Source organism: Apteryx mantelli, chromosome Z (assembly GCF_036417845.1).
Source record: "Apteryx mantelli isolate bAptMan1 chromosome Z, bAptMan1.hap1, whole genome shotgun sequence".
NCBI lineage: Eukaryota > Metazoa > Chordata > Aves > Apterygiformes > Apterygidae > Apteryx > Apteryx mantelli.
The window spans coordinates 8,447,745-8,567,874 of NC_090020.1; the positions used below are offsets into that span (position 1 = coordinate 8,447,745).

Here is a 120,130-nt window from a genome sequence, read left to right on the forward strand (position 1 = left end):
CATGAGGTTCCTGCTGGCCTGTTCCTGCAGCCTGCCCAAGTCCCTCTGGATATCAGCCCTGTCCTCAAGCGTATTGACTCTTCCCTCCAACTTGGTGTCATCTGCAAACTTGACAAGAATGTGCTCTGTTGCCTTCTCCAGGTCGCTAAATGGGACAGGTCCCAGGAGACACCCCTGCAGTCCTCCACTTGGTGCTGGCCTCCAGGTAGAGTTCAGGTACAACCCATTAACCACTACCCCCTGAGCCTGACCACCCAACCAACTTTTTATCCATGTTGCTGTCCACCCATCTGGACCAGAATATCCCAACTTGGATACAAGAATATTGTGGGAGACAGTGTTGAAAGCTTTGCTGAAGTCAAGGTAAATAACATCCTCTGCACTCCTTTGTACACAAAACCAGTTGTTCTATCAAGGAAGGCAACTGAGTTGGTCGGGCATCATCTACCGTTGGTAAATCCATACTGGCTATTTCTAATCACCTTCTTCTCCTTCGTGTGCCCAGAAATGTGTTCCGAGAGGCCTCACTCTACGATTTTCCCAAAGATCAAAGTGAGGCTGACCAACCTGTACTTCCCTGGATTGTCCTTTTGGTCTTTTTGGAGATGGGAGCTGTCATTATGGGTTTCAGTTCATTCATTGTATTCAGAGGACACATACGTCTTCAAGGGAAAGGGTTTCCCTTTGCTTCCCCCTTCCCCATCCTCTGGTATACTTGGGCCTCCATAAAGCTCTACAACAGCTTAACTATGTTTTCTAAACCATGCTTGTAGGAGCAATTAGAAATCTCTCAAAGCTTCCACATCTAACAGTTCAGTCCTCCTCTGACCACAAAAAGACATACAATGCTTTCTTCAGTCTCTAAGCTCTTTTTACCAGTTCTCTTAGAACTGGTCAAATCCTTCTTGTACCTGATCATAAATACATTCATTATTAATAATACAGAAGGGAGTTACAAAGTAAGATCAGTACAAGCCAGAAGATGCTGAGAAATTTTAGGACTTTAATGTTTGTCAGGTAGCAGGATGGTCTATTAAATCTTCAACCAAAATACAATAAATGATATTCATGGACAAAAATCTAAACTAATCATTTTCTTTACTGTCATGGTTTACTGAAAGTAGCTGGACATTGTTTTGAGCAGTTCAATGGAGATTTTCCCTTACGACGTAGCTGAGGCCTAGGACACAACCAGACAAGTGGAGATATTCAAAACTAGGAAAAAGGACACAGAGTGAACACAAACAGATGAAGACAAATACACAGTATCACAGAGCAGAGAGACTGCTGGGCAGAAATATTTATCTTTTCCCTGAAAAGGCAGAGAATTTCAGAGCACAAGGCAGAAAATCTATGGCAAACCATCTTTCCCACACAGCACGTAACCAGAAAACTTGGTGAGACTGAGAGCTTTGTGCGTTTCAACGCCGTATGAGATACGGACAACGGAAGTTATCCGGTTCAAAGCGGCGATGAGGAGCCGGACGGCAGTTCGGCCGTGGCGTGGCACTGCGCGGCGGGGGCGGCCGGCCGCCTCCCTCACGCCATGGGCCCGCGTGGCCGGGCCTGCTCCGGCGTTCAAAGCGGCACCGGTGGCAAGCAGGAACGGGGCTTTTCGGCACAGCGGGGTTTTTCTTTTTTTTTTTTTTTCCCCCGGGCATCCCTTCGCCAAGGGCAGAGGCAGGGCACGGGGAGCATGAACGTCCCTCTCCCGTGCCGGAGGGGAGCGGAGCAGAGGGCAAGCCGAGGGCCGCGCCGCCGGAGCCAAGGGGATGGCGGCTCGCGCCGTCTCCCTCGCGGGCCGGGCAGAAAGCAGGCGCTCTCCCCACAAACGCCAGCTCTGACGGCGGTGACCTTCTTGGCGTAGTCTCTCCTCGTCATTGGGCTCATCCCCCGCTTTTTCAGGCTCTTTTTTTAAAATTCTTTTTGCGGGGTTATTTTCGGGAGGGCCGCGCCGGGGCGGGGGGGGGGAAGGTGCTGCGCCACGGCGCGGCCGGCAGGCGGCAGCGCGGCGCCGCCCTCCCGCCGCGGCCCCCGCGGGGCGCCGCCCCCGCCCGCCCGCCGCCCGCCCCCCCCCGTCCCCGTCCCGCCGCCCCCCGCCCCCCGCCGCCGCCTGCGCGGGCGGAAGCGAGCGGCGGCGGCGCCGCGAGGAGCCGGCATGGCGGACGGGGCGCGCTCGCTGCGCGGCGGCGGCGGCGGCGGCGGCAGCACCGGCGGCGGTGGCGGCAGCCCGGCCTCCAGCCCGCTGCTGGGCGGGCGGGGCCGCGCGGCGCCGCCGCTGCCGGTGCCGCTGCCGGTGCCGCCGGGGCACGGCTTCCGCAGGGTGACCCTCACCAAGCCCACCTTCTGCCACGGCTGCACCGACTTCATCTGGGGGCTGGCGGGATACCAGTGCGACGGTAAGCGGCCTTCCCGGGGCCACCCCCGGCCCCGCCGCTCCCCCCCCCGCGCCCCGCGGGAAGCGACCCCTCCGCCGGGTCGGGGGCCCGGCTGGGCCCGGAGGTGCCACCGAGCGCCGGTTCACTGCCCTCTCGGCCGGCCAGGCTCCCAAATCCCTGCTTTCTTTCTTTTTTTCCCCCTTTGTAGACGGTCTCTACTTTTGCTGCCGCCCCGCTCCCTGGGGCTGCCGCTTCCTTGGGAGGGCGAGCGGCGCTGGGGTCGCGGCGCGAGCGGTCGCGCTCTTGCGTCGCGCCCGCTTCGCGGAGCCTGATTTTTCTGCTTTTTGGGGTGAGCCGCAGGTTGGCTCGGGCTCGGCGAGGAAGGAGCGGTGCGAACGCCTGGTTTCTGCGCGCGCGCGTGTGCCCGTGCGTGCGCCCTGCGAGTGAGAAATACGGAAAACACGGTGTGCGGGATAACGAGAGTTGGGTTATCCCTTGGCGGTGCCGTTGGCAGCGAAGCCGATTTTACGTGTAAACGTCTAGATCCGAATGTACCTGGGTGTTACTCGGGTGAGCTAGCTGGGTGTTAGTCAAATAATGCTTTGGGAAATAGCGTTATTGTTTGGTGTCTTTACGCTTTGTGTTCTAAGTGGAACCTCGAAAACGACTCCAAGCTTTGTAGAAGCAGAAATTCCCATTTCTCTTAATCTGGTTTTGAAGTTGGCTGACAACCTTGCGGCTCTTCCAGAGTAAGACACAAATGCTGGATCGGAGTGATATTCATGCTGTAAACCCCTGCCTTAGGAACAGTAAGGCTTTTTTTTGGCGAAGCTGCTGTGATCCAGGTACACCCGTTGTGGATGTGGGCAGGCTGCGCCGTGTCTTGTTGGCACAGGAGAACCTGGAGATGCTCCGACAGTGCCTCGGCAGCCGTCTGGGGATGCGCGTTCCAGGCATCCTTTGGTTGGTTGGAGTCTGCTCAATTTAGCAGAACGTCCTAAGCAGTAGGAGCCGGGTGGGGAAGGGTGTGCGACTGCTCTGACCAAGGTGTAGTTTAAAACTGGGAGTTAGACCAACAGGGAGATCGTCTCCTCAGGGATGTGGAAGTAGTGATGGGGGGAGAAAAGAAGGGAGGCAATACCCTTGCACGCTCAACTTCTTTAGTTATTTCTCTTTTGGGGGCAAGCAGCGGAACTTCCCTGACCCTGGAGATTTCGTTCAGCTCGGCTTTGAAGGAAGTGAATGATCTGTGAGATTCCCCAGAAAGTCTTAATGCTTGCGGTTTAAAAGAAAAAAAACAAGTTCCTCCTTCTTCTGACAAGATTGGCTTGCTCTTGATGTATTTCAATCTAAGAATAAAAACTGCAAGCATTGAGGTGAAACCACACTAAAATTTTACTTCTATCCCATAGTCGGTTCAAATTTTCAAGACTTGCTTTCTTTATTCTTAAGTATGTTCCTTGTCAGTAGTGAGGCCTTTCTGTGCAACAGTGGATGTGCTTGATGCTAAGATGCAATGCGACTTTGCTGTTTGAGGTGCTACTGAGTGCATGTGACTTTGCTGCATTTAAATCCTAGACTGCGTCAGGTAACTCTGAATCCGTCTGGGGAACAAGTGCAAAGAATGTTTAAAAAAACCATTGTGGAAAAATATTTGGAACATTGATTGAAAGATGTAACTTATTTGCTGGTCTGGATTTAAAAGATAATCTAATTTGTTCTTGAAAGGAATTTATGCTTTTCTTTTCCCCATGTCCTTCTAACAGTACTTGAGGGAAAAATATCATAGTCATCATGAGTGATGATGCAAAGAAATGATAGGGATTTTTGCATACATGAAGAGAGCTTTTGCAGCTGGAAGATATATTTTGCGTTGACGATGTTCTCCCAGATTTGAGTCCAGAAGTTAAATCAGGTGGGAAATAACTTGCCACAGAAAGTGCTAAAGCAAGTAATCCAATACCAGGTTTTGCTTAGCACTCTTATATATCATCTGTGTCTTTGCCTGAGTCTGACTTGGTGATGGATGACAGAGGCAATGAAGAAGGTGTTGATAATCCATCATGTTCGAGAGTGGATGAGAACTGCAGCTTGTTCCTTGCAGGTTTCCATTTCAGATGATCTTTCATCTAATCCTGCTTAGTTTTAATATGTTTAAGTGTTCCTGAATCATCATCTAGACTAATACACTCTCTCTTATTTTTTTTTCGTTTGGGGACAAAATTTTTCATACTTTCTCTGGTAAGTTTCCCACAGACGATAATTCTTCCAGTATTGCATTAAGGCATGTTCTAAAAAGCCTTGTGTTCTTTTCTTGCAGGTATTTGGTGGACAGCTGCTAGACTAGTTAATTTTTCTGATAGACTAAGCACATTGAACTCTACGTCTTTCAATGTAAAACATTTTCTGAAGTACTGTACTTTAGTCTCATTTAACGGTCTTTTCTTTAAAACTTGGACAGAGTATTTCAGTAAGAAGTGACATCAGTATTTCATGGGCTTAAATTTACTTCTCTTTTCCTAACTGTCTTTTTTCTGTGATCTTTGCTCGCATTAGCTGTTCACCCCCCAGCCTCCCCTCCACCCCTTCCAATATGTTCAAGTTTTGGTTTCTTGCTTGAAACCAGTGTGTTCAGGTAACACTTTCCTTTTGCCTAGGGCTGGCCTGCAGTCCTAGTTTCTACGTATAGAAGTTTCTATTAAAATGTAGTTGGGATGTAGAACATCTTATTCAGGAATGCATATCTCTGAGTGATTGCTCTGTCCTATTTCTGCTTTTTTCATCAAAAAAACCTTTTTTGTAGTGATTTTACTTTCATTTGAATGTTTTCATTAAATAATCTGGGATAACATTAGGCTTAGTATCCTGAGGTTTTCCACTTGAAATGACCCCATTAAGCAATGAATCTGCATTGACATTTGCTTTATAACAAGGAACCTGTTGTTGGTGTTCTTTTTTTTCTTTTTTTTTCTTTTTTTCCAACAAAGAGCATTTATTACCCAAGTGCAGACACTGTTCTTGAGCAGGAGAATGTGAACTGAAAACTTCACGTAGTCCCATGCAGGATGACACACAAGGTTTTTGGTTCACATTCTCCTCCTGGAAGTTTTTAACAGATGTTTCTGGTGACTTTTTGGCTGTTCTGAATTCCAACCCCAAGGGTAAGTAATTTTCCTGAGTTGTCTCCCGTGCCTTCTCTTCTGGGCAAGCTCCCTGCGGCTTGTCTGTTTTCTCTTCTTCTGTTACCTCTTCGGTTACATGCTCTTTATAGCTCATCCATACTGCTGTTTTTTCTACTTACTATGCTGTCATAAACCTGGTTCTTTTCCCGATTTGGAGCTGCCCTTAGGTGGCGGCTTCTTTCTGTCTCCTCTTTGAATCAGATTGTCCCTGGATGACCCTTGCTTTCTGGTTATGTCACGTCCTCCTTCCTATGTTGCTTCTAACATGCGTTTCATCACCTCAAAGCCTTCCTTCCAGCCACTTGTTGCTCACTAGGTCTTTCCTGAGCTGGCTCACACAGTCTGTGACTGCTCACATAAATCCCTTTGGCAGCCCTGCTCCCCTTGCAACACCTATAGAAACCAGGTGATTCAGCTGTCTTCATGTTTTTACGTTGACTCAAGCCACATCAGCTGCAGTGGGGAGAGGGTAGGATGCGTGTCTCATATATGGGCCTTTCTAAATGATATAACACATTCTCATCGCCTTTTGTCCCTTTTTCTCACTCGTTTAATGGTGCCTTTCAGTTTTGAGAGAAGGATGTTATGGAGCGCTCCCAAGCAGAAAGCAAAAGTTAATCTTTGGATATCCAATGTGATAAGGAACTCACTGGAAGTATAGATACTTCTTTTTTTCTAAACAGTGCTGTTACAATACTCTTCCTTTTAAGCCATACTGTTGCCTACTGATGTTTCACTTGCAAAGTCCCATCAAGTTTATTACTCACTGGACCACAGTCAACCTGTAATTTCCCTTCCTGTTTTTATTTAAGTGTTTTTTTTTCTCTTGACTCTGGAGGAGTGTGCATGCATGTGTCTTGATATATATATCAAGAAGAGCATGTACGTTTGTAATTTTATGTATGTATTTGTTGCTTTTTCCCTATTTAAAATGGAGCATGAGCAGTTTACTTGGATGTATGTTCAGGATTATAAGTACACTGCACTGATACTGCTCACCTGCCTGACTTCTTTTTAAATACCACTTGTATAATATTGTCATGCCACTTGCTATGTAAAAATAACATTGTTTAACATCTCAAGCAACTAAAAGTGAGAAAAATGTGACTAGAGTTGACCACAGTCAGTTCTCTGGAGGTTTTCCATGCAGTGAGTTGTTAGAGACATTCTGGTTATTTTTCAGAACAGAAGTGCTTGGTGATGCTGAATGATTTATACTTCTACTGTTAAAATACAGGCAGTGTATTGTTACATAGGCTAGCATTAGATTACAGTAATTAGGAAATGGGACTTCCAGCTGAAGCGTAAGAATCTGTAGAAAAAACCTCTATTCCTCACTGCACTTCTTTTTCAGAATGTGTCATGTTTTAATGTCTTGGTTTGTTGTGATGTAATTCAGGAAATGACTCGGTCCTTTTTCGACAGTACTTTCTCTGCAGTGTGTGGAGATAAGAATTGGTGTACCTTGTTAACCAGCGAGCTTAAGAGTATTCTGTTAACCAATTTTTTAAATGTTTTGCAGGAAAATATTTCTGCAGTACTGAAATCATTGCATGATTTCAAAAGAAGGTAGAAGAATGCTAGGAAATTGCTAAGATTCCTTCAAGTATGAGGGGACATGAGGGAAGGATCTGAATATAAGGTGAAAATGCTAATCCCGTTTGAGACTGTGGAGGTTCTGTTTTCAGAATGAAAAATGCCTTTTGTGAGATAGGTTTTATTTTTTTATTTTATCCCCCCCCCCCCCCCCCAAATCACTTAAGATGCCAGAGTAAATGTAAATCGTTGCAAATACAAATTTCCCTGAGGAGGTGGTTATGGCAAGCAATCCTGGACTGTATCCATTGTATAAAGAAGGCGTTAAACTTAAGACAAAGGTGTGGCTAAGCAGCTCAATTTAAGGAAAACACCTTTGTAAAACTCGTAAAGCATGGTTGATACAGGTGTTTGGAAAAGGTGTTTTTAAACTTCCTGGATATTCACAAATACTCAGAGAATTTAAAACTCTTTAAGATGCTTCTGCAAGTTGATGCACGATATATAGATGGCCTCAGAGGTCACTGCATGCAGCAGTGGACTAGACTATTGAGATGACTGGGCCTGGCTTGTATGCACGTGGGCTGTGCACCACGTATCTACGTCTATTTCTGCAGTACTGTCATTGATGGTAGTGACAGCTCTTCAAAAAAGCTGTTGCAACACTTTCTTTCAGAATAATCTTTTGCAGACAAAAGAGCTTCGGGGACCAAGGCAAATTTTCCTATCAGCAGGAAAATAGATGTCAGCTGTGCTCGGACTCCAGCGGACTCTTGGGGTCGTTGCTTGTGTGCGTATCCCAGTAAACTGAAAATTACAAGATGTACTTTATTCTTCTAGTTCTGCAGCTTCCCCTGCTCCGTAGATGTAGGGGAATGCCAAGAAGGTAAGGTATTGTTGGGAAGGAACAGTTAAACAAAGGGCTTTTCTTTTCGGTATTGCTTGGAAGGAGAGACGCTGGTGAGAGACTTCGGTCTGCCCGGGCTGTGCTGGGCCACAGCAGCCTGGCGCTGATCTTGTGCCAGCAAAAATTACTGCGAGCACCCTCGAAATAAGGGTGGAGGAGAGCGCGGTGCTGCTCTCTGCTTGCTTCCCATCCCGTTACGGGACTTGAGAAAATGGCACTCCTGATTACGAGCAATGCTCCAGCGCTCTGGATGGTGGGGGGATTCAGCTGTGCAAACGGGGGGTGTCGAGCGAGAAACGGAGTGCGAGGCCAGGACGAAGAGGCGTGAAGGCAGAGACGCAGGCTCAAAAGAAAGTGAAATGTTGAAGGCAGTGTTGAGGGACAGGGAGGATGCTGTTTGTGTGATCATTCAGAGGAGATAGGCTGTCAGTCCTCGCTTTGCAAACCACACAGATAGATAGCGCTTAACACCAGAATTTCATGAGTTTTGGGAGATGAACTTTTGACTTGAAACAGAGCATCTCCTGCTCTTATGCTTTTTTGTTGTTGTTGGGGGTTTTTTTGTTGTTTTTTTTTGTGGAGAAGTCTTTCCTATGTGCACAAAAACAAATGAAACAATTCCTGTTTTGGTCTCTGTGCCATCGACTTGCATAACTGTAGCTTCTGTTCTTAATGTTGATAAAAAGAAGTTAACCAGTGCCTCATACGCCCAATTTTAGCTGAGAATATCAGCCTTGCCCAGCCAAATCCTTTTTCAGAAACAGGCTAGAGTATAAGAGAAAGATCCTATAAGGTTAAAAAGATCCCTTAATACAGTTAAGTACCATCATATTTGTGCTGGTTTTCACCTCTCTTATTCTATTCCTGTTATCTTCTCTTTGCTCCAAAATATCTCCTGTTTTGGCAAGTGTCTTGACATTTGTTGAAACTATTTTATTTTTCATTCAGGAATTTTTCTTCAGTAGGATTAAATAGATTATCTGAAAAATAATCTATTCCAGACTGGGGAGCAGTCTGGAAAGACAATGAAGATATCCTATGCTTATTCAATACTTTTGCTCAAATGCAACTTTTTTTGTTTTTAAATACTGTCTCATGGGAAGTCTTAATAACCCTTCAGCATGCTTTGGTAATTCATATGTATAAATTAATAGATGATTATGTTACATAATAAATTAAGAGCAAATGCTATAGTGTGTACAAGAACTTGCCTTGCCAGTCTGATCCAGGAAAAAATAAAAACAAACAAAAAAACCCTTGATATGTTTTGGCCCCTCTTCAGGAATGATTTGTAATTTTATAGGGGTTGATTTTTGAATGTTATTGGCCTGTGAACTGAGCTTTTGCACTTGAAAGATGTGGTGTACTCATAAATGGCACATATAATAACCTTTGGTATTGCAGGCTTCTGTTCTGCAGAAATATGTATATGAATTATGAATAGTCTTATTCATTTGAAAGGGACTGTTCCTTAAATTCAAGATAAGGATAGGCCTGAGCCTTATCAGTGACTCAAGCTTCAATGATAATTGAAATGCCTGCTCTTTCTGGACAGGAATCTTTTAAAATACTTGAAATTTGTATTAATAAAATTAAGAATGCTGATTCGAAGAAAGTGGCATGAAGATTAAACCCTTCAGCCTGGAAACCTTTCTCTGAATAGTGCCTTGTGAATGTTTTCTTTTCTCTTCTGATTCACTGCTGTACAAATAATTTACCTTTTATTTCCTGGCCATGTTAACACCCATGCAGCAACAGCGTTAAAGAAAATACTGAACATACGTACAGAGCTGGCATAAGAGTCTGTTTCTCTGGCAATCTTTTTACTCTTCTTTCTAGCTCCATTTTTCACCCCAATCCCATAGTTTCGTACACATCTGTCTGTGATGCGGTTTGGAAATGGAGCCATAGAGGAAGAAGAGGTAAAGGTTGCCATGGCGACTTCTCTTTTTTCCCCCCTCCTTTGTTTTGTTTCATGGTGATAAGGAGTATTGAGGTACCCTAGTAAAGTTATCCAAGTTAAGAGAGGAAGCATGCATATCTTAAGTGATATTAATAATCTGGCACAGATTTTTAATGCTGCCCAGTGTTTCTTTTAAAATTCCAATTGCACAGTGGAGGTAGATAGATGTTATTATAGGTAAGGTTTCCAGTGTTTTTTATTCTAGTCTTTTCACATTTTATTTTCACATTACGTTTTTACGTGCTGTACTCACCTTTTAGCTGGGAAGAGGAAAGTGTAAGGCAGTGAAATTCCTAGGGAATAAGCCTCCTGCATACCTGTTATATCACTCGGTGGAGGAGATTTGTTTTATGTAAAGTGCTGCCTTTTTTTCCCCATGGTCGTTTGAAGACTTTCATGTCTTCTGGAAGAAATTCTTGTTTTCCCCTCCTGTACTGAACAAATTCATTCAGACTCTGTCTGCACAGGCACACGTTTGCTGTATGTTGTGTGCCCCCAGTGATATGCCCTGTAGATATAGAACAACGTTAAGGTTATTTTGAAGACAGTAATGTTCAGAATGTCTCTAAATTTTTTTCAATTTGAGAGATCCAACATTGAAGTTTTCTGCCACAGTGCCTCCATGGCTTATGGAAGTCCTGCTACATCTTAAATTCTGTTCTGTTTTACCCTGCTTCTGTAATTTAACTCAAATTCTTTGTAAAGCCTCAAGAAATGCTATTGTTATTTCCTTATTGTAGGTGGAGTGATGCTTTGGCCTGAGTGTGTCTAAAATTGCAGAGCTGTTCACAGGACTGTTTTTTTGTAGGAGACCTCTGTGTCATCCACCTGCATTTTTAGAAACTAGCTATAGAAGTACGACATTGACGTTGTGGTGTGTCGCAGCTACATGTGCTATACTGGGCAACCAGGGACTGGATATGAGGACTAGAAGCTTATAGTACTTAAGTTGGTTCCCTAAGTATGGTGAAGTGTGAGTTGCAAGGCCACTTGCAGCAACTGTCAAATCATTTCAGGGAAATTTCCTTGTAATTGAGGGCTGGGGTTGGACTGCCTATTATTTTTTGCTCTATTGTTCTATTTTGAATACTGTAAGCTAAAGCTCTTTGTTTTGAGCAGTAATTGCGAGTCAGCTGAAGAATGGTGGTAAACAATTGACAAAGTGTCTTTTTGTAAAGCATCACCGAAAGCTCTGGATTGGAGAAGCTATTGCAGGCAGCAGTAGGGTGCTAAGTACCGTGTCTTTAATATTCATGATACTGATGTACAAGTCCCACAAAAGACAGTTCTGTGTTCTGGCTGAGTCCTCTTTCTTAACCCCCTCTTTTAAACCATTACACATCTAGACAGTTTCTCTGCCTCTGGCTTCCCACCTTGCTTACAGGTGCTGCAAAGCTGACACTCCTATGTTGCAGTCCCTGTTTTTTATCTAAGGTTCAGCTGATTACTTGGACAATCTGCAGTAGAAGACAAGAAGCTCCAGCTTCAGACAAAGTCAGGAGAAAGACCAGTAATTAATTGCTCTTCAGGAGGCTTGTCGGTAGCGGGTGGCTTCTGACTTTCTTCCCACCCCCCTTGCATTTTGCTGAGATTCGACTTGGGTTTCACTGGAAGGACTCTGCTCTCCCTTCTGAGGGTGTTAGGAGCTAGACTCCCCCAGGTATTAGACTTTTGGGGATTCTGACAAGTGGTGATCTATAGGATGAGGACATGCTCTCAACATTGAGCATGGTGACCATATCACCATATTGGAGTCCAAATACATCCTGAAAGGTCTTAGCCCAATGTGTATTTACTCTGGGAAGCTGTGTGGCAAGGAATTTTGGGGGGAAGCCATGCCATTTATGAAAAAATATTGTCCCAGTAGCTCTCAGAAAATGTGTCTGCTCAATCTGAATGATAAATAATCCAGATTGAATTGGTTGGGTGAATCTTGTTAGCAGTACACAGAACTGTAATTCTCCATGACCTTAGTGCTGTAACCAGTAGAGAGAGCGGAGCTATTTTGCTGCAGGTGTAGCAAGGGTGATTAGACCTTCTTCTGTCGGGCTTCAAGCTGGTTGATCCTTTCTGTCAATGTAAAGGTGGTAATCTGGAAGACCTGGCAAAATGCCAGGGCTCTGTCACTTGGGCTGGCATCTGGTTTATGCAGGCAACCTTCATCCTCTAGCCTGTATGAAAGAGAAAGTGAAGTGCTCAGTTGATTCCCCTCAAATAGACAGATTTATATGGTTCAGAGCTGATTTCTGTTCAGGGTTCTTGTCTTCAGCACCACTGAGCACCAGTGCCAGCGTCCTAAGATTGGGAGGCTGTGATTCCTCATTGCTGGACTGGAGAATCACAGCCATCCCAGTGGTCTGTTGCTGTTGCGTAGTGGATGCGCTGTGTTGTCACAGAGGAAAACGAAATCACTGGACAGAGGGGAAAACCGCTGTCTCTCCAGGCTCCCTGTGCAACTGCACATTGTGAATGGGATGCTTCTTTCTCTGGAACATGTTCTTTGGGAAGCGGTCAGGAAGCAAGTTGTTAAGTTGTCTTCTGACGTCTTAGCCCTCTTGGAAATTTCTGATTCTCCAACAGCAAGGCAGTGCCTAGTGCCAGGGCAGAGTTGTCCTATCTTTGACCCTAGTGCTCAAGGAAGAGGAATGTATTGGTGCTTCCTGGATGCGAGCTGAGCATCAGTCATCCTCCATGTGTCTGAAGAAACAGAAGTTCATGATGCCAGGGACTTGTTCTATGCTGAAACCGTAAGACTTTGAAATTCCGTGCCCACCCTCATTTCAGAGGTGGGAAGCCTGATCCGCCTTTTGCTAAGGGAGAGAAGGTCAAGTCTAGGCAGAACTCTCTTTTCTCTTTTGATCTAAGCCTGTATTCGCCCTCCCTTCCTCCTGAAAAAGCATTTTGTTTCATTACTGGCTGTCTTGCATGCAGCATGGAAGGAGAGGGAACCTCAGTGTGCTGACTGGAGAGGGTGGACCACTTTGTCCTTCTATAGGCTCAGCCGATGGGGCGTCTTCGTTTTCTTCTGGCTATGGTCACAACCTAGAAAATAGAAAACCCTCTTGACCAAACGGAGGTGGTGGTTTTTGCTGCAGTAGTAGAGCTTGCTTGTGCTTTTGCGTTTGTTTCTGGGAGTATGAAGCCTTTGTGGTACTGAACACGTAGTGTAGGTGGTTTTGTCCTCTCTCCAGCTGTAGATGTTCTAACTCAGCCTGCTTACCAGGGTTTGGAAAACCTGATGTGGGTTATGCTGGGAGCAGGAGGACGCTGAGGGTGTTGTTCTGACACGTGAAGATATGTTAGTTCATTTGTTAGTGCTGGGGTTATTGTCTTCCAGGGAAGACTGAGCAGCAAGATAGTTTGTTGTTATACTTTGGAATATTTAGAGCCTTAATAATGAGAGAGAGAGTTTCTTAGAATAGCCCAGGGGCTTTGAAAGGCTTTTACAATTCAAGCAAACCTACTCTAACCAAATCAGCACTTTTATTATTGATTGTTCAAGTATATCCTTGAACTCTTTTGACTGCTTTGCTCTTCAGTAGCTTGTCTTGTTCTCACATGACCTGTTGCTATGGTTTTTCCTAACATACACATGAACAGAGATGCCAATCTTCTGCCTCAAAATTACAGAGCTCAAGTGTTACAAAACCACTTCTTTTGGATATCTGTCCATTTATATGTGTGTGTGTGTATATATGTGTATATATTTATATTATATATATATATATATAAACATACAGAGAGAGAGAGCACTCTCTTGTAGACAATTCTGGAAGTAAAAAATACCATGCAAGCCCTACTGTGCAGGACTGTATTTTGAGCAAATGGGGCATGTGCTTCTGTCTCCAGCAGAGATGGCTGTGGCTGGTTATTTGATAAAACAGGAGAATCCCAGAGAAAGAAAGAAAACTTGGTATGTACAAGTAAAATATTCTCAGTAAGTATTGGGAAAACCTGAAAAGGCTTGTGATTTCTTTTGGATTTTGGAAGGAAAAACTCTGGAAGAGATTTTGTGTTGTCTTTGCTTTCAGCCTCTTGCCATCCACGACATGGTCTAATTGAACAGTAAGACGAGCAAAGGCCCAGGGTTTCTCATTACAGTGAGAGAGGGGGTGTTTTTAACGTCTAAATTCTTAAAGCTTTCAGAGGTTGTCCCTTCCTATCTTGTAGCTGTTTGAAGTGTTCTGGAGAGGCCAAATCATCTAATGGACTGCTTTTCTACTGCCTGTGGTATGAACAGCAACAGGCAAGAGCTAGTCTCTAAGGACCACCTCTTGGAGCTCTGTGAGTAGACGTAATAGAGCTCTTTCTAGACTTGGAAGCTTCTACAGGATTTTTTTTTTTTCTTCTAGATGTTAAATGTGACATCTAAATGTTAATAACCTAGATCACCCTAGTTTGCTGTGTTGGTATTTTAGGGGGAGTGCTAGCTATGTACTTCTCAGCAAGTTTCGTTGAAAAGCTGGTGAAGTATCGCATATTAGAATTTCTTTTGTTCACAGAATGCATTCTTTTCTGTACAAGACTGCAGTATGTTGAGGCGAAGATAATTTGACCTTCAAGACTGCTTGCTTCCTTTGTAACTTCAGAGGTGAGCTGGCCCACTTAGCAGGCATTGCACAACAGACTTCTAACTTTATCCTAAGCTGTGTTTTGTCTGAGAGAGTACACCAGTATACTGTACAGGTCTTCACATGTTTCTGCTGAACTGGGAAATAAGCTGGCAAGGTCTACAACTGCACACAGCCTACCTCTCTGAATGAATAGTCACAGTATTCAGACTGGGCTGTGGTCACAGTCCTAAACAAAAAAACTAAATGTGTGGCAAGCTGTTATAATGAAAGAGGAGCTCAAAGCTGTATGACAAATGCAAAAGTTAATCCCACAAACATCCAATGAAAAGAGAATGTTGCTTTTAAGTTACCCATGAAAATTGCCTCTCATCCATCAGTCTGAATACTCTAATCTGCATAAGGTTATCTAATAACAATGTGTCTTTTATTAATGTGAAAACAAACTTGAGTTGTTGTTTTTTTATATATCTTTTTCTCCAACCTCTGACTACTTAGCCTCTGGACATTTCCTCAAAGCTATTGTCTTCTACTCAGTGGATCTCTGCAGTGCACACAAGGATGGTCCTATTGAGTAAAGTAGCCTGCTTGCAGGACAGTGGACAACTTAAGAAATGAGCTGAAAAGGCTTCTAAATAGCAGAAGCGCTATACCTATAAGACCACATTCTTGTTTGTGTCAGTGAAACATAAGCATTTAAGTAGCAGGAACACGCTATAAAGGAGCAGGGAGGGAGGAGGGAAATAACCTACCTACTTTTGACCAAAGTAAAAATTTGTTTTGATTGAATTAGACTGACTTGGCCTGGGTTGTCTTGGTGTTAATATTTCTTTTACTCCAACTGGCTGATTGTTTGGGAAGTAGAGACTGTTGGCGTTGACTTGCATAACACCCTAAAAACTTTGGTTTACTTAGTGGCTTACCTGGTTTCTTGTTTGCTTTGCTTAGTCCATCTATAGGCAGTTGACCTTCCTTCTTCTGGCTTTTTGAGTATGTTGCAGTAGCTACACCTTCTGCACTGAACACCCTTGTCATTGTATGTGTTATTAAACTGGTTTGAGCAAGCCAACGTTTTTTAGTTTTTTTGAGATACCTCCTTTTTTCTTTTTCCTTCTTGGTGTGTGAGGAGAGAGGTAAGAATAACGTATTTCTAACCACCTGAAAGATCAGATAAGCTTTGCTACCTTCTGTGTCTTCTGCTGTTGGTAAGTGCCAAGAATAAACCTCTTTGAACTGATGAAATAACCACCACCTTGCCTTGCTAAGTTATCTAACTGCAAAACTGTCTATGAAGAGAAAGAAAAATAAGCAATTCTTAATGGCTGTAGGTTATAGCCAAGAAAACATGGATGTAAGTTCTAGTAAGAGAGATTCAGTTTGGACATCAAGCACCAAGCACCATGCTCTTACCTGTAAGGACTGAAAAGGGTTTGGAGGAATTTGCCTTGAGAGACTGTTGATTGTCTGTCCTCGGTGCTTTTTGGTGGCAGGTCTGACTGACACTTGTCAGGAACACGTGATTAGCTGAACTCTTCAAATTGCTTCTTGCCCAGTCTTATGTGAAAATTGATATGCTACCTATGTATTTTCATTACAGTTAACTCTGGAACATACTGAGTTTCATGCCCAAAATAGGAAATGTTTCTGTAAAAATGATTTTGACAGTGCACGTATGTGGCATAGAAATAACACTCTGCCTAAACTACAATATGCCTGTTTGAAATCCACTGAAGCAGAGTTGTTGCTACCCTTGTACCTTTCTGCGTGGGCTGAGTTTTTGATTTGCAAATGCAAGAAGAAATGGGTTTGAATCCTAAAGCTTTCCTCCTTCTTTGGGTTCAGGAATGTCTTCATCTCTTCACCGTGTAAATCGTATGAGATCTCTGAATTCTCTCAATGATTCATTTTGATAAATCCAGTGATTTTTCTGTTAATTGCTGAATTTGTAGCATTCTCAGGGTTGATGTCTACAGTAGGAGAGCATTTCATAATTCTGAAGGACTTTTGATGGTTCTGTCTCTGGGGAGAGGAAATGCCTTTACTTACCAAAGAGGTTACAATAGGTTGCAATAATAGCTTGGTATAGCATAGGCAAATTTAAATACTTCCTCGCATTCTGGACTGTTGATGCCTTATTTAAGTTGGTAATGTAGAAAACAGAAGTTTGTATTAATTGTGTCTGTCTGAGAAATATTTATGTTGCTAGGAGTAGTGATAGATTATCTCTTCTCACCAGTAGGCTTGACAGAAAGCTTGGAAATGCTTTTGGGGGTGTACTTTAATTCATTCTTCCATCTTGATAAGAATGAGATGTATATTATGTGCCCAAATTTATGAGCTAGCGTGTTGGCTTGAAGTACAAAAATCTTAGCTTGTGTAAATTGTTGTGCTTTAGTGAGTCTGAAGGAGTCAGGCTGATTTACAGCATGTGAAAGTCTGACCTTAAGTCTTCTGTAGTTAGACATTCTTTCTCTGAAAGCCTCTTAACATTAATGCTCTGTACTAGAGTTACTGAAAATGAAAGTTGTTGAAGGAATGGAAAAACTCACCCTGCTGTAAAAATAACCTCCTTTGGAGTAAATGACATTAGTGATTATTCTTTCTGTAGTACCTCTTGCGTTTAACATGTAGTGACATTTGCTATGTAGCACAAGACTTGAAGCTGAACTGCGTATCCTTTGCGCTACTCTAAGATTGCTGCTGAAATTGAAGGCTCGCTCTCCTCACCACGGGAGCTGCTCTGTAGTGCTGGGCATATGGTAGCATACAAGGAAGATGCCTATACCATCAGCTAAAGCTGACAGGGAGTAGATACTCTGCCTAATCCCGACAATTCACTGAAGAAACAGCAACAGAATAATATTCCTCCTTTTGTGGAGGAATGTGTTTTGCTCCTTGCAAGTTGCTGGGCTTTGTTCAGATGGAAAAAGAAAAATCTGACTATAGATGGATTATATCTGGTGTATAAAATGCAATAATTATTTGAAGGTTGTCATGTAAAAAAGAGAATCTCAGATTGTGGGGATATTACGAGAAAGAGTGGAAGCTGCAATAAAGCTAGAGGTGGGGAGAACATAATTCTACTATCTGCTTCTAATCCAGGAAGCTATTTCTAAATGTGTTGGGTTTTTGACATGGATGCATTAAACTTTAAGACTAAAACAGGTGTGACTACAGAGGCACATTCCAGTTCAGGAAGGAAGCAGTAAAGTTGTGCTTTATGTGTCTGTTGAGGGCTTTGCCTTGTGTTTCTCCAACCACATTGTTTTCTTTTCTTTTAAAGATGTCCTTTTAAAGATGACATTTGTCTGGATAAGTATCATCTATAACGCTTGCACTAGGTGTTTTTTCAACACCTGTTGTTGGATAAAAGCTGCCCAAAATTTAGTCAAGTAGAAGGTTTATTTATTTATTTATATTTATTTTTTAATATGATTTCTGTGCATTCAAGAAAATGTTGACAACATTCCCTGGTCACCTGAAGGATGGTCCAGTTTCAGGTAAGTTCTTGGTCACAACCACAGCCTTTTTCTTATCTTCTTTTTTTTGAGTATCTTACTGGAAGAAGGATGTAACCAAGGGTGCTATGTAGAGAAAGGATCTCTCCCTAATGGAAAGTTTACATTCACTGTGTGTGAAATGGTAAAATAAAACCATATTGGCTACAGGCCTGAATTTGGGTAGCAGATAAAAGCAATGAAGGGAGGAAATGAACTGAAACAAGGTTGTAGGTGGATTCTTGGCAAGGATCTTTTATTAGGGCTTATGCTACTCAACTTACTCTTCAACAGCCCCCTCCCCCTCAAAAAGGTGAGTAATGAGAGTTTCCAGTGTTTCTAAGCTATTCGAGATACTAAATTGGACACCAACTGCTGAAGGTTCCTCAGGAGCCTGAGGAATCTTCTGAGATTCAGAAGAATCTTTATTCAGAGTGATTTTATTTTAGTTTACCATTTCATTGCTCAGGGTCGATGAATACAAATAGATGTGTATGAGGGGGGAAAAACAATCTTACAAATTGGTGGGCTTTCAACCAGCTTTTACCAATCAGGCAAGAAACTAAGTTATAGTAGGTCTAAGAAAGCACATGCCCAGTGCTTAAGTATTAAAAATGGCAAATTGAATGTTAGAATTTTTTAGGAAAGGAATGGGAGAGGAAGGGGCGCAAAAGCCATCACTGTGCCGCTGCATAAATTCCCAGGGTGCACATGTGTGCACATGTATGCAGTGGCCAAGCTACAGAACTGCTGACACTTAGGTCCTTACAACATCCAGCATCAGATCTTCAAAAGGCCCTCACTTTTTTGTTTTGTTTTTTTGCCTTTTTTGATAGAACACGGTGTGTTATAAAGCAGATCTTAGGTAATTCTTTCATGTAATCTACATAAACGTCACAGTTTTTTTCCATGGAGAGTTATAGATGGTTTTCATTTATGTAATACTCCTAGATATGACAAACAATCCTGTCCTGTAAGCTCTCTGAGACAGGGATTTCTTCCAAGCCCTTGAATTTAACAAGATGCCTCGGAGAATTATTACTCTTCTTTTAGTTTTATTTATATCCCCATTAATGAGCTGAGTATGTTCTGTAATATGTTGCCCTTAAAATTTTCATTTCTGGGAAAAATTAGCGTACACTGATTGCTGGGAAAACTATTGTATTACTGATGTGACTGAGCTATTTGTTTTAAAAACAAGAATAATAAAGTTAACTAACTAGGTTATTCAGTAATCTATAACATTTGTTAGAAGATTAGAGGAAAATTTGGTGGCAGCTTGCTGAAAGTTATGGTTTTTGCAGGTGAGCAGAATGCAATTTAGTTATGGCACTCACAAATGTGCAGCATGCAGTTAAATTAATATTTGATAAATCATTCAAGCAGGTTAAGGAGTAGTGTTGTTGTCACTTCACGTTGGGAGATTAAGTTTTCCCAGTTGCTGGGTCTGTGACAAGCTGCTGGCCAAGACTTGGTGTTGTTTCTTGGGAATTAGTGAAACTTGCTGTGGGTCTCCTGTGGGTACCAGTGCACCTAAGGTGTGAACTGAGAGAGTTCTCTGCTACAGAAACTTGCCCCAGTCTTCAGGTGCAGGAGGTTGCACTTTGAGAGTCCTCAATTTGACCTGTTGCAATGAGAAGGGTGTTGCCCCCCGTATTAATACCAGATCACCTCCTCCAAAACCATGGGTTATCCTACCCTGGAGCAAAGAAAGCAAGAAGTAATTGTTGGAAGAAGTGACTTCTTGCCGCTTGTGATACTGGTGCATGTTAATTGGGGTGTAGCAACTTGAGGCAGAGTGGAAGAGGTGCTGTTAGGGCAAATCTGGTCAGGGAAATGTTTACTAAGTCTGGGTTCAGGAAACCATTTGAATATGTGTTCGGAAGAAGAACTTCAGTTTTTCTTGCAGATGCTTTCAGTAGGCTCCAACATCAGGGTGCCTACTGAAATGAAAGAAATGCCCTAGGGTTAAGAGCATACGTGTGAATAGGTCCGTAGTAATTCTTTCGTTAAATAGGTCACATCAAGGAGAAGATGAAATCCAATTTGGTCTTTCTATTAACTTTTCTTGATCCTCTTGGAGAGCAAACTTGGTAGCTATAATTTTAAGAGTTTAGCAAATGAAAAAATGAATGTATAAATTAAATTGATGATATGTCTCATCCCTGATGTGGACAGAGAGGAAATACAGAAGTGCTTTTGTGGTGCCTGCTGGCCATCTGTTGTCTTGCTGCGCATTGGGAATATCTGTTTTTTCACAAGACTGGAGTCATTATTAATTATTGGGGGGCACAAGGGAAAGTTGTCAAATGTGGTTGCTGTACACCTGAATGTACAGTTATGGCTCAGAGAGACCATATCAAATCCCCGAACCTGCCAATAAGCAAACTTCTGGATTCTTTCAGTCTCTCTCGAAATCATGTGTGTTCATTCCCCCTAGATGTTGTATAGCTTCATGCAGCTTAAACATGAATGTAGGTACCTTGTATTTGATGCGGTTTGAAGCTTAGGGACATTCTTTTCTTTGGATACGTCCCAAATATTTGTCTCTCTGTCCATGCTGTTAGGTACTTTTGATAGTGCTTAAAATGCTTAGCTAAAGGGTAAACTTAACACTCTAGTCTTTCAAGCTTGATGGGAAACCATCAGTTTTGTATACAATATCTGAAAGTTGTGTTTGAAATTGCCTTGTTTTGACTTAGGTGATCCATAGATGTGCCTTACTGTAGCTTGTGAGAGTTTAAATGTACAATGAAAAGCCTCTTTCTATAAATAGAAAGAACAGTCTGTCCTCTTCCTTTTCTTTTAAATGCTGTTTTCTCAAAATTTTGCATTCCATCTTCTGAAACTTCACACAGCATCTTCTGGTTTGTTTTCCCTGATCAAAGATCATCCCTTAAAAATACCATCCCCCTCCTGGCTTTTAGAATTTCCAGGCTTACATGTGTTGCTGATCTGGGAGTACTAACACAGATTTAGGATTTTTTTTCCCCCAAATACTGCTCATGTTTCAGGGTTTTTTTGCTTGCTGCCATTTATTTGTTTTCTTGGGCAATATGGAAAATAAAAACAAAACGGTGACTTATGAGAGTTAGTTCAACCCGTGAGAAATTTTGTAGGAGAGTAAAAAGACACTTAGCCAGAGTACATCCTCACTGCTGAATTTGAAGCATGTGACAAGCAGTGGAGGGGTGTGAGTACCTCCTGAAAAAATTATGCAAATCTTTCACAAAAAAATGTTAGAATCTATGTTTAGGCACTGCTATCCTTCTGTGTTTGTCTCCTGATATTCCTTATTTTGGTTCTGCAGAAATGCTTCAATCCTTCCTTTGAAATTTTAGCGAACTCATTAATTTCTAAGAGTCAACTTTGTCTTTATGTACTCAGTCAAATAATTAAAATCCTTATTCACCTTTACGCTTTTCTGCTTGTCCAAAGTTGCCTGTTCAAATCGTTCTTTAGTACATTTTTCTCTGCCCTGCCATGTTCAGCTGAACCATGAGATGCCGTCTTTATGCAGGACCATACTTGACTGCCTCTGTCACCATGAGCAGAAGACTGAGTAGTGTTGTGTAGTGACCTGAGTTGTCTGGATAAATGGGGAATGTCTCCCAAGACCCATGCCCTTGGAAGGAGGGTCATTTCTGCAGGCTGACTTAGAGTATTCTCCTCTGAATTCCCCGAGATGCTTGTTTAGGGCTTGGTTAACTTGTGTATTGAGTTGTAATGCATGCACTTAAAAGAAAGCTGGTAACCATTTGGAGATACCGGTCTCCCGGGCTGTCTTCTGTTGGCTGTGGCTTCCTCTCTGTGTAGGAATGTCTTGGAGATCATAAAACTTCTGGGAACAATTTATGGTGTGTTGCTCTGTTCTTCCATTTCTGCCTCTGAGTCAGAAAAGTGAAGGAGAATACTATCATTTGACTGAATTTCAGTAGCCACTGAGGTTGTTTTCCTTGACTGACCGACTCCTTAATGACACTCTTGATGGAGGCCTGTCTGTATTTGAAATTTGGCATTGTTGCCTTTCATGGGTATTTTCATGACTTGGGAAGGTCTGCCTCCATGCTTCTGCATGCAGAAGTCTGTCCCTCTCACCAGGTCATGTTCAACTGGGCTTTGGGTACCACCTGTGAGATAGTGAAGAGGCCACCTAAATGAACAGCTGGGGCACGTGTGTTCTCATAGTGTTGGGGAGCGTGTGCTTAAATCCAGGCTGGTTCGTAGCTGAGCGTGAGGCTTTTCCAGCGCAGCCCCTGCAGACCTGTTCTCCCAGCAACCAGTTGCCTCTCATGAAAGCATGAACTGAAATGTTTCAGGGAGCTGAAGAGTGGTTGGGTTGTGTCCATCTACATCTATGTTGTGATAACATGCATAAATGTGATAGACATTCACCAGCTCTCTGTGTGAGATCTTACCAGGATTTTTTTGTTTGTTTTTTGGGGTCAGGAGGGACATCTTTCCTCTGCCTGGGCAATCACTTTGTTCTGCTCTGTTTCTTTTGTGTTGATGCACTGGATAAAATCAGTATATGCTCCTTCTTCCACAGGGAGAACCTTCAAATGTGTTGGGTATCCACATTTTCAGCTTTGGGGATTTGCTTCATTATCCCTTTAGTGACTGTTCCTGCTCCTCATCTGCTCCATGTAGTCGGGAATACTATCAATCATGAAGACGCACGCTATGCTTTGTAGCACTGAAACAGAAGTCTCGTGTTTCGAGACTCTTTCATCAATGCAGTAGCTGCTCTGTGTTCTGCCGTGGATGATGAATAACATGTTTGTATGCACTAGTGACTTGTACTACTTCTTGTTTTATTTTGTTTCGACTTGCAGACTAATGAAAAGCAAACCTCGGCCTACCGAACACATGATGGTACTAATATGAAAGGAGTCATCCCTGCTTTTGTGCCACCAAAATGGAAAGGTTACTTTGTGCAGGCTGACAGTAAAACATAGAGAAACAAAGCTGAATTTAAATCCTTATGTTGGCATGAGAGAAGTGGTGTTGTGAAGTGACAAGTAAATGAGCTGGGGAAGAGAGGAATATTATCTGCTTTTGGTGGTGCTAGCACATACTATCAGTAACAGCAACATAAATATAGCTCATGGATTGCAGATGGGAAACTTGAAGTGGGTTGTTTTTTCCAGTTGCTCATGAAACTTAAGAAATGTTACAGCATGCATCTGAAAAGCAGAGATGTGTGAACATTTCCTGTGTACGGTTACAGTTGCTAATCACAAATAATTTTCTGCCACAAACACTTGGAACGATCTGTAATTTCACATGGGATACGGAGATGCCTGAAAATGCATGTTCAGTGCTTCTCAGGCACGGAGGGCTCTAAAGCCATAGCTGTGTGGCTTATGATTTCCTAGTTAATGCTAGGCGGTAGGAATGCAATAAAGAATGCCGTGTTTTCTTTGCACAGCATAACATCACGTAGATTCACAGTAACAAACTGGAAAATACTATCCCTGGGAGAAATTATTGTCAAACACAATCTTGCTTTAAGGTGTGTTTTGTAAAGCTTGCATGGGATTCTTACCTATTGTTCCCACCACAGAAAAGTAATTAGGCACTCTTGACTTCTAAAACTGCGTGTAGCCAGTGTCTTCTGGTTTCATCTCCTTCCTCCATTACACTTGGTGTGCAACAGTACTGTGCTTTCTCCCATTGATTCCTGTCACATGTAGTAGTTTGCAGAAGAATTCATTTTCAGGTGTGTGCACCTACTTTGGCTATACCAAAGAGCTATTTCTGACCGTAGGCAGTTACTTTAAAATCTCTTCTGAATATTAAGATCCCATTCGGTGCTTATAGAGAGAATGGGGAAATGACTTGCTGTAGGTAACTCACTCAGAGATAGCTTTCTTCCTAACTTTTCTATCACTAACATTTTAGTAACAAAACTAGTTGCAGTTCACACGCTGCAAGATGTGTGACAGTGACGTACATATTCAAAGCTAGGGGAGAGCTATTGTGACTAAAAAAAGATGTGTTCCTAACTGCATTTGGCTACATGTGGCTCTTTGGTTTTTAACAGAAATGTCCCTTGTTTTTGAAAGACTTGCTAACATTTCTTTTTTGTTCCACAGTTTGCAACTTCATGTCTCATGAAAAGTGCCTCAAGAATGTGAAGATACCATGCTCATGTATTGCTCCAAGCCTTGTAAGGGTGAGTAAGCACACACTGTCACGTCTCTTTCTTGGGATAATGGCACAAATTTATCGCTAACAGCCACAGTGTATTAACATAGTGGCTTGTTAATATATTACTGTTTAAGTCAAATATTTTACTCATCAATGAAGTTTTCTTTTTTTATGATGCAGAGGCAAAGTTTTACATTTCCCTTCAAACTTGCCTGCAAATAGGTGGCTGTAGACAGACTGTCTGAAGAGTGGTTATTTGCATTCTTTAAATATTACTTTCTTTTTTTTTAACATATGTGTCATTACCTGGATGACTTGCTGTAATGGAGTGTGGTGACTGATTGATAGGAAGTGCACTCAGAAAACCATACAGCGCATCATACTAAAGATGATCTTTGTACTCCATTGATTTTTTTACAGCAATTGCAGTTAAAGGTTTTCTGCCTAGTGAAGGAGCAGTTTGGCTTCTGTTGATTGCTGAACCTTAAGGATTTGCTCATGCACACATTTTGAATCTCAGTTATCGTGCCCAAGAGAATAAAATCAATGCATGAAAAACCCTGAATTTTGAAAGCAAAAAATCAGAAGACAGGGCTTCAATTGATGGAAATGTTTGCAAATTTGTTTATTTAGGTTACTGATGAAGTACTTGTTTTTCACATGCCTTGTGACTCTTTCCCCCGCATGACTTCCAACTTAAGAGCTTGTTTTAAGAAAGTGTGAAAGATGAATCAACTTTAGAAGAAGATAATGTGATGTAACTACAAGATTAAAGAAGCTAAGTTCAGAAGGAAGGAAAGTGGGGGGTTAGAAGCTTTCTAAATATGTAGTAAAGCAATACAAATATCTTAAGGAGCTGGGCAAAAGTCAAGTGAGACCTTGCTGTAAAATCAGAATGAATAAGTCATGAGCAGTATTGACATCATTGAATAATAGCACATTCATGAGATTTTCATTGTGTAGATCTGGAAGCCTTGGAATGGGGGGTGCATTCCCTTCTTTATCCTAAATAGCTTTGCAGGTTCTTCTGTGCTTAAGAAACATGTGAGGGGAGGGAGGGGAAGGCTTAAAAACGAAGTGTAACTAACAATATGAAGTGAGAAGTAGCCAAGTTGCTGCCGGTAGGTTTAAGGCAAGGAGTGCATACTTGATTTGGGGTCAAAGGGCATTATAATAGAATAGCGGGAAGTGGACAGAGAGAAGCTAGCCACTCGCTTTTCTTTAACTGAGTTTGTCTAGATCATAATGCCACTCAGGCTTCGTTACACACTTCCCCTTCCCCCCCACATTTTCATCTTGAGAGGTATTAATTTATGTTGGCAGAAAGGTTGCCAGTAGATTAAAAAACATTGCTGTAAGTCTTAGAATCCAAAATAAATGGACACGTAGATAGTGAGAAATGCTCTTACTAAGGATTAGCATCTGTTACTGGTTCAATATGCTGGCAGTCAGTTGTAGCATGGGAGAAGGAAGGATGAGTCAGGCAGTACAGGTATCTTTGCAAAGACCTTTTAAGGGGATAGTACAAATCCAACTGAGAAACATTCGATTTAATTCAGAGAGGAGGGTCAGAGTATTGGACACTTGTGACTGTTTTTTTGTGAATTTAACTTTTATTTCTTGTTAAAAATAGTACCTGTTGCTTTACGCTTACATTAGATGCAGCGTTTTCACCATGCATTAATGCTTTTGCTTGCTTCAGTCATGGGTGTTAGTCTAGTTTTTTTCATTCTTTTGCCAGTCCTTATTCTCCACTCACCCCAACGCCAACATTTTATCTAATTATTTATTTTTTAAGCATAAAATGTAAATATTCCTACTGTGCAGGGGAATTTGTCTTGTTTGATTGCTGTTTTCTGCCCTCAAAGCTGTCCATGGTTTAGTGTTGCTGTATTTAGGTGCAAAGGGTCTTCTGCTTTATCCATGCTGAACTATATGATTACGTTTCAAAATATTAGATTGTGCCATTTCTTTTGGACAGTCTTTTCTTCCTTGACGCAATCATCCAAGCTGCGTTAATTCTAGTCTGCTGTGCAAGTGAAGTCTGCCATATGGGAGACATTGTTTTGCGTGAAAGCTCTGTCAAGTAAATATAAAACTTGGCACTTGCTTATAAAACATAACAGAGCAGAAACGAATGATGATGGTTTATAGACTGTGTGGAAAGTTTTTTTTCTTTTTTTTTCTTTCTATAATATCCCTGCCTTCCTTTCAGATTATTTGAAAGTGTTTCTTTAGGAAAAGGTCTGATGTAGGAGGGATCACGGGGGGACTTTTTTTCTGATCATTTTTCCTAATATGTTAATGCTCAGTGTATTACGGAAATTACTTTTTTTTTCTTTTTTTAATCCCCTGGATTTCATCTAGAGAAGATAACAATTCCTAAAGCTCATGAGAGTTTGTGTCATTTGATACTAAGTCAAGCTGTCAGGGAATAATTTTTCATTAGATGTTTCATGGAAACTTTCATTCCTGAGGGTAAGATTTCATTTCCAGGGTCAAATAAAAGCCCACAGAGTTGCAAGCATGACATGACTGCATCCAGTCTCAGATCAATTTCTGATGAGTTCAATCTTAAGGCTGCCTTAAGCAGTTTTTTGTACTGTTACTAATCATTCTCACCTGCGTTTAGTATTTTAGACTTGATCCAGGTCATGATGTTTCCAAACAAGACTTTATGGCTAAGTCTTACGAACAGGTTCCTGGTTTTATGGTTTGCAGGAGGTTTGATTTGTTTCATCCATGACGCCTCTGCAACTGTTCGAAATTCAAACTTTCTCTCCTCCATATTTCCCCAAGTATTTGTCTACTCTGAGGTATGTGTGAAAAACAAACAGACTTAAGTAACAATGAAAACAAAACCTCCTTGACCAATTGTGAAATAGAGTTTTATTTTCTTCATCTTCGTTGGGTAGGCATGAGATTGTCTTACAGGATTTTTTTGTCCCTTAGATTTGCCTTATGTGTGTGCTTTTTCTATATAACTGTACTTTGAAAACTAAACAGGCATGAGAGTATTCTAGAAGTGTTTTTCAGTGAAGTTAGACATCTGTAATGCTTGTTTTTTCTCAGGTAGTTGTTGTGTTGCTGTATTAGCGTAATTGTTTTTAATGGTTTCCACTTCATGAACTGTTGATAGACTGTTCACAACACTTCCTTATGTGCTTTTGTTCTTACAGGCAGGACGTCTGGAATAGACAATTGCTTGTTTAGGTCATCGCTTTCTCTTCAAGGTTGCTATGCTAAAAATAAAAACTTTGAAGTTTAGAATTTGGGTGGCAGTTGCCTTTACAGAATGTGATACAGAAAAAGATTTTACTGCTCGCAGAGATCTTTGCTGAGGTGAGCAAGTGCTGGTCTTATTTGCTGACCTGAGTCTTTCCCTCCGGGTGCTGTATTCAGCTGTGAATAGTTGGTTATTTGGGTTGGTTACTGTGTTTCTCAAACTGCTAGAAAACTGGAAGTAGGAAAGAGGAAAAAAGGATACACAGGTTAGGATAACTTTCCCTCTCAACACTTCCAGTAGTCTATTCTGTATTGGACGCTTCATACTTAACAGATACAGAACAGCAGCATCTAAACTTCGACAGCTAAAGGGCACAGGCCCTCTTTTTCTTTCCTTTCTTTCCCTCTCTTCCCCATCCAAGAAGCATTAGGAAGCCCAACAAAGCGGGAGACAAAGAAGGTGGAAAAGTTTGGCTATTGCTTCATGTGCCTAATAAATTCCCTGGTCTCATGCAGCTGTCTGAAATGTCTGATTTTTTGTGTGTGCGATTACTTCACAGAATTAGCTTTTAAAGAATGTTGTTTCAAATGGTTTATAGACATTTTAACACATGACGAAGAGCCTAGCAAGCTGGGAATTGCAAGCTGGTATGATTGGACTGAATGGTCGTTTTGGAGGGTAGAGAGGAAAAAATTCAGAATCCAATTTTGGAAAATCGTTCCTTGACAGTCACTAGTGGTGTACCCCAGGGACCAATACTGGCTCCAGTACTGTTTAATATCTTCATTAGTGACCCGAATGGTGGGAGCAAATGCACCTTCAGCATGTTTGCAGACGATGCAAAACTGGAAGCAGTGACTGATGCACCAGACGGTTGTGCTGCCATTCAGAGGGACCTTGACAGGCTGGAGAAATGGGCTGACAGGAATCTCACGAAGCCCAGCAAAGGGAAATACCAAGTCCTGCAGCTGGGAAGGGATAACCCCAGGCACCAGTATGGGCTGGGGGCCGTCCTGCTGGAGAGCAACTCTGCAGAGGAGGTCCTGGGGGTCCTGGCGGCCACCGATTTGGCCTTGAGCAAGCGATGTGCCCTTGTTGCAGAGAAGGTCAATGGTATGCTGGGCTGCATTAGGTAGAGCGTGGCCAGCAGGTGGAGGGAGGTGATCCTTCCCCTCTGCCCAGTCCTGGCGAGGCCACACCTGGAGTGCTGGGTCCAGCTCTGTCCAGGCTCCCCAGTATGAGAAAGACACACGCCTGCTGGAGCGAATCCAGCAGAGGGCCGCAAAGACGTTTAGGAGACTGGAGCATCTGTCACATGAGGAGAGACTGGGAGACCTGGCGTTGTTCAGCCTGGAGTAGAGAAGGCTCAGGGAGATTTTAGCAATGTTTATAAGTATCTGACAGGGGGACATAAAGATGAAGGGGTCAGATTCTTTTCAGTGGTGCCCAGTGGCCGAGAGGCAATGGGCACAAACCGAAGCATAGGAAATTCCACTTGAATGTAAGAAAACACTCCTTTACTGTGATGGTGGTCATTGGAACAGATTTCCCAGAGAGACTGTGCAGTCTCCATCCTTGGAGGTATTCAAAACCTTGGGCAACCTGCTTTACTGACCCTGCTTGATCAGAAGATCTGCAGAGGTGCCTTCCAACCCCAACCGTTATGTGATTTTGTGACAGTAGTTGCAGGTGTTGTAGGTTTTATTCCAACATGGGGAACAAATACTTTGGTGAATACTTGGTGAAATTCTTTACTGTGCTTCCTTTAGAAGGCTCTCACAGAAAACAGGCCAAAATGCAAATACTTTAAATAAGCAGTTTGACATGCCTTTGTTATCTCTCATGTCTTAGAAATATTTCGTATTTGGCATGCATCTATCAAGGGACTTTTTATCCTGCCCATGTTGTTGTATACTAATGCTTTTGGGGGTGGGGGCAGAAATTATATCTGTAACATGAACTGGACTGCATGAAATGTATGCTTAATATTCTTCCTCTTTTTTGACACACAGACATTTTTGCGAAAGTTCTTTCCTCTCTCTCATCTTCCCCTTTTACTTGACTGTGATAAAGAGGCTTTGTTGGTGTGAGTTTTTCTGGAGGATGTTGTAGAAATGGTTGGATTCTGGACTGATCTGATTTTACCTTGAAGTTTGCTTGATGGCCCTAACCACCTTCACCAAGAGTGGTTTGTCTCTAGCTCTTAAACAGCTGACTTGTAGTTTTGTGAGCTGCATTGTTTCAACAAGGCAGCTGCCCAGAGTGTAAAATCTCCATGGCGTAATTTAGAAGCCCTGTAAGGTGTGAAATTGATTGCCTCTAAGCTCTTCTTTACTCCAAGTTTTCCTCCTTTTCCTGCCCAAAGCAGCAGCCAGCAGTTGAAGTAAAAGGGAAGGACTGTGCACACCCTACTTTCTAAGCTCAGGAGCTCCCTGTCTTGCTGTAAACTTGATGCAAGCTGCAAATTCCCAGACTGGCCCCTTAGCTCCACCTGTGACTTTGCAAGTTCAGAAATAGTGTGGAATTTTATGAAGTTTTATCAAGCTTGTTCTTTAAATTCTTTATCTTGATAGCAGGAGATGAGCATTGATTTCTTCTGTAATAATAAAAGGAAGGAGTGTTTCCATCTCCTACGTGTCAGCTTCTGTTTGCAGTACGAAAAACGCTAGACCAAGCAACTTGTAATTACAGTGGAAAGCTCTTATACAAATCTTATTTCCTGATAGAAGTATCACAGGTTCCTGATTTGAAATGGTATGAAATTTGCTGTCTAGTTTCCATTACAGAGGATCCTAGAGAGCTTGCTTGCATATATCTAGATAAGGCCTAATGTCCTGTCTCAGATCTATGGCATGGAGAAAAAAAATCCTTGCATATGGGTGTGTGCATTATTCCCTTGCATTAGCCCTAATTAATATTTTGATTATTCATTCTAAATATTTAACCTTCTTTCTTTTCCTGTGCTGTGATATGCTCTGACACCATTTAACATAATATTCTTGCCTGATTTCAAAGTTTCCATATGAGTTTTCCGTAGTGAAAGTTGCCTTTTAACACCAACTTGATGTAACAAGTGCTTGGAGGGAGAACTTCATTTGGGACATAGGTAAAAGTAATTGACAGGCTTTATCCCTACTATGAAAAAGTAGAAATACAGTGCAAAATCCAGTATATTCTAGGATTAAAGAGCTTTCAATGTTAGAAGCAGAGAAGCTTCAAGCCAACAAAGGGGTTTTTAGAATTACTGAGCAGTAAGTGAGTAATTGAGGGAGATGTCGATACTGTGGAAAGATGAATCACTTCCAGTTGTTAGCTTCCCTCAGAGAGGGTATGGCCTAGACATGTGGTCTAGACTTAATTACCTGGACATAATAATCATGGGATTTGCTCACATTTCATCACCCTGAGTACATCTAGAGAGGAGAGGTTTATGTCATCAGAACAAATCTTAGGAATGTTAAATAAGGAAGCATGTTGCACTTGAAACATCAGAAAACATAGGTGTTCTTGTTTCAGAAATGCTCATTCATTTTAATTCGTATCAGTATTTTTTTAAATTATTTTTTGCCTTTAAATTGAAAGCAGTCTTTGTGAAAGACCCCATGCGACTATCTTCTGGGCGTTTTGTGAAGACTGTTGATGGCAAGTTGTGCCGATCCTTAAAATGCCACGGTGTTGCTGAACTGAAACTAGTGACCTCAAGTTAAATTCCCTTTGCTCAACCTTTGCAGGCTATTGTGAGGGTGTTTGCATGCTTATTTCTGTGTGTCCTTTGCTACTTGAAGCTAATCAGCCAAATGCTACCATAGTCCCTGAAACTAGTGCTCTCTGGCGTGTTTTACAAAATCCCACCAATGGTGCAAAGCTCTCTGATATGATGGCAGAGGATATACGTGGGAAAAATAATATTTAGACACAGGCCTGGAGGAAGTTTTTAGCATGTTGTTCTTTTTTTCAGGCAGCCCAAGACAGCAGCTGTTGGGCTGTTTTTTGGTATATCTGTATTTCTGTCATTCTTGCTTCAGCCTGGTAGTCCTTGATACAGGATTCAGGCTAAAAGCTTTCTTCTGCTTGAGTTGGTAGTCCAGTGGCTGCAGCACAACGAAGAACAGCCATTCCTGTAACTCTGCACCTCCCCACTGAGATGTCCAGCAGGTTGCAGCCCAGTAACACTCGACTTGAACTGACTTTCTTCATGAACCAGGAAGTTTGGGTGAAAACTGGGCTGTTCTGTGAATAGCAATTCCGTTTCAGGGGAAAATACCCAAATACTCAAATACTTCAAATATTTAAAAGCACTTAAAATAATGATTCTCTGCTTTTGCCTACATGCTTGCTAGCCTGTGGCATTTCAGTATGAGCAACAACTTAAAAAGGCATTGCAGAAAGAAGGCAGTTCCTTCTCCTCTTTTTTCTCTCAAAAATAGTGTGCCTGTGCACAGCTCTGTGATGATGGTAAACGTCTGAAGGTTAAAAATAGTTTGTTGCTCGAGATGCATTTTTTTTCTGCATTTCTGTATGATAAAATTGCACGGTGTCTTTCTGTACAGTTACACAAATAGCACCAAAGGGGTTATACTCTGTAAGTTTTAGATTTCCGTAGGATCTGGTTTTATTATAAGTTGATAGGAACTTATACAGAAATGTGTTGCATGCAGTACTGCTTTAGATATCTTAACAGATTTCAGGAAACAAAGCAGGGAACTAGCAATATCTTGTCCATGAATACAAGGTCATTCTGGAGCACATGCTGGAGTGTTACCATTATACGTTGTCAATAGACATTTGATCAATACTGTAAGGGCACTTAGATGTCATTTAACAGTATTACCATCAGAAAGTTTCTGCTTCTTTCTGTGGAAGTCGATATTAGTGGTTTACATAAAGTAATTTAAGTAGTCCTACTGGGAAAGTAGTCTTTTAACTTACATCAATTATTAATTTTTCTCTCTGTAGACCACCCAGTGTGTCTCTAGTTTGCTGTATTTACACTGATGGTTATCTGTTATTCTTTAACTGGTATCATTTCAAATTCTGAAATGCTTTCTGCCTGGCTTTCCCAATCTAAGAGTTTAGAGGTTTGGCTTTTTTTTCTTTATATATATGGTGCTTGGAACTTGTTTGAGGGGAGAGGAAAAACTGAGGCAGCCGCTGGAAGAAAGAGTGTGTGGTTGATTAGTTCATGAGGTTGTATATTCCTCTTTTACATTTTCTCTCCTTCCCTGTTCCTCTCGTCCTCTTTCCCACTGGCTCGGCGCTGGTGTCATACCTGTCACCACTAAAGCAAGTTAAAAGGCCGCTCATAATAAGCAAAGTTTCTGCGGCTTGTTTCAGAAAGGAAGCTGAAGGAATAGCTTTTCAAATCAGTGTCACCTCACCTTTCAATGAGCAAGTTGTTGTCTTTTCTTTTTAGCAGTGGCTTGAGATTTCAGAGGATGTCGCCAGGGCTCGAACAACTGCAGAGTTTAGACTCTCAGTCTCCTTCCTTTGAGTCTTCTACAGAAATATGGCCAGACCCTGAATAAGAGTGAGTTTGGCTCATGCCAAAGTCCTTTCCCAAAATAGCCACTATTTTTCACAAAACTTTGTTTTGATCTGTGGAGTGTCCTTTTTCTTCGGTAAAACTTTTCTTTGTTATTAAACACTAGAACAACAAGCAAAAAGGAAAATCCTGCATTTCTATGCCAGGTATAAGATAAAATAGACAGATTCAAGGCAGGGTATAAAAAGTTCTCTGTATTATAAGCACTGGTTGTTGAGGGGATTGCAAGTTCATGCTGGGTCTCCAAAGCAGGTTATTCAGCCATCTGGAGCTGGAGAAGGTCTCTGCATTCGATCTCCCCAAAAATATGGCTGCGTTGAGTAATGCTGTCTCCACGGCGCTTTGGGCTGTGATGGGAGTAATGCAGGCAGATGACTTGAAGGTGACACTCAGAACTTGAAGGCTGGTTGAGAGCTCTGGCTTGTTACATCCAAAATAGCTAAGGCAGGTAACTTGTGTGTTACTGTGAAGGGTTTTTTGAGGGAGGAGTGCACTTGCCTTGAAGAAATAGCATGAAGATGAAAGAAGACTGAGTAAGGATTGTCAGCTTTGAGCAGAATCTATGATAGTTTGATTAAAGTTCCCCCAGCTTGTCTGAGAAATGTTATCCTTTTCCAAAGGTATATTTTCTTTTTATAAGCATGCATTATATAGCTGGAATATTCTGATTTTAAAACAAAATAACTCAAGCCGATCATGAACTTTGTGTCAATTCGAACTGAAGTTGTGCAGAGAATGAAATTTCCATTTGGGTTGGGTGGCAGTAGGAGACAGACACCGAAGCATGGTTTGTCGCTCTTTTTTTAAATCCTGAACTGGTCCAAAACCCAAAAAATTTGTAACTTTTGAAGCCATGGAAATTCTGTCATCCATCATTTTGGAGATGCTGATGTGAACTCCTCTGGGCAGGCTGGCTGGCAGCCCGGTGTGCCGGGGAGCCTGGGATCTGGACAGACAATTTCCTGGTCAGCAGGGGATCCAAGGTGCTTCTTGACTGCAGGGTGCAATCCTCTCCAGGTCTTTTAGAGTGGGCATACTTCACACCCACCTTCATCTTCCCTTACCTCCACAAAATTAATTCTGAGGTGGATTAGAGGAACCACACGCTACGCAATTTTGGGGATGGTGATTTATCTTGATTAAACTTGCAGCGATGTTCTCTTCCCCTCATGCCTAAACCTTTTCTTGCTTATTTCACTCTGCATGCTTCAAGTACAGAATTGTTTAGCAGAATTGTGCGTGGCTGTCCAGAGGCAGAAACACTGGGGATTAGACCTTTATATCTGGAAGGGACTTTCTGGGTTATCAAATGCTCTGTTCCCAGTATGTGTCAAATTTGCTGCTAGTATTTCACAGGAAGACCCTAATATACAAGGAAAAACACTCAAATCCTGCTCAGTAACTTTGGGGGATTATCTACTAGAGCATCTGGGAGGAAAAGAAAGTGTCTGTGATTATGCATATTTGAAGTCATTATTTTCAACTTTCTAATGGAAACTATTAATTTCATTTGATGCTGCAATAACCATTTGTCAGCTTTTATTAGAAATACGTCACAACTTTTTGTGCTGCAGGAACCAGAAGATAAATCTGGTATTTTTGTCAGGAAGGATATGTGGGTTGCTGAGGTCAAGATGTAAGGGGATACATAATTTTCAGTTTTAAAATTTTGAAAAGTTATTAACATAAATCACTGTACAATTTTATGGAAGTCATTTGCATTCTAGAAGTTTAAAGATGCAATTATGCTTCTTTCTTCTAGCGTGAATGTCAATTTGACAAGGATGTTCTTCTTTGTAGGAAGAATGGTCTCTAGAACAAGTATAAAACTGAAGTATTTTTCTTACTCTTCATTTTCAGTGTTTTTTTCTGTTGTTCTTTTCTGCCTCTGCCTTAAAATGGTACCATTGCTTCCAGTTTTCAATATTAATTAATAATCCAAGGGACCCCCACACCGTTTTAGCTTAAGAGTATGTTATGTTAGACATACATTAGTTAAAACCATTGGTGTGGCTCTCAGCAATGAGATCTTGCAGTGTATCTTCTTTCCCCCTGCAGTGCCATGCAGTCTTGGTACTGATGTACTTTGGAGCCAGATTTCAGTACCAGCCAGGCTCTGGAAAGTTGGTTTGGGGCCATTGCTTTTGTTGGTCAGTCACCTGGCTGGGCTGTATTAGGAGAAAAGGTGAAAGGCATATGGAGGGTGCTGGATTTTGGCAGTCCTGAGCTTCTAAGAATTATCTCGTGTGTATATTCAGGGTATTTTGTCTGTAGTTGTACACATGCAGCTATTGCTATTTTATGGACCTTGTTTTGACTAAGAACCCTTGGGGACAGAAGCTGTGGTGCCAGACAAGTTGCACGGAACAGAACCAAAAGGAACCCTTCAGATTCATGGCACAATGAAGCATCAAGAAATTGACTAGCCCTTAAAATATATACACCTAATTTTTTTAAAAAAATAAATATTTTAAAATAAATATTTTAAATATTTTAAAAATATTTTAAATATATACTTCTAAATGTGACTTATTTTTTACAGAGTGACTTGGATGTATACTTGTTCTCAAACTTGCTTAAGTCCACATTGTGTATACTATACTGTCTTGCATGGTAAGGCAGTCTCTGTGAATAGTAACTGCCGTTTTGAAGGTTGTAGCTAATGGCATATCATGTCTTCTTCATTGGCAGGTTCCAGTTGCACACTGTTTTGGGCCTCCAGGACATTATAAAAGAAAGTTTTGCACTGTGTGCAGAAAGTCACTAGATTCACCTGCCTTTCGATGTGAAGGTAACTTACTACCTGCTTACACAGCTGTCTGTCTGTTATCCAGTAATGTACACTTTGCTTATGTATGTGAACGCACACAAAGGATGTAATGTGTGCTAATGGAAAAGTTGGCTATGCCTTTATTGCATTTGAGAGACTTTTTGGTTTGTTTATCATGCACTAACTGACCATGGAAAAGGGTACCTTAAATTAAGGCAACTATTGTCAAACATGGATACTGTCTTTTACATTTCCTCCAATTTACTTTGAGCCAGTCTGTGGTTTTGGTGGTGTGCTATGAGCCCATGCCTGAGAGGTACAAGGGATGAGACACTATTACTGCAAAATAAAGACTTCTCCTATTAGAGTAATTTATTTCAGTTTTCCACTGGAAGCTTTGACTACAGGGGACCATCTGGTATTCATGTTTCTAAAACCTCCCCCTTCCTGCAAAAGAATAGAATATAACTTTTCTCTGTGCTGGCAGTCTCAAAAATCCATTCCTTGCCAAGGGGATATGGTGCCTTAGATGGAAAGGTATTTGAAAATATTATCTGTCAAAATAATATTGCTCTGAGTGTTCTGACATACTCTCTTAAAAAATAGTAATAATAATCAAATAAATCACCCTAACCCCAGAATTTCAGGATCCACCAATTTGAAATACATGTTGGCACAGATACTTCACTGGTTTCGGTTTGGGGCAGCTCCTTAATTCTTTCTTGCTTCATTTGAGCTCCCTGAATTTCTAATGTTCTGTGGCAGTTGTAAGCTTGAAGAGAATTCAGTGTTTTAGAAGAATATTGCCTGTGAACTGTTAAGAAAATAGTATACTGAGAGAAGAATCAATTGTATAGGCATTTGAAATGCTACAATTGCTGTTGTGCTAAAAATATTGTCTTATTTGATATGGTTGTTTACATGTATGTGTAGGGGAAAATTTGTCTTTGATCAGAGAATTTGGAGCCATAGAGGTACATTGTTTTTTGTCCCTGCTTTTGTCTTGTGAGTTGTGCAAGGAATGTGAAATAGTCTTCTGGCTCATCAGAGTCTGTTACTTAAACATAATTACCACGTGCATTGGATGAATTGGTGGGATGGTCATGAAGCTAGAGATACCACAGAGTCTTTTCAGATGACCTGTGTTTAGAAGATTCAGAACTTATATCTGGCATTTAAACAAACATAAAAAATTTTAAAAGAAAATAATTTTCATTAGCTATTGTCTTGTAGCTGTTCGCAAAATAGTTTTAGTTTAGTGATCTATTTTAATCTAAATTTTGATTTTACATTCTTAGAATTTTAATTCTATTGTATTAACTTTGAACCCATTGCAAAGGAAAAGTTTTTTCTGAGGTTTTCATTTAAATGTTTTTAAACAAGAAACATGTGAAATTACTAGTTATATTTAGGTATTACAAATGTTTGGACATTTTTCTCTGGTTCAGTAAAGGTTCGGAAGTTGTGTTCCTAGTGTGGATTAAACAGGATTTTTGTTTTGTGTGGTATGACTTTGTTTGCCATCCTGTTTTCTGAATAATAGTAAGTCTACAATTTGTTTCTCTGACATTTTTCCCAAATGTGGTTTAAAAGGGGCAGTTGAGTTCCTAAAACATACAAGATTCTTCCTTTACTCTTTAAAAATAATATTAGAATTTGTTTTAAAGTCAGCTGTTCTAAACTGTAAAGCTTTTAAATTTAGATGTTAAAGTTTCTTTTTGCTTACTTCTAATGACAGTGCTTAATAGTACAAGCCAGCTGTCACTTACAGTGTTCTTCTCTGATATTGAAATTTAAATGAGTTTTTGTTGAAATCTTTGCCATAATTAAGGTACAAAAGGGGGGAGGTTAAGATGAAATTACCTTTTTTAGGCAAATGATTCACATTAGATGTCCATTTTAAATATTTTGGTTTATGTTCTTCACATTTTACAGTAAAATAAATTTAGTTTTGTGATTTCTAAATTTTCTGTTTTGTAAAGAAAGTGGAAAATTTCATATAAATACTGGACACTGTGCGTGGGTGTGAGAGGAGCTCTTAAATCTCTGTTCTGGAAAATGAGCATGTATGAATATTAAACTGTAGTGCGGTGAAGTACCTACACTACTTAAGCAAAAATTGTTATGGTATTTGAAATCCAAATTCTGCTGAAAATTACTCATGTGCTTTGGATAGCTATTTTTGCTGTAGAATGCACTGGTAACAGTTTCAACAGAGTTAAAGCTTGATTGATTCATAATGGCTAGTGTTCCTCTTTCTTTCCAGCCCTTCTTCTTGGAAAGAAAAGTAAAAGGAGAAAAGGGAGGAACTCAAACATTTGTTAGTGTTGGATCTGTTGTAAAAGTTTCTTTTTAAGCATCAATCAGGAGTAGCAAATTGCTTGTCTGTTAAAATTTTTACTTAAAGGATGGAATTTTTTTTTTTTTGAGGGAGAGCAGTTAACATTTAAAAGATTATTCTGCCAAATTGATGCATCTCAAATAAACCAACTTGATTGTTGGCATTTAAGAACGAATTCACAGCACTTTCTTGAATAACTTGAACAATACCCTCATTCTCTTGTGAATTAAAAAATTGTGTAGTTCAGGGGAGGGCTGCTAAAGATGAAACTTTTTTTTTTAAATTGTTGGCATTTTTGTAGGCCCCCTAATTTGAATTTATCTTTACAGACCAACAGCTGTATCTTTCCTGTCAGTGGGGAGGCTATCTTAAGGTTTTTTCTTTTTAACACATTCTGTGCCACTGCTGCCCTTCACATGCACACGTTTTCTTTCTTACTAACTCCGAGTTGGGGAGCTTGTGTCAGAAGCGGCAGATATGTCTTGAAGCAGGGGAAAAAAACCTCTGAGTTGTGCTTGCATTAGCAGAATTAATGATAAAACACTTTTGTTAATTCCTCGAAGCCGTTATTTGGTTTACAGAAACTCTTAGTGAGGGCACAAGGCAAAGAGTCTAGCTTGACTTCGAGCTAGATTTTTACAGAATTGTAAAATATTTGTATTAAATATACGGATGTGGTTTGGCGAGAAGAAGTTCAGGCAAAGGAGGGGCAGTGTTACACCTTGGAAAGAGGCTTTTGAGTTCTCTAAAGCAGTAAGATGTGTTATTGTGGGGAACTATGTGAAAATTTGTGGTTAAGTTAGTAAGGTCTGTTACAGTAGGCTTTGCTTTTGTATGGTGGTAGATCGTAGTTTTCTGCAGCGTTCAAGTAAAACAGTGTTAACATTGACTGCCTTTTCTAGAGCTTGGAGATTGACTTCAAAATTAGGTGTTATGCGCTGGGTAATTTAATGCTGTTTTCAAGATACTTTCAGATAGGATGGCTGACGTTCGCAGTGGCCACCGTCCAATCTTCAGGTCTCCGTCTTCAGATTGTTCTGATACGCTTGGAACAATAACTTGTTTGAGCAGAGCTAAAAAAAAACCTTGAAGAATTTGAAGCTTGACTAGTTTCATTTACTCAAAGCAAAATCGGATGCCTTCCCGGAGTACTTGTATATACAACTCTTCAAAAAGCAGCTATAGCTGGATCTTTTTCATCCATATCTATTTATGAGATCCTTAGAGAACTTCTCTAAGTCCTGCAGTTACAAAGCTAGGCATTGAGTTTTTTACTTGCTGAGGTTTTTCTCTTATGACTGATTGCTTGGAATATAGTATTTTTGCTGTTTTTTCTGGATTCTCCCTTCTTTTATATCTGATACTTCTTCAAGTCAGCTTTTAAAGAATGAAAGTAGTTATCCAAAGAAAAAGAAAAACTTGCATAAAACTCGATAGGCTTCACTAAAACTTCTTCTAGCTGAAGGATCTAATAGATATTTCGGAAGGCAACATTAAACTTGTTTAGGAGAATGCTCTGAAAAAATGATCATTTTCTTTCTCCTGACAATGAACTGATGGTTTACAGTATGCAAAGACAGCTTGAACAAAGCTCCTGTGAGCTGAATGTACCAGTTTATTCTAACTGTGTTTAAAATTAAATCCACTGAATGTCATCTGATGATAAAGAGGATTTATTTCCTGAGTTAAATTTGCTTTCTGGCGGTTGGGAGTCTCCCTATGAATCAAGCTGTCCAGTCATTTTTGCATGTTTTGACTTTTGTGTGTCGTATTACCTTGCAAACAGCAGAAACAAATGAGACACATTGGAAAATACTCACTTTATCAGTGCTGCAAGAAAGCTGTGAGTGTTTTATTTGTGCTGTTGGTGAAATTGGGCAGCACCTCAAAGGATTAATCCCTGTCTTTCTGTTGAATATACTCAATCTCTGTTTGTTTCCAGGAGGTTCTGAGGCTAAAGATCAGATTATTTGGGGAGGGGAGAGAGGGAGTTTTCTATCGGAAAAGCATGTTTTGTTTTGAACATGCTCCTGCAAATCCAGCATGCTTGCGAGTAACATTTGTCAACGGAGGGTGGTTTCAGGAAGACCATTATTTTAGGCTTAGGACTTGATGGTATTTGGATGTGGATGAAAGGCTTTCTGTTAATGAGGGTCTGCTAACCTTCAGCATTTTTAGATACGATTAAATCAAAGTGAGCCTGAATGCAAGCAATTATTATATTAGAAAAGGCAGCTGTTCCTGTGAAACTGGAAGACAAAGCTGTAGTAAGCCAGATGGTTATTACAAATTTAACTTTCTGTACTGGAGGAAATATGGCAAGTGCTTATGAGCAAAATTAACTTTTGCCTTTCCTCGTATTTGCTAGCTGCATCAGTTTAACACACAGGAAATTGAACAACCCACAGGGCGGTAATGATAAGCTGCTTCTGTTGTCTATCTTTGCTGAACAGAAGAGAGCATGAAGGAAAGAAAACAGGGTGCCAAAAAGGAGTGGAGGAAGGATGGGGGGGCGGAGGAACAAGGTGCAAAAACCCAGGGATTCAAACTTAAAGAAGTTTTCTTATTTTCGTGTTTTTAGTTTGTGAGCTACATGTGCATACCGATTGTATCCTGTTTGCTTGTAGTGACTGCCGGCAGTGTCACCAGGATGGGCACCAGGACCATGTAAGTACCAACACCTACGCAGCAGAGTAGTTGTACGTACATTTTCAGTGTAAAAACAAGGGCTGTAGAGGAGAGGGAGGAGCCTTGGTGTTTTCTTTCTTACACTGATGATTTCCAAAGCGCTTTTATTCCTTACTTGTAGATGAAGGGGACGTGTGGTTTTACAATGCATTGCAAACAGTGAGATGAACTTAAATTCCAATAAATACATCTATTTATGGTGTTTATAAAAGGATTACTGAAGTGTCTGTGCTGTGTATGCCACATTGTAATTAGGAAAAAGAAGAAATCCAGCATCTTACTGAAATACTTGTAGGGCAGAAACTGGCAATGGAATTTTTTCTTCCTTTATGTTGAGGTGTTGGATGCACTGTATCACAGAATTGGACATTTCAAACGTTATCATGTTCTTCAGGCTTTCTTCAGTCTCTCTGAGGCAAGGCTTTGATTTTTCACTGTAAAATACAAAGATAGTGCTGATCTTCAGGATTTTTTTTTTAAGAGTTGTATTTTTTTGGTGGTCTGTGAAGACAAAGCACTGTGGGCATAGTTTGATGTGCAAGTTTTTTATGAAATGTAAGAGTGTTCAGGACCATATCTTTAGTAAGAAAATACTTAATGTCCTAGTCTGCTGTTTTCTCAGAGCTGTTTGAATTACTCATTTGGAAAGTCAGAACAAAGATGCTTCTGCATCCCGTGCTTGGTGTAATGCTCAGCTGTGATGTGTTTTCCTAGGATACTTACCACCACCACTGGAGGGAGGGGAATCTCTCTTCAAGTGCTCGATGCGAAGTTTGCAAGAAAACCTGTGGCTCCTCTGAGGTGCTGTCTGGCATGAGATGTGAATGGTGTGGCATTCTGGTATGTCAGTATTCTTGGGTGTGTTTATGAGAGAACTGTATTAAATATTAGACCTGGGCTTTTCAGGCCATGACTAATCCTGGAGCTGGTGATATTTGTGTGTTAGATGGAAAGTCCGATCTTTTGTTTTTTTACTTTTAGTCATCAAAATGGAGCACTTCTTAAAATCACAGTTAAACTTTAAATTTAAATTCCATTGGACTTAAAAGTTTCTCCTTACAAGGGTGGTGTTGCTTTTGCTGTGTGAAATCAGAATTACTTTTAAGTCACATGCATTATGTAAGGTCAGAGACCTTAATCTCCAGGAAAGCCACAGCTCTTCATGTACAATCATATACAATCTGCTGTGTAGATAGAAAATGGTTCATCCACTGAATACTGCCTAGTGATGAAGTATAATTGCAGTGCAAAGGAGCAGCAGATGGGGTGGCAAGTGAGAAGTAATTTGATAAATAAAATCATTAATCTGCCTCTTAATACACAAGGAGGTTCATTATGTCAAAGTCATCTAAAAGGCCAAGGTTATTCAGTGTTTCAGGTATGATTTGAGTCATTTAAAAAGAGTTTTAGTATTTTTTTGTTTTTCTAATGTGGTTCATGATTTCTGGAGTGGGGGAAACTGGCTTTGAGAACAGTCTAACACATGTAACATGCTGTATGGCCACACGTATAAAGGTGTGTATATTCAATAATGACTGAAGATATAGCACAAATACAAAGCGGAAACTAGCCAGTCAGGCCTTGGAATAAACCCCCTGAAACCTCTCTGAATTTGCAAGTGGATGCAACTGTGGAAGAAGATACTGCTATTTTCAAGCTCTTCATAACCTGTCCACCTCTTTATCCTCCCTCTTGCCCCAGCTCTCCAATAAATATACATATAGAATGTAAGATTCAGGGCTTGAGATTCGATATCTTAATCTTCTCCAGACAGCTGTCTAAAAATCTTTAGTTTGTAATAGAGCAGGTTTGCAATACTTGGGGATTCTTCATGTGTTAAGACTTCCCGCTGTTAGTTATATAAAAACTTAATGGAACAAATTAAAATTTGGGGTGAAAAATGGCTCACTGATTTCATTGAAATTGAAGTGATTTATAGAAGGTCTATATGCGTTCTGACCTGATTTTTTGCAGTACCAGTGCGTATTCTGTTACGAACATTTTCATTTTCTTTGTGTTTTGGTAAATGCTTAACTGGTGTGCTTCTATTTATAGGCTCATGCTGCTTGCTACATAATCGTCACACCAGAATGTACTTTTGGAAGATTAAGGAATATGATTCTTCCTCCAAGCTGTGTGCGATTGTATTCTCGCAACTTCAGCAAACTGCATTGTTTTCGAATATCAGAGAACTTGCAAACAGAACCAGGTAAAAGCTTTCGTAGCTGATTGCAACTAATTGCTGAGTGTGTTTAACCTAGTGTTATGTTTCTCTGAAGCATGCGATTGCTAATTTTGCATTGGCTTTTGAGGATGTACTGTGACCTTTTGCTAATTCTGGGCACTACAGGATAGAGATCCTAAATGCAGACTATATGCAGAATTCCTCAACTTTACTGTTTACAAGGCAGGTCTGAAAGCTATTCTTTTAGTAGCAGACATACAAACGACTTGATTTTCCTGCAGTAAGGTTTCCTTCCAAGAACCCTGGAGTTAAAACTTGTGAACAGTTTACTACGTTTGCAAGAATAAGACAGGACTCTAAGTAAGTGTTTGAACAAAACCTCCTCTTATGTTACAGCTCAGATTATTTTGGCAAAAATTGAGAGAGGAGTGATGAACACATTTTCAGTGCCTTTTTATGTCTGGTGTCTTTCCCTGTGCATGCAACAGTGATTATTGAAATTATTCAAGGTAATGCAGAAACCATGCTTAATGGGAAAAAGAAAGCATAAACATCAAAACTGACAATATGGTTGGCAAATCAGGGTTATCGTTGCTGTAAACACTTGCTGATATACATGCTCCTTTTTATTTGGGGTATCCTGTATACAAATATTTCTCTTTCCCCCTTTGATTAAGCATTTGCCCTTTCAAGATTTCTGTGCTGAAAGGAAATCATTTATTTAGCAAAGTAACGTTGTGCTGCCATCTAGAGTATATGTTGGCTTAACAGTTCTTTTGGTGCAAGAGAATCTTTTTAAGCAATTGAAATCATTTTTGATTAGCATGTTCTTGTAAAGTTTTTCTTTGTGCTTGAATGTAATAGGAAAGCTTAGGTGAGGTAGGTCTTGGAAATTAAATGTTAGCAACTTCTTTTATCCCAGCCTCGCAGGTTGCTCTTGAGCTTTCTGCTTTGATGTCAGACTTCTCGGACTGTTTTTGTGCATGTGAAGGCAGTTGGTTGCTAGCAGGAGCTGTGCGTTCGTATCTGCGCAAGCTGTAGCAGCAGTCCTGTTACTGTGGAAACTGCATAACTATAAGTATATGTAACGCAGATATACCTAAGGACCTGTAAAAGTGCGAAGGGGGGAGGAGGTCTTGTTTTGCTTGCTTGTTGGTTGGTCTGTTTTTCTAGTGAGTTTTTTTGGTCTGTTTTCTTTTCAACTTTTTTGTTGTTTGGGGTGGCGGGGGCAGAGTAGTAGTCTTAAGATTATTCTTCTCTTTTTTTCATTTTGAATCACCTCTAAATAAAACTTTAATACAGAACTGCTTGGATGACAGACTCCTAGGCTTACAGCTGCATTTTCTAGTTTCTTGCTTCATTATTTTAAGTGTTGGAACAGAATGTTCCACTGCAAGACTTAGGCTATGTGTGACTGTACCAGTCTGTATTACACACGTTCAGGTTATTTGAAGTAATAATGTTTTTTGCCTTCCTGTAGTTAGAATGTGTGTCTTGTACTCTGAAATTAAAGAATGAAGTGCAGATCAGTCATTAACTTGTGATCAGGAACAGACATGAGGGGAAGGGGAAATATTCAGTAACTTAATTTGGACTGATTCCAATACCTTAATGCACTATTATCTGGCATCCTTCTGAACTGGATGGCTGCCTGTGGCACTTGCCATCTTGGTGGGTGTTTTGGGTTTGTTTTGTTTGGTTTGGTTTTTGGGTAATGGACCGTGGTTGTGGCACAGCAAATAACATTTGCAGTGCGATACCTGCCTTGCTGCCTGGTTCATGTATGGCATTTTGTTCTGTTTTTCCTTAACTCATGGTGGTGTATGACACTTTATTTGAGCACCGAGTGCCCTCTTATCAGGGTACATCTTCGGTATCGTTGTGCTTGGCACCTTGCTACACCTTCCACGTCTGTCTGAGGCTCGTGCAGGTCTTCTTGCTGGAGGCCTGAGTCCTTCTGCTGTCTGTGCTGGCATGCCATGGTGAGAGCGCTTCCCCATGGTGTGACCACAGTGTCCCACATGTGGGACATGCTGGGGAAAGGTCCCTGCCAAAGGCACTGAAGACCATTGCTGCTCGACTCTTTCAGCCTGTCCAGATCGGTGCTTCAGGGCAGACTTGGGAGTCTGACTCATCTTGTGTCAAGGGAGCTCAGCGCTCTGGCCAGGCGTTCCCTGTTGTTATCGGTTTTCACAGAACAAACCTGTCAAAAACCTCCGGGCTTATGGCATATGCTGAAAATTATCAGGATGTGCCACACATGCAGCAGCTCCCTGATGCTCTTCAAAACTTGCTGGAAGCTCCTTATTTGACCAAGAGGAAATTCAAGACAGCTCTTCTGGGAGTCCCTCTTTTCTAGGGGGAGGCAATTGGCTCTGGGTGGTGGATCTTGCTAAAAACTGTATGTGTGTTACAGACATTTCCTGGGTGTGAGGAGCATTTCAATTTTATTGGAGAAGAATTAGCACTTCTTTTGGCCTGTTTTTGGGAAGCATCATACAAGCACGCTCACCAGCTTGCAGGTTATTTCCAAGCGACTGTAAGGCTTTTTTTGTAACTAAATTCTTGTAAACTGTAAGGTTTATTTCCAGGCTTCTGTAAGCAATGCCTGTCTGTCGCTGTACCCAGTCTGAGATGGGAAACTTGCAAGGAGAACTTGTCCTCTTCTATGATAACCCTGTATGAGTGGCTTGACATGTCACGAATATGCGCTCAGAGACCTGGTTATCCCCAAGCTGGTGCTGAATCGAGCAGCAGGAGGACTGTGGTCTTGGTTTGCTTGAATTCGCCTCTTCTGGCTCCTTTCACTACTCTTTCAGTGCAGGGAACAGCAGATGGGGTCTGCTTTGGTGATCCTGTCTGCTCTCCTGCATGGAAGTCTAAAAGGAAGCATTTTCTCTGTTCCTCTGTTTTGTTATGGAAACTCTTACTAGAGGAGGGCTTGTTAAAACTCTGGAGGAGAGAGCATGATATCCTACTGGTACTGTACACTGGGACAGGATGAGAGTGACTGTATAAACCAGTGTAAACTTCTGCTTGATATTGTCCATTTCAAACATCCCTTTTCCTGCCTGCTCCACAGGGCTCCTGGCATGGAGTGGCGCCCCTTTTTTCAAAAGAAAACATTAAATTTCATTGCTGTTCATGGAGATTTCCCTGCTACCCAAATTGAGAGAAAGAATAATAAAAGAAAAATGTCGACTGCTTTCTGTCTTTCTGTTTTTGAGAAAAGGGAAGGACTGAGAACAACTGGTGACCCAGGGATCTGCTCCCTGATCTCCCTGTGGAAAATCATATTTCCAAACAGTACAAACTAATTTGAGACATCTCTGCTATTGTGACTGTGCTCTCTTGACATGTTGTTTCCTATGCTTGCTTTTGTGTCCGTTCTCCGAAGGATTAATAACTGACTTTCTTGGACCTCATTTAAAGTTAATGCTTTAGAAAGCCCTTTTCTTTTTAATCTGAGTGATTTGTCAGTCTATCCAGGTCTTTAAAAAATACTTCAATATTTTGCATTATTTTCCTTCATTACTACTGGAAATTGAACTTGAAAGACACACTGGTCTCCCATACAGTACTGTTTTATGATTCTTCCATTTCTTATTTTTCTGTTTACTTATTTAATTCTGTCTTATTTGATTTTTGCCTGAAGTGAGCTTCAAGAAGGTGTTCAATTTCCTTGTGTTTCAGGGTGTTTCCATACCATACTGTCTAAATTTCTCTCCAGTTAGAAACTTAATCTGTTTGCCACTCTATAACAGGGAAAATATTTCAACCCTTCTTTTACATTTTAAAAACCCAAATTCCTGAACACTATTACTGGTCTTTCTTGCAGTCTGTTAAAGCATTACCCAAATATTCAGCAAGTTGTCTGCTCTCCAGTTTGAGTCCTGCTAAATACCCTTCCCGACATGCTGTAATTCTGCTTCTTTGGAGGGTTTTGGATTCTACTAATATCTCTTTCCTTCTTAAGATCTTTCTTTACAGATTTTTTTTTTCTTTGCGCCTCAATTTCCTGCCTATGCCCCTACACCTGCAAGGCATAGTTTTTGTAAAGTTGTTGCCTGGCTTATATTTTTGGGGAGCCTTGCATGCATCCCAGTCAAGATGAACTAGGAGTTTCAATGGGCAGGAGGTTAGACTGTATGAATACCATTTTATCATGAGTATGGTTGGCTGGGTTGGCTTATATATACTGGGGTTGGCTTATGTTCCGCTCTGATGTTGCCCTTGGAGAAGAAAAATGTATTGAGTTTGTGGATTTGCACCAATCTTCCTGTATGGAAGTGAGTGTGTCAGGAAGGAGAATGCAGTCAGGATGTGACCTTCACAGAAGCAAACTTACTGTTAGCAGCTTTTCTTTTAATCATTTCTAGGTATTTTGTGTGCAATAGTACATCCTGTATATCATCTGACATGTTAGCTCTTAGTGATAGGGATGAGCTGCTTTGAAAGTCCTCTTCCAGGGTGAAGTAGTTTATTCCTCTTTGTCTGCATGTTTATTTGTTCAGTTATTGAAATTATTTATGTAGTACTCATACTTCTGACTGGAAACCTCATACTCCAGTTCCTGGACTGATCTGATATTGAAACTTATTCGAGGAAATGAAATTTGCCTTGATCATAGGCAACTCTCACAGCTTGAGAAAGATGAAATGCACTAGTTGTAACAGTAAAGCTAAGAAGGTGAAAAGATTTTCAGGTATGCCATCACTGTGGTTATATGACTATGCAGGTTTTTGTTTTATGCTGTTTTTAAAGCATGGATTTTTATCTTAAAATAACCAGAAGAGGAGAGTGTGGTTCTCTTGTCTGACAGGATTCTTTTGTGTTAGTCTTCCATGAAACCATTAAATGACAACTATTTTTTTTTCTGCCTCATTCAAATTAAAAAGCATTCTTAAAATGTTTATTTTCCACAGATGAAGACGATGATTTTGATGGATCAACACAGGGGTCAGCAAAAGATGTCCAAATTTCAACAGATTCAAGTAAGCCAAATTTTACTAAGTCGTGAATATTGACCCATTCCAGTCTTTACTCATATAATTTTAATTTGCTTTTCTTTATGAAATAAATAGGAAATGAAATTCTTGTAATGATAGGTGTCAGCTTGGGATCCTGAGTCTGAGTCCATCACATATCAAGGTCTTACCAACTCTCTCATGTCTATTTCCTGTCGGTAGATTATTTTGGTGTAAGTGACAATCTGCTCATTAGCCTGTCAAACAGATCACAGAAGAAGGCTTTCCCCAAACCTCCTTTCTAGAGGTCAGTACCACAGCACTAAATTGTTTCTGAAAAGAGCATGTGTCATAAATCGCAGTTAGACATTTCTCTCAGCATAATAATTGGAGAAAGAAATCATGGTGTTAATGATCCAAAAGTAAGCAATTAATGTAACGGGCAAGCAGCAGGTCTTTTCCAAGTCTTTTGCCTTTAAGGTGGCTGGGTCCAAGTCTTACTGAAGATGCCAGGTGCGTTTTTAGTTTTGCTCAGGCATGGTCCGGTAAAAGTGAATATATTCCTGTGCCTCAGGATTGAGGTCAGCTGGCTCCCTTTTATGCAGTTAAGTTCTGATGACTGTGGAGCTTTCAGGGTTTGGTATTAGCCACATTCTTACTTTTCTGAAGAATGAAGACAATCAGCAATTTGAGGGCAAAACACCTCCCTGACTATATAATTATTAGAAACTAGAAAAATATACTATTTTCTGCCTAATGTGGTTACATGAATGACTCTCAAAACTCTCAAAACAATGAATATGACCTTTTTGCTTGTTTCCTTTTAGTGTAAAGTTCTTGCAAAATCAACATTCTATTGGTGAAAATGCTGTTCTGATTTAAAAAGAAAAAGAAAGAAAAAAAGAAAAGAAAAAGCATGCCAGCTCAGTAAAGAGTTAACTTAGTTGTGGAAGTGATCTCATATTATATATGCTCATATTTCACTTTTTAAAATTTGAAGCTGGAGTCCCTTGATTGACTATAAATAAGTTATGATGGACCACCATGCTTCCTTATTATGAGGACCAGACTCTGAGTAACTGTGGGTTATCTAAGAAACTTTCACTTTTTCTAGTGGCTTTTTAGGTGGCATAAGTGTGGTTGAATGTCAGGACTTTTGTCCTTATCAACTAAGGCTAATTCCTTTACTTCTGACTGTCAAAGGGCACAAGATGTGTATCTAGATGTTTCAGTTGGCCTGGTAGAAACTACTCATACAAGACAGTTCAGCTTTAGACAGCCTTTCCAAGAGAAAAAAGAAAAAGATGTGAAAATTCACAACTGCAAATAAACTTGAATTTGCCTTTTGCTCTTGTATAGTGTCCATCAGCAAACTGGAGAAAGCAGGAATAGATGGCATATTTTCAAAGGTTATTGTTTAAAAAAAAAAAAAAAAACCCTACTTGTCTGTTATATTTAACAATGATACTAAAACAGATTGCTTCCCCTTAGTAAGTTTTCACCAAACAGGCATCAGTGTAGAAGCCCAGTAGCTTTATGTGGTGGTATTGAGAATGCTCAATAGTTAGGGAGTGATTTTTAATGTCTCTTTAAAAGCAAGGCCTTAACAGGAGAAAGAAAAAAAACAACAACAAACTGTGAAATGTTTAAAAGTCTTTGTTCAATTATACTAGGTGTCACCGAATCTGGTAGCCCAGCAGAGGTGAGGCTGCCGCAGGTCCCTGTTCCCAGGTCCAGCTAGTAGCAAGGCTGCGCATCCTGATAAGTGTATGCGCACGAACACAACCTTGGCTCCTGGGCCGCTTACCTTGCATGCCCTGCAAGTCTGGCTTGGTGTTTGCTAGTGGTTGCACACCGACATATGCACCCATTTGCTGACATCAGGACACGCAGGCCCTTTTCCCTGGGATCGCCCTCCAATGTGTGGCACTCAGACCTCCATGCGCACGTATGCAAGCAGAATAGAGAGCCCATCACCCAGGAAAATAGTTAGAAACAGAGTTTAATGAGAAGACAGGACAGCCTGTGGTGATCAGGTGCAAGGCACCACCAGATGAGTATTCTGACCAGCGCTGCTTACACATGGCCAGCCCCTTTCATCCCCTTATCCCTGTTTTCCCACGCTTGTTTCTCCCCAAACCACCTTGATCCCTGCCCTTCCCCACCTGTGGTCCTCTCCTTAAACATCTCATGATAAGTTTTGTACCATCCCCAAAGCCTCTCTTCCTGCTTCCCGTAATGAGGCTGGTACCCCCTGTGCATCAGTCCCCCCTCAGTCTTTAAGGTGACCCAGAGAGCTGCTCCTGCTTACCTGTGGTGACAGCTGTCACCCCCAGACCACGAGGCTGACGTCTCTCCATGCTCCTTTGTGTGTGTGGAGGCATAACCTAACAAATTAAACGTGACAGAGGCATACTCATAGCATGTTGGACCTCTTGTATCTGTTTCTAGATAATACCATTTATGTAATATGGGTGAAGAACAAGCTATTCATTAACTTTTGTATGTTGACTTGGTATAGTTGCCACATCTTTCAGGCTGTTACCACACTTTCCTTCAGGAGTGTCTGAACTGAGTTATACTCCAGAAGGTTGTAGTTTTTCTTAATTTGAGCTCTCTGTGTGTTACAAATGTGTATCTTTTAAAAACAGTGAAAATAGAATAAATTGAATAACTTTGGCTTGTAAGGAGATGCCATTACTTTAAGAAGAAAACAAACAGAGAGTGGAAAGACTGCAGATTAATACTAGGAGAAAGTTTAAATTAGCAGCTTGCATTCTCTTTTGTTTCCTTGCTCTTTAGTATGATTGTTGTGTGAAATAGAAAGATTCAAACCTTAGGCTTGGGAGCTTAAATATGTTTTGTCAGTCAACCGTGAAGCTTGACCTAACAAGATATTGAAGCCAAAAGTATAAAATGACCTTAAAAACAACCCTGCACTTTTTTCTGAGATGATTGATTTAACAGATGTACAGATCTGTTGAAAAAAAATTATGAGCAAGTTTGGAAAAGGATTATGAATCCTTATGCCTGGGAACATAAGCCAGCTTCTGAGGGTTTATGCAGGAGTAATTAACTTCAGTTGCACTGAACATTACAGGAGTAGTAGGATAAGCACTGCGTGGATGCCTTTATTACAGTGTGGTTGGTTGTCTTGTTTGGGGAAAGAATTAAGCCCCCAAAGCCACTTTCATATTAAAATAATTGTGTCTCAGTCATACTGGGAATGTATAAATGGTAAAACTGTTCTGTATTGACAGACTTCAGGTAGATGGGGGGTGGGGAATAAAGTAGGGCATTAAAAGCGCTCTGTCAGATCTGGTTTCTGGTGCTCCTTCAGAAGTGTGTATCCTTTCTGAGGTGGGATGTTGAACTAGGTAGGTTTCAAACAACACAGCTATTCCTGTTTTCCTGGAGGCAGGGTTCATTTTTCTCAGCTAAAATACAACCACAGAAGTATTCTGTCAAGCTCAAGAAGTCAAATGCAAACTTTTAAAAATGATACCTATTATTTCATTGTAATATGAAGACTTACTGGGCAAAAAGAAGATGGTTTGTTGTATGCATGCAACAAGTGAATCCCAGATGACCGATCTCAGTAGCTCTTGAAAAGCAAAATGAGTCATTAAGAGCTCTTACCTGTGTGTCAATGTGAAGGAATCCGGGAGCATGAAAAGACATTAGATTCTGTCTCTGATTGCTTCCTAGGAATCAATAAAAGCTGAGGGCATTTAACTACTTGTACATTCAGGCCTGAATAGCTTTATTTGTTTTAAGGCTTGTCCATCATTGGTAGCAGTTTAGGAATGTTGCTTCTCCACATCCTCGACTTCTTTTCCTCACAAAAGCTTAATGTTTGGAGGTATTTATTCTTCAAGCGATACTCCTTTGCAAATTCCATTACGATATATGGGTCATACTAAAAACTATTTTTTCCCAAAGACAATTTCAATATCCTGCCTTTTGAAGATATTTTGAAAAATAACATTGTGCAGGGTTGTGTTGAATGAACTAGGGACTTAAGTGCTGGAAAAGTTTGTATATTTCCTTTTGTTGGCTGAATTGCCTGTGACTACTGCGGAAAAGAAAAATAAAGTGCTCCGAAAAATCACGTGCTACTTTTCTTTTGTTTCACTTTTCCATTGTTGTGCATATCTTCCTTTCTCCTCCTTCCCCCAACCCCCTTCGTCTGCCTTTTCTGAAACTTGATATAGTCCACTATTATTCTCATTTCTCATTGTTTTTTGTTTTGTACTTTTTTTTTCCTCCCAGATTTTCCATTCCAAACAGTTCTCCCAATTCCCCTCCCTCGCCAAGAACAACAATTACTCACTAGTGTTGCTGCCTGTTTGGTTTCGTTCCCTTTCAGTCTGCCTGTCCCTCTTTTGTTCACTGAATCCCTTTTCCCCTTGTCCTTGCTGTCTTACACCAACTGGTAGTCAGAACATTTGTTACTCAATGTGCCTATTTCAGGGAAGTCAAACACCTTTTTTTTTTTTTTAATTACTTCCCGAAGATTTAAAGAGGTCTTCTGGCAAATATCTTTGAACAGAAGAAGAAAGATTGAAAAATCTTCTGGTAATTCTGTAGCATCATCGTCAGAAAGCCATGGAGATGTGTTAGCTAATATTATTAATGATGTTTTATTCCCATGCCTCGAGGGTCCTTATGATGAGGTTTATCAGATTAAAAAATTAACCATGGGATTTTAAGAGTGCATGAAACTGACATGTGGTTTCTGCTTTTGGGCCTGTTTCTGTGTCTGCATTCCCATTGCTTAATATCTTGCTACTCTTGATGCTTGGATATAGTTTCTCCCTGGCCGCCCGCTGGAAATGTGTACAGAAACATTTCAGGAGATCTCTTGTGGGCTTAACAGACCTTCTGGCTATGTGTTGGTGCACAGAGATGCAGTTCAGTTGGCAGATAGGAGAGTGTGAAAAGAGAAGGGCATGCTTTTGACCTGGGAGTGTCCCTGCTCCGTGGGTGTCTCCTGGAACCTGCCTGTGAACCATCTGCTTCACCATGTGCCAGTCTTCCACAGGAGAGGACAAGTGAGACAGCTGCACCCTCCCATAAGAAGCAGCTGTCATGGAAAAAAACTCTTCTGAAGGAAGTTTTTAAAGAACTTGGCTTGAGAAATGAGGGGGCTAAGGTACCATTATCAAACATACCTTTCACAGCCAGTACTTACAGAGCTTATCTTCTGCGAGCCAGTGCTCTGCTCAGGTAGCTGTTTACCAGCCCCAAGGGTTTGGGGAAAAGCCTTCCCTGCGTCTTCTCACTTTGTTCAGGGTGACTCCTTCAGAATCCCTCCAAGATCAGGTAACAATGTTGAGAAGTCATCCTGGCTTCTCTTTGCTGGACCTTGCTTGCAGTTACTTCTCCTTCAAATTTTTACAGCCAGAGTAATTTGATAATTTTCCAGAGTAAATGGGATATAACATTCTAACACTGTATATACCCACGTTATTGGCTCAGCACTTAGCCTGTGTCTTCTCCCTAAACTGCTGACTGAGTAGAGGAGACCTTCACTGTGATTATGCAAGCATGAATGCACCTTTTTTGGGAATGAGCAAAGACAGTGCATAGGGATTTTTCCTCTAAAAATGCTTAACAAAACGTAGAGCCTCTGTAAAAAGGCCCAATATGTTCTGCTAAAACTGCTTACAGGTAGCTGTGCTTGTCACATGTTCATCTGAAACATGGTTTAAATGGATTTGGAGCCCAGCAGTTAGAGGGGGAAGCAGATAAAAGCAGATCAAGTGTTGGTGTATATAGCAGATGTTTGGAAAAGTTCTAAAAATAGTCCTGCAGGAGAAGGGCAAACAGGTGGCCACCCACGTGGGAGGATGGCTAGCAACACAACTTTGTGCTGCAAAACTATCTTGTAATTAGGGAGATTTGAGCCGATTATGAAAACCAGTTCGGAGAAATGACAAACTTGCAAATGGCTTGCTTGGAAGAGGAGTAGCTGGAGAAAGAAAGAAGTCTTCAGAAAGACTCTTTAAAAGACCAATAAAAGAAAAAACACAATTTTTACTTCCTTTATTGCTGCCTTGTAGGCTGTGATTGGTAATACGGAAATAAATTGGGACTTTTCAGAGTTTTGTAATTTCAAGTAGCTGTGAGTAGGAAGGGAGAGCATGTAGCATGATAGCATGAGTTGTGTTTGGAAAGATGGTTTTTAATAAGCAGTGAAGCAGTGAAGCTAGTTGTTTTGGGGTTTTTGTTTGTTTTTTGTTTTTTAGGATTAAATTCTACCAAAAGGTTTGGTGCAGGTCTCTGTTTTGCTAAAATGAGGGAAAACTCTCAGGTCTACATCATTTTCGCACAAACCACACAAGTTTTTTTCAGAAGTCACGTCCCATCTTTGGGATTTTTGAAGTCAAAGGTCATGTGCTTTGGAATCACCAAATGCTGTTTACCTTTTTCCCAAAGAAACTTGGTGTCTTAGCCGCCTAAATTCCACAGTTTGGTAAATTATGCCTGGAATAGACCTTTTTGTAGTTGTACTCTCCTTGAAAAACATAAGCATAAAGAGCATTTTTCTTTAACTTGGAGCTCCTTGAAAAGAAGAAAAGTAATGTACTTTTCAGGAGAAAGTCCTCATACTGTGCAGTCTGAGGTGATAGGAAAAGTTCTAAGACAGGAGACACTCTTCAGTGAAGTATCAGTACTATAAAACAAGCAGTAACTCCTTTAAATAGCAAAATCTGATATGTGCATCTGTTGCATTTTAGCAAGCTTTTTTTTTTTATGCTAAGTACATACACTTCACTTCTGTAATTGGCTCATTCTCTAATAAATAAAAATCAGAACAAGAAAGAGTAAAAGCTTTATCTGACCTTAAAAGTGATCATCGTTGAACTTCTTTTCCAAAATTACATAAATCAGACTGACATATAACACCCCCTAACATTCATATTGTAGCTATATACTTGAATAAGACCAGAAGTGGTTTTCTGGATGACAGCTTGTGGTCAGATAAGTAGTTGTTTGTTCCTTTGTTACTGTGTCCCCAGAAGCTGATGTGCAAGAAAGCCATCTTTGATCAGGTTATATTAAAAGAATTGATCAGTGACCCTAGTAAGGAGGGCAATGACAAAACCATGTTCACTGTGATTTTTTGCTGCATAAATTGAATTTTTTTTATATGATGATTAACCATATTACTTTAAGGAAAACAGGACTGAATATACTGTATATCTACCTTAAGGAATGTACTTGAGTGTAGGATGTTACCACCCATTTGTAGGTCTAACTCTTCCTTGGAAACTGGTTTGTTTTAAGAGTTGAGCCAGCTCTTTACAACATTTACCTGTGCCTGATCTTAAGTGGAGAGCTCATAAATAATCTCCAGTTAGAATTGCTAAGGATTCTGTAGGGCCAGCTAGGATCTAACAATAGCAGACTACAAAGGCAGTTCAAATGAAAACAAGTACAAAAACTTGGATGAATGTTTTTTGTTCTCAGATGGTTGTCTACTCTCTGGATTGCTAGAGAAAACAGGAGAGATCTTGATAGTGTTATGTAAAGTTACGTGCTCAGAACATGGGTTGTGTTGTCAGGAACTTGTGTGCTTGCTGTGTTTTCTCAAATCATATTAGTCCAAAAGAAAGGCACTCGGGACACAGTCACAACACAAAAGAGACACAAGTGTCTCATAGTTAAAGTTTGTCCATGCTGCAGTCACAGTGGAGACTACTGTTTCAGAAATCTGTTTCTAAAACAATTCCACTTTTTCTGACATTAATCCACCAGAGTTTAAAAGAGTGGATCACTTTAACTAATAAAAAGTTGTGAATCTTTGCCATTATCTCAATACAATGGCAGTAGGGTTTCAATGATAATTTAGAGGTGAAAATTGATGATATTTAAATGTGCCTTATATTGTGATCAAAAAAATTGATGACAGAAACCACCATTAAATTGATAACTGAAAAATCAAAAAGCCAAAGCCATCTGTTGTTATTACTTACACTGGGAGTCTTTACATCTTTTTATGTGAATCATATCATATATATATATCCCAAGCTAGCTTCTTCAGTGGAATAATTTGCTCTCCATTGCTGTCAGAGTGTATGTTGCAGCTAGAAAGGTGTGATAACTTTTCTTAAACATATTTTCTAAAGCTTTCAACTAACTACTATAAAAAGGGTACTTAAGGAATATTCTTTTAGGGAAGAAAAAATTCAGGATCTGCTTTCAAAGTTCATTCTTCCTGACAGGAAATGGAGGTAAACCTGCGAAACTGGGAGCACAGAGATCTGAGATGTTGTAGGTCTTGTTTGGAAAGGCAGCAACTTTTTGACTTTGCTCCTTTAACATGTTTTTCATTTAGAATTCTAGTATTTTTGCTTCCTGCTTAAGACCTTTATGCTTTCACTTCTTATTTGCTGTGTTTGCTTCTCTTTCTTCATTTGCACTGGGCTTCACTTGCACTGGCTTAACTTCACAGAATCACAGAATAGTTGAGGTTGGAAAGCACTAGATGATCTGGAGATCTTCTAGTCCAACCTCCTGCCCAAGGCAGGGTCACCTACAGTAGACTGCTCTGTGCCATGTCCAGTTGGGTTTTGAGATATCTCCAAGGATGAAGACTCCACAATCTCTCTGGGTGACCTGTTCCAGCGTTTGACCGCCCTCACAGTAAAAAAGTTTTTATTCTAATGCTTAAATGGAATTTTTTGTGCCCAATCAATTTGTGCCCATTTCATCTTGTCCATTCTCCCTTAACACCCCCGCCCCCCCCGCCCCCCCCCCCACCCACCAGGTATTTATACACATGGATAACAAGCCTCATCTGCACTCACCCTGTATATCTCTCTTGTACTGGGGAACCCACCACTGGACACAGCACTCCAAGCGTGCCCTCACCAGGGCTGAGCAGAGGGGAAGGATCACCTCCCTCGACTTGCTAGCGGTATTCTTCCTGATGCAACCCAGAATGTGATGGCCTCCTTTGTCGGAAGAACACACTGCAGACTCACGGTTAGCTTGTCCAGCAAAGCTGTTTTCCATCCTCTTGGCCCCCAGCCTGTCCTGGTTATTCTTCCTTGTGTTAAATTTCATGAGATTCTTCCCTGCCCATTTCTCCAGCCTGTCAAGACAGCCTAGTCACTGGATATATCAGTCACTCCCCCAGTTTTGTACCATCTGGAAACTTGATGAGGATGCACTCTGTCCCATTAAGCAGTCTTGGCCCCAGTATTGACCCTTGGCATTGCCACTAGTGGCTGGTCTCCAGCTGGACTTTATGCTTATGATTGCAACTTTTTGAGCCTGGCAGTTCAGCCAATTTTCAGTCCACCATGCTCTCTGTTTATGTAGTCTGTACTTCCATCAGTTTGTCTATGAGGCTGTTATGGAAGACAGTATCAAAAGCCTTACTAAAGTCAAGAGAAACAATGTCCACTGCTCTCCTTTCATCCACCAAACCAGTCATCTCACTGCAGAAGGCAAGTTGTTCAAGTATAATTTCACCTTCATAAATCTATGCCAGCTACTCCCAATCACCTTTATATCTGTGTAAGTAGTTTCCAGGAGGATTTCCTCTTATCACCTTCCCTGCAATCAAGGTGAAGCTGACTGGCCAGTAGTTCTCTGGATCTTCCTTCTTGAAGATAGGAGTGACATTTGCTTTCTTCAAGTCCTCAGGAACCTCCCCTGATCACTATGACCTTTCAAAGGTTATCAAGGGTGGCCTTGCAGTGGCATCAGCCAGCTCCCCCCATACTTGTGGGTGTATAGCATTAGGTCCCATGAACCTGTGTGTGTCCAGTTTGTAATGTTTCCTAACTTTAACTCCTTCATTGAGGGCAGTTCTCCAGACTTTCCCAGTGGTGTCAGGGGCCTGCAAATCTTGCTATTAAAGACTGAGGAGAAGAAGGCATAGAGTACCTTTTCTGTGTCCGTTGTCACCAGGGTCCTTGCCCTATCCATTAGTGTGCCCACATTTTCCCTAGTTTTCCTTTTGCTGCTAATGTACTTACAGAACCTTCTTGTTGCCCTTCATGCTCCTTGGCATCCTCAGCTCTAGGTGTTTTTTGCTTTCCAAATCCTATCCCTGCTCAGTCAGACAGTGTCTCTATATTCCTCCTGGCTCACCTCTCCCTGCTTCCACCTCTTGTACTCTTCTTTTTGAGTTTAGCCAGGAGCTCCTTGTTTGCTTGATTTCCTGCTTGTTGGGATGGACCATTCTGGAGGTTGGAGCCTGCCCTTCTTAAAGAGCTGTATCCATCCAGGGCAGCACTCCAGTTGTGTGGGCTATGCCACCATAATCCCACCATGATCCCAAAGAGACTGTAGCCCTGCAACTGCACGCAGACCTCCAGTTCCTCCTATTTGTGCCCCTTGCTGCATGCACTAGTGCACCGGCACATCAGAGAGGGACCCTGTCATGCTGATATCCCAGAAAAGGTGTGAGTTTGTCCTGTAATGCTGTCCTGTAGACACTTCCGTGTTTGCGTGAATATGCTTGAGATGGGCCCCATTCTGCCTTGTTTTGTTGTTTTCTTCCAAAAACAACCACTGTGTTCTGCATCAAATACCAATCTGCAATATAAGCAATGCCCATCCCACAGAAATCCTTTGATTTAAAGAGCATATAACATGTAGCTCTTTGAGATCAATTTGAATTATATGCTATCTGCTTTATATTGTTGCTTGTTGAATATATTTCTTGTGGTATATCTTGGGTAGCTGCCCTAGCCAAGTAAAATCATTTTAGGACTACCTAGGTGGCAGTAAGGAGTATCAGCTGCTTGCTGACCTCTGTATAAAGCAGTCCTTTGGTATAGCATCCCTGAGACTGGAGGGGAGCTGAGGTTTTTGCTAGAGCTGCCTAGGGCAGGCTGTGCTGCTGTATGGAAGCCCAGCTCCGTGCAGGTGGGACCAGCCGTTGCCACATGCGATGGACTTTGCTGACCTGCAGTACTGACAGACCTTAGATTAATATAGTAGGATGTCATCGGACTGGAGGAGGGTGTGTGACACCTGCAACTACAGAGCATTCAAAAGATCACGTTTCTAGGGTAAAGAGTTTCTTCTGTCGAGCGTGCGCTGTTTTCCTGCCCAGTTGTCCCCAAAGTGGGTGTTCTGTGTCTGGGGTGTTTGCTCCTGGAACTGGCCCGCTCATTTCTCCTTTCGTGTAAGTGCCGTGGCCAAAGTGCCCGGTGAACTGCATTGCCACTGTTACCCCGTGAGAGACTAAGATGAGTTCAGAATGGGATGGGCACCTGCTTTGGTTGTTATTGCTGTGGAATTGTATCTTTACGTTATGTGTTGAGAATATTCTCACACGGATGTTTTGCCGTGCCCAATGGAATCATTAATGAGGAAAGGCCTTAATAAAAGAAGAAACCCTAGTTGAAAGAGAGGCCTAAAATATGGCTATTGCAAGTGTGAAGGTAGCAGGATTTTTCTCTGAGGGTGAGAGTCTTGTTTAAAAAACACTGTTTTCAAACATAATATACAATGAATCTTTAGTTCTACACAGTAATAGCCTTTGATTCAGGTGACAGAATATACAGTGAAACAGGAGCTGATGTATTAGACGTGGTGTATCTGAGTTTCACATGGCTCTAGGCCAGGAGAGAGTCATTGAAGTTCCTTTGGAAAGCAGTTATTCACTGCTGTCTTTCCTAACAGTCTGTCACTGCACTACAGAGATACCCAGTAACTTATGTGTTTCTGTCTAGGAGTCTTGTCTTGGTCTGCAACCCTCTCTTAATTTTTTTTCTTGTGCCTCCAGTGCCAGCTGTCCTCTTTAATCCCTCTATGACAGATGACATTTAGCTAATGCAATTCTTTGAACCTACATGCCAGTATTATCTGAGAGCAAAAGGTTTTCAGTACTTTCTGGTGTATTATGAGCTAAGTCCAAGCTGGAAGTGGAAGATGAGAATGGGACTGCAGCGTGTGACGTATACGTCCTTTGGAACATGTATTAACAGACTGGATGGTTAACGCTTTGTGTGACATTACAGCTGATATACATGGCTTTCAGTTAAGATATGTAATATTTCAAGTTCTGTAACTGATTAGCTGTTAGTGATTTTATTATTTTATCATGAATACAGGGATATAGATTTATTGTGAGATCATATTCTGTAACATTGCGCCATACGAAGAATGACTTTTGTTAATAATTCAATATACCAGCTTTACGATAAAAAGGGCAAATTTTGTTCATGAAAATAGGCAAGTCTGTGATCTGTTATAAGGTATGTGCTCTCTGGGGAGTACGTGAAAGAATTTGCAAAAGTGAACTGTTCATCAGATCTCTTCACAGAGATGGGATCAGAAGAGTGCGAAAAGTTTCTCCTGTTGCGCTCTCTTATTTGGTCTTGATTGATTAACTTAATTCCCTTCTGTCCGGGGTAAGGACACACTTATTAGACTGATACTTTCATTTTTGTTTAAAACCTCTTAAAAACTACCTATTCTGTTAGAATTTGGTTAACCTTTGCTATTACATTTAGAATACTCATTTAAATAAAAGGAAAATACTGTCATAAAACGCAGTATATGAGATGTGAGTCTTAACTCATCTTTGCAGAAAGATGAACCTGAAAGCCTTAACTCCTTGCCCTTTCAGGGGTGTCTGTGCAACAAACTGCACTCCGTGGTTTGATCATGGATTTGATAAGGCTTTAGCAAAATGAAGAAAAAACTTCATAGCAAAAGGTCGTAGTTCTTAAGTTGCTATACCTCCTTTGTTCCTGTTCTTCTATTTTATATTTTTCTTTCGTTCCTATATATCCTCTTGTCCCTGTATTTCCTCTTGTCCCTACAGTTAATCAGCTACTTCAGGACTTTCTTCACTAAGATACTGTCAGAACAGGCAGTGCTTTGGGAGCTGTTTTAGTTTTCGTGTTGCTGAACTGGTCAATAATAAATGCAGTCTTGAATGGTGAGGATGAACAAATGATAACATAAAGGTCTTGGATCAAAACCTAGGATAAAACCTTGATTACGTGAAATACTGTTTGCTGTTTCCCCACTGAATGTACCTCTGTTTTTAATGAACGGTGACAAAACAAAAATAAAAAGAATCAGCCTCAAATTCTGTGATGAAAAAGCAGTTCAGTGCGTTAACAATAGGTTTTAAGTACTTCTATTATGTACTTCCTGTTCAGGTAGCTTTATGATTTGAGGGGTGTGTTATTGAAATACAATAATTGTTTTCATTCAGGTAAACAAACATTAAAGATATTTGATGGGAATGATGCAGTGAAACGCAATCAATTTCGACTGATTTCAGTTCCAAGGATTGCAAAAAATGAAGAAGTTGTGGTAAGATACCTGGTGAAGGTCTAATATTCCAGTGTGATAAATGGGGCAAATAATTGTGTATTGCAATAGCCATGAGGCAATAATTTTACAAATGTAACACAACGATAACAAAATCTGTAAATGGGATAGGATATTAGAACATAATTTGGCTTCTTCATGTAGTTCTATTTAAAATTTAAAGTATTTGAAGAAGGGGTGGTCTAGATAGCTATACTGTAATGAGGCCCACAGCATATGCAGCAGAAAACCACATGTTAAGCAGTCTTCTAAGTTCTCCTTCCCTCTCTGACACTGAAGTCTGATTTTACTGATGTGAGCAATGTTGGACAATCTGCTCTTGAGATCCTGCTCCTCTAGTATTTACTTCTTTGAAATTTAGCCTGGACAGGCACAACTGTTGCACCTCAGCTAATCAGATTTGAAGACTGAAGCATATGGTAGTTATCCGCACTCCCTGCCTGGGAAAAAAGTAGTGGATTATGGGTCACACAGGGGCCACTCCCTAGCTTTTCCAGTGCTCCATGTTGGGTGGAAGCTTGTCCCAGGTCTAAATCAAATGTCCAGTGCAGGTCTTGGTTTACAGGGCTGGGCATAGCTTCTGGGTAAAGACTCCCTGCGATGCAGAGCTCGTAGGGGATGTGGCGGGGAGCATAGGAGGAATGAGCACGGGGAGTACTCTGCGTCAGTCAGGACTTGGCATGAGAGCCTGGAGAATATATTACCTCAGAATTTTGGCAATTTAAGCTGACAACGCACTCAGATTTTTGCCTTCATAGCATGCTCAGAATTGACAGAAGTTTTGAAAATGCTTTTTAGTGCTTCTGCATGTCAAAGGTCTTCAAGAAAAATTGCTTACAATGTTGACAACCCTTTTATTTAGGACTGCTTCTGTGCTTTCAATAAAATGTGCTTTGAAGCACATTTTATTAGACTGCTGCTTACAGTATCGAGGCAGAGTAAGTAATACTAGTTCTCGTAAACGACTTACTGGGCTTTGATCTCTGCAGAGTCTGTATGAGCAGAAGTGGTGCAGGCTTGTGCTAATGCTGGATGTAAAATTCCTCCGACTGCTTGCATCTTCCAGAAACAGCCCCTCACCTTTCCTCTTCACAGGTGTGTGGGTTTAGGCAGCCACATGACTGAGAAACTCACTGAGTTTCAGGTTTCCCGTAGTGCAAGAAGACTGAGTGTGCAGAATTGGGCTCAGTAAAGTTCAGTCTGCCATTTTCTTTCTGGAATAACTTCTGCATGTAGTGTGTGTTAGCTTTATTGGTGCCGTTTTTTTTTTTTAATCTACACAGTTAAAATAACTGTCACTTGACAAAAGTACTGTGGGCTGTGTTCAAATCTGTTTATGCCATTGGTAACACAAATTTTTCTTTTTGCATCTTCCACCAAAATGTTGTTCTAGTTTTTTTTCATTGCTATTTATCCACCATTCTGCACTTAAAATGCTTTTTCAATGTTGGTGTATAAGTAAGGTATTTTTAAATATCTACGGCTATGCAGATATTAATGGTATCTTTTCAAGAAAATGTTAATTTATCTTGCTGTGTCATAGGAAGCTGCTTTGAGGGCATACTACATAAATGATGATCAGCAAGAGTATGAGCTCCAGACCTTTACCCAGCAGGCCCTATTATCTGATGATGTGATCAACAGGAATGATGCTTTGGAAGACAGCAACATGGGTTCAGTATTCCGAGAATCTGTTCCTGATGCGTGGATTATCAGAGCCAAACCGAAGGATGAAGAAGTGATCAGAATTTATCCTGCTTGGCTAAAGTGAGTGCTTTCCTGCCTTATCACAAAGTTGTACTTCTTACCTAAATTTGTCCTCTACAGTCTAGCTCGGAAAATGACTTCAGTCACTGAAGTCTCACAAATAAAACGGACTGCAATTCATTCCTCTGTATTTACAATTCTTCTGGTGTATTTTTCTGAATAGATAACAAATATTACTAATTTAATTGCTGTGCTATAGCCTGGAAACACCTGTGCTTATGGGCTTCTTTGCATGCATAGACCATATTGTGCCACTTGTGTGGTTCTATTACTTTATGTTTGTCCAGTAAGATGCCACTTTGCATTAGTTGCATCTGTGTACAAATGATTACATATTGCTGTCACTTGAAAGCTTCATGTTATTTGGAAGAAGTATTAAGTAGGAAGAATTTAGTACAACTTCTGATGTGAGAAGAGGAGGAAGAACTAAAGAAAAAAGATGTATTCTATTTACCACTGAGACAATATGCATTTTAAGTGTATTTAAGCAGTGGAAAGAAGATTGACTGAAGATATGCTGATTTAATAAGAGCAGTGGGACAAAATATACATGTTTTGTTCTTCTTTCTCATGCAACTACAATGCCAAACTTCAGCCAAGATCTCCAGGTAATTCTGTGTGTAGGAAGAAACTCATTTGTAATGCTACAGTTTTAATGGCCAGTTCCTGGAGATGAGAATCTTCACCTGCCTGGTGTGGCTAACACTGAATCTGCCATAAGAGGTATTTCTTTTCTATTTAGGGTGGGAATGGCTTATATTTCTCTACGAGTAAATAAGGATAGCACTACGCAGACTGTGATCAAAGACGTGCTTCCATTGCTTGGAAGGCAGGTAAACAAAGTAAATCTCATAAGTATGTCTGTACATTACTTAAGTGACCCTGAACTGGAATGTGTATGTTTTTCTGGTTGGAAAAATTATTATTGGTTCATTTTCTCTCCTAACAGGTAGGCTGCTAAAAACTTTCTCTAATCTTGATTATAGACCTTCTTGCTCTGTACTGAACATTATCTTTAGTCTTTCTGGGTCAAGCAACCTTTCTTGTATAAAGACAATGATGCTTGGTCTGCACTACATTTTTTCTGGTTGTCTATATCTTGAAATTTTTAGGATATGCTTGTATGTAAATATACTGCTTATCTCATCTTGTATGAAACCTTTTGCAATTATTGTTATAACAGTCATGCTTGTTTTCTACTATTTCGGTCTGCATTTCCAGGTGTTCAGACCCAAGGCTGAATGGGATCTGCATGCTTTACCATCTGCATTCCTTCCAGCCTCCTTGGAAAAGAGATTGGATACATCTTGTAATCTCATAGACGTACATGTTTCCCTTGGAAGATAATCTATTTTCAGTCTGGCTGTCTGTGTTACAGTTGATGCCAAGATAGGACGATTTTCAGGGAAAAAGGCACTGGTAGTCTGAATCGGGCCCAAAATTGTGGAGGCATGAAACTAGTGTGCGTATTTCATGCAGCCACTTGAGCTTGTGTGCATACCAACAGGTCAGCACACATCATCTGCTCCAGGGAACAGCCATTCTTGCAGAGGGTGGCTGCTTTCTTTTGCTGTTATTTTCAGGGTTTTGGACATGCATGTGGCTACTACTTGAAGTAGGTGAGATACTGTAGATCTCTTAGTGTACTCAGATATGTAGCGCGTGGAGCTCAATTTGCCCTGTAATATGTGACATGGTTACAATCCTTTTCCTCAAGTGCTGTAGACTTTTTAACAAAATTTGGAAAATCTTGTTCTTTTGAGGTGCTATAGGTATGGATTAACTCAAGGAAGCTATCAGTTAGGTCTTGTGACAGTGATCTGTCAATGACAAGGACTCAAGTAAGTTCTGGACATTTGTTTCACTTAAAACTTTTCCTATTTTCTTTGAAAGTATTCATCAGTGTAGCACATCATAGGCTGTTAGGTAGCAGATCTGCTATACTCACTGCATAATAAAGGTATTCATGAAGAAACCTGTCAATGTATATTCATCATTGAAAGGTGGAATTCCATCTTAGGATATGCAGAGTCTTGAAAAAATTCATTGCTTCTCAGGCTGAGTTATCTTGAAAGTTTTCCCGGGTTATTTCTGTCAAAAAAGGCTTGTGATCATGGTTTGGGGTGAGCAGAGGCTGTCCAAGGCAGATTTTCCATTTGCTGTATGGCACAAGGTTTTGCTTTTGTCCTCATTCTAGGTTCCTCTCCAAGGTAGTGTGAAAAAAGCAACTGGAGGCCTGATGAACAGGATAGGCAGACACTCTGTATGAAAAAGGTCATCAGATCTCTGTTGCTGAGAAGCTAGTTTGTGGTTGTGAGAGGCTTCATTCCTTGGTCCACTTGCAATATCTCTGATGTTGATATTTTTTAAAGGGTCTTCTCTTTTGCTGTATGAAGATGAGCAGATAGGAAATCTTTGTTTTAAGATACAAAATTTCCCTGTGCTGAAGATCTTCTCCAAATAACTCTCATCCATTTCAGGCCAAGCAAATGTAGATAATTAGAGCTTTTAACACCTCTGTTCATGACACGTAAAGCAAGATACTGTGTCCTCTGAGTCTCAAAGCCTTCCAGTAAAAGTAAGAGACTTCCTCAGTCTGAGTGTCCAGGATTGCAATAATGGTAGCAAGTGGTTGAAATCTTGGCTCTGCCAGCTTTTCTCATCTGACTGTGAGGGAACTGTGTGCTTTCTGCTGTCCTGACAGCTAACAGTACTGTTTGGAGAAGAAGCTGTGGCACACGTGCGTAAGATTTTTTTTCATCACCAGCAGTGATGGAAAATGTGAATTTTCCATATATATGTGATAATATGTGGAATTACGTGGATTGTGAGGCCAAGAATGGCCACCAGTAAGTCTGCTTTTGCCAGGCCTGTTCCTTAGCTGATCTTCTTGAAGAGCAGGTTCACTCCCTGCCCAGCACACTTTCCTCAGGAAGAATGTTGTGGCAATATCCTAACTGTGCTGCTTGTCACCGAAGGGGGTAGAGTTAACTGTGCTTTGTTGGAGCCCTGTCTCCATCATGCTGCGAGGATACCTGGATAGTTAAGAAGACAGGAGGCTGAAAGTGTAAAATAAAAGTTATTCCCTCCCTGGCATGGGTGATGTGCACTAGGGGATAAACACTGGGGTTGATTTTAAAATGTTTAATTTTCCATGTTTTGTGTGTGCAGTACATGATGTGACTGCTGATTTAATGTAAACATTTGGCAAAATTATATCCTGTTTAGAAAGTACAATTATGTGTCGCATCTTTTGGCAGACGGAGTCTATTCAGAGTTTCAAGTTAGTAGAAGTACTTATGGGCAGTAAGCAAGGTAAGTGAAGGAACATTTGCCAAATGCACATCTGTAACTGATCTGCTAGCGTTTATTTTAATTTTGACGCAGTCACATTTAATTTTTTACAATAAATTCCTTCATAAATAAAACTGCTTCTTGTTGAAACAGTGAGGTAGGTTCTTTTCAGTCTTGTATGTCCTGTGGGCATAAAATTTGCTTCTCTTTCTTCATCCTCACGTGAAGGTTTGTTAGTGGTTTCTGGAGTGTATTGACACTTTGGCAAAGAGACCTGTTTTGGGGAGCTGCCTTTGACTGACATCAGTTACTTAACTGGAGTTATTTAGTAAAGGTTATTTGTAAAGTCTGTTTGGCTCCTTTCCTCCTCCTGCTTTCCCCTGCCACTGCCCTCAAAAGAGAGCGAATTCAAGTCCTGAGACAGTCCAAGGGACGGGCTTCTCCTTCCCTTGGCAAGTCCGAGAGTATATGCGTGCATTAGTAAAGTGCTGAAATCTGTAGTCCTAGCACTGCTCGAGAAGGTTGCGATACTGCAGGAACGGAGCTGGTATTCGCCAGGTTCGGACCTCTCTGTGCTTCGTCCCTGCACCGTAAGGCTGCAGGGAGAGAGAAGCAAAGCTGCTGAAGCAGCCGGATGGTGTCCTGGCCGCGCTCGAGTGACCATCCAAAGTCCAGATATTCGGCTGTAACTTTGCTTTCTCTATGAGCATTATCAGTAAGTTGTTTTATAAGGTCCTTGTTGCCTGGTGAATGTCCTACCTTGACTGGTTTCTGATCCTTTGTTTTAAAGCTCTGTTTTAGCCAAAAGCTGCTAAAAATGTTTTGATGTTTCATTGAAATGCAGCAGTTACTTAACACTTTATTTGTCAGGGTAACAGCCTAACTGTTTAATAGCAGACTAGTCGCCTGCTGTTAAACAGTTACAGCTTGCTACCCAAGTACTGCTGGTTTTTGTGACTGGCTTCAAGCTGTTCCTGCCCTATATATCTATCTATCTGTTAAAGAGTATGGTGTTTAAACACTGAACAAATTAACTGTCAGACTGTTCAAAGCACCTTTGTGGTTTTTCTGTTGAATAATGAGCAGTTCAGGTCTCCGTGCTCTTTATGTTAGATGTACACAAAGATGTGTACAAAGTGAATTTTCCATGAAATTTTGTAATTTTGTTGTTTAATTGAGCCTGATAATAACTCCTGCTGCTTTCAAATATAATTAATAGTCGTGTTATCTCTAGTTCAGCAGATGTTTAATTGTCTGATTAAGCCGGATAATAACTTTTACTGCTTTCAAACATGATTAATGTTTTTGCCCTCTCTAGTTCAGCGGATGGTGTTGGACAATCAGGAACTGATCCTTAATAGACTTAAGGACATACGAAAGGTAAGTCTGAAATATGATCCTTTCTTATAGCAAGTGGGGAATCCCCTTTTTATAGAAAAAAATAAATATTTAGTTACCTCCCAGTGGTTCATCTGTAGAGAAGCCAAGTGTTTGGACTGAAGTTTGTTTCTATTTTGTGGCTTTCTCTAGGCTTAGAGAACTTGATTTGAAGGATTCAGAACTATTTGGGATTTTGTGTCACAATATCACTGTGTTTTCACCACGTCATGTAATTTATTTTCTTTATTTTTGTAGACTTCAATACGTCAGATGAATCAAACAAGGTTTTACATTGTGGAAAACAGTAAATCCATTGTTCGAGTAAATTTGTTTGTTGGTGGCCTTCCCCCTCAGCTTTCTGCTGAAGAATACACTAATATTCTCAAGGATGAATTAGCTATCAAAAGTAAGTAAGCAGATACATGTTCAGAGCTGTTCATCTGTACAGAATAAAATGTAGTAGTGTGTTTCTCCCTTTTTCTGTTTTTTTTCTTAATGTTTTCAGACCTATTTTGAAAAATCAGTCTGCCTTCTACTACTTACAGTTTTTTTTTAATTTTAATATGTTGACAATTGCACGAGAGATATGACAGCTCGTTATTCAAGGGATAAAATTGTTATGTTCCTTGAGTTATATTTGACTGCAGCAGCCTGCCTAGTGTAGAAAAAGTCCCTTTTTAAAAGTGAAACATACGTATCAGCACCTCTGTTCCCTTCATTTCCCACTGAATTTTTTGCATGAGCTGTTCCCCATATAGACTCTGTGCTCTGTCCCTCGTCACAGAGAAATATGATCTGTGGATGCATGCACTTACAGACAAACACTCAGTGAAAAGAAGAATTTATTTTCCTTTTTCAGAGAAGTGTAATTGATTTTTCACAATACTCTTTCAACTAATGCATTCCATAAACAGTATCAGGAAGGCATCATGTATTTTACTGCAGTAAAGTGAAGTATATTTTCCCAGTCTTTTATATAACTTCAAAAGGAACTGAAGTTCAAATGCCAGGAAGAATTCCTAGTCACCTTTTGTGAAAATCAGTTTAGCTTTTCTAACTTGCAAAGTAAACTCTGAAGAGGGAAAGTGTTAGCTGGAGGTTCTCCCTATGTTTGTATGACTTTTAGTATTTATTTATATTGTATTTTTATGTAACTTTAAAAAATATTTTAAATATTTACTCTAAATGTACCAAGGTTTTATGTGTTTATATTTTTACCCTTTGCAGCAAATGTAGTATCCCTGACTCATGTTTATCAAGCACAAGGTAGGCATTAAGATTTTAAGTATTGCAAACAATGTCTGTTTTCAAAACTCCCATTTAATACTAGAGGTTTTAAGCTCAGACTAGTAGTTGTCTTACTTCCTAAGCAAATAGTTGTTCAGATCAAATATATCACATTTTAGTGTATTTATGAAGAACAGTGGATTAATGTTACCATATTAAAACAAGGTTGGCTTCATGCCTCATGTAGTAGAAAGGGGTAATGTTCCATGATAAAAGTGAGTTTGAAGTATCACTTCAATTGCATAGTATTAGCACCACTGAACTGTCAAAAATCCTTCAGATGCTCTCTCTTCGCTTTGGCTTCTAAAGTACTAAAATTTGATTGTGCTCTTGAACTTCCTGAGATTGTTTCAAGGTCACTGTTTCCTAGCTGCAGCATTAAGACTTTAATTGGCTACTTTGGGGTTCAGCGGTTGGGTGCCTGAAGAAAATTCTTACTCTCGCCTCTCCGTTTTTCCTCTGAACATGCAGGTGGTTTTTCTTTGAGCTATTGCTTTGCTTTTGCTGTATGCGTTTTATTTCACTAAAGGCAGAGAGGCCGTAAGGCTTCTGAGAGCTGGAGAAACAGCAGCTCTGTGCAGTTTTAGCGTAGGGGGCAGGCGTGGACCTGTATTTTTGGTAAACTTGAAAAGAAAAATGTGGGAATTTTTGTGTGTGTGTGCTTTTTCTGTCCATATCTGACAAGTTTCAAATGCTTTGGCGGGCTTAATTTCCAAATGAGTGGTAACTGAATCTTCTGTAACATTGCCTTGAAGATTGTAGTTGCACACTGAGACCTCATCATGGAGAGCTTTCACTGAAAAGCGTTAGAATTAGTGCTGTCTGTATAAACCCCTGCTGGTTTTGTGCTTTCTTTGTGTATTTGCCATACACTCCGCATACATAAATACTGACTTTCCAGAATGAAAACCATAAAACTTTGAGATGCGTCCTTTGTCCTTCATATTTCTGAATGGAGACTAATTGTATTTATGATACTCTTCTCAAGTCACAGCTTTATTTAACCAAGTTTACATGTATGTGCTTTTTTATAGCCATTCTTGCTAATACATGTTTTTTATTGCTCTTTGAGTTTTTTTCACTTTCTGAGTATTTTTATGTTTCTGAGGCTTCCTGAGCAGTGTGGATCTTACCAACACACTGCAGAAGCTCTGCTTTTCTGATCCAGGAAACAACAGAAATAGTCAAAATTAATTCTTTCACTTTTGGTTGCCATAGCAGCCAAACTGTGTTGCCAGCTTACATCTCATATGCTGTCCATTATGCTCCTTGATTTTGTCCTGCCTGTTTTCCAAGTCTGTCTTCCTCACTGAGTATCTCATTTCAGACTAACTTCTCAGTATTTTATTTTCTTGTTTTTTTCCCCTTTGTCTGCCATTTTTTCCTGGCTTTCCAGTACGGGACCTAAGCCAACTTAAAGATCTAAAATTGATTCTCCGACCAAATCTTTGCTTGTAATAATTCCTACTTGAGATGCTGTCAGTGAATAGAACTCCTGGTTTTTTAATAATGAGATATAAAATGAAATGTGATACTTCTGTCGCTTGTACTTGTTGAAGGAATAGCCTATTAGTTATGATAAAGCATATGGAAATAGATGGTGTTTCTGAAGCCCAAAGGAAATCTTTAAATATGTATCAGTCTTGTGCTGCAATTCTTTTTGTCCTTGAACTGCTTTGCTTTAGCAAAAATCTAGGATTTGGGGGTATAAAGGAAGACTTAAAAAAAAATCCTAATGCACTGATAACCTGCAATCACAAATGTTGCAGAAGATTTCTTGTAGCAGCTATTGCTGAATAATATCCTAAGTAAACTTTTGCTGTGATTTGATAAAGTTGGTTTTCTAAAAATAGAATATATAAAAAAATAGTTCTAACACCTTTTTACAGGTGCTGTTGTACTCGAAATTTCATGTTTTTCTGAAGCTGAGAGAATATATATGCTAGTTAAAGATACAACTGTCAATGACAAGCCTCTGAACAGTGTGGTGATTCCTGAAGTTATGGTAAGAGATGAGGTTAAATTTACAACTTGTGATTAAAAAAAAAACAAACAAGAAACCCCTACCTTCAGACTTTTCCTGATGGAAATAAATAACAATACATGATATGCAAGGGAGAGGTACAATGGGTTTTTGTAAACGGTGTGGTGAAAAAGTACTGAGAGTTTGTACTTCCTGTGTCTGATATATTCTGTGGCTTAAAAGTCATTAGTCCTATTAGTACTGATCTGTGAAGAAGTGTGAGCCTAACTATAAAACTATAAAGGGGAGAAAACACAGCATGTGTGTTGAGCCCTTAAAAAGAGAATCCCTGACATCTGCCAAATACTGCTTTTGCCAAACTTCCAGAATGTTACAGCAACAGTAATAAAAAATTGACCTTTAAAGCCACTACATGGTGGGGCAGGAGGGTGAATTTTGTTTCTTGGTTTAAAAGGGTATAGAGACTGGCAGTGAAGAAGGAAAAAATACATTTTCCTTGGGGAGTACAGCGCTTCACAGTGGATCTTGATCACTTCTGAGTTCTGAAAGATTTGGGGGAGAACACTTCCCATGGTGACTTTACTGTAAAAAGTGAATCAGTCTTTTTACAGAGTGCTTACAGATCGTATGACGTGCTAACAGGGTAGTGAATTCTCTACCAGTCCAAAAAGATGAGCTCTCTTTCTGAAAGAAGGTTGCAGCTGAGGCAGAACTTTGACTTAATGCAAGAATCCTTTCATGAATTCAAGCTTCATTCTGATTTACTCCTTTTTGTGGTTACAAATCATCTTCTTGCAAATCACTTGGTTTGATAATAGGCTTCCTGTTATTAAAGCAGATTCGGGGTGAAAAGAGGGAAACGGTCCATTGAGCAGAGTGATTTTTAAAGAGAAGGATGTAGGTTCTGTCCAAAGGAGAACGTAGCCATAATCCATAATCACCTTCTGCTGAGCTAAGAGGTACTGTCTTTCCGGAGTTGCATTGCAGCAGCACTGCGGCGAATGGAGGGAGGATCTTAGTTTGACTTCTTTAGAACTTCACAGAAAGATGAATACTTGACAAAGTACACAGTTAATGGGAACTGTGAAACAGTTTTAGATAGGAGGGTCTGAAGTTCAGTAGCGGAAACGAGAACGATTGGTTGCACACTTATATGCCTCCTTTACCATTTAAAATTCCCCATGCTTGTTGAAGTTTCTTGAAGGCACAATTCTCTTTTTATATAAACAGATACTAATGACGATGCTTATGTGAAACTGCCAAGATTAAAAACTACCCCCCTTCAAAAAAAAGTGAGAGCCTTGTCCTTGTGCATGCCTGAGCGTTATGTTTCGTGAGATCATTAGAAACCAATTTTCTCCCCCACAGCCTGCACCAAATAAGGTTCAAGGTTTTTATTTATCAGAAGTAGAACACGGTGTGAAGGTGGGACTGCTTTTGAATAGTTGGTTTCAGTGGTTGCTTAAGTCAATGCATTATGAGCCTAGATTTGGTGTACGGCATAAAGTTGAACACACTCCACTCTGTTGAGTAGGTGTGTCAGGGTTTCTGACACTATATATGTTTGGAGTGAACTTGTTGAGGCCAGGAAAATATGGATAATGCTATTTTTTTATCTGATGCAAGATATTTCTTGGAAACTCCATTTCATAGCCTGCTGGGGTGGGATTTCAAGTGTGTAGGAAGGGGGCAGGGGCTGTACCTATGCACATGCATTTTGTTTCTATTCCAGCGTGTATTGTGTATATTTGGCCATCTCACTGAAAAGAAACAAGGTTTAATGAAATAATATTTCATGTACTGTTCAAATGGGCTTAGGCCATCCAGCTTACACTGTTCACTCATTACCCAGAGTAAACTAACAAGCAATAATTGACCCTGCTTTGAGCAGGAGTTGGACTAGATGACTTCCTGACGTCCCTTCCAACCTGGATTATCCTATGATCCTGTTAGCCTTTGTTTATATTTTTATATATGTGATCATTTAAATATAGCAACAGGAAATACTTGTACAGGAACTCAGCACAATATTAAACTTATGCTGTGTTTGGCTTTCCTCTTGTGGGTGAAATGCAAAGAAAATGGAATGGAATACCAATATATGGTCTTGAAAGTAGAATGGATCATAAGACATAAAGGGAACAGTGTCTTAGTTCATGAATATTTTTCCAAATTGCAACCTAAATTATAAAATAAACTCTTAAAATTCCATGGAAGCATGGAAGTAAATTAGTGGGTAACATCTGCTCTGTCTTTTGCTAGTCCTTCATTTTTTCCAGTTTTAGATTCATTTGCTCTATTTTATATACCTCCTGAAGAGTAGGCCTAGTTCTAATCTAGCATAGTCATATCTGCCTGAAGTAATTCATCCTCTTCTTATCTTTATTGAAAAGTTTGAGCACGGAATCAATTTCCACTAAGTGCTTCTTGCAAAGTCATGCAATTAGTGTGACTGGGTGTGGTGTTATGTTACTCCTCTGCCATTTCATGATCTTGGGCATTTAAGGATTTTGTCAAATACACTTTCATTTCACAATATTTAAATGAGTGAAAATAGTCTGTTTTCATTAGAATGTGAACAAGTGCAGTCTTTTACAAGCTGCTGTACTAGCGTGTTTAAGGACCTTATTGTAATACTGAGGCACTTTGGTACCCGTTTGGTAGCATGTTAGGCTGGATGCATTGCAAAGCTGAGTCTTTGAATTGAAAGCTAATTTCACAGAATTACTAACAAAAAAAAGCTTCAGATAGTTGTTCTAGCCTGATATCAGCTGCAAAGGGGACCATTTTTTTGGTGTTTCATCGCTAGTTCCACTCATCAGTGGAATGTCCTCTGACATATTATATTTGGATTCCTTATGAGTAGTGAAAAAGGACAGTTTCCCAAACAGTTAGAACTTTCCATTTCCAGTTCATTTCCACTAATTCTTCACACAAATGTGTCCAACTTAAAAGCTTGCCCATTTAATCACCCTCTTAACCAAAACACTGTGAGGGGTTACTTTCCACCGTTCTGCTGCTGCAACAATTTCCCCAAAAGTATAGAAACCTTTCCTTGAGCTCCTGCTGAGATTCCTGTTGTGCTGACGTACCTTGCTCATCGTTCTTTGTAAGAGGCAAGGACCATGCTGTCTGGCCAGGGAGGAGGAGTCTTGCTCTTGGGAAATGATGAGTACTTGTGCATGGGAGATGCTAGTGACAGCCTATTGCAAATGTCAAATTTACTTGGAGTGTAGAGATTTCTGCAGTTCGTGGAAACAGTTCAGCGTAGGAAGATGCACCGTAAATGTCTAGCTGGCAGGCCTGTGGCACAGGACATCTTGTTCTGTTTTGTTATTAGATGTGATTGTACAGTATACTCAGCAGAAAGGGGATTAGCTTGAATAATACGTATCTTGTACGAGCCTGAAGCCACTTCATGCTAATCCTGACAAATTAAGCAATGTGCAGTGGCTGCCAGAGTGTGTAAATCACACGCCCTCCGTTAGCTGTCTCTGAGAAACAAGCAACAAATTCCTTCCTGAATATCAGCCAGCACAAAACCCCTCTGCAAACTTCACTTTTCAAGCATAGTGTCAAAGGCAGGGCTGAAGGGGGAAGGGAATCCGAAGGCTGTGACTCACGCATTCCCTTCTGCAGAGTAACAGGCTATAATTCACTTGTCCCCACTGGGGTTTTGTGAAGGGATTAAAAAAATTCCACCATGTAAGAGCGAGATCCTTATGGTCATAATACGCATGGCCCTGTTCTGCAGTATGAACCTCAAAACCTGATTCTCATAGAGGTTTTAACCCATACTCAAAAGTCAGTGTTGGCCTTTCTCTTAGGGGTTTAGCACTGTTTCTTACTCTCTTAAGTTTAACAAAGAGTGATGGTTGGAAAAGTTAAACGTAAGGCAAAGCATACTTTGAGAGAGCCTCTACCCTTTCTAAAATGCTTCTGTTTATTCTGCACACGTGCATTGTGCTCTATATAGATATTTTGTTAGGTCTAGGCAATCTCTGTGGCTGCTTGTCACTCTTAATTGCATTCAGGATATATGTTTCACTGTTTTTTTTAACAGCATTAACAGTTGACAGCTAGGAAATTTAGATGGCAATTTTGTGGAAATTGTAAATACATACTTGCAATAATATATTTGCTTGGATACGATCTCAAACCACTTTCCAAAACATAGCTGTGCATTTGAATATCTCAGAACTTACTAAGTCTCAAAAATCAGTGCAAGTCCCTGAAGATCTCTGTGAATTTTTAGTTACTTGATTTTAAATGCAGTACTTAAGAAATTGTCTGTAAAAGGGAGTAATATAAAACACGTGCTTAGTATGTCACTTATAAATGTCCACAACCAGTATTTTTACAAGTAAATTTCCTGAAGAAGAGAAGGTAATTATATGCTCTTGCCTTCATTTTAATAAGGTATTTGTTTGACTAAAGTTTTGGACTGGCTTCTTTCCTGTTGCTCTTTTTTGAAAAAGTTTTTGTTTACGTTGAGCTGCAGAGATGATTTTTTTTATTTCCCTTTTTCTCTTCCTTTCCCCTCCCCTTCATTACACTTTTTTTAAACCCCAGAAGCTTTTGGGTATGGAACCAAGCTCGAGGCTTCAGATAGCTTGTCTTGTTAAGAAAGTTAGAATGGTTGAAGGCCAAATGAGAGAAAAGCGGGAACTGAGTAGGTGAGGACGCAGTGCAGAGCAGAAGCTAGAACAAGAGATTTAAGAAAGGAGCAGGATCCAGTGGGAAGCTGCTCTTCCTTTCAGAGCCTTTTACTGCTTGCATGAGCAGTTTCCAAGGGAAAGCTTCATAATGGGATATGGCAGATGGTAATGCAGTAACTGATTTGATAACGAGAAGGACTTTATTAAGAAGTGAGAATTTCAGTTGCCATTTTATTAATGCCTGTGAAGGCTAGAGACGGAAAAAAATCCAGCTTTCTAGCTGGGATGTGTGGATCCTGGAGATGTTGACATTACAATTCAAGAAGTCCTTCTTTTATGCAACAGTGGCATGCATTGTTTTGCTTAGACTTCCTTTTGCTGGTTACAAATATCCTTTTTGTGTACTTAACAGAAATAAATATATTCCTTCCCCCCTCCCCTGCCCTGTTTTTATGTTGGACATGATTTGAATAATTGCTTCCCCTTTTTCAGTAAAGCCTGAATACAGAGGTGAGAGATTTTTTGACTTAGCAGTCTTCACGGTAGGGTGTGAAGGTGGTTCGTCAGGTTAAAGCTGGGCTCCCTGCGGGGTCTACTTTGCAACCTCTGTCTTGCCAGTTTAGCTGCTTTGCTGGCAGCGAGAAACCTTGACAGAGGGATGACAGGGCTGTGTGGCTCTATTGGCTCTTTGTCAGCCATTGTAGTCCTTGTCTAATTTTTTGGAGAAAACGCATGCATTTTGAAGGTGAATGTCTCTAGCAGGATCTAAAGCAAGAGAAAGGAAGGAGCAAGAGGAGCAATGCATACCTGCTTAGTGTTTCTCGTTTCTTAGTGTGTTTTCCATTTGCGTCTACAAATCACAGCTGATGAAAGGAGGTGTTTCCCATGTAGGCAGTGACACAGAGGAGAGAGATTTTTATGTAGCTGCTGATACCTTGACACACATGACAGGGTGTCACTTTCTGAGCATTATTGCCCAACTCTTTGGGACACCAAAGCAGGTGTCTGATATTGAGATGCCCACAGGTAGTGTTTATTTTTAAGCATCCAAATCAGCATACAAGTAAGAAATGACTTGGGTATCTCAGTGTCGGGCTGCAGTTTGCTTTCCCAAAACATTGCTCAATCGTTTGTCCTGTTTTTTCCATTCTTAGACTTAGTTCATGCTCTTTTGTGATTACTGATACGGAGCAGTTGACACATTATCTGGGTGCTGGCTCATCCCCTCTGTAGCTTGTGGCATCTCTTCCCATATGTGTAAGCTGTTGTCACACTACTGCTTCTCCTCTCCAAATCATTCTTGTCTAAATGACTTATATTTAGCACTGTTGTTCTTTTGCCTGAATTCAGCCCGTCAGCTACGTGACAAATTACTGTTCCCTGAATGCTGTCCAATTTGTAAATACAAATTATCATAACTTAGGAACTGTGGCAAACAATTCTGTTTTGAAACATGCTTGTTGAAATGCCTGATAAACATCTTTAACTTATACCTGCCCAATAGCCGTATGAAAGTCTTAAGCCCTGTGACAGAAGGAATCAAAAGTGTCTAAGTATTTTCTGCTTTTTATAGAGTGATCTAAGGCCTGGTTTAAAACCAGTTCTTAGGTAGTATTTCTCATAATTAGAAGTTCTGATCTCTGTTTAGGCTACAGGTACTGCTTCTGTACGGTACATTGACTACCTCAGGAAATCACTTCATACATTATCTTCTGCAGTGTAGTGACTTTTCTTTGAAATGACTGCTGCAAGGGTACCAGGCTCCACAGCAGCACTCCTACACTTCGAGTGCCCTGTTTATAGTAGCTCAGGAGGAGATGAGAGGTTTGTAAGGTCCTGGCACCAAATCTCCCCGGTTTAAATTTTAAATATGTATTTTTAAAAGAAGCTTTCAGTCTCTTCTTTCTTGAGGAGAGATATGTTAGTGTCTGCCCTAAACTCCCTGAAAATTTTGAAATGTTTTGTCCTTATAATTTAAGTTTTGTGGTCGCCTTAGAAGCTATGTAGAACAAATGTTTCAGCTGGTTTTTGGAAGGCGTTCTCTTTTTGCAAGGAAAATATTTGAATTAACATGATTCTGAAAGTCATTTTATCCCTCAAACTATGCTTTTCTATATACTATTTGCTGACAATGTTTAGCAAGGCCTAGTTATAGTGCCTTTGTTTTTAACATTAGGCCAGACTCTGTAGTTAGAGTGGGCAAAGGACACTTGAGTTTCCCAGAAGACAAGATCTGCAGCTTGTCTGTCCATTTTCTGAACATTGAATCTTTTATTTGTTGAATCTGGATTTTTTTTTTTTTTTACTAAGCGTCTAGGAAATACTTTGAAATGCGGTAGTAATTTTCCTGCCGTAGTTGTGTTTTTGGCTAATCCTTTTTTTCTTTTTTTCTGTCAGTCTTCCAAGATACCACAGAACTGCTGCCCACTTCTTGTATTTGTGAATCCAAAAAGTGGCGGTCTAAAAGGTCGGGATCTGCTGTACAGTTTTAGAAAGCTGCTAAATCCTCATCAGGTCTTTGAACTTACTAATGGTGGCCCACTGCCTGGGTAGGTCATTATATTTTCTTAACTTTATTGTTGATACTGTTTTGTTAGCTGTTTTGGAAGGATCGGATTTACCGGATATGAAGATCTAAATTGCATCTGTTCGCTGGATAAGTCAATATAAATTGCTTCTCTTCTGTGCCTGAAGACCAGAGTGGTGGATCACTCCTTCCAACTGGTTCTTATTCTGAAAACAAATGTAAACTTTAAGTTCTCTAAAGAAAAGAGAACAGAGTAGTTTCTGACGCATGTGTTCATATCAAGGCTAATAGAGTCCAATCCTGGGAAAGTCATACAAACTTTATTATAATGCATATCTAATAACTATTAACAGTAAAAAGATTTTATGATAAACTGGGATTGGAAAGAAAAGTGTCATATTGCCTGACAGTGGTGCTCATTTTTGCCTTCTGATAGTTCATAGAAACTAACAGGAAAGTATAATAAAATTTTTTATCTTGACTCCTGGAACTTGGCCAAAACTGCAGAATTAACAGGGCCTGCCTGATCACAGCTGCAACGTTTCTAAATATAAGCAACAGAACATGATGTGCTAGTAGGGAGGCAGTAACCAGTTACTTGCTTTAACCAACACAGTTTTGTTACCAGCTCCATAAAACTGAGAGTGGTGGTCGTAGTTTACCTGAAGTAGGCTGGTATTTCAGCACAGCTTTAAGAACAACTCTTGACAAGCTCTTCAAAGCAAATTTTCTCATAGTTTTCATCAGAGAAATGGAGCTTATACAAGAAGCAAGAAAAACAAGTGGTGCAGACTAAGATTTTGTTGGACCTGTATAGTTCTATTGTCCTTCTAATGTAATTCAAGCCCCAACTCAGGTAGTTAATTAATGTTGTTACACCCATAGAATTTTTCTGTAGCTTTATGGCAAAATGCTTTCACTTGCTTTTTGCTCCTTGTGAAATGGGTGTTATAAATTCCTCTGCAGTATGTTTTCGTATGTAGGGATGAAAAGTCACAAAATGTGAGAGCAAACAAGAAAATGATACTATATGCTGTACTACAAGTGCTATCAAAACACCGTACTTACAGTGTAGAAAACATTAATTCAAGAAACCTAATGAGAATCTCCACAAAGCTTTAGAGAATTATAGATGTTCGGATTAAAACTATGAATAGTTAAATCTCTGTTCTTGATGAGAAAGGAACTCATTAACTCTATTAACTTAATTATCGCCAGCTGTGAAAAACCATAGGAAATTGTGGTTGTCACTGGTTTTAAACATGTGAAAGGAAGCTTTTGTAAATCTGTTGGCTTTGTTAAATTTGATCTTGAAACTGAGGATAGAGGAAGAAGCCAGTAATTACTTAAGAGTGTTCTGGTTTAAATAGCATATTGAGAAACTTTGTCTTTTCTATACTATGTTGTAACCTTTCATCTTCCTTCGCTCTATTTCTAAACGCAGGTTTCACACGTTCTCTAAAATTCCCTCTTTCCGAGTGCTGGTGTGTGGAGGTGACGGCACTGTTGGTTGGGTTCTTGGTGCCCTTGAGGAGATCAGGCACAAGCTGGTGTGTTCGGAGCCCTCCGTTGCCATCTTACCTTTAGGAACAGGTGAGCTCTGGATTCAGAAGCACTCAGTGCACTCTGAAGTCACTCTCTTTTCATTCTCATATGACTTTGTTGTTAGGGTTACATGGCCCTGACCTCCATTCTTCTTCTGAATACAGTTATAATTAGCATTACTTAATGGTAAATTTGTTATTTGGAGACTTAGGTGTCTTCTTAGTGCATGTGAATTGTGATAATAACTCAGTATTAAGTTTGTGATGTTGGAAATTCATGCAATTTAGTTATTTCATGGTGAGTTCTCCATATTGTTTTCAGAAGGATTAGCTGCTGGGAAAAATTGCTATCATAAGCATAAAATCTAAATAATGAACTTAGCAACTTGAGTGGGGGGTGGCAGAGAACAAAACAAAGACTCATCTTTCCACGTAGCTCAGAGTTGTACTTAGATTTTGTTTTCCCTGTTAAGTTGTCATTTGAGTTCAGGAAGTATTGATTCATGTAAATTGATGGTCGTTTTCAGCCTGTTACAAGTCTGAAATGTAGGTACTGTAGATGTTTATTTTCTAGTGTAGTGGGGTAAAGAGCTATTCTTACTTAACCTGAAGTTATATCTATGACACAAAATGCATGTAGTTTTCAGTATATAGTTTCTTAATTTTGACACTTCTGAAGTCACTTTATTCTGTGGTGTTTTATGACAGTTGCATCCTCTGTGCCAGAATGTGGGCTAGCCCCCAGTGCTGGGATACTGCTGCATGCAGTTGTATATTGGTCCAAGAGCTAGAAATCCAGCTTGGATTTCCACCTGAGGCATTGTACATGATAGTCCTGCAGAAGTTTTATTTTAATTTTCCATCTGACAAACTACCCTATTTGCTACGAAGATGCCAGCCATGACTCAGTTGTAGCCAGTGCTGGATAGCAAATGCCATGTTATCTTTCCAAGGTAGCATTGGTTTCGCTTTCTGAACGGGTGAGAGTGGAACTGGTGTTGGTGTGGATGTGTCCGAATGGGCAGGAGTTGGAGGGGGGACAATATGCTCCCCTGGACAGTGGCAGATGCAGCAGCCCTCGCTGGAAAACAGTGAAGTCGACTGTGCCCCTCCTTGTCACCCCTAACACTGTAAAAGGTTTCTCTGTCTCTTTTTGTGAAAAGTCTTCAGATGAGACAGCATGTGTATACGTGACATAAAGCACACTTGAAACCATGACAACTTAGATATTTTTCATACTTACTGACTTTTCAGTCCAGTCTTACTATTTTCATGACTTATATAGGGCATTTTCTTGTGATTTGAGTGTAGAAAAGGACTGATTGATTTTTTGGTGACTTTCACTAACTAATTAAATGCAGTCATATTTTGGGGTTCTTCACTGTTGCCCAGGTAACGACTTAGGGAGGGTCTTGCGCTGGGGAGCTGGCTACAGTGGGGAGGACCCCTACTCTATTTTGATTTCCGTGGATGAGGCAGACGATGTACTTATGGATCGCTGGACTATCCTTTTGGATGCCGAAGAGCCTGCTGAAGGTGCGGAGAATGGCGTGGCAGAACCTGAGCCTCCAAAGGTGAGCCTGCCAAAGCACCTTTCGGGCTTGATTCTGAGGAACTGTTGTTCTACTGAAAGTTGCAAAGAAGATGGATTTACCACAGTTTAATCTTTTATGGCCCATGTATCTTTGTGCTTGGCCCTTAGTAAGCTATTCCTTAGCAAACATGGCATATGTCTGAATCTAGCACTTCAGCTTTGGTAGAACTGGTTGGTTGCCGAACACCGTTTTTCGTTGTTTGGCAGGAAGTATCTAATGGAGGGATTAATGAAAAGATTCATGTGGCAATGGCATGCCTATTTGCTTCACTTGGAAAGAAATGTGTTTCTGAAATAAGGAAAGCTTTTTGAAGGAAGGCCAAACACTCTCTAGAAGTGTAAAGAGGACGGGGCCAGACTCTTTTCAGTGGTGCCCAGCAAGAGGACGAGAGGCAACAGGCACAAACTGAAACACAAGAAATTCTGTCTGAACATGAGAAAAACTTCTTTACTATGAGGGCGCCTGAGCACTGGGACAGGTGGCCCAGAGAGGTTGTGTAGTCTCCTTCCTTGGAGATATTCAAAAGGCATCTGGGAGCAATCCTGGGCAACGTGCTCTAGGTGACCCTGCTTGAGCAGGGGGGTTGGACTAGATGATCTCCAGAGGTCCCTTCCAACCTCGACCATTCTGTGATTCTGTGATTCTGAGACTAGAGAAACCGGAGTGTTGAGCAAAAAACTCAAGTCAAAAGAAAAAAAAGCTACTCTGATCTTTCTTGTAACAGTTGAGAAAAATGACTATCAATTGCTAATATACACAGGAGGTAACTCTTTTCTTGTCATCTCACTGCCATTGAAAGGATATCTGTCTGTGCTGTATCTTTTTTATTGTTTTTGGAGTGACAGTCCCTGTCCCTTCGTTCATATCACTTCTTTCTGCTTCAGGAAAATTAAAAATGTTGATTGGAGGTGGCAACTTAGAGCTTTGTTTCAATCCTGGTTCAGTTTATTTTCAGACAAAACAAGACCAAGAAATAGGACAAAAAGGGAGTGGAGAAGAGACAGTAGAAAAACTGTAAAAAGGTCAGCCCCTGTCTTTGATTGTAGTTTAGTGGCTGGAGAATCCTAGGCATTAACTGTGAGTTTGAGAATTGAAGTTGTTCAGGTTCCAGCTGTTTTTAACTTGGTGAAGACAGGGTAGATTTGCTCTGAGTGCCTCATCTGCTTTTTAAAGATGAAGGGTTAGAGAGTCGAGAACTAGGATAGAAAAAGCTATGCAATGAAGTGGCATGCAAAGGAAGAATTAAGAACAAAAATAGTAAAAATATGTAGAAACTTGAGGTTGGCACATAGGGGGCTATTTAAAATGCATCCGAGTAGGTGAAGTTGATTTTTTTACTCATCTAGCATAAGTTAATTACCTTCCAAGATAAGAGAAAGGATCTACCTGGTGATGTCATGGTAAATCCATGGTTAATACCAAATGTAATGGTGGTATTAATGTTGTGTAATAAGTTGTGTACTTGTGGCATAGAATCACTTTAAAAAGTTGGATTGGTTTTATTTCTGCATTTACAGGACTTATTTTGCTTAAGTTTCTTGCAATTAAGATTAAATTTTGACATTCCAAATAGTTTAGAAATAATTACTACTATATCAATAAGTGTCCATATAGCTTTATTTTTAGTGTGGTGTCTCTGGAGCTTATTTTCTTAAGTCAGTCAAGGTGCAGATGATTTGGAAAAATCATTTACAAAACATATTTCTGTTGAAAACTTTTGAAAACTCTTGGTTTGTACTGTAAGCCTTGAGGAAATAATGCAGGGTTTTTTTTGTCAGATTGTACAGATGAACAATTACTGTGGTCTTGGCATCGATGCAGAGTTAAGCTTGGACTTTCATCATGCTAGAGAAGAAGAACCAGGGAAATTTAATAGCAGGTAATCCTGGGGGAAAACAAGGGTGGGGGGCAAATATTTGTGTATTGTGGTATTTCATAATTTCTGATTTATACCATGACTGATAATCTTGAAATGCTACAAATAATACTACTTGAGGCAAGGCTGGCACAGGAGGAATTAAATTAACTATAAATTCTTACACATGGAATTTATTTGGGTTTGAGTTTTTTTTTTTTTTTTCCAAATGAGAGAGCCAGAGTAGTGTTTGGAAGAACTGTTGTTATTATTCAGGATACTTATTTGCCAATATCTTCAATATCAAATACCAGTGAAATTTCAGGATAATGGAAGTATCTCTTATTCGAAGTCTTTAGTAGAAAGAAGGTCAGTTCTGCTACAAAAGTAATAAACACTTTGCTGAGAACATATTTGTATAGTTCCTACCCTGTTGGGGTTTTTGCTGAGTTGAAGACTTGCTTGCTGCTATGGTAGTATCTACGTGCTTGTAATAAAGATTAAAAAGTTTCTGAATCTTATTGAGACAATGTGAAACCAAAGATGAGCCCTGAAGGCTTTGGCCTTGCTGGCATGCAGATCAATCAATAAAAATGCATACATACATATGTGTGTGTATATATATATATATATATATATATTTCCTGTAATCACTGAAATTGATGAGAAAAAAGAAATTGCATTTGTGTAATTAATCAGTAGTTCTTTATAGAAACCATTTTGACTGCCTTTTACTCCCCTGTGTTTTTGAATTAATGTCCTCTAATTTGTCTTTCAGTTGCCAGATCAAGACAATTACAATTGCAAAATATTCAAATCCTTATTATTAAGAATATTCTCTGGCTGCTTATAATGATGTTTAATCCCACCTCTCTTGCAATATTCTGTCTGTTGATACAGCTCTTGCTCATATATATTTTTTTAAATGGAGTAATAGTAAGACTGTTTGTAGTACATTAATTACTATTAATAAAACAGGCACTGGTTTGTATTTCCAGTCCACTGGATTGCGTAAGTAATAACATCAGCGTGGGTAATAACGTCAGATAATAAGTTTGCATATAGTAGTACCTGATCTAGTGTTTAAAATCATTTTAGAATTATTTGAGAAATTAATGTAAAAATTATGCTTTAATATACTATCTGACTTTGCAAAGCTGCAGCACTTTAAAAGATGCATCCTTTCCTTATTGCCACTGTGTTTAAGCATTATGCACTGACCTTTATTGCCTTGTGTGCTTTTCATCCTTTGAGTCTATCTCAGCCAGTCCACTGAGTGAAGCATCTGCAGTGCAGTAGGCAGTGACTTGGTATCATTCTTGCAGACCTTTTACATACATATTTGGAGACAGTGTAAGGAGGATGTCTTGAAGATCATGTGGGGAAGGAGAACAGAAGGGGTTGGATGTTTTTTGTAATTCAAGATCTTGTAAAGAAACACGAGTTATTGAATTGATACTGAGATAAAGTGTGCAGTCTTGCAGGAAACAAACAGCATATGCAGTCCAGTGGTGCTGACACATGATTGCAGCCTTTCAGTCCCAGTGACAATGGTTGTCACAGTTGCTGGCTTTCCCCTTTCCCAGGATATGCATGCTCATTTTCTTTCCTTCCATAAAATAACTAAAAAGTGCCTGCCTGAGCCCAGATGCAACAGCTGCTAACACATGAATGGACTGCTCTTGCGTGCAAGACAGAGAGTTTCATGTTGTGGCAGTAGAGACTGTGGGTGCTCCTTGGAAGAAAAATGGGCTTCAGTGCTCTCTGAATCAAGACCTTAGGCTGGTAAACGTCCTGAGAACTGTGTGCTTTCTGGCCTCTCCTGTAGAGTGTCTTTTCTTGCTCAGGTCTGCTTATCCTTTGGCTAGCAGCTCACAGTGCAATGATGATTTCCCTGCAAGGAATTTAGACCCGAACTTGCATCACAGCGCAGACAGAAGCAGTACATGTTTTTGCTGTGATGCTGTTTCAGTTACTGAGTGCCATGCCTTGTGGGTTTTTTTCATGGTATGAAACTAAAAATGAGATCATCTGCCTTCATTCCGCATTCCCATGGGATCCTGCGGCAGTCTTTAGAGCTTCCCGTCACAGGAGAGAGCACATCATCTTTGTGCCATCCAGAATTCACAGGAGACTGCTGGGACAGCCCTTCTCATGGCTGAAAGGTTAGGCAGAGAGAATGCTCTGCCCAACTTAATGGGAGTTTCGAATTTTTTGCAAAGATACAAAACTGCTCTATCTTTTGGGGGCAGGTGGTTGATAGTGTTGGTCATTCAGTTTTTCATTTGTGGGATTGAGAATGCTGCAGGAACTGCTGTGTGACTCACTTTTTTCCTCTTGGGTCCTCTCCATGTGAATCTGATGATGTTCTTTTCTGGTCAGTAAAATCATCTTAATAAAATCACCCAAACAGATGCTAATTACTGGTCTGAGTTCTAGTGTCCCTTCACTTTTGCAGTGGTGGTTTCCTCAAGATGGGATATTAAGATTGCTGAACTGGGTAGGAGGTGCTCATGTTATTTTCCTTGATAGCTTTCTGTGCTGTGTGCTGCAGTTATGAGCACTTTGCTTACTTCTGAGAGATGTTACTTAGCTGGTTTTTACTGCTCACGGGAAATTGCAGTTCATTAAAAAATGCCTAGCACATAGATTTCTTATTCAGTGCCTTTAAAAAAAAAATTCCCCAAACCTACCCTTTTGGATAGGCAGCAATTGGCAAAAGCTCAAAGTCTGGATTTTTGCGTCAACTCACTTGGCTTCTTAGTAGCTCTTGAAGGCTGGCTTTCTTGGTTTTTTTGTTTTTTTGTTTTTTTTCATGAAAGCTTGGAAAGCAGTTGTTGATGGTCTTGCTTTCTCTTGCCACTGGAGATGCTCATTAAAATTTCACTGTAAGTGGCAGTATAGAATACTTAAGCTTCCAGTAAGCTGTATAAAAATATTGATTCCATCAGTCTAGTTACCAAATAGGGACTTCTAAAGGGTCAGAAACTCTAAAGTAAATTAACAAGCATTAACATCTCCTCCTTACCCATTTTCTGTACTGTTCAGACTTAGGCTATTTGATTATGTTTGATGTAACTGTTAGTATCATAACTTAATGACAAATAACATATAAAAAGTGTTATTCAGAAGCACTTCATTGTTCTTCCTTTGTTTTCTTTCCTAATGGAAAGGTTAAATTCTGGGATGTAGGATTGATTGTTCAACATACTACAAAAGGTTAACCAAAATTCATCTGTGTTCATACTGCAGATGATAACTGGGCATAGCAGCGATGATAATACAACCTTGGATATATTTTAGTCAGCTCTGAGAATCTGCAGTTTCTCTCTGCACCAAATACCTCCTGCAAAGTCTTTTCTCATGGCATTTTTTCTTCTACAACTGTTTCTAAAATACCATCTCCATTTTACTTCAGTGCTGGTGTTTGCAGTTGTTTTGTTGTTCTGATGGACAAATAAATAAGAATTTTCCTACTGGTTCTCTGCCTGAGATAGCCAGTGTTGAGTTAGACAACAGTAGAAAATGCTGAGGTGACAGAATGATTGTTTTTGAGCTATATTCAATTTTTTTTAAGTAGTCAGTAAAATACAAGTTACACAAGAGCTGGTAGTAGAGTTTTCTCATTATTGTTAAGTGTATTTTCCATTGAAATGTGTGTTCTTATTGAAATGTGTGGTCTTGGCTCTTTGGAAGCTTGGGATTTCTGCTGTTTTTAGACAACGTGGAGGTGGAAAAGTACTTCTCCCAGCCTTCTTCCATTCCCTAGCAGAGGTATCTGTTCCTTCTGTCTCCCCGCTCTCAATCTGTTTCCTGCTCTGCTTCTGTGGAGCCCAGGCTTACTTCTAGTAGCTGAGGCCACCAAGGTGTCCGTGCTCTCCCGTGATGGTAGCCAGTTAGCGTTTTAGTCGGAGATAATGGCTCATAGCCATTGGGGCTGAGCCCAAAACTGCCCCAGCACTGCCTGACCAGCTCACCCAGAGCAGTTCCTGCCCACAAGAAACTCATGCCCCAAATAAAGAGAGGGTCCAGGATACACTTAGGCAGCGGGTTTGGGCCTTGTAGAAGGTGCCAAGACACCCTCCTTTTTTTTTTTAATATATCCCTTTTCCTTTGAAATTTAGAGGGCTGGTGAGCTCTTGTAGCTGATGCTGTAAAAGCTACCCTACCATTGCCAGTTGCTCTTGGAGCCAGCAGTGTCCTGCAGGGTGCTTTTCTTTGGGATTGCAGAGACGACACGTGTTACTGAGGTTGTTGTGACACTCGAGGTTACTGTGCAGCACTTTGGATAAGCCATGCACTTGCTGCTTTCCCTGACCAGGCATTTCCTCTTGACCTCTGAGGCAAAACTGACATCTTTCCCTTCACAAGATCCAGGCTGCGCTGAGGAGCACCAAGGTGGGAGCAGTTCAGCCGTCTCCCTCCCAGGCGAGGAGGGCAGCGTATCAGAGCGCTCTGTTTCTGCAGCAGTCCTGTAGCACCACAGAGGTGCTTATCGCTTGGGCAACAGCAACAGAGACGGTGCCACATTAACCTAATTAAGTTGATGCTATGATGTCTCCCCAAGCCTGTTGGGACTTGGTGATGGGGCTTTGTAAGGGAAAGGAGTGTTCTTTAGTTTATTCTATCAAGGATGAATACAGGATTGTAATACTTAAAAACACTCGTTTACTTTCATAATCCATTAAACTAGTCCCATATAGGATCCCCTTTTTTTATTCTAAGATCTTCAGTTACCTAAACTGAAGGAGTGTACCTTTTGACTGTCCTTCTGGTAAGGTGTAGCTTTATGAGTTTGGTCAACGGGGCATTTGGCAGTATGTGAACGTTGACTGTATATGGAGTGCATCTTTTGCAGGGAGACAAACCAAAGGGTGATGTCACCTTTAATGGTAGAACAAATCTCCAAAGTAGTCTAGCTAATAGAATGTTAAGTGAATATTTGTACTCTGGAGAACCTCTCAGATAATTCTGGGATGACAGACACCTTGTAAGTGTTGCGGCCAAGCTGATACAGGACTTGTTGGCTCCATGGGAAAGGATAACCTAAGCAGACCCATGCTTCTTCCCCATTAGTGTCATGTATATCAGTGACCTGGAGCATGAGTTGTGCCTCCTAATATATACCTTGGTTTCCTTCAGCACAAAAAAGTTTTGGAGATTGCTTCCAAGGATTACTTATTTCTTCCTGCCCTTCTAATCAACTTAGGCAAGACTACTACCTGCAAAGTGTACGTAACCAAAGGTTTCCTTCAGGAGATGCTATTCTTTCAAAGAGGTGGGCAAGCTAATGTGTAATGGGCTGCTGCTAGCCAGTAGGCTGACAGCTTCCACTTGCACTGTCTGCCCTAATCAGGTCCCACATGTAGATGCATAAAGAATGATGGTTCCCTTCTGTAGTGGTGGATGTGCAAAGTTCGCGCTTACAGGCTTGGTTAGCCATTTTAATCATAACATCTTTCACCTGCAAAACTGCTTGGTAGGTGGTGACGTTTTGATGTTACAAGAATCAGTTTGGTAGTTCCTATTTGGTCACAATGTCCTAGTAAGAGATATAAAAGGAATGGAATACGTATGCAAGCATGGAGTGATAGGACTTTCTGATGGTTTTCACGCTTCATCACAGGGTACCATGCCCAGTGTATCCAGACCCTGTGGACCTCAGCGATCCATTACAGTTTTCTTAAAAGTCATGAAATTCAGGACTGTGTCTGCAGTCATTGCACTGTGCTATACTCTTTCAGTTTCTGAAGCTTGTTTCTTTGTGGAACAAAAGTTCATATCCCTTGGAGATATATGAAGTGCCATGTTTCCTGTCTATATTCTGTTATTTTTCAGTGGAAGTTAATGCATTCAAAACAGACAAAACATGTCTTAGCATAGACATATCTTTTGGCCTTGTCTGGAATAGAAGCATATGTTAAATCATGTTACGTCACATACCTCTAATTCTGTGCTGTTTAAAACTGTTAGTGCATAGGACTAATTATTCCCAATGTAATAATTTAAAGAAACTGAACAGTCTCTGTCTGAAGAGTTGATTGTAACCCACATGCTAAATTGTCCGTCTTCCCCACTTGACTATCTGCACCATTTAGACACACTGCTGGAGACATTTAGCAGAGTTGGATTCCAGTGACACGCATGTGCTAATAAGGGTCAAATAATGGAAATTCACACTTTTTATTTTCAGTTTTCCTGAAGACAATGTATCCCAATGTTTCCATTATAGAAGAAAAGACTGTGTGTTTAACTGGCATTTGTTTACATGACACTCAAAATATTTTGACCTTTCTAGGGATGCTGTGAGCTCTTTCTCATTTTTTTGACTCTAAAATTAGAGATGTCAGAGATCTGTCACAGGTCAACATTATTAGGCATATTTTAAGTTTCTATAGCTGAGTATATTTAAAATAAATTTAGCTGAGTATATTTAAAATAAATTAGCAATATGTAAAGCCCAATCTTGCTAAGGTTTCTGTGCCTTAATTATTCTATAATTGCACGATCAAACATTTGAAAGTGTTTCATGAAGAAGACTTGTAGGTCTTAATTAAAAATACAGTTTTTCAGCCCAGAAGTTTACTTTTCAAAGAAGTTTTGCATTCAGGCAACACTTTAAGGACTTTTCCATGACAAAATTTGCAGGTCTGTAATCAACAGTACGATTTGTCCCTTGAGCAAATGATATAAGTAGTAGCAGTTTGTGGTTTATGCTTTGTTTATGGAATAAAGCTAGAAGAATTCACAGGGGTTTTTAATTGAAAAATTCTTTAAGCATACCTGCTAGAGGACAATGCTGTCCCATGTATGAGGAAAAAATTGATGTGCTGGGACTTACCATTTTAGTAACAGTATGCTGATCTGCTCCTAGGTTTCACAACAAAGGAGTTTATGTGAAAGTTGGGCTGCAGAAGATAAGTCATACCAGAAATCTTCACAAAGACATAAAGCTTCAGGTGGACCAGCACGAGGTGGAGTTGCCAAGTATAGAAGGACTCATTTTTATTAATATCCCCAGGTAAAAAGGAGAGGAAGGATCCTGTCTTGGTACATATCTGTATGTATGTCTGGAAATGCCGCTTGGTATTTGAACATCACCCCTGTTGTTAAGTGGTCTAGACTGATAGATGACTGTTACTGGATATTCTTGATTATTGCCCCCTCCACAACCCTGGCTTTGCAGCTGTGCCTAGGAAAGCTAACTCTCAGTATTGCTTTGACATCATTTGGTGGAACCACCTTGTTTTGCCAGTGCCGGTGTCCATCCTGACACCTGCAGGGGGCTGGAGTTGTTGCTGTGGAAGAAGGGGGCAAAAATCTGTAGGAAACCTGGCTTCCTTAGGTTTACTGCTGATGGCATGGTTTTTTGTTTGCACAAAAACAACAGGTGATCAGTGCTGCCACACTGTAGTTTTCAATTATGCCATTTTCCTAAACTGCCTGGATCTCTTTCCATTTTAGTTTGAAAATACATACACACACATATGTACACATGTACGTGCACACATGTATACATGCATATGAGAACTATGGAGGAAAAAGATCATGATTAGAATTGAGCGGTCAATGCACTAAAAAAACAAGAAAGTGATTTGAGGAAGGAAGGTTGATACGTCATAGAAAACAACTTTTAGTTGTCAGAAGCATTTGTGAGGATGGAAGTGCGTGAATAACTGCTAAACTACTACTGAGTTTTGCCAGATACAGAAATAAAAATTTGATGCTTTACCTTTAGTTATTTACCTTTAGTTTCCCTTCAGTAGCTTCTATGAATGTTGTCAAGATCAGTAAGATCTATATTAACTTTTTAATCCTTTGAAGTTAAAGGTCAGGCAAGCCGTAACCTGTATTTCCCAGCAAACTAAAGCTCTTTGAAGTTACATTTCTCACATCTTTTTTTTCTTTCAAGTGGAAACTGCTTACTTCACTACTTCTTTCACTCCTGAAATACCTCATCAGAAGTCTTCCACATTTTAGGAAGTTTTCCTGCTTCTACAGCGCAGGATAACTATGCTGTCCACCTCCAGCTGGTGGGGAACAGTGTCCAGCTTTTGAAGGCTGACAAGCGCGTCCGGTCTGGTGTCGGTGGGGCGCTCCGCGGGGCGGTCACCCTGGTGTTTTCTCCACGCAGCTGGGGATCCGGAGCTGATCTCTGGGGGTCGGACAGCGACAATCGCTTCGAGAAACCGCGGATCGACGACGGCTTGCTCGAAGTTGTTGGTGTGACTGGCGTTGTTCACATGGTAAGTTGGTGCCCCAGGAAGAGCGGTGCGACTCCCCTATCCCGAGCAGCACAGGGAGTAGAAGAAACACATTCCCTTGAACCGGCAGTGAGCCTCTCTGGTAAATGCACTTCCTCTGAGTAGCTTATTTTTGTAATAACTAGTGCATTGCAAACGTTCAATCCTTAAAAAATGCCAATCTGTGTAAAGGTTATTCCAGCGTTTATTCAGGTACTTGTTGCCTCATGCAGAAATGGTTATAGATAGTAAAACAGAATTCATGAGCAACGTTGGCTCTTATGTGAACAAAGCGTTCAGACATCGAGCGTTCAGCTGTGACTGGTATGCCCATGCACTGGCTACGGTGGCCTTCATTACCTGCTTTGGCGATCCCTGTCTACATGCCAGACTTCAACAGAACCAACCAGAAACAGGCATATATATACATAGATGCACATATATGTTCATATCAAAAAACATAGTCCTGTTTCTCACAAAACTAAGAAACAGGACTGTGATTTTTGATTCAAAAAGAGAAATGTTAGTTACGCAAAACAATGAAAACTTAAGGCTGAAGTAAGTGCCATTCATTTGCCTGTCTCTTCTTTAATAATGAAGAGATACAGAATAAAAATCAAATAGCAATCAAATAATCATAAATAATAAAAGAAGGATTAGGATTGGCTTTCTTTTGTGTTTTCTGTGCTTTCTTTGGTTTTTGTCCTTTAAATATATTGATGTATTTTGTTCAGGATAATTTCAGAAATTCTTTACTCCATACCTGTGTCTCTTCAAGCTGTTAGTTATGTACTGTAATGACAGCACTAGTGTCTTTCTTGCTTTTGATAATTTGATGATTAATTAAGTTGTGGGTGGGGACTAAAGAACTAGCTTATTTCAGAATGCAGAATGCATCACCTTTATCATAACTTTTATCATGGTGTCAAAACCAAACAGTTCATAGGATGAAAAACATGATTTTATTTAATGTTATGAGAACACTCATTCTTCACTTAAGATTTTTTGTAAATATACTGTCATACCTCATCACAATCAGTCTGCCCTTTATTGGCAGAGAGATTCCTTTAAGACAAGTGGTTTTATAATTATCTGCCACAGGTTATCCAGTACCTTTCTCTGAGAATCTGATGATAGCTGCTCTTGCCCTGCGTGCTACATGAAGTAGGTGATAGGTCAGTTCTGCAGGGAATATTATGGCTCAGTTTGTGCAGCTTTAATTCTCCCATGTCTTAGCTGTGTGTTACAATGGCCTGCTATTAGCAGTGCTGTCCTATGGGTTAGTTTTATTTTTGTATTTTAATATTTCTTTCACTATTTTAAGAAATTTGCTGCTGAAAAAGTGGTATGTGGTCAGGTAACTAGAGACAACAAATCCATACAACCACCAAAAATGGAAAGGTGGGTACTTAAAATTGTTTGTGCAGCTCAACCTTTGGTGTCTGCCAACTTTGCAGTTTTACAATTTAGTTCTTTTAAGGAATACAAATATAAAACATTCCATTAGAAGAAGCGGTTTGCTACAGATCCTTAAAAGTTTTAACTAGCTAGAAGCAACAAGGAATGTACCATTGCGTTGTAATATAAATGTTAACAAACCTGTGCTCTGGCTTTGTGATCTTGTGTTAAGGTTTTCACCTGCACATTTGGTGCCTCTACATATTCCCCAAGAGGATTTGTAGCAGGAAAGTTAACTTTGCCTCACGTTTTACAGGTAACACTGAGCCATTAGCTGTAGATGAATATGGAGGTGAATATTGCAAAATTCTCTCTCCATGTTCATATGCTGAAGCGCTTCTAGATTCTCAAGTTTTGCATAGACCAAAGTCCATGTGTGTAGTTAAGTGGTTTGAAAATGCGTTCACTGCTTTATGGAGGGAAGGGAATGAAAGTGAACAAGATTTTTGTGAGTGTGTGCTCCTTTACCAACCTGAATGTTCAAATGACTGCACTATGTAAGTTTCTTTGCCTCAGGCAGCATTCTGCGGGGATGTATGAGTTTATCTTCATGCAGTGACTTAAAGGATTAATGTTGTATCAGTATGTGTATCCCCTACAGATTTTGCTTAAACAGTTCTTTTATTTGAAATTTGAATTTTCAGCTGACAATATGACTCTATTCACGCCCTCTCCCAGCTTAAGTGCAGCTAAAGATTTGTTTGAGCTTCTTGGTTTTCGGGGTGGTTGATATCTTGGCTTTTACTTCCTGACAGGGTCAAGTCCAAGGTGGTCTTCGATCAGGAATCCGCATAGCCCAGGGCTCATACTTCCGTGTAACACTCCTAAAGCCAATCCCAGTTCAAGTTGATGGAGAGCCCTGGATCCAGGCCCCAGGCCAAATTATTATTTCTGCTGCAGGACCAAAGGTACTGATGTAGGTTTGTCTCAGCAATTTGATTTTGTTTCTTCAGTGGATATTAGCGTTATTTTTTCTTGCTCCTTGTTGTGTTTTGATGATGGACCTTAACGGAGCTAGTCGGCAGAGTGTGATAACTGTTGGATAAACACACAGCAGTTTCTACGGAGACTGGTTTGAGGGCCCTCTCTACTGACAATTTAAGAAAATAGTCTCTGAGCCTCAGCCAAGTGATTACATTTTTTTTCCTTTGTTGAGATCTCTGAGCAGCGTCGCTCGCACTGAAGCAGTTCGGAGTTAGGAGGGCAATGGCAGTGCTGTAGTGTGTGAGGGGGAGAGCGGTCTGCTACAGTGCTGGGGGAAGGACAGTCTGTCCTTAAAAGAAAGAGCAAACTGAACAGCCGGGGAGGAGGCTCTGAGAAAAAAGAGGCTTCAGAGTAAATAGTTGTCCATTTTCCCCTTACATCTCAATGTATATGTAGAAGGAAAAGAGGATCGGCTGCCTAAGAATTAATTTTTCCATTGACGTTGAAACAGTGAAAGGATCATTCTGCAGTAGCTGGCTTTCAGCTGCAGGCACGCAGGTCTACACGTTTGTCTGCTACCTTCAGATTGCCTTTTTAACTTACAGATCTTTGTTGCTACAGGCAATCTGAGAGAATACCTAGCCCTCCTGGTAGAAAGCAAAGGTTCTTGTGGAGAAGAAATAAGTGAAAAAGAGGGTCACACCTCAAATGTTTGAAAATATATTAAACTTTGTTCTTTTTTATAAAAAAGAGAGAATAAACCTGTGAGTTGTCCTTCCAATGAGAAATGTTCGTATCTTTTAGGTTAGTGATTAATAGTGTTTTCTGTATGTGTGTGTTTGTATATATGTTTGTGTATATATAACGTATACACACACATGCACATACATACGTATCTTGATATGTTTCTCTGTATACACATACGTGTATAAATATTTATGCTAAAAAAGCAGCTAATCCTATAGCTTTATAAATCAAGGTGCTTCAGTTAGAGTTGTGTATTTAAATTGTTTTTCTGTTGCAGTAGCAACATTTTACTCATTTATTAGTTGCCTTAGATCTGATTGTAGGTGACTACAGCTACTTTGATCCTTGCTCACTTTCTTTAAAAACTATCTATTTTAGGTCCACATGTTGAAAAAGTCCAAGCAGAAACAGAAGAAGACTGGAAGCCTGAGAGAAGTGAGAACGGATAGTATGTCAGTCACTGAAGGAGGACGCTAAATGGAGATCTGTGGTCAGCATTGGTGCAGCACATCTACTGTAGATATCAAAATGGTTCAGTGAAACTGAGTGCAGACAACTAGTGAAGAAGGGTTGCTTATGAACGTGCCTTTCATTACATAATATAGTACTGGGTTCTGCTTGGTTATTCAAAGATAGTGCCTCATTGTTGCAAATACTTATTATGTACCACTTGTCTCATCTAAAATGTTTACTTCGGGTTGCTTTTTCATAAACCATTCTCCAGTTTTTAGTTTATGGAAACTGAGGCCAAACACAGACTCCAAGATGTTGAGATTTCCACATCTACTTTTACAAAAACTCTTCCCCTCTTCCCTAGGTTTTTCTTCGAGAAAACCTTTCCATAGATACATCTTGGTGTATCGTTCCATAAATGAAAATGTGTTCCTTTAAGTTAATGTTCATAGTAGCCTCCAAAACAAAGGCAAAGAGATGAGCTGCCGAGGCCTCCTCAGATCAGTCCAAATAACACAGCTGAAGCAGTGCTACCATAGAAGAGAAAAATACAAAACATAAGAGAGATGATTTCTATAAAAGGAGCCCCATGCACTGTGGAGAGAGAATGTACTGGAACAGTTGAGTCAAACTATTTAAGAGAGTTTGGTTTCAACAGTATTTGGACAATATGAATGAAGGGAAAAGAGCTTTTAGAGCAAGTTATCAACTACAGTTTAGCTTCTCCCACACTGAGTCAAATCCTGTTTTTAAAGGCACTTGAATTTCGCTAGTTACCACTCTAAAGTAAAAAGGAACAAGAATACCTGAGGCAGTATTACATTATACTGATTATTTTCTATCATTGAGAAATTACCTTTGACACCAGACTCCTCTCCATATCTTTACTTGTGTTATTTCATGTTTACTTATTTGTCATATGTTGGACTGTTATTTAAAAGCAAGCTTCAAAGACTAAAAGAACCGTCACTAATTAGGGTAAAAGAAGTACCATTTAGTGTTCACTAAAGTAAGTTAGGACAGTGATAGGTTAAAGCTGAGCTGAAATAGAGTGCTGTAGGCTTCAGATGACTGGGAATGTGATAGCTGTTGTAAAAACTCACTTACCTAGTGAGCCTTCACAGGTCCTTTCCAGCTGCTGTTCTTGTCAGCAGTTGTGGGGCCGGGGATTCAGTGACTGTCTCTTCCACTTGAATGAACATGTGCTCTTAAGAGGTTGTCGCTCTTTCAGCTCCTGTGAGATAAGACTACCTCTCCATGCTTACCTGCCTGCTGAAGGTACTGGGATCCAGTACTTTCTTCATAGCTTTCTGCTAAAGATTGGGGATAGAGCAGACCTGCTGGTCCTGTAGAACACTACATGTATCTGCTGTCCGTGGCCATGGTCGTGGTGGTCCTTACTCACTTCTCAGCCAGTCTCATCTCACCGTGGTTATCGAGTGGCTGGACCCTTCACTCCAGATCAACATGATAAACAAGGTTGCCCTCAGCCCGGTCAGTTACAGTGTGAGGAGTGTATATGCTTTTCCTGCTTGTGTGCATCTGCTGCCTGGAACTGCTTAAGCTGTGCTGGCGTATGCATGGTAGGAACAAGCACAACTATGGATGGCATGAATTCATCACTCAAATGGCAGCTTTGGAATCGTTCTTCTTGCCGATGCATCTAGAAACACATCTCCAGCTGCTTCAGAGAACTTCAATAAGACATCGAAGTGTGCAAACACCATGGTTTCGTGTTGGAGCTAATTACGTGCTGAGGCAGCCCTTGCTGAGTCTTGTTGATCAGTGTGCACTCTAAGCACAGTGCCAACTTCAGCAGCATCTGATCTTTACCTGTGCTTTACATTTTCCAGTCACGGTACAGACCAGGGTGTGAATGCAGGTGCTTTAAAACAGTCATCTATAGCAACAGACAGAGCTACATAACTAAAGCTGTAGAGACAGGCAGAACAGCCGTGCAAAGATGGCATGAGCTGCCTGCAGTTTCTCCTTGCCATCCAGTGATTCTCGTTATTAACAAGGCCTTATTATTGTGGTAGAGGTGCATTTGGAGGACTAATTCCTTTGTTTTCAGTGAAGCTTCCCACTGATTGTTTAAATCATTAATTTAACTGCTAGGGATGATCTTCTTGTACTACCACATGGACTACAACTTATCCTTATTGCACATGTAAACTAGACTCATGCTGTGAAGGTGATTGTGTTGATGCCACAGAGCTAAAATACTCATCTCTTAATTATTAAACATGGGGGATTATTTCTACTTCAGAACCTGGGCAGGAAGGAACTGACTGGAGCTCATCTGGCATCCTGGTACTGACATTACAAGTAGGAAGGGACAAGTGTTGTATTTCAGGGTATGCCTTCTCAGGATGAAGCTCACAACTTAGGAAATCTTAAATAGATTGCTGCTTATAATCCAGAAAGCCAAAGAAACTGCTTTGTGTCCTTGGGGTAGCTGAAAGACTGCATGGTCTTCTTTCCGATTGCAGACTCTGTGATGGAGAGGAAAATTGTTGACTTTCGTTTACAGAAAACGTTCATAAACTTAAAGTTTGTTGGTACTGACCATCCTCTGCAGCCCAAGTAAACAAACTCATCTGACTAGTTTTCCAGGCACATTGCAGCATGTAAATGGCAGTGTTTTATGTTCTTGGCTCACTAAGGGCCAGGTTGTCTTTCCCTATTACTCACTATCTTGTATTACCTGAAATAAAATGAAACTCTTGGGTCAGAGGGCCGCTTACTGTGGCACATGCTCCCACTGGGATTTTCCATTCCTAGGACATTGTACAAGCCTGTCTTAGGGTAGTGTTGCAGCAGCAGACTAGCTCTTGACCTTTCACTAGCAGAAGTTTGAATGTGGTCTCCTCACAGCTCCCAGAGAGGATCCTAATAAAGGGAAGGGGGAAGGGTTTTTTTTCTTTTTCTTTTTTTTTTCTTTTTGCAGAAAATGGCTCCCACATGTTACTTGAGCAGATGCGTGCCACATTGGAATGAAAGTTTATCTTGAGTAAAACACACTTGGCATATAGTGTCTCCCTTAGATGATTCTTGGTATGTTGTGAAGACAAAACAGATTTCTGGGCAGTTGAGAGAGGAAAGCTCTTGTAAACGTTTTTAACAGAAAAAACTCTCTTGAACTGTGTTAAGGTCTTCCAAATTCAGGTACTGTAAAAGACCAGTATGCCAAGGGAGTAGTACCTTTTCTATGTATGTTTTAATCACATTATGTATCTAAGAAGGCCTAAGAAATTCTTCCATAATAATGTAAGACTTTCTTTAAGAGAGATGATGACTCCTTGTATTTAATATTGAACACCTTGATTTAGCATTTACACTGAACAATGTAATGGTAGCAAAAGTATTGGGGACGAGGCTCAGTTTCGTCAAGACAGGTGTTAAGCAACATCAGGGACGTACAATCTGAGACCATAATCCATAGACAGGGAGGAAATGAGGCGCACAGCTGTCCAGGGCGCACTCCCTGATCCTCTCTCCACAGCCTTGCCTTTTTACCTCACCTGCAGACCACGGCAGGCACACTTCATACAACTAACGTCTCTCCTGCTTAGATAGTAGCTCTTGACCTTTCACTAGTGTCCTTCTAGGCTTTGCCAGCATGGGAGAGAGAAGAGGGATCCTGGAAGTCATGGTGCATATCCCACTATCGCAAACAAGAAAGGACACGGTCAGTTGCTAAAATCTGTTTTGATGAATAAGTGCATCATCTCTGTCCTGAATTAGGACAACCTATATTCAAAAGATCATCCCGGGGATACAAATACTACTTCATTAAAAATGTTGTTTTTTCCCCCCAGCTTTTAGACTTCATTCATTCAGTTTAAACTGCTGATGCTCTTATTGCATTGACTTTTAAATGAAACTGTACGGAGTTACTTTTGCCAAAAACATTATAAATGTGTATGTATGTATTATATATATATATATATGCACATATGCTTTATCATATTTCTTTTTACAGTGCATATTTGTTTAGGTTTTGCTGTGCAGCAGCGTTCTGACAGCACTCACCTCTGGGTCTCTCTCTCACCACTTTCAGACAGGCTGCTGAGAGCTTGCTTTCTTGCTGGTCTCATTTAAGTTCCCAGCACATATTTCTAATGGATATGGACTTTCCAGCAAGACATGATGGTAATAAAGTCAAAGCACAACTCTTTCGAATGCAGTATCTGCATGTGTACACTTTGAGCTCATGTTGCTCTTTGGGGATTTAAATCAAATCTTAGTGTGTTTAAAGTCAATGGTAGCATTTAATGTAATGCTTTAAAAGTTAGAAGAAGCTGTAGCATAGTTCATTGCAAGATGTAAATAGGGAACAAAACCTAAATGAACTATTATAGACAATTGCTCATTAATCTTCACAGTTAGCCTCTTCAAAGTATTGTACAGATTGCATTTCTTTAAAGATCAAATAATGTGCTTGTTTTGAATACTAACTCTTTGGAAGTGATAAGCATTTATGCACGCATGTTCCCTTGCAGTAGAGTCTGTTGGCATATAAATGCGTCATTACTGAAATGAAGCTTCATTTGGTTTGAGGAGGAGGTAAGATGAACTCCTGCGGCGCTTCAGAAGGCTTAAAACGTTATAGGAGGACAGAAGAGATGTAGCTGGATGGGTATTTCGGAGGGTGCCGTGGTTGCACCAGCCCGTGCCCACGTGCCACGTGGCTGCCTGCCCGGGCTGCGGCTCTGAGGCCGGGGTCTGTCATGGACCAGGCTTTGGCCTTATACTGCGCCCAGATTGCTTCACATACTTTTTGCACTTAACAGTAAATGCAGGTTAGATATGCATAGGGTGTGGCAAAATTGCAATGTTTGTACTTCTGTAAATAAGGGGATGATTCTGTCTACAGATTTGAAGATGCACTTTCAGATTATGATGGAAAAAAAGTCTGTAGAAAGCAACTGTTTAAACCTTCAGGAGTTGCACAGACTGCAGTGTCCCTTCATCCCCATCTCTAATACTGTGTTATCATTGAAAGCCCTGTTTGGGAACGAGAGGAGATGGTATCTTCCCCACATTGCAATATGTATTTATTTCTGACTGACTGAAAATTCATATATATTTTTAAAAGTTAAAAATTGGCTGCTATTTGAAGAATTAGGATTATTGTACTGATTTTATAATACATAAAAGTAATGTTAAAGTTTATTTATAATGTCAACATTTACTGATTTCACACTTGGTTTGTATGAGAGGTCCGGCTCAAAAGCATTTGTTCCTTTTGCTATTTAATGTATTTTTTTGGACTAACAGTGTAGCCATTGTGTGTATGGAATTCAGTGAATTGAATGCAACTTACTAAAACTATTTCTAAATGTACAGTTAGACCAGCAGTTTCGATGTTTACAGGACAGTGACTATTGATTGTAAACCCATACATGTCAGTTGAAACAGTGCACTCTTTTGTGTTTTGGAAGCATTGTTTCCGCTTCCTGTGACAATTAATGAAACAGTTGCCTTCTGGTTTAGACTCGTAACTATGCCCCTTTGGAGAAATTTAGATGTTGATTATGACCTTTCTGCCATGGACTTAAAGAACAGAATTTGTACTGATACAAGTGTTGTATTGAACGTGTTTTCCTAAAGATTGACTTTATTTTTTGTGAAGATAATTTATGAGAGTGTATTTTAAGCAGTTTGGTGTTGTTCGAAAAGTTGGTCTCAAGTCTTGAAATAAATGTGCGTAGATATTAAAGATGTATTCCAAAGCAAAGTATTTTTTTAGCAGGGTGCTGTTACTGGTGTAGTTACTCCCCTGATTGCTCCCAGTGACTCTGCCTTTTAACATGTTGGTGAAGTGTGGTAGTTAGGAGAAGACTTCACTTTGGGAGCTGCGTCTTCATTTGTATTCTGTGTATCCCGCATTGCACTTCTGGTAGCAACTCCAGATGAAAACGGGTGTAGACGGCTGAGATGGCTTTTTCCCCACAGAGATTATCGCAGGTTAAAGAACAGAGAGCCCACCCGTTTGCTTGGCTGCAGAAACGTCACAAGTCTGGTGGTGACCGTCTGGCTCTTACAGTTGTCTCTCACCGTCCACACGGATGCGTGCCACGCGCCCACCCTTCTGCTTTCCGAAGGAGATGAGGCACAAGTCAGGCGTGTGTCTGCGCACAGCAGATGATAGAGCTGGCCCGACCGTGGCTTCCCTCCCTTCGTGCTGCTGACTTTGCCAAATGGGGTAGCAAGAGGTGCTTGGAGAATTACTGAGTATTTATTGTGCAGTCTTAGGTGCTTATAAAACCCGCACTGCTATTGTAAAACAAAATCAGCCCTTGGGATTTGTTTCATAGCAATAGTCGTATCGCTCCAGCTTTTTGGACACGCCAAAAGCAAGTTATCCTGGGGATAGTTCAAATAGCAATGGTGTAGACACTAGCAAGCAACACCTTGAAGAAGCTGCAGGTTCTGATTCATAGGAGGAGGGAGCATCTCTGCTTTGAATGCAGAGCGTCAGAGTTTGTCCTTTGCTAGAGCTCAGTGTCCCTCCTACCTGTGAACCGCCCACAACATGTTAACTCTTCTCATACTATGGCTTAACTAGTGCTTAAGTAACTGTGTTTAATGTTTTTCACCTCATTATTTAAAGCAGCCAACCTTGAGCGTTAGTTTTTTCGATTAATGCTGTTTTAATTTCAGGATACTCTTAAGATGGCTTGTGGCTTTTCTTGTGAATGTTCTAATACATTGGTAATAAATCTGCTTGGCTCAACAAGCAAAGCTAAGGCAACCACCGAGCAATTTAGTTATTGTCTAGTGTTTATTCTTTGTGCATCTGCCTAATAATTCCCCCCCAAAAGTATAAGCATTGAAGTGGTTGAAAACTATTTCCACATTCTGTGCCTCAAACTAATAAATGCATATCACATTTATTTGTGGATTGGTCTCAAAAACAGGGTTTTAATGGTGTAACTTATTCCTCAATGTCTGCCTTGCAAATCACTGTGCTGTCTTAACTTGTCTACAAATAACATACCTAATGTACTAACTGGTAAAAAAAAAAAAAAAAAAAAAAAAAGTAATTTATAAAAGATGGACTTTTCTCTGATATTTAAACATCTGTTTGTCCTTGGATTATGTTCTTAGAATAATTCTGTATATATTTTGCAATGTGTTTGTGTTTAATTTGACTGTACATTTTGCACTGATTTGAAATTCTGTATCCAATTATAATTTGCAATTACCAGAGATCTATAGCTAGAATTTATGTCTGTGAAAAATACAGCATCTGTTCTGCCCTGGATGTTTGTGAAGTAGTCATGCTTTAAAAATGGTGAGATACACTTACGCAGAGAGAAACACATTTTGCTTTAGCTGTATTTCAGGCAATACTTTTGTAACAGCCTTGCTGCTTGAGATGGTGTCACGCTCCATGAAAAGGTCGCTGTGTTGTACGGAAAGCAGCAGTGTTTATTTCTTAGTCGGTAGTTTCGAGATGACACCTCCATACTATGGTGGTATTTGGCATTCGGTACCATTCAAGCACTTCTGGAGTCATTTTTGCTATATATAGCACTTGCTCTAACCAGTAAAATCTTTCTGGGATAGCACAGCTGTGGTGTGTTAAGCATCTCTGTCTGTTTTGTGATTTTCCACGCTGGTTTCCTACAACTGCTGGCCATGTCTGTGCTCCCCCAGAAACTCCTGATTCCGTCTTTTCAGCACTAGGCTGGGGAAGCCGTGGGGGCAGAGGCATTGCGTGGCAGCAGGGCTCGGTCCCGGGTCAGCAGCACCCGCATCCCTGCCACATCTGGAGGGTCACCAGGGGGGTTTCTCGATGCAAACAGAAGGTGCAAGTCAGAGCTGAAGGAGCTACTCCCCTTGGCCATGGACGAGCGAGGGCCTGGGGAGGAAGAGTGCGGGGCAGGGGAGGAAGGGGAAGGAGGAGTGGTGTGAACGCAAGGGCTCCCCGTCCAAGCGGAGGGACCGCAGCTTTGGCCGCAGAAGCTGTTTGCACCAGTGCAGCACAAGGAGCGCAGGAGGAGAAGGCCAACAGCCTCCGGGGCTGCATCAGGAGGAGCGTTGCCTGCAGGTGGAGAGAGGTGATCCTTCGCCTCTGCTCAGCCCTGGTGAGGCCACATCTGGAGTCCTGGGTCCAGTACTGGGCTCTCCAGGACAAGCCCTTTGGTCTCTAAACCTTGATGAAATACTCAGTATGAAAGAAGCATGGATATTCCAAGTGTGAAGGCAGTGTCTTCCAGAGCACTGAAGAGCAGACAGTACTGCTACACACCAAGAGAGGAATGAGGTGACTCCTGTGCTGAACTGGAAAGTGAGGCCACAGAACAAGGGTTTTATTATTGCAGAAGCACTCAAAACCTTAATAGCAGCATGTTGATAGTTCATGATGGTGTTGAGAACCCTCCTCTCAAATGAGATGTCACCTCACGGGGCAATGTGGTTTCTCAGTATTAATTATTTGTCCTTTAAACAAGTTTCACTAGGCTTTGTTAAAAGTGATTTAGCCTCACGATTAGGGAATCAGCAAAAAACCTGATACATTATTTTGCCTTTGGTGCCTGACCTTTGGTACATGACACAACAGTTTCTCTTACTCAAGAGCAAGAAAGTGTGTTGTTTCTGGGCCAGCTGGAAACAGGAGGTGTCTATGAAAAGTGTAGAGAGACAAGAAAAGTGTATGAAAACACACTGCTCTTATGCTGCATCTCTAAGGTTCTCCCAGCAAGGGAGGAGTTAAAGCACATGCCCTGACTGCGTGGTAGGAGACCCTTGATCGCTGGCAGCACGCCCTCTCAGAAGAAGGGCTGGAAAGTGAGCGCTCGTGACCATTAAAGAACATGTGACTTTTTCACAAAGACTGAGGCATTAGCTACACAGCTTTGATCAAAATCCATTTTGCGTAATTGCACCATGGCTACCTGTTTCTTTGTTCATGGCCAAAAGGTCTTTAGCATTGTCATACTGTCTTCTTCTGAACAGATGAAGAAGGCTGGCACAAATCCTCCCTGTCACTGTGTATCCTTGTTCTAATTTGCTTGGAGGTCCCAGCATGGGGCACTGAGTCAGTTCTGGCCACCGACACACTCACCCTTGCACATTGCCTTTCTCCACAGAGAAAGGAAACAAGCTGCTTTGAGGAGCCGAATGCCACCTCTGCCCCCAACACCTTCTGCCTGCCTTTGTGCCTGAGAGGGCCAGCTGACAGATGGTCAGCCTGCAACGCTGTGCCAAGGCTGGATCAGGAAGGCATGTGGTGGCTGCTGAGACAGGAGATCCTCCGAGGTTCCAGACCCTCTTCCAGGGGTGTCCCAGCACCCCAGCTAGGGCTGAGTCTTCATTCAGTGTGGACACAGCCTAAGCAAGTGCTGGGGCAGGGACTGGGACTAATGGGAGAACATGCCAGTAAATATCTCAGTCTCAGATCTTTGGCCCCAAGCAAAGTAATTTATTACATCTGGTCACAAGGAGGAATGTCCCTACAGAATTGCCCGTGAGTGCTCTTCCACTCTTCCATCTTTTCATCTGATCATACCTTCCTTCTGTGGTCCTCCTCTCTGCTATTTTAATCTGTTCATAAATGTCACCTTTTCGCTTCATTCTGTCTGTGAACTTACCAAGCACTACTTCTGGCTTCGTTTTGGCTTCAGAGAGTGTCCTAGTGCCTTTGTTCGTTAAGTCCTTTAAAGAACTGTCTACTTCTGCCCTACATGGGTCCTGCTCCACTTCTACAAAATTAAATCATACTGACTTAATTGATTGGCTTACCTAGTTCCTCTTCACAGCAGACAAATCCTTTTCTCCCCTTAAGAGAGAAATCCTATCCCCTCAGTGACTTGGAGAAGACAGATTTAAGATTTTAGGTCTTTTCCATCTGACTCAGCATGAAAATGAACATACAAACATTCAGACTCAAATTCCTAGGCTCACAGACAACAGCTCAGCAAAGCAGAAGAACAGGACAGTTATGTGAGATGACAGTAAATCTCACACTACTGGGAACACATTTCGAAGAGGTCATGTAACATGGTCACCACACAGGACTTTCTCCAGTATTGAAGTAGAGCCATGCTGAAATCAGCTAAGGAATGTCCACCCCAACCTTTTCGCCTATGTGTTGGTGACATCACTCGGGACCTATATGGAGGCTGCTGTTTCCTTTACATGTATTGAGGTGGATACCTTCATACCTTACTTCTTCTTACTTCTAGCTGCAGCAGCTGTTAGGGACACATGTAGAATGGAAACATTTATACCATGGCGACACTTAGAGAACATCACCACATGAGAATTGCCTCTCCTAAAGATGGTGCAGTCAGAGTCTGCAGACTCTCCAGAACCAACAGTCCCTGGATGAACATGCTTGCAAGTTAAAAGGACAATCCACAAACCCCATGTCATTGCTCGTATTGGTATTTATTCCACCAAATGACCTCCTCATTTTGGAGCAGCGTGTCTGTAACTTATCACCTTTCAACGCCAATGTATTTCTTTTAATGAAACATATCTACATTTGATAGGCAATTCATTCAGTTTTGAATGCCCAAAGACTCCCAGCCCTCACACTCACCTTTCCATCTTGCCTTGTTCGTACAACCTTATGCTTCAGCTAAGCAAATTTTCCTAAATCCATTGATTTCTCACAGGAATAATTTGGTGATAGTGGGGAAGAGTTAAGCATGCAGAAGGACAGGGAAGCCATGCCTTGGTGGGTTGATGCTGATATTGCCATGCTCCAGAGTATCACTCCCTACATCCAAGATTTGATGTAAAGGAGGATCAAGCTGTCCGAACTTCACCTTGCCTGGTTTAGGTTTCTTCCTCACAGTGTATTTTGCTAGCACTCCAGAAAACTACAGGAGGTAGTTAATGGAAAAAAATGATGGAGCCATATAAAAATGACAGAGGCAAACTCAGTAATAACAGATGATAAAACAAAGAGCAAGAGCAACAAGTTGCAGTCTGTGAGGTTCAGGCTGGACATTAGGAAACAATTCTTACCCAGGGAAGTGGTGCAGTCCTGGGAGAGGGCACCAGAAAGGTGACAGAATTTCTACCCCTCGAAATTTTCAAGACCCATCTAAAGAAAGCCAAAAGAGATCATGTCAATAAGCATGTTGGCAACAGTCCCACCTTGTTAGATGAGAGACTTCCCACTAGCTCCTAGGATGCTATGATAGAATGGTAACATCTCAACTGCCCTGAAAAATTTCTATCCTGTCTCCTTTAATGGAGAATAACAAATATTCTTGCTGAATCATTGGAGAAATGCCTAAAATTTAAGAGAAAATTGCATTAATTAGACTCCTAGGTGCTAAATAGCATTCCATTTGCTTATGAGATAAAATAAAATAAAATAAAATAAAATAAAATAAAATAAAATATAAAATGCATTTCACTTCTAGCTGACCCTTTGCACAAGACCAGAACTGACACTGTCCTGGCTTGGAAGACAGCCTGATCAGCAGTAGCAAGACAGATCAACAGGTGGTTTCTTGTTCAGCCTGCTAGCCAGATTATTGTGAGACACAAAATTCAGTAAAAAGGCATGAGCAGTAAAAAGGCAGGCAACTCCCTATAAAGGCAGCCTCTCAGACCCTGCAGCGCCAGCTGCACGCAAGCCTGTGAGGGCAGCAGCTTAGGGCAACCTGACAGCACCACAGCTACCCTCAGCATTTCCACCTCAGCCTTTCGGGGTCACAGAGCACATATAGCAGACACAGCCTGTCCCCCTCCACCCAAGCCCAAGCACCAGCAAGACCCAGAAGCTACAGCCAGGCAGATCTCACAGCAAGGCACCACAGACCTTTGAAGGCCACCGGAGACGGGGCAGACAGACTCTGGAAGCCGCCACAAGGACACTGGCATCTGCAACCTTGCTGCAGAGCCTGGCGAGCCAATGCCCTGATGAGGGCACTTGCGAACTCTTCCCGCTCAGGGCCCAACCACTCCAGGCAACTTGCTCCCCTGAAAGTCCAAAAGCCCAAGCAAGCCACTCCAGCAGCTCCAGGCTCCCAGGCATCCCCAGCAGCCATCGTGTCCACCGGCGACCTGGCCGTTCCTCCTTCAGATTGGCCAAGAGAGGAGAATTAACACAGCCACACCAGACCCAGATGTGCCACGCACAAGCTTCTGTCCACAGCATGGGCCCCTCCTCCACAAACACCCCCCTAGCAGCCCCCGTGCTAACGGGACTGCACTGGGACTCCTCCTGGGGGCACAACGTGTCTTCTACTCCAGAGATACCTCGGCCAAAGCAGCCTTTTCTGCCGCCTTCTCCAAACAAGCAGCGTGGGGACTGACACTGGAAATCAAAGCAGGAGAACGCTGCTCCCTAAAACAAGCTGAGGGGAACCTGCCGGAGAGGATCAGAGACAACACCACAAGAAGCAGCAAGCTCCCTTAGAGAGCCTGCAGAAAGCTGCCACCTAGCCAGGTTCACTTTTGAGCATTACGGAAGGCTTTCTGGCCTTCCAAAGACCTACCTGACCAGGGCAGTGAGGGCTTTTTGCTCGGCCTGTCACACCACAGGCACTACGCCTTTCTAAGCCTGGGAAAGTAGGCTTGGGCTAGGAAACGCCACAGGCGGGAGAGCCTCCTTCGGTCCCACTGCAGCACAGAGGCAGAGCAGACTCCATCAGGGCAGCAGACACTTCTCCTACTGGGCTGCCACCGACCTCGGCCAGGAGCAAGCACCAGCAGCGTTTAGCTCAGCCAACACTCAATGTGCTTTACCATCATGAGGCAGACGGAGCAGCCGACCTCGATTCTCCCTGCTTCAGCTCCCGGCCCCAGCCTTCCTCTCCTTGCCTCCTGCAGCAAGTCCTGGCCTCCTCCCAGACCCTCGTCCCCTTGCACAGCCGCTCCCACCTCCTCCTCCTTCCTCCCTGCTCAGGCCAGCTCTCTCCTCTTCCCACCAGCTGCAGCTTCCCAGACCCCTTGGTCCCAACCTTTCCCTCCTGCTGCTGTCACCACCCTCCGTCGTCCTTGTTTCCAACCTTTGGCTCCTCCTGATATCTCCACCCTCTTCTGAACTCATCAATCATCCCCAGCCCATGACTTCTCACCAGCCAAACTATCTTTGCAAGGTTGTTTCATGCAGTTTTTTTTTGCCATATTTGCACTCCTGTATAAGCATCCTGGTATTTTCAGGCTTCTTTTTGATATAAATGAGCATAATGCATATTTTTGATACTCTTTCAGTGTGTGAGAGTGGTGTATCATCAGCTCTGGCCACAAACTTTAAACCTAAGCCTGTTAAAACTGCCAGAGGGTCACTTAAATTTGCCTTGTAGAGGGTGATGCTTTCATTTTGCCAGTTTTATATAGCTGCCAAGTGTCTGCCAAGTCTTATGCTGGCATAAACGGAAGGAGTGTCATTAAAACACCACAGCACAAAAACATGGATCTTCATTTTGACTGCTGTTTTTGATTTACAAACTAAGCTATTTGCTGCTAGGCACAGCTATGTGCATTTTGATGGCCAGTTAACTGTACTCACCTTTGAGATGGAGGCTGCTGCCCTCTTGCTTTTTGCCTGGGGATTGCTACAGCCTCGAGGCGACGAGTACCAGCCTTCCTGAAGCTCTCTCCACCCTTGGATGTGTTACTGCTGTAGATTCTTGAAGTTACTGCAGGAGAAATAGTCTAACATATTTACGCAACGATGCTTATGCTGCAACTACTTGGCTTATGGATGTACAACTTGTTGACTTTTTTTATTTTATTTTAAGTCACCCTCCTCCAAAGTTAAAAACAGTTTGGGGAGGGAAAAGAAGCAGCAAGAGGGTGTTGAGAGCAGAGGAGCATGTGTGCGGCTGCTCTTCCAAGTGTCTCCAGAGCTTTCCTCCATGGTCCCTCCTGCTGCCCCTGGGGCACCTGTCCCTGTTTTCTCACGTCAGCAGGGTGCCTGCCCACATCCAGAGCATGTTGTCAAACCCGAGCACCCTCCGCCTCAGCTGGGAGCGGAGGTCGTGCTGTCCCATGCCAGAGTGCACACAGCAGGGGCTAGCCTGTTTCTTCTGGTCTGACCTGGAGAGGAAGGCAGGTTTTGGGGGCTGCAGTTGTGTGGAGACCCAAAGCTGAGCCTTTACACGCAGCAGGATCCGCAAAAGGCTCCTGCTCCCCCCCTGTCCCAGCAGAGGACTGTTGCTGCTGAGGAGACTCTTGCCTGCGGGGCCAAGCAAGGCTGCTCAAGCTCCCAAAGTGGTTGCAGAGGTGCCAGGAGCAGCAGGCACTATTCCCTTTGGGGTGGCATGCACACCAGGGAGGTGCTGGCGAGCTGCTCCCTGGGGTGGGCCAGCTGTCCCCAATGGCCCCACAGGGGAACGTGGAAGGGGCTGAGTCCCCTGCGGCGAGCGGAGCACGGCCCTCCCAAACGTGTCTCCAAAGGGAGTCGGGGCAGCCCAAGGCAAGGCCCAAGGGCCAGGACCTACAGCACCGCACTCAGGGCTAGCTGTGGGGACATGGCACTGCACAGCCTGTGGGGCCAAGCCCCACAGCACACAGAGCAGGGAGATCAGTGTGCCTCCCGGCCGGAGGGCCAGGCCCCACAGTGCTCTGCTAGGGAGGAGCTGCTGGAGCAAGGGTTTGCACGGTGCAGATTCCCCTAAAAAAGAGGGGCAACAGCCTCCCATGACTCTCAGTCCCATTAGTTGCAGGCCAACGAGCGGCACCTGGGTTTATCACCTCCCCAAACAAAACTTTTGGATGCTGATGGGGCCCTGTGACACTCTCAGCACGCCTCTGACTAAGCCTGTAAAAGTAGGCTTGGGCTAGGAAACGCCACAAGCGGGAGAGCCTCCTTCGGTCCCACTGCAGCACAGAGGCAGAGCAGACTCCATCAAGGCAGCAGACACTTCTCCTACCGGGCTGTCACCGAGCTCGGCCAGGAACAAGCACCAGCAGCGTTTAGCTCAGCCAACACTCAATGTGCTTCACCATCACGAGGCAGACGGAGCAGCCGACCTCAATTCTCCCTGCTTCAGCTCCTGGCCCCAGCCTCTCTCTCCTTGCCTCCTGCAGCAAGTCCTGGCCTCCTCCCAGACCCTCGTCCCCTTGCACAGCCGCTCCCACCTCCTCCTCCTTCCTCCCTGCTCAGGCCAGCGCTCTCCTCTTCCCACCAGCCGCAGCTTCCCAGACCCCTTGCTCCCAACCTTTCCCTCCTGCTGCTGTCACCACTCTCCTCTCAGCTCCTCAGCAGCCATCCTCTGCCCACGACTCCTCGCCAGCCCAGAACACACCTGCTCACCTACCTCTTGCCTTGCCCGCTCTACTCCTGCTCCTTTCTCCCCAGGGCTGGCAGCACGGCTGAGGGGGCACAACGACGCTCCCCACACAGCGCTCCCAACGCTGCCGGGCACGGAGCAGGCAAGAAAGCCGTCCTGCTTCCTGGTGCCGCAGTCTGGCCACAACATGCAGCAGCCAGCTCAACAGCAAATCCAGAGCAGACAGCTCCCTCGCTCCCACAGCAAACGCAAGTGCGTGCAGCAGGAGCAAGGACAGCCGGGAAACACTCGGCGCAAAAGGATGCCGGCTGCAGCTCCTAACTGGGGCCTCGACATTCCCAAACACTTGCCCCTACGGCCACAGCCGGACTGCCCAGGCACAAGTATTGCCTCCGGGCCTGCAGGAAAGCCCTTCCCCAAAGCCAGCTCATAACCAACCTGATGAGCATCCGCAAAGACTGCCTGCCCCTTCCCTGGGCACCTGCCCCTCCAGCAGCAGGAGCAAGCTTCGGAAGAACGCAGCCCGCGGACAGGCGCCTGCACAAGAAGCTCTGGCCCCAGTACTGCCAGCGCAGCACACGGCTGTAAGGAAGGGCCTCTCGCAAAGCGTCGGGAACGCGAAGAGGCACTAGCCTTGACCTTCATGACAAAGCTAGGCTCAGCGCAGAAGCCGAAGCAGCTGCTTCTCTCACGACCAACGTGAGCTGCTCCTCGCTTCCCCTGCCTGCTCCCCACCCTCTGGCACACACAGCACTCGCCCAAGCGAGGTGGCAAAACCCTCTCGCTCTTTCTCCGGGCGTCCACAGAAAGCAGGCACCACCGCAGCATTAAGCTGGCCCCCTGCTCCGTGCTCTTCACGGCTCTGCCCGCTTGCAAGCGGCATTCCACTCGCCGTTCGCTTCAAAGCGAGCCTGCGCTACAGCCGAGCCCGGGGCCCGGCGAGGATTACCAACACAATCGCAGCTACAGGACGCTCGGCGCAGCCACAATGAGGCCACGACGAGCACATTCCCCGCACCAGCATCCGATGACCCCGGGCAGCCGTAAACAGCACAGAAAGAGAAACGATGGGGCAGCAGTTGTGTAAGCCGAGGCGGATTAGAGGTGCTCAAAGCAGAGCTGAAAACCAGCGTGCAATGCTAACCCAGCAAAACAGCCGCGCTGGCCCTCTGGCCCTGCTCCAAATTCATCCAAACCTCACCAGGCGGCCGCTGCCTTCGAGCATTCGGAGAACAGCACAAAAAGACTAACGCTGCTGGAAATAAGGCGGCTAAGAGGCAACAAGGAGCCAGCTGCAGGCAAGAATTACCCTCTGCAGCGCTCTGCAGCGCTGACAACCTGCTCAGAAACCCTTCTGCTTTCCGGACCACTGACTGCAACAACTCATCTCTCCGCTCTAGCAAACAACTACCCTGCCACACACAGCTTTCCTGATGGGTTTGCGCAAAGCGCTCGCCAAAACAGGCGCCAGCAGGCCAAGCACAGCCGGTGGCTTCGGCAACATCCAAAAAGGCAAAGGGTCGCCCTGCTGCTTCCCACACACCTACCCACATTCAAAGATTACTTTCCGAAAGAGCAACAGCCCAGACTCCCACGTCCCAAAACGCACCGCTGACATGCCAAGGATCAGCAGGCTTCCACTACAATCCACACAGCCCAAGTGCAGCAAGCACGTGCATTCACTCACGCTGCTGGAAGGCAATCGAACACGACATGCTGCTGCTCCCAAACACACACTTTCCTCCACCCGGTTTTGCTAGCGCGACGGCAGCAGGAGCACTGAGCCCTCCAGGCAGCCTTCAAGCTCCTTCCAGACTGGAAGCACCGCAGGTTTACTGACAAGCTAAAAGCAAGCAAAGCCCAAAGCCCAAATTGCAACCACTGATGACAATGAAGACAAAGACTATGATTTTCAACATGCCTTTTCCCGAGCACTACATCCTTGCACTGGGACCTCCTCCAATTCCCTATGCAGCATCCCTCCTTGGGACACTATCGGCCCTGCTTGGACCATGCTAATCAGGTGGCAGCACTGCCTAGGGAGGTTCTGCGCACACGTATTCTTTGGTAGTCTTTCTCAAGTAGTTAAAGACTCCTACATGCTGTGTTGTGCACTGGCCTGGGTCTTCTCCAGCTGAAACCAACATCTATGAAACGCACCGTGCGGAAGAGACCCAACTGTCAGGCCAGTGCTACTTGGTTTAATCCAGCACTTCCTGCTCTCACAGAGCAAATGAGTTTCATTTACTGATCCTGGAACAACCTCTACCACACCCACTCTACAAGACTGCCAGTTTAACTCCAGGTCACAGACTTACAGAAAGAGGGGACGTCATTAAACACATGCACTGGCACACACACACACACACATGCAGTGGGCAATACAGAGCAATCACGCTGGGCACTGCCAGGCTATTGCTATACATTAGTGCTGTATTACTGAGTGATTAGTCTTTCTCCTTGCATTGTTTCAGAGACCTAGCCCCTGGAGTACAAAGGTTGACAAGACACCCTCCAAAGAGGGAGAGCAGGTAGTGCTCTCCTGGCAGAAGGAAAATATACAGAAGGTTCGTATCTCCTTGGACCCACCCAGTGATGTGAGGAAGCCATATGTCAGGCAAATACATTAAGTTTCAGTTTGATATCAAAGCTGCAGATGCTAAAAATCACTCAGGCCAGACCGAAGCCCTGCACACCGGCACCTGCCTGATCATGGCCCCGTGCTGGGATAGTCAGGGGACCCAACAGCAGCAGTGAGGGAAACCAGGCAACACCCAGGTCCGAGCTGTCACTGACTGCAATCTGGGATAGCTGCTCTATTGCAGTCTGTTCTTTGGGGTGCCAGTTCTTCCCCAGTGCCTACAGTGTCCCACAACCGCACTGGGCCTAGGGACCTGGGGAAACAAGCTGCTTCTGCAGCTGGGCACGGTGCCCTTCCCAGAGCCAAAACATCACGTCACTCCTGGTACTGATGGGGTGCAGCACCTGACTACCAAGGTACATCAGGCCAGTCTTGTGGAACTCGTTTGGTCTGGGTTTTGTCTCACGGGCCTGGAAATGTACATCTGCAAGAGACTGCGCCCTATGTGAACATGTTCATTCACCAGTGCAGTCTGGCCCAGGGCCAGTGGCGGCCTTTGGAAACAGAGCCCCACCTTAACCTTTGTGCATTTATTGATTTTTGTGTGTGTCTTCAGAATGCACTACTCTTACAGTCATGGGCAAATGCAGAGCCATCTGTATAGTAAAAGTGCTTGATACTACCCAACATGGTTTTCACTGCTCTCTAGCAACCTGCACAGGGCTAAGCAACATACTGAGTATTACTAAATGTTTTTTATGTAGGTCACTATATGTATTTGTTCCTTGTGTTACACTCGCTCTGCAGCAAGACCATGCTGCATAATCTGGGGACTCGTACAGATGTGCTCCCAAAGTTCAGCAGCATGAGGCACCTCGTGAAGCTGTCCCCGGACGCTCTTCACTCTCCCTGGTTCCTGTCTGTCAGACTGCTGTCAAATTAAAGGCAAGCCTAGCCAACCCTAGGTCTTGCTAATCAACAACTGAGATGTGTCCAGGAGCAGCTTCTTAAATTGCCTTTTAACTGTTTAGGCTTGCATGCTGCAAGAATCTTCAGCAATCTACCTGGGTTATTTTCCATGTTCTGGGTATCTCACAGCAAAGCATTTGCCATGTATGGTTAAAGTGTTAGGCTTCTGCTTCAGGCCCAGGATTTCACTAACACAACTGTACAGGCATGGCTGCAAGCAGAACAGAGAAGCACTACTTCTTGTTTGAGAAACACATTGAGAATGATCCCTTTCCTATCTTTCCACAAAATCTTGTCTGGACTTCAGGACTGAGTTCCATTTAAAGTGCATTTATAGAGAGAGGAAGTCTTGACTAGACAGATAAAGGTAAAGATGAGCTGCACCTTGCACACAGCCAGTTCAGTCCTATTCCTATCCACAGACATTTTGAAGAGCAAATTACATTGACATCCCTGAGAAAGAAGTGCTGCATGCACAGTTCCTCTTACTGTCTAAGGAATCAAGGTAAAGAGTGCTCCTTCACTTCTTCCTGCAGCTGGGTCCAAGCCTCCCGTCCCCAACCCCGTGCTTTGAGCGATCGCAGTACCCATCAGGGTGCTCCTCCACCTCCCACTTCCTGGCTGTGCCCACTCTGGGCACCGTTTCTTCCAGATGAGTGATACCTGTCTCTCTTCCTGGAACTGCTCTTGCTGTGGTCCTTGACATGGCATTGGGATCCACTGGCCTCCCTCACCAGAGTGCTTGTACAACTTTCAAAGCCTCTTTGGCTTTTCTGCGACTTGCCAATGTCCTGACCTCTTGATCTGTCCCTATTTTTGGCTCCTCTGGCTGCTTCTGCCTCTGCTTTCTGACCATCTCCTTGGCAGCCTGGCTTTACTCCCTTGCTCCCTCCTCGTGTCAGAGCCACAACTGTCTCTTGCTGTGGTGGGAACAGACCTTGGGGCTTCTTGCCCTCCTCCTTCTGGGCAGCTGCGAGCTCCAGTTGAACAGTGCGTGCCCCTGCCAGGAGTGGAGGGACTCCAGCTGCAGTCCTGAGCACAACTTGGCCATGCCCTCCATCTGCCCCTCCTGGGGCTCATTTCCTCCCCAGGGGATGCAGGGGAGCAGCTAGGGCAGCTCCAGCTGGTCTCCTTCAGCGGGGGGGGAGCATGGGGAGGAGCCCCCACTGGCTTTGCTGTGGCTCCAGCCAGACCTGTACACTAGCTGCTCTTTCTGTCCAGCTCCCTTTCCTCTGCTGGGGCCAAGGGCTCTGAGTCTGAGGAGAGCACAGCCCATTCAGGGCTCCCCTCTGCCGAGGGCCTCCAGGACCCCAAAAGCACGCAGCTGTCCGACAAGAAATTGCTGCCGTGGGTGTCAGCAGGACTTGGCGACAGTCTCCAGGCTTCTCCTCCTGCTCAAGACACTCTGCTGTCTGAGCCTCCCCACAGCTACTGGGGAGACAAGGAGGCTACAGGGACCTCATGGACAACAGCATACCAGGTGCCAGGAAGCTCCTCGTGCCCAGGGACCTGACGGAAACCAGTCGGGGTTGGATTCTGCGCTGGTGCTAGAGACATGGCTGCACCTGTGGCAGCTGCCAGACATGACGAGGCCAAGTGGCTTCCTTTGTGCCTGCCAGGAGCACAGCAGCCACATGTGGCCTGCTCGTTGTAGGCCTCTGTGTTGCATGACCACCAGGCAAAGCTGACAAGCTCATGGAGGAACTGCTGAGTGTGATTCAGCAGAAGCAGCTGTAAGTCCCCAGTGAAAGCCCAACTGTCCAGGCTGTATCTCCTCAGGTTCATCAGTACAACGAGCTCCATGAGAGTTGCTAACATCTGGCGGGCTCCAAAGAGGGCTCTCAGTTCCCACTGCAACCATGGGAGTGTGATGGATTAAAGGATCCCCCCCCACCCCCAACACACACATATACATGTGAATGGAGGAATGCTCTGAAGAGATAAGTAGAGGCTACATATCCCTGAGGCTCAGGGGAGAATAATGGAGAGACTGACCACAACAGTTGCAAAAGAAGCCAATCTCATCTCAATACCAGAGGAATCTAGAGGGTGCCTTTGTTTTAGACAAACTGGCTGTATCAGCTAAGTGTAACAACCAGTTGTGTAACTGTCTGTCCCTGACTTAAAGAAATGTAGACCCACAGCAGGACAACACTAGCCTTACAGATTTAATTATTGTTAAAATAACATAGCCTGTATAGGTATTAGATCTGCTTATATACTATGATCCTATGACTCTAATCATTAGCATTTTTTAAATTCATGTAACTGTAACAGGTGTTTAGCTTACTGCTTTCTACTTTTTCGTAGATCCATGTCATTCTCCGAGAAAGTGACTTTGTCTGCTGTGATGTAGCTGTGGCATCAGCTACAACTAGTAGCTGATGAAGTGACAAAGCGAACGACACAAACTCTGAGGCAAGGCTGAGCAACTGAGATATTCAGCCTGCCAGAAGAACCTCGCTTAGCAGCAGCTCCTAGCTGTGGGCTCCAGGTGTGTTTGGCTCTCTATGGGACTCGGAGAGTGATGAAGGAACAATTATGTTCCCCACCATGGAGCCTGGATAGTTTTCTTCAGCAGCAAGAATTCTGAACTTGGGTCTACACATTAAAATAGTAACTTAGCGATTATAATAATTTGTGTTTTATATGAATTATGGGAAGCATTTCACAAACCAAGTAACAGCTGAAGTCTGTACCGAGTTTACAAGGCCTCAGGACTGAGGGTTGTGAAGCTTGCTCTGCCTGAACTTTTCCTGGAATGCCTGAAACTTGTTTTATTTGGTTTAGCTGCAAAGCAATTTTTGTAAATTGACTGGGTTTATATGGCTAATTTGTTTTACTTTTATCTTTGTACAGTACGACCATAATTTTATATAGATAGCAATAACAAGCACTTGTTCTATGTAGAACGAGATATTTGTAACTCTGATACAATGAAGTAGTGAAGAAAAAAACAGGCCTGGTTTGGTAACAAAGGCCTTGAGAAGCAAATTTACAGGATCTGGCATAGAGGAGTACAGGCATAAAGTGTTAGAAGATGGGACACATACTCAACACTGGAGATCCCTATGGCCATAAACAACTCAACCAGACCAACATAGGGAATGTATATGTGGCTCAGCCCAACAAAAAGTATAAAAAGCAAATGACCAAAGGAACTCTGAAGAGAGAGCTGCAGGCTCAAGCTGGCTTCAGCCCAAGTATTCCTTTCTGGAAAATACAGACCCCCAGAATTGTGACAACACACACATTGTAGAGACTGATAATGAGATTCACATTTAAATTGTGATTCCAATGTATATCACAAGTGCAATAGTCTGCTAAGTGTATTTTGAACTTCTATCGTGATTTCAGTGCATTGGTGTATCACTGTAGTGAATCAAAATCCCGTGCAATTGCAAATAACCTCAAATAAGAAAACTCTGTATTCCCCTCCACATTTGGAATATCTAAAAGAACCTGCTCAGAGAATACTGGACTCTCACAGGCAGCAGTCCCTGGAGGCTGGCAAGGTTACGGCAGAAAGCGGCTACCAGGATGTTTTGGTGGTGGCCACTACCAGGAACCCTTTGCATGCGCACCCCACTGCAACAGAGTGTGGTGGAAGTTCAGCATCCCTTCCTCTCCTTCTGACACACGCCCCCGAGGCCTCCCCTCAGCCCTACACTGCCTCTGTGGGTTCAGCTTCTGGCTAGGCTCTGGCAGCCCTCTGTCTCTCTGCCACCATGTGGCTTGGCCCAAGGTCCCCTCCAGCCTGGTGCCATTCTCAGCAGTAGACCATATCTGTGAAGGAGGGGGATGTTGTGGCAGGTGAGCTGCAGGGTGACAGTGCCTCCTGATTGTGGGGCAGAAAGGAGGTCTCTGTTGCTGACAGTTGGCAGTGGAACAGTCTTCAGGAAGCCTGATGACATCTTCTGCCCCCTCTGTGTGCAGAATTGATCAGAAAGCCTGCTTGCACAAGGGCCATTCAACTGTGGGATTGGACTACTGAAGGACGCACCCAAAGCAGAAGGTATGGAAGCAGGGTTTTAAGTTTGCAGCATTGTCCAAGGTGTCTAGGCAGATGGGACATATAGTGTCCGGAGCTGCAGCTCTTGGTATCATCTGCAGCAGTGGGCTGCGGAGAGCTGAAGGTGAGGAACCACCATGCATCATAGGTGTCTCAGCTGCTGCTACCACACTGCAAAAGAGAGGCTGAGCTCATTCCCTTTCCCAGGAGGTCTGGGGGAGAGGGCAGGTGGCAGAATGGAAGAGCTATGAAAGTCCATTGATACAGAAATCCACAGTAGTCTTCTTCTGGGATGAGAAGAAAGAGAATGGGCACTAGTGGCCTATCAGCAAGGAAGGCACCATCACATAGCTTCCTTCCTTCCTTCCCCTCAGATGGCTGCTTCACAGAGGAGAGGAAGGAAAGACTGAAAAATGTGCAGTCAGGAACTGCATGTCTAGAGATCCTGCCTTCCCCAAAAAAGACAACAAGTCTGCCTTCCCTTGGAAGTGCAGAAGCTGCCTCTCGCCTTACTTTGGAAAGGGAGAGGTCCCCCCCTTGAACCACCACCACCACCTCCATCAGCAGTACACAAGGGTGTGGGGGAGTGTGTTTTAGGTCAATTCCCAAAACAACTCTTCCTTTATGAACTGAGGCCTACCAGACATCTCAGGAAGTGATACGCTACCTTTGGAAAAGTGAGCACTCTTGCCAGTCTTGAATACTCAGTCCCAGGCCTGGCCTTTCCCCTTCTTCATTTCAAAAACGCTTCTCTTTTGCTTGGGACTCAGCAGTTGCCAAACCACCAGCAACCACTTGTGCTTCCCTGCACGCTCACTGCCTGTATGATGTTTGCAAGTGCAGCTCACCTCAACCTCAGGCAGACACCAAGGAAGAGGCAGCAAGGTGTCTCAGTGCTCTCACAAGCTCCTGTGCCCTCTTGGTATACACGGCCCCATGGCATCCCTGTCAGCCGAGCAAGTATGGCAGGAGTATGGAAGAGACAGAAGGTGGCTTTGGGATTCAGCACTGAGCTGCTGCTAGCCTCAAAAGAAAGATCTCAACACCAGCCTGAACCTCCATGCCTCACACACACGCCCAAGCAACCTGGGGACAAGCTGAGCTGGGCAAAACTCTGCTGCTGGGGTAGTGCAATGAGAACAGGGCAGGCACAAGAGCTCGGAAGTGACATCCCAAAGGTGCCCTTGGCTGCACAGAGAGGAAGCCCCAACTGCAGGGTCAGTGCTTCCCTGGGAAAGAACATCCTGCTGGGGCTTGAACATCTTTGATGGGGCTTTTCTGAGTCTTCCTGCTTTGCTGGGTCTCATTAAAGTTCACGGTCACTTCCGAGGCAGTCTGTTTCAAGGTCAGACACAAATCCTTGTCTTCTCTGGGATGATCTGTCCTTATTTGTGTGGACAAACCTGAGGATAAGCACTGCCACCCAGCCAAATGACGGCAGACTTCAGACTGGATTATTGCTGTGAACTGGACAATTTCTCCTCTGTCACATCAGAGCAGTCCCGAGCACATGTTGCTTCTGGCTGTGAGGACTGGGTTTTCAGCCACAAGAAAGCCAAACAAACCTTCCAGCTTTCCCCAAAACATCTTTCAAGGAGTCTGTGGCAAAGTATGAACTAAATGAAAGCACAGGGGCAGCTTTCTGACATGGTGGTTTTCACCATGGCTGACACTGGTTGGGAAAACCTTGGTGCACTCTTGAATAGCAATTTCTTTTTTGGTTCTCTCTCCCTTCTTGGACTGTAAAGTGCACCCATTCAAGGGTTTTACACAGTTGCAAGTAAACAGAGTTATCAAACTGTAAAATTATTTTAAGGTAATTTTCAATACTCAGAACTTTTAACAATTAAGTAAATTCATTTTAAATCTGTGTTCTTTGTGGAAGAGAACTGTGCTTAACAGTCATTACTCAGCTGGACTCCCTCGTAAGTAGACCATTTGCCCTTCCTTTTTCGTGTTTCGACCCCGCTGGAAATAGTCTCGTCAACTGCAGCCTCCTGATTTACCCAAGGGGAATTAATACCTGGTGCTGACTGGGCATCCTCACGCCCCATCCAGACAGGGGCCACACGTGGGGCAGCACCTCACCTCCCTGGGGACCCCAGAACAGCTCAGGGCCTCGCACCCCGGGAGCCCCCAAAATGGCTCCCGCCGCCTCAACGAGGCGCCAACCCCACCCGCCCGCGCCACTGCGCCCGCGCGGCGTGGCCCCTCCCGTCTCCCGCCTCCCGTCTCCCGCCTCCCGTCTCCGCGGGGGGGTGGGGCGGCAGGGCGGTGTCTCGCGCATGCGCCTGGGGCGGCGCCGGCGAGGTGGCTCGGCCGTGCGGCGCATGCGCGCGGGGAGGGAGGCAGGGGAAGGAGGGGCGCGGGGAGTGTGTTAGAGGTGGCAGCGCCCCCTCCCTCCTCCCTCCTCC

At 42.0% G+C, this 120,130-nt stretch overlaps 1 protein-coding gene across 1 annotated transcript; it reads left to right on the forward strand.

The window, feature by feature from the left end:
* The first annotated feature begins 2,158 nt into the window (after window positions 1-2,158).
* Window positions 2,159-100,664, forward strand: DGKQ (diacylglycerol kinase theta). The gene is made up of 23 exons (XM_067315969.1): window positions 2,159-2,399; window positions 24,133-24,212; window positions 35,647-35,746; window positions 40,648-40,733; window positions 41,469-41,594; window positions 42,810-42,963; window positions 47,865-47,933; window positions 61,105-61,205; window positions 62,767-62,990; window positions 63,733-63,823; window positions 66,251-66,305; window positions 67,603-67,664; window positions 67,920-68,070; window positions 68,892-68,930; window positions 70,841-70,956; window positions 77,991-78,142; window positions 79,565-79,713; window positions 81,057-81,238; window positions 83,038-83,138; window positions 89,989-90,135; window positions 91,249-91,360; window positions 93,571-93,723; window positions 94,865-100,664. Exons 1-23 carry the CDS (start codon window positions 2,159-2,161, stop codon window positions 94,961-94,963), a joined length of 2,790 nt encoding a protein of 929 aa, XP_067172070.1. The 3' UTR covers window positions 94,964-100,664.
* The last annotated feature ends 19,466 nt before the right edge of the window (window positions 100,665-120,130 follow it).

Excerpts from the sequence above, each read along its gene's own strand:
- DGKQ (XM_067315969.1), top strand. The coding sequence starts at position 2,159 with ATGGCGGACGGGGCGCGCTCGCTGCGCGGCGGCGGCGGCGGCGGCGGC. Across the intron at positions 81,239-83,037 it reads CAGAACCTGAGCCTCCAAAG|ATTGTACAGATGAACAATTA; the intron begins GTGAGCCTGCCA and ends TTTTTTTGTCAG. Across the intron at positions 91,361-93,570 it reads TGACTGGCGTTGTTCACATG|GGTCAAGTCCAAGGTGGTCT; the intron begins GTAAGTTGGTGC and ends ACTTCCTGACAG.